We start from the raw sequence: 144,179 nt of genomic DNA, 5'->3' as shown, positions 1-144,179 counted from the left end.
AAGTATTCTAGAATCTGCATTTTAAGGTGAGATTACATACTAAAATTAAATCACATTAAAAGCACTAATCACACAATCAGTTTATTAACAAATGTATCTTAAAATTTTGGACATCTTAAAGTTATGCCATTTTAGGTGAGGATTATCTTTCAGCTATGCTACCTAACTTAAATCATCTCCTGGGTGTCCACCTGAGAGAAACACCAACTTACCAATATCCCTGGTACTGCTTTCAGGTGAACTAGCTATCATTTGGGACTCTAGATCTCTGGGCAGCTGGGAACTGGTGAGTAGGGAGGGAAGCGGGGGAAGCAGTAAAGGGATATAGGGGAACCAGTGGGAGGCATGGAAAAGAAGGGAAGGGGAAGGACTGGGGGGGATATGAGGGGGCCAGGAAGTGGATGCGTAGGTAGCTGCCAGGCTGCTCCCTCTTCTCCTCCAATCCCCAAATCCTCTAGCACCCTGATTGCCCCTCTGCCTCCCCCATCAGCACATCTACCTGCCAATCATTTCTTTGCTGTTATACCTGAACTGCAAGTAGATTTGAGGTGGCTAAGGAAGAAACAGTAAGTGAAACATGAGACCATTCCAGTCATACAGGATCCATTAATTTATTGACAAATTATACAAAGCAAAATGAAATGATCAGATACATTACATATAGAAGAGTAGTTCTTTGCTCAGCAACATTATTGGCTAAACTAAGTCATTAGGCAAGGGGTGCTTCTGTGTGCCTGCATGGTGGTGTCTTTGGTATTTTGTACCCTATTTGCTTTCTATGTAACTACTTTTTTATACCTCACAGTTCCTTTGTTTGCTGTTATCCAGTCACAGTTTATCACCTTTTCAGTTGTTAATCCTTATTTATGTTCAATTGTCATGTGCCTTAGGTTTATCTCTGTTTTATTTCTTTTTTTTTCTTACCCATCTGTCCTTATGCATGGTTAGCAAGCTTGTGACAATTTATATGAAGGTTATTTCCAGATCAATAAGGGTCCCATTGTAATCAACCTAGACTTGTGCTATTTCAGATACAGATATTTCCTTTTTTGGTGGCCAGCCTAGACTTTCATATGCTCCTTATGACCTTAAGTTATGCTACATTAGACATCATGTTAGCGAGCAAACTTAACTATTGTGTTATAATTTATTCTATAATTATAATTTGCTTCCCCCCCCACCTTTTCTTCCTTCATAATTTCATACTTGATAGGGTCAGAAGGGACCTGAGCAGACCATTGTGGCTAATCCAGAAATATCTTGCCTATGTTAGTGCTCAATACTGGCTTAAGCTGTATTGATATTATAGAACTATTTTTATTATATTGTGGTTTAAAGTCTGTTACTCTATAGTTAAGTTAATCTTTGATATAAGAATAACCAAGTATTGTTTCACCAAATGGGTTACTCAAAGGTTACTGTTTTTGCAAATGCAGCAGCAAAAAGTAGCTTCTTCCGGACGTCTTTTGGCCTTGACATATCTTTCAGGAGCCTAGGCTTCCTTGCAAAATGAGATAGCTCTGTTTATCTCAGAGAAGTTGAGCTTTATCCAGTTATTGTATGTGCTCTTCTTTGAAAGTAGTTTCACTTTTGAACAAGCAAGTATATGTTGGCTCACTTACTGACTGCTGCTTAGTTTTCATAGACCATGGGAAGGATATTTTGAAAGTTCTTAAAGGATTAATGGTCTAGTAATGTGTTTTTAGGGATTGGAGAACAAGTAATACAGGGCAGTTTGAACTAAAGCTCATTGAATGGGTTTTATTTCAGCATGGGGACACTGATACATGTAACACACATGGCTTGCTAATTAAAGTGCCCCGTGCCATGTCCCAAAATGCACATAAAAATGTTCATAGTCAGAGGTGAGTAGCAATTCAGCATCAACTTAATGCTTACAACTCAGTCAACCATTTTTTAGAAAAGGGTTTGTGCAAAAAAGTTAATTTTATATCAGCAGACTCATTCAGAATCCTCAAGTGGTTAGTTTTACTCTGATCCATGCACCTATGATTACTACCATTCTAATTCATTGTATGCTCTTTTCTTTGACTATTTCATAGTTTCATAGTTGGTAGGGTCAGAAGGGGCCTGAGCAGATCATCAAGTCCGACCCTCTACCATTGGCAGGAAAGAGTACTGGGGTCAAATAACCCCAGCAAGGTGTTCGTCTAGCCTCCTCTTAAAGACCCCCAGGGTAGGAACCATCACCACTTCGCTTGGAAGTTGGTTCCAGATCCTAGCCGCCCTGACAGTGAAGTAGCGCCTCCTGGGATCTAGCCTAAATCTACTCTCTGCCAGCATATGGCCATTATTTCTTGTCATTCCTGGTAGTGCTTGGGGGAACAGGGACTCCCTCAATGACTCCTGGTCCCCCCCAACCAGTTTGTAACAGGCCACTAGATTCCCTCCTCAGCCTTTTCTTGCGAAGGCTGAACAGGTTCAGGTCCCTTAACCTCTCCTCATAGGGCCTGCCCTGCTGACCCCTGATAATGTGAGTGGCCTCCTTTGGACCCTTTCCATGTTGTCCAAGTCCCTTTTGAAGTGCGGCGCCCAGAACTGGATGCAGTACTCCAGCTGCGGCCTGACCAGTGCTGCATAGAGGGGGAGTATCACCTCCTTGGACCTGCTTGAGATGCATCTGTGGATGCATGACAAGTTACGGTTGGCCTTCCTGACCACATCCCCACGCTGTCAGCTCATGTTCATCTTGGTATCAATAGACTCCAAGATCCTTTTCTGCCTCTGCACTGACAAGAAGGGAGGTATGGTGCTGGTTCTTCCTCTCCAGGTGCTGTACCTTATCATAGAATCATAGAAGTAGGGTCAATTCTTGCACTTGTCAATGTTGAAACCCATCCTGTTCTCATCCGTCCACCCCTGTAACTTGTCTAGGTCCAATTGAAACGTATTCCTCCCTTCTAGCGTGCTTCTCCCCACATCTTAGTGTCATCTGTGAATTTGAACAGGGTGCTTTTTACCCCGTCGTCCAAGTCGCTGATGAAGATGTTGAACAGTGCAGGCCCGAGGACCAAGCCCTGCGGAACCACACTGCCTACACCCTTCCAGGTCGAAAATGATCCTTCCACCACCACTCTCTGGGTGTGGCCCTCCAGCCAACTAGTGACCCATTTGACTGTGTAGGTGTCGATGCTACAGTCCCCTAGTTCTTAATGAGAATGGAGTGAGACAGCGTCAAAGGTCTTCCTAAAGTCCAGAAAGACTACGTCCACTGTTACACTTGAATCTAAGGATTTTATGATTTGGTCATAGAAGGCCACCAGGTTAGTCTGACAGGGCCTGCCTCTAACGAACCCGTGTTGGTTGCCCTTACGCATAATCTCCCCTGCTGGCCCCTCACGGATATGCGCCAGGATAACTCTCTCAAAAATCTTACCCAGGACCGAGGTAAGACTGACTGGCCTCTAGCTTCCTGGGTCCTCCTTCCTCCCTTTTTTGAAAATGGGAACCACATTGACCCTTTTCCAATCTTCTGTATTTAATAATGTTCAGATTATTAAGTAAGATTAGATGCTGCAACCATTAGTCATTGTAAGTAGCTCTCACGTAAGTGCCTCAGTGGGAATGGTCAACCTTTTAGTCACTTACGAACATGCAGAATCTAGTTCATAGAGGATTATATAGATAAACTCAAGTAACCAAAAGTGTGGGTATACCTGTCTGTGCGTATTTGTGTTCCATTACTAAAAATATGCTTTTCATCTTACTGTCTTAAATAAATAATTTTTTATGAGAGGAAAGAAAGTATGAATTGCACACATCAAACATTAAAGTGTGTGTGCTGCTAATTTGTAAAATGGTGGCAAAATTTGCTTCAAAAAAGAATAATAAAAAAGTGGTTCAAAGCACACAAAAATAGCATGCGCTGGGTCAAATGTAGGCCCTCCAGTGTTCCATTGACTTCTGGCCAGGCATCTCTGTTACTCTATTTGTGCCCCTGCTGCTCCAACACAGTGTGTGGCATGCAGGGAGCAACCAGAAGTATGGCAGGACTTGCAGCTGCCTGCTGCTGAGCCTTCAGGGCATCTAGGACCCATCCTTACCCCACAGAAGCACCCAGGACCAGCTGGGTTTCTTTATAGCTGGGCACATGGGGCAGCTGTACCACTGCTCTAGAGGCCTGGCCACAGCTGCAGGCTCCATTGAGTGGCAGGAGTCACTGGACTCTGCTTCAGGGAGCAGGAGCAATGATGGCAGGCAGGGGGACCCAGCCACAGGAGTTTGCCTAGGCCAGGCACCAGGAACCCAAGGAGGTTACTGACCCTGATAAGTTTTGCACAGGGCATGGAGAACTGGGAGCTACTCCTCTTCACCCCATGGCCACTTCTTGTGCTCTGCATGCACCCCAATCCTGACCCCTACTCCTGTCCTGTCATGGGGTCCCCCTTCCCAGCAGAGGCAAGGCAGCCTCACCCCCTTGCCAGTACTCCCAGCTGGATGGAGCTGGTCCCAGCTATGAGGATAGGGGATATGTGGTGGCATCCAGTGGCTATGAAACTGTTGGGCCACAGTTCCATAGCCACTGGAACTGGTAGCCGAGAACCCGGGGGTTCTGGAATGTTGTATCTAATATAGTAGGGGGAGAAACTGTGTGCTGCGGACTAGGCCAGCTGTAACACTAGTCCTTGGAAGAATCCATTCAGGTAGGGCCCTGTAGAGACAATGGGTAAGGGGACCCCCCTCTGGGCAGCAGGCTACCTGGACATACAGTGGGAGAGGATGGGAAGACCCCAGACTGGCCACAGTCCTTGTCAGGGTGTTGCGCCAACATGTCTCTGGCTTGGGGGGCATCTGACTGGACCTGCACTTGAGTTAGGCTATTCTTTGAGGACCCTCACCAAGGCCTGATCTCACCCCATGCCATGTTGTTGTATCTGAAGATAGTCCTCCATTTGCTCTTTTTACAAACAGCCCATCTGCCAGGGGAGAGGGTACCATCCAGCACACAGAAGCTACCAACACTTTTGGGCACTCCAGGGGCCACCCTGATGCACTGCCTGCACTGGGAGCAATGCACACAGTGGAAAAGCATCCAGGAGGAGCTACTCCAGACAGAACAGGTGCAACTCTAGGAGGCCCAAGAATAACATCATCAGATCTTGGCCAAATCCTGCTGCTCCTGCTGTAACCAGGACCTTGTCCTGGAGGAGGTACAGAGGTGTAGAAATGGAGAGGGCCTGCAGATGGGGACTGATGGCTTTGCAAAGTCTGGCTTCCACATGCTGCTCCTGGAGGGGGTGGTCCTTTTCTACAACAATGTTCCTGGCTGGCCAGCACTGCTAACACTGTTGCTGGGTGCACTGTGATGCACATGTGGCTGGATGCAGCCATGGGTCTACAGGTCCAAGGGGGTGGATGTTGTAGCAGGTAGCAGTCGGTCTAATCAAGGCAGCAGTCCCTGCTGCCAGCCTGCTGCCATGGGTATAGGGTGCAGGGGCCATTCTAGGTCAGGGCGGATGCAGCAGTCCAGCTGGCACAGGGGGCTAGTGTCCCCTGATATGACCTGGAACTGGCCTGGCCTAAGAAGCTCCAGAGGGCAACCAGCCTTGAGCTGATCACCAGGCCACCAGTTTACACTGCTTGGGCCAGCATTGATGCTGGCCCCAGCCTTGAGCTCCCCCTGGTTAAAGAGCTAGGAGGAGCTGGGCAAGGGCAGTTTGCTGAAAGTGCCACAATTTGTCCTGTAACGAAGCACACATTCAGGTGCATGTGCTGAAGTACAAATTGCCAGCACAAGTTTCTGCTAGTAGAAGTGCACATCCCTGCATGTGTAGACATAGCCCATGAGTCACAAATAGGTTCCTTGGAGACATTAGGGGTGAAGATACATAGCCAACTTAGATGGTAGACAACCAAGTTATGGACTCTGCCACAATGTGGAACTGTATGGACATTCATGGTAGCCCTAGAAATTGTAGTCTTAGTGCAGTTCTCTTCATGGATCTGGCATGTTTTCCTCAAGAAACCACATGAATGCCTGCATGGTCTTTGTTTGCGGCAATAGAATGGAATTTGTTTCAGTAGACATAATACCTGTCCACATCCTCAGTGAGGCTCAGGAATTATGTCATTTAAAGCTTCTTTGACCTTTTTTTTTATTAAAAGAGGGGTACCTTAGCTGACTTTGACCTCTAGTTTCAATATTCTTTAGTCCTAAATTTTCAATAAAATGTTGTATTTCTCAACTTAATACCCTAATCTGCCTTTTTATAGAGCTGCTCTGGGCTATTAACCAGATGCCATGTTGCTTTATGAAACTCTTTGTACATCAGTGATGGGTGAAATGATTCCTGTATAATATGTTTAAACCATTTAATGGACAAGCACATAAGGTCAGTTTAACCACTCTTCCCTGCATAGCTTCTTGAACTCTCTGGAGGAAAGCCTTCAGTCTTCCTAGTGGTCTTGTCCCTCATATCAGCTGTTAGAGACATACTGCTGCAGAGGGATGAGAAATTACTCACTGCTTGCCAAAAAGTAAGTTTCTCATCAATAAAGTATTTTTTTTAATATAAGAAAGAATTCTTAGATTAAATTGAACATGTGTTTCTCTAATAGAGAACAGGATGTAAATTAAGTTCCCAAGGTTACCAGGGATTCCCTAATAACACCCTGAAAGATAGCATAAGGAAAATAAAAATAGATTTTTTTTTGTCATGTCTTTCAAAAAGGATAGGTCCATTTCTCTGTCCTAACAAATTTTGGAAACCAATTTTAAACACTCATTAGGTGTTTCAAAGTTATACCACTCCAGGGCAAGATTATATTTTAACTGTTATACAGCTCCTGTTATACTCAGTTATAGCCACTGTAGGCTACTGTAGCTTAGTGTAAACACCCACTCATCTCAGAAGTACTCCATTTGGGCAGTGGGTTTGTAGTCCTGTATGACTGCAGCAGAGGTTTTACACTGGGGTCCCTCCTCATCCCACACTGACACCTCTGACTGCGGCCTACATCATGTTGACCTCCTCCCCTCCCTTGGGCCAATCCCCAGCCTTACCCCTACAGGCCCTGTTTCCCCTGTTCTGACACAAACCTCTATACACTCCCAGCCCCACAGTTCTTGCCAAGCCACCAGAACTGTGGAGGCTATAGTGAGCCAGAGGCCCTGACATCTAGTTTGCTGAAGGCTACATAGCAACACTTCTTCTTAGATACAAGAGGTGCTTGCAGTCATTACAAAACCAAAAAATGTACTTTACTAGAAGAAGTAGTCTGTTACTTTGACCCAGCTCTGCAGCATCTGTATAGATTAACTGCTTCAGAAGGGCTTTTTGGTGCTTTTAACTTAAGCTGATTCAATCAGCTATTAGATAAAATTGCCAAAAAGCCCAACTAAAGCACCTGATCTATACAGCTGTTGGGCAAGCTAGGTTCAGCTAATGTGCTGAGCTTGGCAGAGGAGCACATTGAGTTGTTAGAAAAAGCAGTGTTTTACTACTATCTGCAAGCAAGCCAGGTGGCTCTGATTCTCTCTGCCCAGCACTGATGATTGAATGTATTTTATTTAAGCAGCAAATCTTTGAATTAGCTGAGGAAGGTCTTATTTTCATAAAGGCAAATTTTATTTTTATGGAATTTATGGTCAGGTGATTTTAGGCTGGTTTTTTACAGATAGTAAAAATTTACATTTATGGATAGCTAGCAAACTTTAACAGCCTTCTGAAACATCCATACATGGTAGTGATGGACCTTCTATGCCTACTCTACCAGCCTCTCTCTGCCTTGTCTATTTAGATTGTTATAGGGTGGTTTGTTTTTTTTATTTCCTTTTCTGGGTAAAGGAACAAACACCATGGTTTGATGTTTGATTACACAGTACCAAAATGTATGGTAAGGCCCTGGTATCAGCTGGCTCCCTAGATGCTACTGCCAAAGAAATAAAATAGGGAAAAAAAAAGAATTCTATATTGATCAATCTGCTACTAGGGTGGGGAGGGGAGGGGGATGGGACTTTAAACCTGGAATAAATAGTTTAGTGGCATAATATATATATTTATTTCTGCTGATGTAGACATTCTAAGTAGTTAATAAATTCAAATATGATCCAGAAAGATAATATATTTAGGTGGAAAATAAAAGAATGGCTTTTGTTAAAAAAAAAAAAGTGTTCTGTACTAAACAACAAGTAAACTTTTCTGGAAATATTCTCCACACAATAATATCATTGACTGATTAGATAATATCATCAGTGGGCATAACTGATCGCAAAAGCCTTCATTATTGTGGATTAGAACGGTAGAAACTACTTTTTTCCTTCTAGCACTTTTCTCGGAGCTCCCAAAACTAACGTTTCATATGGGAACACCAATTAAACTACAAAAGCCTGGATTCTTCAACATGATTGACACAGATGGTCTCTATACCTACAAAGAAATCCATTGGATGTCAGTTAGAGCCTGTGATGTATATTTTTTTAAGTGGCTTAAAATACATATAAAATATATCACTAGAAATTGGCTGCATTGGCAGATCTTAAACAGATGGCCAGTCTCTCATTTAAAATGTTTTAATTATTTGTAACAAGTTTTAGGAAGGTCTCAAAAAATCATTATTTGAGGTTTAAAAATTCAAAAGTTTATTCAATCCATTTCCTGATGTTCTGAATGTATTAATAGGTAGGAGTTTAAGAATAGTATTCTAGAACACTTCTCTATTCCTAGAGGCTCTTTCACATTATAGATGGCTCTCCTTGATGGATACATTTCTTTTTCAAACTTGTGGGCTAACTTTTTAAAAGTGGCTGAAATTAAGTTGAATTGAATTAAGACTATTCCTTGTTTCAGATTGATTTAATCTGATTTGTTTCCATTGGGTGCATTTGCATGTTCAGTTAGTGCAGCATGATAAATTCAGGTGCAATTTGAACCAGAGTTAATGGCTTCCAGATGCAGAATCTGCACATGCACCCAGGATTGCAGCAGTTTGAGCTGGGGTGGAGCAGCCTCAGGTCTGGCTCCCTGATGTCTGGGTTGACTGGGCACAGTATACACCCAGGTCAGCATTTACGCATATGTTTAGGCTCAGTTATTTTCACTGACGGTACTATCTTACAGTGGCAAAAATTAGTTTGTTGAAGTCTAGTAGCATCACAAGTGTCAACTGTGACTCTTTATACCACAGCAAATTAATCTACTGCAAAGTTAACTGCGCATGTAGATGTACCCATTGCAACTAAGTAATTTTGTTTTACTGGGATTTGCATCGACTTCAATTTAAATTGGTTTCAGATTATTCACATTAGCTAAATTTAAAATAAATTTGACTCAAACAGTGCAACTTTGATCAAATAAAATGCCTTAGATTGTTTGATTGGTTGGTTTTGGAGCAAAACATTTAGATCCTTTGCATTTTATTTTGAATGTCATGAATTATTTCTTATTATTTTCTGCCAGGGATTTAAAATGAGATTCATAGATGCTAGGGTCGGAAGGGACCTCAATAGATCATCGAGTCCAACCCCCTGCATAAGCAGGAAAGAGTGCTGGGCCTACATTACCCCAGCTAGATACACATCTAGCCTTCGCTTGAAGACCCCCAGGGTAGGGGAGAGCACCACCTCCCTTGGGAGCCCGTTCCAGATCTTAGCCACTCAAACTGTGAAGAAGTTCCTCCTAATATCCAATCTAAATCTGCTCTCTTCTAGCTTGTGGCCATTATTTCTTGTAACCCCCGGGGGGGCCTTGGTGAATAAATACTCACCAATTCCCTTCTGTGCCCCCCTGATGAACTTATAGGCAGCCACCAGGTCGCCTCTCAACCTTCTCTTGCGGAGGCTGAAAAGGTCCAGTTTCTCTAGTCTCTCCTCGTAGGGCTTAGATGAGATGTTTAATATGTGAATGTCTTGGACACAGTTCATAAAAGTTTGTACAACTTCTTTTTACTGAAAGTATTACCTTTACATGAAATATCATGGCTTCTTCAAGTGAAATGTGTTCTATTAAATTATTACTTTTTCATAGCATAATTTATATTATTTAAGATCTTTGGTGTCCACCTATAAGAAATGGAATTTTAAAAAGTATGTAATTTATATTTCTAATACTGTTACTTGGCACCTTTCTAAAAAAGATAAACTGACACTGAATGATTATCATACAACTTGAAAATTCATATTCTTCAGCTGAAAGAACATTGGCATCTTAAATGCACTGATATTGGGATTCCAAATTGTCAAGAAACCTCAAGGATTCTACATAGCCTTAATTACAATCATGGGTACCTGAAAGAACATTGTAAGGTAAGGAAAACCAAGGAATTGGAGTCCTTCCTATTACACTGCTGTTTTCCAAGTGCACAGTATGACAATTTTATATAGAACCTCTATCTCTCTTTGCTTATTTGGCCACCTGTTTTGCAGATTCAGGCATAGCTAAACTCAAAGGCAATGTTATATGGACTTGTAAGGCAAAATTCTTCAAAATGCCAGTTTCAATGGAAGTTTGTAGCATTTGGGTAAAGAAATCACTTACATGCTTTTTGAAAATATTATGCAGGGCCTCCAACTAGAATACTGTAACACATATTTAGGCCCATTAGGAAGATCAATGTGGGGTTCAGGTGTCACTAAGACTGATGGAGTCTGATAGAGAGCTGATATTTGTTTAAGAATCTGAAGCCAACCTGTGTGATTTATGAAACTATAGTGTTTGAGGTCCTAAGGAAAAAAGTGTGTGCATGTTGGGGTGGGAAGCACAGACTTCATAAAAGCACACTTTATCCAACTTAGAGACTTGTTAGTTTGGATCCCACTGGAGACAAATGTAAGGGGAAAGAGTTCAGACTATACTTCACAGAAACTCTGTTAAGAACAGGCTACCCCAATGCAAAAGAAGGATGAGAAGAGTAGAAAGAGACTGGCTAAATAACACATTTTACAATGAGCTGAAACTTAAAAAGGAATCTTTCAAAGAAGAAAAATTGTCATTTATTAATAAGGACAAATATATGAATGTAATACAGACATATACATTGAAGGTAAAGGCACAAATTGATATCCAGTTATCACAAGGAATAAGGCAACAAAATGGCCTTTTCTTGTTAGAAGTATGAAGAAGAGGAAGAGCAAAGAAAGTGCAGGGTCATTACTATATAAGAAGGGCAAATCTATTAGTGAATAATGTAGAGAAGGCTGAAGTGTTGCGTGCCTTTTCTTTAACTTCACTCTTCACAAAAAAGATCAGCTAATAGGTGGCAAACCCAGTTAGCAGCGAAGATTGAAAAAGAGATTATTGACCTGGAGTAGGGAAAGGGAAGAAAGAAGATTGCTTGGATGAGCAGGATGTTTTCAAGTCAACAGGGCCACATGCAATTCATCCTAGAGTACTCAAGGAATTTGCTGATGTAATTGGCTAGTCCTTTAAGTCACTGAGGCCAAGTCATATCCCAGATGATTGGGAAAAGGGAAAATATGGTGACCATGGGCGGGGGAGGGAAGAGATGCAGAGAATTGTTAATCAGGAAAATATTTGGAAAGGTTCTGGAGAATATCATCAAGAAATCTATTCCTTGTATTCTAAGGCAAGGGGGTTCAACCTTTTTAAAATAGTGTACCCCTTCTGATGGTGGCAACTGGATGCGGGGGGGAGGAGTGGATCACATGTGGCGGTCACCACTGCCACTCACTGCCTCAGGCCACCACCGTCACCCCACTCCATTTTTTTTCACAGCTGGTCACATGTCTAGCTCCGTGGGCTGCTGGTGGGGCCTCATGTCCAGCCAATCACATGCCACACATCAGCATCTCACAGACCAGCTATGGGAAAGCAGTGGTTGTGTGGGGCTGTGGGTGGTGGCAGCTGCTGTGTGAAAGCTCTCTCCTCATGTCCCATTTCCAGCTTGCTGGGCAGCATCTATGTGGCCCACAGAGGGGTGCCACTGCCCTTGTGCCCCCAGCCCTGCTCCTGGGAGATGGCAGGACAGGGTAGTGGGTGGTGGCAGCAGCCATCACATGTGAGACCCCCTGCCCCATGTATGTCTGGAGAGAGGCATCTCCTCACCATCAGCTATTGGCTAAGGGCAGTGGTCTGGTGGCCAATCAGGAGAGTGAATTGGGGTAGGGGGCGGGGAGGTGTTGGAGCCCATGGCACCCAATGTGCCCCTCCCCCAGGTAAGGGGTGATGTGTGGGAATGCACTGGGGGAGACACTGCTGCCACATCCTGGGGTGTGCTCCATCCCCATCCAGCCGAGCATTCCCCTATGACTTTTTCAAGTAGCCTTAGGGGTATGTGTACCCCCCAGTTGATAACCCCTGTTCTAAAGAATAACTGCATAATAAGGAACAGAGAACAAAGACGTCTCAAGTACACCTTGTGCTTAACCAACCCAATTTCCTTCTGTATCAAGATGATGATATTGGACTTGCAAGAAAGTTTGTAAAATTAGGTATTTATTCTGTAGAAGAGAGGGTGGTGGGGTAAATTTGCTAATAGACTATATCTCAGTGCCCTTAGGATGCAAAATATGAATGAATATTCTTAATTTGCAACCAATGGACTTTCTGACTGTGCAGTTGGTTAAGCACAAAAAATAATACCGTGAGGTTTTGAGAACTCCATCCTTGTATGTCTTTAAGATCAATTTGCCCAAGTAAGTGAATATGAAATCTTTTAGGTCAGGTTAATCTGAAGTCCCTTCCAAATTTATATTTTTTGTGATTCATTTAGTGTCTGAATTCCAACTGATCAATAAGTTGGTACCAACAAATGTTCTTAGTGCTCTTAAAGCTAGGACTAAGACAGGAATAGGAGCAATGACCTCAAGCTTCAGCAAGAATAATTTAGAATAGAGATTAGAAAGAACTTTTTGACTATGAGGGTGTTTGAAAACTGGAATAGGCTACCAGAGAAATTATGGAATCTCCATCCTTAGAAGTTTTCAAGAGGAGGTTAGACAGACACTTGGCTAGGAGGGTTTAGTCAGCAATGATCCTGCCTTGAACAGGGGTGACCTTGTGAAGTCCCTTCCCTACCCTATGATCCAGTAGTCCCCCAGAGAAAGATAGGTATTTTCAGGCTGTATGAAAATTCAAGGGTTATCTTTCCCTGACTTGGCCTGCTTCAAAAAAGGCAGGTATAAGATAATCAAGTGTAAATTACCATAATTTTAAGAGAGAATTTTCTTAAGTACTACACGCTCTGAAGTTGTTTGGATTGGTTTTCACTAAGAACTAGGTATGTACTTGAGTTTTTTGAAAATCCTTTTTTCATTTAACAAAAAAAACCAATGAATAGACTAGTGAGTAGTCCCAGCTTCACTTTCCCAGGTAATGCTGGGGCTGTATAGCACACCCAAGTAGTTGCTTTTTTGTGTTTGTTAACATCCTTCATAGTGAAGCAATACTGAGCCAAATTCTCAGATAGTGTATATCAACAGCTCTATTGAAATTAAGGACATGGCACTTATTTAGACTAGCCATGGAGCTGATCCATCTTTTTTAGGACAGTATGGTTGGCACTAAAATATACATAGTTTTAAATACATCTTGCTATGGTATTCAGTTCACTAATAAAAACTATTAACAAATGGATATTGCAGGAAAATGAATGTTTTCTTCTTAGAATTATACATAAACTGAAAAATAATCAGTTGAACTAACTTAATAGGAAAAATGAAAAGTAATGGTTGAAATGTAACTGAAACTTTGGAATGCATTAAATCAGACACAAATGCAGGACTCTATCCCATGCATCATTAGCATACAGTAAACACTCATATTTTATAGCCTATATATTTGCATATGACTGTTGAACTCCAGCATGCCAAAAGTCTGTCTCATGCCATTTAGAAGTCTGACTTTAGCAATACAGTACATTAAACAAACACTAGCAGAAAAATTATTGCTGTTATAAAGTGTTTCAGCAACTGTTCAGTTTTATGTTCTTGGGACACTTACCAAAAATTGCTTCCAAACTCTTTCATTCAGAATGAAATTAAAAATAAAACATTTAAAAATATAGACATAAGCCAGCATTATTTAGGATTTTTTTCCTGTGTTTTAAGGAGGGGAAAAAATTATTGTGCAGCAGTGATATGATTTACAATGCTTTTAACAAATCTTATGATTTGCATGAGACTTGCAGTTAATATTGCAACACCTCCTTTTGAATTCTGTCCCTATTTGTGTGGAAAAACTTGGATTGCTCCAGATAATCCAACAAATGAGGATGGGAGCATGTTTTTTATTTTTATGCAGATTGTATTGCATCACCTAAAATGCTATGATGCATCAGTGATGCTGAACATTGACACATTGTTGAGACATGAGTCTGGACTCTGAAATAATAAAAGGAAATCAGTGGAAAGCCTGAAACATTTTTTATGTTTCTTGTTGGCTTAGAAATGGTATTTAAAGGTTTGTTTTTTGGGAACTGGCTTATAGGTATAGATATATACATTACAATGGTTCAAGATGGACAGCAGGATTTAATTGATTTCTAAAGAGCATGGGTCTCACACACAAAGTTTCTCACAGCCCTGGAAACAGACAGGCTGTCTAACACCACAGTGGATATACACATAGCCTAAGAATTGAGGGGCCATTTCATAACACAAATCACAGCCTTCAAGGCAGACAGGTTGTCTAACACAATAAAGCCAGCAAGGACACATGGCCTGGGAAAGAGGAAGATATATACTATACTGTTCTATAACATGAGATAACTGGCACCAGCTGACAAGGCCTGAGAGTGGGAGTGGGGGCTGAGTCCCAGTTCTGAGGGAACAGACCAAATTAGGAGAAGGCCCGGATGGCTATGTGGATGTGCGACCACAGAGAGACTACCAGCCACAGATAGCCACGAATGAGGAGTCGCCAGGAAGGAAGGAGAATACAAAAGTAGAGACATGAGCATAACAAAGGTTCCTACCTGGGTCCTTCCCTGTTCTCTCCTTTTGTTCCATCCCTCCTCATCCTTATCCCTGAGAGGGATCCCTATCTCTGCCCCATTCCCCAGGAAGGGTCACTGAGGCCACCATGGACCTGAGGAGATACAGCCAGCCTGTCGCATGCACCCTACTGGAGGGGGTGGGGTGTGAGTCTTGGCATCCCACCTCCAGACTGCTGATATCTGATGCCTAAGAAAGACAGCCTCAGAGTGGAGACTGCATGCTGGCCAGATGTACTTTGACTCTGATGAAAGCCCTAGGATTTGGTAGATATATGGAATTGTTTGACTGTTTTGTATTGTTGCTTTTCTGTTATTACTCTGTCTGGGTTCCCCACCCCCTCCACCATATCCTCCCCTCCCCAGAACAAAATATCTGGATCCTAAATACAGAGCCAACATTTTTTAGTCTCTTAGTCCACTGCCAAACATGTAACAGCTTTTTGTCTTAGTTCCAACTAGAGTAAATATTTTAAAAGGGAAAAGAGTTGGATTTAAAACACCTATTTCTCTAGATCGTGCCATTTAAATGGTTTACATATATTTAATGCAATGGAATTTGATACATCAAATGAACTAAAATCTCTTATGTTTGTAAAAATGAAATAACATCCTGATTCTGTAAGAGCCTTTATATTATAGAAAATGATAGCATTAATTCATTTTATTTTAAATTGTCATTTTTGTCTTTCTTTGTTTCTATAATTGTTCCCTGCCAGTTTCCAGACATGTAATTCAATTGGTTTACAAATGATTGTTGCATACTACTACATACATGCATACACATACCCATGTATGTATAGCAACCTTTCTAGAGTATACAATTAAATCCTTTGTTTTTCTTTACTGAAATATTTTTTTTGCTCAAAATCAATTTAAAATATAAATACCTTAATTAAAAATCCCCTGATACATCATCATGAAGGTTTACAAAGAATGGACACAAAAAATAATAGACAAAGTTTCCTATTAAATGCACTGTCTAGAAGACCTTGTATTTGAAGATTTTTTCTTTAAGCAAGTCTTCAGATAACAGCTGAAAGCTTATATAGCAGAATTCTATTTTATTATAATGCATTTAGATGCAAATACGGTATCTACAAACTCCTTTTATTGGGAATCTGATGCAATGAAAGGCCAGTGTTAAGGCCATGCTATAAAATTGTATGGGTGAAATGGTGATTGCAAGCAGAAATGGGCTGACCTGGCTTGGAAAAGCTGAAGTGATATCAAATTCTGGTGATAATGGCCATACGTGCTTCTTAGCAGGTTTTTACTTTCTGCAGTTGATAAGCTCATAATGTAGTTTAGTTGTTAAAACAAATATGTGCATTAGTACCATGTAAATAAAGGGACTACATATCCCAACAAGAGTTTTAAAATGTTACATCCTCTCCATTCAGACACCTGTTTAAGTAGCCACTGCTCATTGCATTTTTGTCATCACTAATACATCAGGGTCTAGTCTTCTACCTTTTTATGATGGCAACATCCTCATTTCCTTAAATACCTTCTGTATTATAGATAAAACATCAGGACTATTTCCCTATCCCATTAAAGTCAATGAGTATATTTCCTTTGGATTCAGCGGGACAGGATTTCACTCCACAGTTGTATCAAACCAAGGTTCTCAAGAACCTAACACAACACTATGTCCTGTAGCTAATGGTTAGCTGCCTTTGGCTGTCCAGCCTGTACAATCAGGTATTCATTTACAGCCGGGTCAGCTGGGGATAGCCTTTGACACGAGCTATAAATTTTAAAAAGTAAAAAGCAGCCTGACACTGGGGACCAATTCCCCTGTGGTGGACTTCACATATACCCTTTACATGTTTGGGGACATGGGGACCCTGTATCAGGGAGTGGTTCTCCAGTCCTGGGTTTTCCAGCACTGGCAGCTGTAGGGTGGAATATGAAGAATTTTATCCCAAACCCCAAATTCTGTGCATCATACTTTGCCAGACCCTGACAATCTGGCATAGCAGGATTTGGGATTTTTTTTGATGGGCACAACATTCCTCAGATCCCATCCCCTGATCAAATTAACATCTGGAGAGGGGTGTAGTAAGCTGCCTTATGTGTTCTACCAACACATCCCACAATTACATAGCTAGAATTCAATCATGGGCAATGCCTACAATGTCCCCCGCCCCATAAAATTTGTGTATACTGTAGTGATAAAAACACTTATTTTGTACAGCACCTTAAACATATGATTAAGAACTTTCATGCATTGAGGTCTAAATAAATAGTTTCCAGTTATAAATATAAAGAATGGATTGGCAGTTTCTACCTACTGCTTCATTGTAAAAAGTTATTTTGGTGCAAAAATGGTGGTATTTTGCCATGAGAGTGCTGAGGCTTCACATGGGGTGGGTGTGTTGACATGCTAAATTCAAAGATAATTTGTTTCCTAGGCTAGGGACTGAAATTACATAAACTAATATAAAACCGATTCAAATATGTAACAACAGAAGTTCAGTGCATGTAAAATGCTTTCAAAATGGGTGAAACCAGTTTAAGATCAACCTAACTGGATGTAGTATCAGATTTACCAGCTTTAGGTCCTAAATCCCTTCCAGATTCAAGTGAACTCACAGTCCCACAGCATCCCAGGATGCTTTGCACTTACCCTGCAAAGACCCCCCGACAGGATGGATGGGCTTTCTTTGGTCTGAGCTGTCTGCCCCGGCTCAGCAGGAAGGTGTGTTCTAGCATAGCCCCTGCCCCCCAGCTTCTGGCAGGTGTGTGGCTGCATTTCTGGAATCAAAAGTTAATGTCTGTTCACTTCCTTATGTGTTCAATCTGTGCAGCTTAAATTAATGTGTGAAGACTGAATCAATTCATCGTGGGGCTTTTTGACTGTCTGTACTTAGCCATAGTGTGAATGATAACCTTTTTCTTTTTAAATTATGAAATAGACCCAGTAGTTTCACTTGGTTCTAATCCTGTTATCAGCTATACCTCTGAGGAACCTATTGTCAGGTAGCAACAACAATGAAAATGTGAACTTTGTGGTTGCATCTATATGAGACTCTGGCTGTTCAATAGCTCATTAGTACTTCACAGCAGTGTTGTGTGGTATGAAGCGTGATGTGACCATGCAGTCAGTGTTACCTAAAAGCCATTCAGTAGTGCTACTGTGCAGTAACTTAGGTTACTGCACAATCAACATCTTGTGTAGATGTGGCCAGCGATTACTTTCCTATTCAAGTGAACTCACAGTGCTTTTCGGGGGGAAGGGGAAACCTAGAAGACTACTCTCCAGACAGTAGTAAATATGGTAAATTCACAGCTAACTTCTAAGGTTATTGACTTCTAAATCACAGCAGCATTTTAAATTTCAAATTATATGAATTAGCAACTGTGCTTTATTCAAAATGGACAGTGTGAGGCAACATGGGGCAACATATTGGGCTCTGTTGAAACAAGTGGAAAACCACTGATTACAGCTTTTGTTCAGGATTTTAATTGCTGGCTACTAAATAATATAAATATAAATGTGTATTGCCTACTGACTGCCCCATTCATCTATGAGGAGGACTCAGAAAAAACAAGTGAAACCATAACGCTTTTGTAGCCTCAGGGCACAGGGATGAATTGTAACCAAGTTTTAAGACTCAAATGTCTCTTTCCTCTTCTGCTATGGGGCAAGGTATGTTGGATCAGAATCTAAATTCAGGAGCCTTTGCAGAATCTTTTTCAGGGTAAGAACTGAATAAGAAAAGAAAAAAGACTACAGCTATTGTTGCTGTTGTCTGCTGTGATATTGCCTAGAAGCCAATTAGGATTGCTATTCCATTTTGCTAGGTGCTAACATATATGAAGCCTCTGCTTTCACATCACTGTACTGTGCCTGATTTGGACAGCTTCACTCAGTTAGTGGTTTTATGTTTTTATCAAGTTTGACACACTCTTTTCATTAATCTTTTGTCCCATACCACTGGGATTTTTTTTCCCCATTCAAGTGTGCTACTGGACCCTACACAGGAGTATCAAGCTTTTATCACAGTTAATTTGCTTTCCAGTATTTTTACAGTTATTAAATGCAAGTTACTGAGACTTTTTCAAAGTGCAGTCTCTTACACATTCTTGAAGAGACATTATTAGCAAGCTTTCTAGGTTGAAGATTTGATATTGAATCAGAAATTGTTTGTAAATGAGGCTGTTAAATAGGCAAAATAATCCAAACAGATTTGGTATCACAAAAACAGATCTGAGAGGAGTGCCATTTTTTGTTAAAAGAAACAGTTTGATTCTCAGTGGTCCTGATTGTATGGTTATATCTTTTTCCTGCTTCTTACTCATCCCCTGTTCTTGTTTTGACTGTAATTTTCCACACCTAAGCAGTAATTAATCCTGACTCAATGGGTAGCCAATAGTGAGCGTCTATCACTGGTTCTCCCTCAAGATTCTATATGGACTACAGTCCATATATATGTATGTTTGTGCATGTATCTGCTTTTCTTAATCTATAAGGTAGAAATCTACTCTAAATTCTATCTGACTTCAGACTAGCACAGCTAATTACCACTCCCTCAGCTATTATACAAACCTGACATTATCCACTCATTTTCAAGTCTAATGAGCATCTAAATTCAATGGCCAAAAATCCTAAATATTTCTATCTCTGATTTGGAAACCTGGCACTTTTTCCTATGCCCAGCAAGATGTCCGGCTAAGGTTCCCAGCACTATGCGATAAAGATGCTATAAATAAAGGGCTTTGTTAAACATTAATTTTAGGTGACTCCTGGAGCTCTTAACCCTTGGATTGTCCACAAATTGACACTTGAAAGTAGATTTAAGCATGCTTTAGACATCTTAAAGTTACGCTACTCTGGGCAGTTTACCTGTGATCCATGTTACCCAGCTTCTGTCCCATTAATGTGGCCACAGAAAAGCCACTCAAGTTTCAGTACTTCAGTATCCCAGGATGCAGCATGTCCTCCACCCTCCAACTCTGTATAGACAAACTTTCCCAAGGGATGGTGCTGACACTAAGCTAACTCCCCTGCCTGCTCCTGGGGCTTTGACCCTTCCCATCATTAGGGGTGCAACCCTGTGCAAGCAGCCTGCAGAGCATATGCCAGCTAACCAGGTGACAGGACACAGAAGGTTCCAGGCGGGTGGGCCAGACTGGGGCTGAATCGGGTCATCATGAGCTGGGTGTCCCTTTCCAGGGCAAGAGCAGTAGCTCCCCCAAAATCACCTTTCCTCACTGCTTCCACTTCCCGGTGACCCCAGGAATTATGACCAGCACCCCTCACACTTCAATCCCAAATCCCAGTTTATTGCCTTCTTCAATTTACTTCCTCTTTCTTTTTTAAATTTGTTTTTTTCACTTTTTATTTTATCTGTCAGTGGCTGGCTGACTTCATTTCACCACCCTTCCCCCACCCTGCTTTCCTTTCAACCTCTCATTTCATGAACTCTCTGCCTCCCAACTTCATACCCCCTCCCCAACCACCCCCAAGCCACTAGAGCAAGGATAGAAGCTGACCCTGGACCACCAGCCCTCCTAGTGGTAAACCACAGCTGTGCAGGTGTGTGTGTGTGGGGTGGGGGGAGAGTCACAGAAGATTTTTAGCTTTATGTTGTAAATGCTCCACGTTTGAGCTAGCACGAACATAGCTCAACTTTTGAGCAGCTCAAAGTATAATGTGTAACAAAGCCCAAAGATAAGTGTGTGGTTAAGCGCTTTCATGGGTAAAGCCTTAATTTGTAAGATAACATGTGCACAAAAAGAGGATGCAAAGGAGCATATAGAACAACCGGGAAAAGCTAAAAGACAAAATCCATAGCTTTTAATTATCCCATCCCCTTAATATGAAAGATTTAGGGCTGCAGCTTTTTTAGGAACCATTAAGAGTATAAGATGAACTAGAAATTATATTTCAACTTTTATAAAGGTAAGTGATATTGTGTTTGTCCCTTGGTAAGCCTCTGCGGAAAAGAGCAGCAGAGTGAGGAAAAAGTCCTAATCATTCAAATAAATTGAAACACCTACATCTCTTCCAAATCAGGTGTTTTATAAATAAGATTTTCTCCATAGTTTTAATGGAAACTACTTTTTACAGTGTAAGAACCTATCACAAAATTGGTTTTGATCAAGCTTACAAAAATGTGGCAAAGAATCGAGCTCTACTTCAATTCTATTACGTGACTTGATAGGGACACATAAAGGCTAACTACAGAATTGGGGTGGGGGGGCAGGCAGAGGTTAGATCATGTTAAAAATGGCCACCCAATCTAACTTAATTCACCCAGGTGTAGACCTTACACTTGGATCCCTAGTTAGGTCAATCTAACCGTGAACAGTACAGAAGTTTCAGGAAGGTTATATCAGTCTAAAAATGGCTGACTCCATCCAAGTTAACCTACTCTGAGGTAATCTATTTTATAGTTGGTTGGCCATTTTTAGACTAATCTAACTTTCCTAAACTTCTACACAGTTTTCAGTACAGCCCCAGGTTATTGCTGCACTTTTTCAGTAGATGAAATACCTAGCCTAATGCATCCAAGACATGAGCTAATAGCCTTTTGTTGTACACCCTGCTGTGGCTGATTATAGTAATCTTGTCCATCAACTCAGCTTTACTGTTATCTCCTCTTTTCTCCACCCATTTTCCTTCCCTAGAGTGACCATTGTAGTTTTAAATTATGGTAGTTCTTTTGCCTTTACTGCTAGGAGTCTTCCTTTCTTCAGCTTACATCTTTCTTTGCCTTTCTTAAAATAAAACTACTGCATTGGTTCTATAACATCACTGTGTTAATATCCGAGGATTTTGGATAATAGAATCCCTCTTAAGAAACTCCGTACCTTCTTAAATTTACTGTTCTGTATCTCTGCTATGTTTAAATCAAGTCAAACTGAAACTATTACATCATACAACATATCTCTTTATCACATACAGTATCTTTATGACGGATATAGCAGTTTTGCTAATACCTATTCTTCCCTGTCAGATATATCTTACTCTGTGTGCAGTGTTATTATATATAATTTTTAATTTGGTGTACATTATTCAAACACAAGGTGTAGATGTCTGGTAAGTGTTATATTGGAAACCTATATCATCAGCATCCACTTATGAAGAGATCATCACACACAAATGAAGCCTTAAAACACCCATACAAAAAAGTTTGTCCTTGAACTAGAGTGAGGAAGAAATACCTTTTCCTGCTTTCTGCTGGCCAGCATTTCATAATAAATTGGGGAATTTAGGTCTCTCATATAGACCAACATTTTCAAAACTTGGAACCTGAATTTATCTAGGGTACCTTTTTAAAAAGATGCTAAATGTAGACATATAACTTTAGGCAATTACTTCTTAGTATTTTGTACACAGTACGTACAGGCATATTTATATCCCATTGTCACAATGAAAAGCACCCATTTTGGAAATATATTTTTAAAACAGTAACAAGCATCACATAATAAATAAAATGTCACATCAGTCCCCATGAGAGACTTATTTTAATGCAACAAGAGGAGGAATCATATCGGGACATCTTAGTCAAAACGATCAAAAATCCATGCATAAACATAAATATTTTGCTTAAATGGTAGCCTTGAAAATTCACTGATTCTCTCTTCAGGATAAAGCACCCCATATTATCCAAAATGAAATCAGTTTTTCACTTGCTGGAAAATGAAACATCTTGCATACATCAACAAAGTACTGGGGGAAAGGGCTTTCTATTGCAGGGCATGGGGCTTGGTGTATATTTATGTTAAAGCCTGTTTATATCACTTTGACCATGAAAAATGGCTCTTACGTACTTAACCCCCCTCCTCCCTTCCATACAGTTTAAAAAAAAAAAAGTGTAGTAGGCAGAAAAGTGAACAAACAAAATAGCATTAGGGCTCATATTTGATGCTTTGTTTTTCAATTTTTCCACAAATTCTATTCACTTTCAAGTCACTTCATTCTTAAAAGCAACTGCCTTTAACAGAAGAGAGAATAATGTCCATAATATATAAATATGCTGTACCGGAGAATGATTGGGTTTTCTTATTTAGTCAGCCTAAAGAAAAAAATCATTTTGACACAATTCTCTTTTAATCCAACATCATGAATCCAATTATTTCTTTTTGAATTATATTAAAACACACCTTCTGTAACAAAACACAATTTAAAAATGGGGAGGTGCTATATTTTCTGTGAGAGGAAGAGAGAGCTTATTTTGCAGATGTTACTGTGGGACCAAGAGAACCTGAACTTTCTTATTTATTTGAAATTACTTGAACATATTCATTTATTAGCAGTTTTTGTTGTGTTTTTTGTGTTGGCACCAAATAGTGAACAACTGTAGTTAAAATGTGCTCCAAGCAAAATATTGAAGATGTGATAGCTTCTGTATTATCTGTGGATGAGCATACTGACACTAAGCACAATATTTTGTGCACAGATTTTCAGTATACTAATGTCATTAGTCATTACTTGACACAGTTTTTATCCTGACAATCAAAGGGTTAATTGTCTGGGTAGATACTGTTATTGTGTCAAACAGAATGCCATGTTTTTTGCTGTAGGTTAAAAGTACTTGCCCAGACAATGGATGCTATACTTATATAATTATTTTGCACATATGCTTAATTGGTTTGGAGACAGTTGTGCAGAAGTGTTTCAGAACTTCCTGAGAGGCATGCTGAAGAATGGCAGTTTCTGAAATGGTTAGTTTACAGTTTAGAAAGAAATGCAGCAGTCCACAAAAGTTTTAGCAGAAAGAAAATGCCAAGTAAACTTCTCTTAACTTAAAAATCTACACTGCTGTTCTTACTATAAGAAACACCTAGCACTAAAATTAGCCAGGTTTAGTGGGGTAAGTACTGTCATTATTGGCTTATTTGGCCAACTCAGTGTTTATATCCCATTTAAGTGCTCAGGGGGTTAAATGGCATATAAGGTTTTGCAGTGCTCCTTTTGATCAGCAGTTCCCAACCTTTTTTGCCCCACAGCACACTTATCTAAATAAAAAAACACTCTGGCACACTGGACATGGAGCAAAGCAGGGGGGGTATGTGGCCAACCGGGCACTGACCGGGGGGGAGGGGTGGCACGCAGCCAGCCTACACCAAAGGGGAGGGATAATGCATGGCCAGCCAGAAGACATTTTGGGCTGGGACCATGCACCCCATCTGTCTGTGTCACAGCAGCAGCAGGCAGGGGGCATGGCTCCAACCTAAAATGCCATGGCACACCGGTTGGAAAATGCTGTTCTAGATAGACATCAGGACTCAGAGTGAAATTCAATTCTATGTCCTGAAAATGTAATAATAATTAACTTATTTTTCCAAATATCTACATGAAATCTGCTTTCATCAGACTATGTTATATGCAGTATTTTTTAATTTCGTGATTCAGAATAAACATTTTAAATTAGATCAATGTACTATGAATATTGCAGTATGGTGATTATTTTTCCATAGAGGAAACTTAAAAAGAAATGGTGCATGTTACTATAAATGCTTTGCTGTGAGCTATTTATTTTCTAATGTTCTCTCAAGGAAAAAAATAATAATTTAAATATGCTCAAGATAATAGTACATTCAAAAGTATTAGTAAAACTAAAATATCTGACAGATTTCTGTAAATTATATTGTAAAGTTTTCTTAAGTTTCTTTGTCCTTCAAGTGATCCTGTGAACAATTCTACCATTAAATCAACTACTTTTCCTTATCAGTGATCAGGCAGTGTCTGGTATTTTTTTTGTCTATGGGTTTTTTTATCTTAGTTGTTTGTTTTGTTTTTTTCCATTTGAAATCTGATGAAAAAGTAAATATCTTGAGGGACAGAGGGACAGAATTTAAAGAGTTTGCAAAGTTATGAGCATGGGATACTTTAATACCTCATTTTTAGGCCTGACTGTAGGGTACTAACATCAAGTAAGCAAGATTAGAAAAAAGCGAATGAACAAGATGATTATTGGTGTAAATGAATGGAGACTTTTGATTTAATGACTGAATAGTGATATAGATGAGACCTGTATTATTTTTATGACTATATGTATCTTTGTTTTACTTGATTACTGTGGTATGGCTGGCTGGAAGGGTTAATTCCTGGTTAAGTCATTCACTAAAGCTTACTCACTTGTCATTTTTCAGATATACAATACAGTAGTTATAATGCATGGGCATACAATGATATTTCTTTTAAAGCCAACCAGTGTAGACTTTGGCTAATCCTACTAAGGAGGAAGAAGTTTGGCTTGTAACCTCAAGAGTCTTCATGTGGGGAAAATGGAAATAAAAACATTGAAAATCTTTCAAGGGGCCCTGGAGGAGGAGGAGGTAGGCTCTCTAGAGACCAAAAGGTACTGGGGTTCCCAGAGACCAAAAGGTACTGGGGTTAAGTCAAGGCTCTCTGAATCTTAAGGTGAATGCATAGATCAGGTAATGCTATGCATGTAAGGTTTTTGAAATTTTTTGTATTTGGAAAAAATATATAGGTAATGTTGCCATGAACACTTCCTGAACCAGTTCCCAGAAGGAAGTCTGTAATAGAGTTAATATGATATATGGTTGATGAACAGGTAGTTTAACATGGAGATTTAAAATAGAATTACTATGGGGATTCCTTCTTGTGAGAAGTGCTGGCCCTGTGCCTGTGATTTAGAAAGGTATCTAAGGAGAGGTGGGTGAGGGTGAAGAGAGAATTCAGAGGTGCAGCTAATACCTGGAATCCTGACAACAGTGTTTTACACATTCTGCAGTGGACTTGGATTTGTGTAAATTACTACAGAGAGAAGAATCATGTCTTTTATGTTTCAGTGTGGAGGTGTATCTTTTTTGATGCAGCTGTTGCAGTACTATCAGCTACTTCCCTTAAAAAAAAATAATGGCATTAAAAGTGCTCTGTTCAAACATTGTTTATGATATTGTTGGGCTTCATCCATCATTGTTCTGACTTGGGTTATATTTGTTACTTCAACTCATGTTTTTTCCTTTTCTGCAGCTGCAACCTAAATAGCTTGCCACGGTTTCAGATTGCCTTTTTCAAGGCCATTGTAGTGGAATCTCTCTGCCCCTACAGACTAAAGTTCTATTTCTTCCCTTCACTGCTGATTGACCTTCACTTAATGTAGTTCAATACAGATTAGAATTTGCCTGAGGACTTTATTTTGCTATTACTCAGTTTCCTTTGGAAGAGAATATTGTTTTGCTGGAGAGATTAAATTCTTTAGCATTGATTTTTAGCATAGTTAGCTGCTTGTTCTGGATAGCAAGACCCATTCACCTTGCAGGTTATTTTTATAACACCTAGGGTTCAAGTTCCTCATTCCCTTTTTATTTACTTGTAGGTAAATTCACTTGTACAGAGGATCAGCATCTAAAAATTCTCATAAGCTTTCAAACTAGTTGGACAAGATTAGCACTTAAGTTTTGGGCCAGTTGTTGGCACAGGGGCAAATTCTATTAGTAAACTAATAAGCAGGTCGATTCGTTCTGTTTCCTAAAGGGGTATACTATGTAGTTCTAGCATCCTAGGCATTAACAGTGGACGGACCAGTTGCTGGACTGCTGGTGGCAGTCACCAAGCCCTTCAAGTTGGCACCTGTGCCTAGGACTGGTGTCTGATTCCTAGTTGTGCCGCTGGCTTTTGCATAGGCATGATCCTTTGTAGAAAGTTACAAGTCAGATACAAGATAAAGCAGTTCACGTAAAATAAAATACTGCTTTCTCCTTTTTATTAAAAAAATATTTTTTGAAGTAAAGGAATATTGAATGAAATAGATATAGTCTAATATAAGCCCCTCAGTTTGTAGCTGTGCTTCATCCACTTGTAGTATTGATATACTGTTTGTTCTGCTGAGATTTGTACCTTCAGTACTATGGGGGAAACTTTTCTGTTTGCATTTTTACATGTGCTTGGGGAGGGGGCTGCTTTAATTATCAAGCTGCACTAATTAAAAGTTCTTAAGAGTCACTTTTGTCAGTGTCCCCCATGCTGAAAAATGGTGGTGGGCCACTTTGAACTAAAGCTCATTGAACAGGCTTTTGTTCACAGCTCTCCGTCACCAATTTCCAGCATAGGGATGCTGATACACCTGATATCAGGGTCTGCTGGAGCACTTTTATTTCCATCCTTCAGCAGACTTCATTAGTTGAGTGTGCTCCAACATGCTGGATTTCCAGCACTTTGGGGTGGCTCCCTGCACGTCTGTAGGAGCCCATTGTCAAGATGTTCTGAAGTTTGGCACAAAATATGGGGGGTTTTTTCTTCTCCAAAATTTTAGGTGTCAAAACAGTTGGTATCCAGAATGTTTACAGTTAGAAATACCTCTTTCCCTAATAAAGACTGTTTATATGAGTCAAAATGTTTTTTGTTTTTTTTGAAGTTTTTAAAACATCTATCCTTTGAATTCCAAATGAAAGCCAGAGAAAAAACATTTTTTGTGTTAAACATGTTGACATTTGAGTAACATCTTTTAACAGAATGAGAGATTCATCAAATGAATCTTTCCACGAAATGTTTTGATAGTGAGGGCAAAAGTGTCATATAATTTTCTCAACTAACTGAAGGAGAGCAGTTTGCCCTGTACTGCATAGATTGGATCAGACTTACCTGTTGTTATCGGGCATCTATACTGGGGGGATTAATTGAGTCTGCTGGAGCGTGGTGATTGCCACAGTCCAACAGCCCCTGCGTCTTGTGTATCCACATCCCTGCACTTAAAAATGGCAGTAAGGGAGCTTGAACTAAATGTCATTGAATGATCTTTAGTTCAAGCAACCCTACCACCATTTTTAAGTGGTGCCATGCTGATACAGAAGACATGGTGGTGCTTTAATTAGAGTGGCTCTTGGAGCTGATCTAATTAAAGCACTGCCACCCTTCCAGCCCCAGAGTATGTTTAAAAATGTCCATTGTTGCTGTTTAAGTCAATATGGCACTGCCTTCACATGGCTCACCTTGCCACTTGGCCCCTCCAAGATTGCTGGATCAGGTCTTGGGCAAGGGATGAGCCAGGTTCTCATGGCCGGGGGGCTTCCCCCCACCCCAGTGCGGACAAAAGTCAGGCTGGGCAGTCTCATGCTTCAGCTGATGACTGCAGCTGTCAAGAGGTTGGGGTAGGGGAGAAGCACCTCTCTTGCTGCACTGACCAAAAAACTAATAAAGTGTCCTCCAGATACATTTCTGTAAATAGTCTTGCCACTGCCCTTGCAAGGGTTTTGGACCTAATGTTATGTGACACAGACTAAGTCCTCTTGGGAACATAGTCTCCAGGAACTGTGGGACCCCAGGAGACGCTTTGGATAAGGCACTGGGAATTTCCTGCCACACTAGGAAGTCTTCTGCTGCCCACTGTTTCTCCCAACTGTCTTCTAGGATGCCACCCTTCTTAGACACTGTGTCACATAGTCAGTCATGACTCTTGGGGGGGGGGAGAATTCCTACATTCTGCCTTCTAAAAACAAAGTACATTTTTTTTTTTTGGTTTGGAGCATATTGTATGTGACGACATATAGTATTTTCCCCTTGTACATTTGCTTGTCAGGTGAACTATTTCAATTCTGTGCTGCAGTCACTGTTCCTAGAGTGCTAGAATGTTAGGTTTATGATCCTGCTTCTCAGCTTTACAGATATAGACCAGCTCTCCCATCAACTAATGTGTGCCCTTTCTCTGCATCTCTCCTCCTTCAGGTACCAGTTGCCTTGCAAAACTGGATATTTATATAAAAATATTGTTAACCTGATTTGAAATGTTTTAAAAGCTTACCAGGCTTATTTCCTATTTACTCATTTACCTAACACAGCACATGCATCACATCATATCGTATCACATAATATCAGCTTTGTAAACAGAAATAGATATATAAAGAATTATTATTATTATTATTATTATTTTTTTTTTTGTATCACAACTCCCCTATATAGAGCTATTGTTAAACTGTATTTTTTAGTGAATATCTAGGCAAATGTGTGATTATTGTTAGGACATTAACCTAGATATACCATCAAGCATACTTTTTTTTGTAGATAAACTATGATAGTGTTCTTTTGCCTCGGGTATCTACTGTGACATTTATGTGAAGGCTGCACTTTTCCTGTTCCTTTGAAATGATCTATGATAACCTTGTAAGTAAAGAGCACTAACATGATATCTGTGACTTTGATATATTAGTCTGAATTAACTTATTAGCTCAGAAAAAGTCATAAATTAAGTAGATTACTTATTACTATCCAATATGGAATGCAAGAATCAGCATTTGATAAATCTTTTTTGGAACAGAAAGATGTTTAAAAAAGAAACTTTGAAAAAAAAATCAGATTGCACTAGCTAGAATGCACATGCATAGGATGATACAATGTTCCTGTTCATTTACAGCAATGCCTAATAAATTCTTGTGATGAATGAGTGGACAGTAAAATAAAATGGTATCATCATCCTTGAAGGTGTCCAATGACATACAAATTATTCTATTCTTTTCCTCCATGGAGATCTATTCTATCTTGCCTGTCTGTTAATAGTAATGAAAGTCACTAGCTAACATTTTAAGTGACGAGAAAAAAGTCAGGATGAGTCACAGAGCTGAGGCTGTTGATTTATCAGTTTTCTAAATCATCTTAAGAAACAAGTCAAGAATGTAGGCCCCTCTACTAAGTGTGTGTGTGTGAGTGTGTGTGAACAGAGAGCCTTCCTGATTGTTTTCCAATCTTGCAGGGTATTCCAGTGAGGGATATAGGTATTGACAGTGGGTTTCAGGCTTCTCAGAAACCAATTTGAATTCTACTTAACCTAGAATAAAGCTGAGGGAGTTAATTTATATGAACTATACATTTTTCTGTGTCTGCAGGCAGGCTCTGAACTAAAGTCTTCCAATATTCTGGGGAAAAAATTAAAGATCTGTGCCATCAGGCTGATAAAATTTTGGGGCCACTTTCGGTGATCTTCATATCTAGATTGCCCAGCGTAGTAGTTAAAAGAAGTAGATGTTAGAAGTATATTTCATCCCTGTGGAGATGTGAAACTACTCATAGGAAGCACAGTACATTTATGTCTGTGCTGTGTCTGTAATTGTTCTATGCGTAATTAAAGCAGGAGACTTAAAAAAATACTGTGTGGCACATAGCCCTTTTGTGTTTCTTTTCTCTGAACTTTTTGTTGAATATTCAAGGCCATAGTAGCCATTTACTTACTGTTTGTTTTAAAAAATTACTAGTCATCAACAGTAGTATTATTTACTATTGCCTGCTGTTGCTAACCTGGTACAGAATAGCTTCAGTGATATCTTTGACAGACATTGCAATGTTGTGGTGGTGTTAAAAATAGTCAAAGCAGGTGAGGTCAAAGAAACTACTCTTTTCTGAAATAATGTTAATTTTTTCTTTTGTGTCAATGCCAGTAACAACTTTTATTTATATTTTTCCTGTTGTTCATGGTAGGTACATGAGTTTCAGTGATGTTGCTGAAAACGTAAAGTTCTCAAAATCTGCATGCAGATTTCTGGCATAATTGCAGATGGTATGACATGCATAAGCTCTACTGACAGGCCACAAGGAGCATAAGAGCAACATCTGCATAATAAGATTATAAGAGGATGAGACAGAATACTCATAGCACTTCATGAATACATGCTATTTTACAATGCTAGGATGTTAGGCTCCTAAAGTGACATATGCAAGTCAACTAAGTGACTTGAGAGCACAGATCTGACTAACATGTGTGAATGATAATGTAGCTGGTCTAATAAAAGATATCATATCTACCCAGTGAAGCTTGCCTGAATGATAATATAGCTCCCACATATGGATGCACATACACTTCCATATACATATACATATATTTGGGATTAATTTTTTCAGTGCATCAGCCAAACTAGAAAAGAACAAGGTAGGGTTGATTTTTCTTCTAATATCTCTGTCTTTCTTTCTTTCCTTTTAATTGAGGGTGGGGGACTTTCAGTCAACACACAATGTTCCATTCAACCCAAAACCCAGCATTTTAATTTCGGGCACTTGTAAGAAAGACAAAGTTAATGATGAGTTAAACTAAAAAATGTTGTCAGGCCCTGTTCCCTTCTCAACTGTTAAATTGGAGTGTGGGTGATCCCCAGGGTTTGAAGAGCTGTGTCTGCAGGCCCTAATGTCTGCCTAAAGGGATCTGAAATGATGCCTTTTACATCTCTACAGAGTACACACACCATCAGTCCATGGTATATTCTAGCATCAGTTTCTCCCACTGATGCACTTCAACCTGTGTGAAAAAGCTAACAATTCACTGCAACAGGTATAGGATATCTATTTTTTTTTTTCTGTCTCCCAGGTCAGTGTCTGAGGCTTTGGCTGAGGCATTTAAGATGAGTTGTGCAGAGAGAGATATTACATCATAGTGATCAACTAGAACTCAGACACTAAATCAGGGGATGGCAATTATTTCAAGTGGAGGGCCACTTACTGAGTTTTGGCAAGCTGTTGAGGGCTACATTTGCTTCTCTGGTGCAGGGAAGCAGGAACAGCCTCCTGGTTCCAGGCCAGAAGCCTCTTCTAGGCAGGTGTTTATGGTTGGGGGTGGGGGACAGGGCTGGGCAGGCCTTGCTGCTGGGTCCTGCCACCAGCTTCCTCTGGGTCCTACTGCCCCTGGCTCCTGTCATCTTTGAAAGGCAGCTAGGAGCAAATAAATAAAAATTTTCTAAATTTCTTAGGGGCCCCATGGGCCAGATACGGCCTCCGGGCCATATTTTGCCCAACTCTGCACTAAATGCAGCACACTTCTCTTTGAGTGGTACCATGTCTTCAGGCTTGATCATCTCCAATCTTCCATGGTTATTGACCTTTGGTTGTTTTACCTTATCAGGTAAAACAGCTGATTAAGTTTCTCATAACTCCCTCCAGGAATAGAAATAAGGCATCAGGATGTTATCCCTAATGTGTTAAAAATATATAAAAAGTCCATTAAGAGAAGGGATATGCAGAATCTGACCCATGGGCCAGATCAAGCTGGTGGTAGACTCCATTTCCCAGAAGCCCCTGAAGTGGCAACGTGGGCCTGGAGACAGGGAAGAACCATGATCCACTGGCTGCACACCTTTGCAAAAAGTGTGGGTTCCCAAGGCAGGAGCATTCAGAGAATGGATCATGGCTTGGCCCCAGCCCCAGCTCCATGCTGTCGCTGCCACAGAAACTCGGCCTTGGCCCCAGAGTACCTCCCTGTCCAGCTGTGAATCCTGCCTGTGTGGCTCCTAGCTGATCTCTATGGAGACCTCAGAAGTGTGGGGTGGTGACAGCATTAGGCCAGGCCAGGCTGGGCCACAGCACCAGTTCTGCAGCCCCATGCCATTACTGCCCATGCTGTCATGGCCCTGTGCTCTTGGAGTCTCCATGGAGACCCACTGGGAGTCTTGAGGTCTGGGGCTGCTGGGAAATAGTCTTGCCCATCCCTGATTTAAAGTTTGAAAAATGTAGTAAAAGGGCCAGTGATGATTTACACTGGCTTTAAATAAAGATGACCTGAGGGAAGAGGCATAATAGGGCAGATCCATGCTGTAGGCAGCAATGGCACATAAGGCAGCACCAGTTACTGCTTTGCCAGCAGCAGCTATTTTTGCATCTCCACAAAGACAACACCTGGGGCTTCTATCTTAAGCACTCCCTCCCCTCTTGCACTCCCTCCCCACAAGTTATGCTGCTGCCTAAGGAAGCTGTTGACCCCTGAGTTTGGGATAAAAGTAACACTCTGGCACTTTGTCCTTTTCCAGCACAGCTAGTTTGTATCATTAATATTATTATTAATCTATTCCCAATATTTTTTTCAGATTTTGTCTATTTAGTAAAGTTGGGTTTGTAACATCTTGCCAAAAAATTGTGCCATTTTATTTCAGTGGGATTATACTAAGAAGTCACTTTGATACTTATGAAATTTCCAGCTATAGCAATTAGTTAATGCAGGCCACATGCACATATATCTGGGACCTGGCTGACAATCATGCAGCTTACTTGAAGTAGGGTGATTGTAGATCAACTCTATTTGTGCAGATGTTTGCTGGTGCCAGGAGCCTGATTTAAGTCAGTCAGGGCAGGGGGAAGGGGTAGGTAGTATTGCGGGCTAGCAGATGCACATGGGGGTCATGAAATAGCAGGGTTGGTGGGTCCAGGGTGGGGGGGGTTGGCAGGAATGGGGGCGGGATGGACTTGGTGAGTCCTCAGTGAGGAACTTTCCATCCAGGGTTTGGGGTGTGGAGAAAGAGGTAAGAAAAACCCTCTTGGGGTCTGGGCTGGAAGTGCAGCCCCCAGGGCTGGGGTGAGACACTGGGCTTTCCCAGCTCTCGTAATATGCTCTGTACAGAGATGTTCCTGGGACCTGGTCTGTGATCATACAATTCACTTTAAGCTGAGTGACTGCATATCAGATCCCACGTGTCCATAAGTTCACTGGTACCAAAAACTTTGCCAAGAATACAATCTAAACAAGTTGGGGTGGGGGAAGGTGCTTGTGAGTCTGGATGGGGGAGGGGGGACTTGACAGTTCTAAAGGGGCTGACAAGTCTGTGAGGGTGATTAGTGGGTCCACAAGGGGGATTGTCCATCTGGGGCTGGGCAGGTCAGGGGGCTAAAAATAGCCTGGTCAGAGTAAGGGGGTGGGTAGTGGGTAGTGCAGACCAAGAGCTGGAGCAAGTAGCTGGGTTTTCCCAGCTGCAGGGCTGCACTCTGAATATGTGCACATGTTCAGTTTAGTTTGGGCATGGGTTAGCCCAATCTACCTAGTTCATCTCCTAAATGAACTAAAATTAATCAGGCCAGCCTTTTTTGCATGATCTAGCCTTCTGAAACATATTTGTATATCAGACATATTTAGATTGGCTTAACTTTAATTGGGTCAGTTTAAGTGTAAGTTCTCCATGTAGGTGAACGAAGTTAGACTGGGTAGCCATTTTTTGCCTGATCTAACCTCTCAATGCACATATATAGTTGTGTACTTAGGCAGACCTAACCTAGTTACATCCATCTAAGTGTAACTTCTTTATGTACTGTAGTTAATTAGGCTCCTATTTTTTAATACTTTTGGAACCGGTCTGTTCTTTTCCCAGGGTAGTTATAGTTGGCTCATCCAGAAATTGATTCTACATTAATTCTATTGCACAGCAACAACATGTTCTACCATATAGCCTGATTCCTGTTTTTTTTTGTTTTTGTTTTTTGCTTTTCCCTGGAATTTCCATCTGTAGAAGCACTATCAACAGAAACCATTTTTTATTCCCACAGCACGAGGAGAAAATATATGTACCACCTACTGTGTATATCACTAGCTTTGCTTACCATATGGCTATTCTTCCAGATGAGTATTGTTGCTAACTAGTTGATTGGATTTCCTAGGGGCTGATTCTGAATGCGCTTAGCCTTCTATGTTGGCCCACTGACTTCAGTGGTACTATGCATGGGAAAGAATACTGCATGAAAGAACAGAATGGTCTTTTAAAATATAATAAAGGAAGGAAGAAAAATAGTTTCATAAAATTGGAGACAGCTGCAAAGTAGGAATATTGCAAGAAGAGCAGTCTTGTACATCATAAGAGCATGGAGGCAAAAACTGGACAATAATAACTGCAATATTCAAATAACAAACACAGCAATTCCGTGACCAGAGCAGCATGTAAAAATAAATGAAATAAGATAGATGAAATGAGAGCATGAGTGCAGCAGTTCCAATTTTGTTAATTAGTCTGTATTCATGCTTCAGTGATGCTGCAATTATGCTACCTCATCCTCCTGTAGTCCTATTGTGCAGTTACTGCCATTATGCTCCTAGTAGCATATAAAATGGTGAATGATATGAACCACCTACAGAGATGTCATTACAATTGTGTCAATTTAACAGTATGCTTTTTTAAATTTATAATTATTTGTCTTCACAGAGGAGCTATTTGTGAACCTGTTACTAGTATTTTTGAAGTTAACTTGGTAATTTCATTTGTATTATTTTGAACACCTGCCACCAAAGTTTGTATTATTGTGTATATCTAGTTATAATGCTTTATTATAAGAAACAAGTTTTCTATATACATTTTAATAATAAGTTTGACATGGATTTCAGTTATGGTATCTTAGTGTTTTCCAATTAGATCATATTCCAGTGAAACTCTAAAAAAAAAAAAACTATAAGTACTAAGAAACATCAGTTAATATACAGCACTGCACTGCAAAGTTGTAGGTGATTTGATTTTTCTGCACTGAAATTCCTGTGCTCTTTCAAAAGCAGTTTATGTTGCAACTTGCGTTGACTTCTGCAGGAAAGATTAATGCCTTTGATGCTTTAGCCTACTAGTGTTCCAGTCAGTGTATGTGTGTGTCTATATAGAAGGGGAGGCGTGTGCCCCCTCCGACTCAAGAGGCACCAGACACCCATGATCAAGGTTTCTCTAAGCTACTTACAGGCCCAGTTATGCCTCTGCTACTAGAAAAGACTGACATATTTGGGGAGTTTAGAGGGGAAATTCTGTTTATGACAAGTCTTCAGCACCTGTGCAACATTATAAAAAAAATGAAAAGAAAGCAGCAGAAATACATGTGAGCTAAGGATTTATTATTATAATAATGGGAAATAGCAATCTTAGCTAAGTACAGACATTCAAAAACCCTCTGGCAGAAACACTCTAACACTTTTCTTAAAATGTTATAAGTTATAGCAGGAATGAATGAAAGGAACATTTGCTCTTTGTTGGGGTGGCGGGGGCTGCTTGGTGCCTGCTTGTACTAACCAAGGCCAGAAGGCAGGGGGCACTCTTGCATACCTCCCAGGAGGCTGCCAGAGTGGCTCTCTCCCTAGTCCCAATGTGATCCCTTGCCAGCTGGTGACTGCCAGAAGTGGTTAGGTGGGAAAGTGTTGGGAGGAACAGAAGTGCCCCCCCACTGTGAAGGCTGCCCTACAACTTGCTGGCTAGGATCTGAGAGGGGGCCAGGCTGGGTCTATGGGGGAGCTCATTTCCCCTCTACCCCCATACCCCAGTCTCTTGACAGTGCAGCCAGAAGCTGTAGTGTGGGGCTAGCTGGCTTGGTTTTTTGCTACACCAGGAATTGGAGCTGGGGAGAAAGGACTCCCTGCCATGCAGATCTGGCCATGCCACCTGTAAGCTCCAACCAGCAAGCTGTGGGAAGGAGGGTCATTGCAGGGGACAGGTCCTTTCCCCCCTGGCCCCAGTTCCTTGTGTAGCAAAAAGCTAAGATGGGCAGCGCCACCATGCGACTCCTTACTGCAGCAATCAGGAGGCTGGGGTGAGGGAGCAGAGAATCCCCTGCCATGAAGACTCATCCTGCTTCTCTAGGACCCCAGCCAGAAATGTGTGTGGAGATGCTTGTAGCAGGGTGGCTCCTTTTTCTCTCTCCACCCAAGCCTCTTCAAAAGGGCAGTGAGAAGCTGCAGCAGCATGGAACTGCCTTCCCTGGCATTTTGCTATGTTGGAAACTGGAGCGGAGGGTGCAAATAGCCTGTTTGTCATGAAGACCTAGCCTGCCCCCCACCAAGACATTATCTTGCAGCCATGAGGGGAGGGATCCACTGAACACAGAGGCTTTGTTTCCCCACCTGCTTAACTGGCTGTGTGGGGAGGAGATGGACCCTTTTTTTGTCTCCACCCTGTGACAGCCCAGGGGTGCGTCTGGGGTATGGCCTGTACTCTCCTAAAGCAGACAAGCTGGGCATGTCTAGATGAGCCACATGTTCCTCTTGCTGCATCTCAAAGCAGTTTGTGATGTAGCAAGAGGTATGCTGGTGTTGCACAAACAGCGGTTCGTTCCCTGGAGGCACGCAGAGATCACAGACACAGACATCAGTCGGCACTTAAGGGTCTATTTGCTTGCAAGCAAAGGTCAGAGCAGAGCTAGATGCTCAAATCAACTCTGACCCTTGATTGTCTTTGCAAGCGGCATTTATCTTCTCAAATCTCCTGGGCGCGTGCGCAGACACAGAAGTTCTTGCGGCTTACTTCCGTTTCATACAAACATACATGTAACTACATCATCACATACATCGCATGTATAGTATAATTAGTTATTTGAGTGGGGGGGGGCGGAGAGGTAAATATGCAACAGCTAATTAAGCATGCTCAATACCACAAGAGTTCATCAACAGTTCATTCCCCAAGGCTATGCAGTTAAATTCCAGTTTCTGTAATCAGCATGTGAAAGAGTAAGGAGGATGAAAGAGGAACCTTGGGCAGTGTTCTTTTCTTATCAAGAGCAAGATGCAAGCTGTGCAATTCTAACACTGGGAACAGAAAAATTCCCTGTGCTGCATATATGCAGTGGGGGCTCAATTTTTTTTTTTTTTTTTTTTTTAATATAGTCAGGATTAAAAAAAAAATAAAAATAAAAAAAATAAAAAAAAGAAGCATGGCATGGTCTAAGACCATGCCCTAATGCAACCAGAGGCTTGGGTCACCTGGTATCTGTTGCTGCTTTCCAAAAGTCCATGCAATTGTGGCAAATTGCATGGGCTTTTGGGAAGCTTCACGCTGCCACCTGGGGCCCTGCATCACTCACAAAGACCACCTGTTGTACCAGACCCCAGGTCCTATGTGCACTGCCCTGCCCAGGTCACTTCCATGCATGCAGGACCTGGCCTGGTGCAATATGCAGTCCCGGTGCATGGCGTGGGGCCCTGGGTGACAGCCCGAGTGGACCAGAGATGCTTGAAAGCTCACGGTGCTGTGCCAAGCTGGGCAGGGCCTGCGCAATATGGCACAGGTAGCTCTGGGTGCCAGACAGCCAAGGCCAAGCTGTGCTGCCCTACACCACACAGGATGGGCTGTGCCAGGAGGCCCCAAGTGCCCTGATGGCCACTGCTGCTAGAGATGAGCTGTGAACTGTGTGGGGGTTGGGTTTGTTTGGGGGGCGCATTTTTGGAGCTGTTTACAGCTATGAACAGGTTTGGTCATAGCTATATAACTTTTCTATGGCCAGATCTGGCAAAAAGTATTACTTCTGTCTGCACACTTAATTTAGGTTAAAAAGAAAAAAAAGACATCAAAGGACCATTTTGATGTTCTAACAGGATAATAGAGTTAAGTCATGTTAATAGCAGTATACAGTGAAATAATATGACTATTATCATATTTGGCTCCCTTTTGACTCCACAGATTGGGTGATAACTTGGATATAAACAGATTATTCATCTAGGGGAGAGCTCTGGCACAAGTCTGGAACAATGTTTAGACTCCCAGCTCTGGATCTCTTTAAATAAAGAGATTAATTTAACCAGCCATCTATGATGTTCCAGTTAATTTAGGAAGTACTTCAAATGATGGTATTTCTAAATAACAGGTAACTTCAAACATATGATAGGTGAATATTTTGTTCATTCGATCCCCTAATAGTAGGCCTGGTTTTCTCCACCTTTAGATCCATTTATTTAACTTGAAGAGGAATTGTGCTTTTCTGTCCCTGTTCTCAGACTGTCCCCATTCAAAAGACCTTTGTTCTGTACTGGATCAATGATTATTTGTGAAATGTGCATAACTGCACACAGATGTTTTACCTAATAATTATTAACTAGCCAATGAAAGAGGACTCATTCATGGAAAACCTAAAAAGATAGGTCCACCCACTGTGTGTACATTTAGTCATAGTCAGTGCCTCCCAATTTGTAATTTAGAGGCAGGTGTATAATCTGTCAACATCATTCAGATTCACTATTGTAAATGAGGCGTTCAACGCTATCTGCACTAAGCTGTCTTTTTGTCTGTAATAATGCCTCCTGTGTTCAAAATGCACTTAAAGTAAATGCCAGATGGTCAATAAATCAGGTTGAGAATAGTAATTTTTGCCAGAGTTGTCAGCAGCTGGTGTCAGTGAAGGATCTTCCCTGATGCTACGGAATTTTCATCATGGCAATGCTCTTCTACTCATCTTGAAGCAGACACAATCTACGTGGAAATTGCTGCCTAAAATATCCATATGCTCAATTACTGTAGAAATAGCATGGGAGAATATTATTACTGGGCTACGTAGACTCATTCTGCTAGATATTTTACCATGTTCTGAAGACTACTCTTACGTAGTTAGTCATTATTCATCAAAACACCAAGGTGGGAAGTAAATAGCAGGAGTTAAGAAGAACAGTGCACTGCATAAAAATGGGAGACTTGGGGAAACTAAGAATCTTTTGAAGCTTAAATACAGAAGTTCTACAACCGGCATCTAACCAGGTATATTGAGTAAGCACAGGATTCTACAAGATATACAGGCCAACCTTCAGTGTCTTTGAGAGTCCCAAAGAGTTTAGACAAGTGTAGGCATACCACAATACATGTAACACAAAAAAGTTAGAAAAAATGGCACTAAAAAAAAAAAAGACTGTTGGAAAATGAACACTTTTTCAAAAAAATCATAGAAACTATATCTTTCCCATTAAAAACTAAATAAAACTATATTAATTGATTCCTGGAGATACCAGAAGGTAGAACATTGTGTTAGCAGTTGGTTTGTATTATTTGATACTGTCCTCTTTGGCTTGTTAAACTCTCTTACTATAGGGGAGAGAAATCTAGTTTTCCTACACCTAGATGGTATATAGAGGAATAATAAGAATATCTACAGTTTGCTGAGTGATAAATGTTTTAGAAATAACTATTCTGTGAAGTCTCCCCTTTAAAAACATTTGAAAAGTTGAAAATATTTTGAGCCAATTGGGAAGATCCCTATGTGCAGGAGCATGTGCTTGTAAAGGCACAAATAGCAGTGGCACAAATTAGTGCTGCTGCTTTGGGCCATATTGCACTCCCCTGGATGTACACTTAAGTGCACAGGAAATTGTCCCAAGCTCTGCTGGCCCCAGCAATCTTACCTGGTAGCATGCTGGAGCAGCAGGGGAAGCACAGAGGCCCGGCCAGAAGCCAGAGCATTGCTCTGGATGGCCTCTGTTTGTTCCGGCACATGCTTGTTTTGCATGTGCCGTGCCAATTTTTATTCTGGTGGGGTTTTTTGCTACCAGGATTTCCCAGTATCAACTTCTGCCACTGTGTCCTGCAAATTTGCAGCATGGCACACATTTTCATATTCACCACATGCAGTTTGTGGTGACACAAAGTGGTGCGTTGTGCTACAAATGACAGAACCCTGCATGTGGGGACCTACCCATTGTGTATTCTTTTCTAGATATAAACTTTTACTCTAAGCCAAGAGTGGATATTTAAAATGTAAAAAACAGAGGGCTCATTTAAAAGTTATGAAACTGTTACATTCATGCAGGTGATTAAGTTAATGCTTCTATCTTATCCAGACAAACATGTTGGTTGAATATGGAAACTACAAGGAAAGTATCAGTTTCCAGGAATGAAAATCTATTGGAAAAAATTAACTTCCAGTTTGCAAGGATCAGGATTCAATTCTGCATATCAATATCACAACATTAATATCATTCTAAGTGGAAAATATGTTCAAATGGATTTATGGTTTCCCTGCTACAACAATATTCATTGATATTAAAAAAAAAAAAAACCCAGCTAAAATCATATATAATAATTATGTGCTTTCAAGTATAGATTTTAGACTTTGTATTTCTATTTTTTGTTGTTGTTGTTTTTTTGGGAAACTAGCTTCGAGGCTAAACAAACAAGCCAGCAAACAAAAAAACCCAGCAAATAAAAGAAAGCACACACTTTTATCCATTAGGGCTAGAAAATGAATAGAATAGACCACCTAGTATTTTGGGCATACTATCTCTTAGGATCTTCTGACATGCTATCCAAACCTGATTTTTAAACTAGCTTTTTAAACTCAAATGGTTTGGGAAGCAGGGAATGCATGTGCACATACTTGCAAACGATCATCTATGTTGTGTCTTTACTTCTAGTGCACTGTAATAAGTTCTACATGGTTGGACTGGACTTGGGGACTGTACTAAAGAAAACAGAGTAACCTGGCCAAGTGTAGACAAAACAAGAAGTGTGTATGTGTGCATGACACTTTAAAGTGGGCAAAATACTTTTGCAGTGTTTGCATGCCTTGGCAGCATACTGTGTATTAATTCCAGCTGCTGTAGGAAATTCAGTGGTGTAATACACCTTAAGTGACTTAGGATGCAGCAAATTAAAACTCCCTAGTTTTAATTTGCTGCATTTACAGCTGTGAAGCAAAGCACCAGGCTCCGTGTGGCTCTGTAGGAATCCCTGCAGGCAGCCTGGCAGCAGCCCAAGAAAGCAGGCTCCACCCAAGAAAAGCTCTGAGCCTGATCTCCCTCTCCTCCCACTCCAGAGCCTGCCTGCTTGAGTTGCACAGGGGCAGAGTGCTTCTCTCCATGGCTGCAGTGCCCCCTGGGACCAGCCAAGCCAGGTGCCTGTGGGTGGGTGCCACCGGCGGGGGGGGGGAGGGGGTACCACTGTTACGGAGGGATGCACCAGCCCCTCCCCCAACCCAGGGACCACTCTACCTACTGGCAGCTCGCCCCTCCATCCCTGCTGGAGATGCAGGTAAGTCAGCCGACTATGTGCATGATAATCAGCCCTAAATTTAAGCAGTGTTTTCAAACCCACCACTTCAATTTACAGCCCCTGTTTCATCTACATAAGCCCCTGGTTAGCATCATTTTCTGCTGCTTGAAGCATCTGATTCTATCTGTTGATTCTCTGCCTACTCCCTGCCCACTTGAGCAGTAGAAGAGCATACCAAGTGCAGAACTTGTTCCTTTTATTAATAAGTTTTGTAACTAAGATGAAAGAGACTAGGAGGTCCACAGTCCCTCCTTCCTCTACATATTCTAATATTAAGAATTTTCTCTAATAAAGTGGCTCTCAGACTTGTTAGATGCAAATCATCCTCTGGAAAATGCCAGCTCTTAGTCTTCACTCATGTTTTGACTATTGAAAAATAATAGATGAATTACTGTGTTACAAAGAACTCAGAAAGGCCACAGCAGGTCAGAATGTTTTTGACATTATGGATTATTTTAAATCTCTGGGTTTATTTTGTGAAACATATAGAGGTGTCTGCACACCTAAAAATGCTAATATGAGCAGCACCTTTAAAAGGATCTCATGGTATCCTAGGGGGCTGCAGCACCTTAGTTGAGAATCACTTTGATGTTGTTTAATCACATTAAGCTTTATTGTGGTAAAGCTTATTCAAGACATAGTTACTACAGAGTTCCAGTGTTGTAAAAGTTAAGCTTATTCAATTTGATAATGGAAAATCCCTGAATTGTAGAAGGACAATTTTAGCTTGTTAATTGGAGAATCATATGTGACAAATCTTTTTTTTTTTTGGTTTTTTTTTTTTTAATCTTCAAACATGTAGTTAGAATTTTTTTGTTTTGTTTTTTTGTTTTTTGTTTTTTTGGTGATATTATCATAGTTATAGCATTTTGTATTCTCAAAGCACAATACTGGTACATGAATGGTAAAATGACAATAAATGATTGGATTATCAAGTATGACCCTGATGGCTCAATGTCTAGTTAGGACTGCTATTGTTTAATATCTTCATTAACTACTTAATGAAGGGAGGATGGAACAGAGTATGTACTTAGAAAATATGCAGGTAACGGCTAGTTGAGTAGAACTGGAGGGGCAGGTTAAGATTAGATTAAGATCTTGATAAACTGGAGAAATGGTTCAAAATCCATCAAAGGAAATTTAAGTAGCAGAAGTGCAAAATCTCTGGATAAAATGAGTGCATGCAGAAATACAGATTGGGGAATGACTGGCTAGACTGCAGTAGTGTAGAAATGGACCGGGGGTTGCAGTAGATCATAAACTAAATATGACCAATAGTGTTCTCTTGTTGCAGAAAAATTCCAACAGCCTACTTGGCAGTATAAATAGCAGTGTTAATACTTACAAATCCAAGGGAAATGATTCTACCACTCCCATGTGACACCAGTGAAGCTTCACCAAGAGTACTGTCCAGTTTTGGGCCCTGTACGTCAAGAAAGATGCGGATAGGTTAGAAAGAATCCAGCAGAGAGCCAGAGCCTTAGGAAACATAACCTATGAGAAAAGGCTGGAAGAACACATATTGCTTAGTCTGAAGAAGAGACGGCCTAGTGGCAGATTAAAATCTGAAGGGTGGTTATAAAGAGGAGGATGATAAGATTATTTTATATGGTCACAGGAGACAAGACAAGTAGCAATGTTTTTAAATTACAGCAAGGAAAATTTAGGGTGGATATTAGGAAGAACTTTTTCACTGTGAGGGTGGTTAAGCATTGTAACAGAATACCCAGAGAAGTTGTGTAACTTCCATCACTGGAAGTCTTTAAGAGAAGTATAGATGGGCACATTGACTAGGATAGTTGGGGCTAATCCTTCCTTGGGCAGACAGTTGGAATAGATGACCTCCCTTCCAGTCCTACTTTCCTACTGTTCTATTTATTCTTTCACAGGTACTTAATATACGTACAATAGGGAATGGAAATGAAATAAACATTGCTAATATCTTAGGTAAAAGGAGGAGAATTTTCTCCAGCATTCAGAAACAATTTATAGTGCAAATGATAACAAATTTGTGTTAAAGCTTTTAAAGACGAAACTAAAGCTGACAAGGTATACTAAGTATCTGACAGTTATTGGGCTGTAATTAACCTCTTCTTAGTACAGGATCTTTCTATCCAAGATAATTTTGAGGACAGAGATATCAGACTGTGGTATTCAACTTCCTTGGTGCTCAGCTGTGCAGTGTGGATGGACATTTAAAAGATAGAGGGCTGGGAACAAGGATTAAGGAAAGTTTCTGCGTAGCTATCTCCTGGCCTATCCAAATTCCCCTTGCTGCCTATGCCTACCAATTGATCCAGAACAGTGGAAGGTGAGGCAGGCTCCTGTACCCCTGTGACAGTGCTCTCAGAGCCTGGCCATAGTGGCTGAGTACTCCTCTCCCACTCTCCCTGCATTCCTTCAGGTCAGCCTGGAGAAATACCAGATACTCATTTTATCCAGAAATACATCTGGGACTATTCTCCTGTAGGGGAAAATTAGGATTCCCACCATGGAATAATGAACTCCTCCTGCCAGCTGATTGCTGGGATGGGCATGCATTCTCCAGGGCAGGAACCCTCCCCAGCTGTCTGTGCCAGCTGCTGCCTTTCAGTAGCTAACAACTGCCATTTGACAGCTTGCCGCCTTCCTGGGCAAGGGAGAGGCCAGACTATTTTTTTTACTGAAAGAAAAATTGTCCACGTGCAGTTAATATGAAACTGCCAGAAAGTAACACGATTTTTCCATCTGGCATGCACATTTCTCAAGTGCATTGGAATGTTATCAGATGGTCTTTTCTGGTTTAAAATATATACTGCCTTAAGATCTCCAAACTTTTCACAGCTTGCAGAAGCCTTCTGTGTTTTTGTATAATGGAAATTGTTAACAATGATAAAGTTACTCTAGTTAAACTTTATAGGTAGCAGATGATTTCTGGTACTTTATCCAGCTATATAAATTGTATAATACATGATTGTTGAATAACTCTTATGATTTCTCAGTTTTTATTTCAATTGTATTCTCAGTTAATAACTGGTTAATGCTAATTAAATATTACATGGTTACTATGAAATAATGAAATGTGTTCAACATGCACTTGAAAGAATGTTATATTCCTACTTAATCATGAGAGAAATCTAAGCCCACATTTCTTTTCTAGGTAAAATGTGATTGGTCCTCTACAAATGCTACAATGTATTTGTCTTGCATTCACCCACCTACTTATGTCTTTTTCATATAAAGTTTTCATTCATTTTGTGGGAATGTAATAGTTTGTCCCAGGATCTAACATTGTTGGTTATATGATAACGTGATATACGGCATTATTGCAACTTAACAGCATTAGCTTGTATTGCAATTGTTCTTTTAAGTGTCATCATAGTCTGCTCCATAAATCAGTGCCATTGATATTCTTTGGAGAACAGCAATTTGTCTTGCTGAAAAATGATCTCACATTGGCTTATATTTTGCTGCATTAGCCATACATCCTTCTGATGCATGTCAAAGCTAGTCCCTAAGTGTTTTGAAAACTATCTACAATAGTAAGATGTGAAGTGATAGCATTGGAGGAGTAATCTTTGAATGACAGTAAAGCCAAGTTTCATGGGAACCAATATTAAAATACATTTTACAGTTCTATGTTACTAATACTGGAAATGCATGTTGTCTTCAAAACCACAATACTTCTTAAAAAAGATTGCTGCAATTGGGAAACTTTAAAAGTTACAGTAAATAATTATTTGGGGAAATCAATGTACTAAACTTACAAGTGGTGCTTCAAAATAAAATTTTATCAGTTACTGAAACTGCAGGTACAAAAGTGATTTATGACTATTCCTTTGGAGTAAGCCACCACTGTTCTGAAATTTACCTCTTAAATGCAATTTCCTTTACCAAAGAATCTATTTTTTCCTGTATATTTGATTGACTATATTGCCTGCACACTCTGACATTCAACACTTCTCTACTCTCAGCTATAGTGTATTTGCTACTTTCTTCCCATTCAACTCCATAAAGTAAAATTTAACACACTTTGACTGTAGTCTTCAACAAATATTGCATCACCTCTACCATAGTGTATAGAATAGCAATCTAGTATTGTATGGCAGAAAAAGCCATGTTTTTTTTCTACACACTAAAGCATTATTTTTATTTTGAAAGGGCACTTTTAAGTAACTAACATGAAGGAAGATAAAGGTCATTTCCAAACGCACATTTTTATATTAGGGCTGTCCAAGTAGCAGCCCACAGGTCACATGTAGTCCACAAGTGGTTAGCATGCAGCTTAGAGTGCCCTGGAGGTGTTCCTCCCACTGCTAGGTGGTGGGCTGGGTTGCATAGCATTGGACTACCTGTATGGTGAGGGAGGTGGGAGAAGGGGGGGAAACCCTGGCACAGCCTGTGCAGTAGGAGCAAAATCCTTGGGAAGGCTGTCCCTGTAGTATACAGCTTCAGGGGGGCTGTACTCTGGCACTGATGTGCAGAACCCTAGCCATGCCAAAGTTGGACAGCTCTGTATTATAGTGTCTTGGCATGTTAGCCCATGTTACCTGTTTTGCACCCATTCAAATGTCATCTCCAGAACTGAGTCAACATCAGCTCATTGGGAATTGACAAGGTAAATTCAGATTGCTCTGAGCTGCAAAATGCAGTCCAGGATCCACCTCCTGAATACCCAACTACTTGTTTCAGAAGTGGATCAGGGATTTTGACCGTCTCTGAGAGTATACCAACTTGAAAAATTCAATTTAGGTCAGACTACATATTTCTATAGTTCAAACATGTATAGACACGTATCTTTGTAGACTAATCTCAGAATTAGACGTGTGCCTGTGGTGCTATGGTATTGCTCTCTGTAATAAAAAAATCTCATTGATAATGTGATACATGAACAGAAAAGAAAAAAACGTGTGTGGATGTGAGATTTTATTTGTCTTTGAATTTTTGCTTTGTGTATGTATTTTTGGGTAGTACGGTCTTCAAGTCACTCTGAGATCATAGGATCATAGAAAATTAGGGTTGGAAGGGACCTCAGGAGGTCATCTAGTCGGACCTCCTGCTCAAAGCAAGACCGTCTTTAACTATATCATCCCAAGCAACACTTTGTCTATCTGGGGCTTAAAAACCTCCAAGAATAGAGATTCCACAACCTCTCTGGGTAATCTGTTCCATATATCCTGTTGTGACATCTACAAAGCTTCTATCAGTCTCTTCACAATTTTTCAGTTGTTACTTTATAAAATATTAACAAAGAGCACCCATCAACCAGTGGTATGCCCTACAAATCGTACACAATCCATAACCAACAATAACTCCTCTGCCCTGGAATAAGTATCAGCCAACATCAAGGGATTGAAGAGCCTGTTTAATAGACCATGAAGGAAATTAACATTGGTTTTAACCCCTTTCCCCCCCCCCCAAGCAAAAACCAAAACCCAACCCAACCGAGTTGTAAAAAATAGCATCATTCTTTACTGGCTTCAAAATGCATGTAAAAATTGAGGACTTGTTCAATATTTAAAGATCGTATTTGTTAAACTATGTAAGTACACTTTTGGATTGAGAACATCAAGAAACAAACTATGCTAAAACTTAGTCAAATGATACTTAAAGAAATATTCCCATAGCAGACAAAGTAACACCGCATGGATATGGGTAAATAGGGAAAAGCTAAAGATAAGACTTCTGTTTAATATAAGGAGTGATTTGAAATCATTAGAATTCTCATCAATTGACTTACATTGTTTTAATCAGTATATTTTCATTTAATTCAAGTAATTCCAAAATTAGTTGAACAGAAAAATAATATAAATTATCATTTTTGTCAGAACTTTTCAAGCTTCTTTGTTTAAAACCGTGGAATAATAGTTTGTGTAAATAATTTAGTCCCTATTTACAGTTGCTCGTAAGTCAAAATACAAAAAATGTTTAAAGTATATAAAGTATTTGGAACATAACACAGTTTAGTGGGAAATAAATGTAGCAAGCAGCACATGCTAGCTTTCAGGAATGTTAAGTTTTTTGTTTCATATTTTACCCCCTTTCCTTCCCACCTGCCTTGAAAAATAAAACTACAAACGAGGAGCAAGGCTTCAACTTCCTCCCAAGCTGAAATGGAACTGGAGTCTGCATTTGAACTGCCTCACTGCACAAGAACTCGAGGAAAACTGAGGCTTGGACCGTTCCCTCCTGAACATCAAGTTACCTGCACTGCCAGCTCGGGGTCATGTTAGTTAAAAGAAAGAAAAACCCAACTATACTAGACTTTCCCAGTCATTGCATATATATCTATATCTATATCTATATATAAAATGTGGATGAACATAAATGAGACAATTGTTTTAATAGACTTGCAGAGATGAAGCTGTATGTATATTTTGGATTATAGTGTGATTTTTTTTTTTTTTTTTTTTTATTGTCCCGGGGTGGGGAACCAAACCCCAGAGTCATGGTGGGCCGGGGTGGCAATTAGACACGGTAACAGGCCGGATTCTATTGGCTATGGAGAACTGAGGCACGGGAAGTGTAGCGGTTTCTTAAACAAGTTGGAAATTTATTTGACTTACGCTTAGGTGCGTAGGAGAACGATGTCTTCAGTTACAGTTTACAACAACAACAACAACAAAGGGGTCTGTTGGCCCACGAGGTTCAGTCCGTAGACCTAGTCCCAGGGCTGGTCAACAGCTCATTTAGTGGATAACACGAACAACAAACTAACTGTAACGTGGTGAATGATGAAACGAGACGTGATGCCAGTCCAATGTTGGTGGACGATCGAGTAGTCGTAGAGTAATGCCGAGGTCGGGATGCCAGAATGTTGAGGTGAAGTCGTAGTGGGATGGTCCAAAATCGTAGTCAGCAATCAGTCAAATTGAATCAGGAACCAGGAGATCAAAACCGCAATCGCTCTAACCAGCACAGAGTGCCAATCTGGGGAAGGAGACCAGTAGGCCCAAGAGCCTGACTGCCAGACAGTCCCTGAAAACACCAGCCTCTGTCTGCAGTGACGCGATCTTTTCCCCCCAGAGGGAGGGGCCCTCAGACCTTTTATAGCAGCCCTATAGCCAATCAGGCTGCTTGGCTAAGAGAAATTTCTAGAGGTATTACCTCATTCCAGTCGTACACTGGGCATGCTCTGCACTAAGATCTGCATAGCAACTGAGTCTGCTCAGAGCTGAAAGTGGGTCAGGGCTGATTGACATTGATTAGATATTAGGAGGCGCTACTTCACAGTCAGGGCGGCTAGGGCCTGGAACCAGCTTCCAGGGGAAGTGGTGCAGGCTCCTAGCCTGGGGATTTTTAAAAGGAAGTTAGATGAGCACCTTGCCGGGGTCATCTGACCCCGGTGCTCTTTCCTGCTAAGGCAGGGGGTCGGACTAGATGATCTACCTAGGTCCCTTCCGACTCTAGCTACTATGAAACTATGACAGCTCCTGAGGTCATAGAAGGGGTAACTCAGGCCCTGCATGGAATTTTCCACTCTCAATCAAACTAAGTTCATGCATTGGCAGCACCTATACTTAAAATTTTGCTCCAACATGCCCCCTTGCTGTCAATGCAAGAACCAGGAACGTTATCTTAGAGCTCGTAATCTCCTTCATTTTCGGCTTCCTCGGTCAAGGTTATGTGAGTAATGGTAACATATATACAAAATATACAATAAAACAGTCTAATTGTCCCCATCATGTCTTGATGGTCCTGATTCGACGATTTCATTAGGTTGATGGGTTGATTGAAGAACTTCACGTTCCATAGGTTCGGTCACTCTTGTTCTGAAATATAAAATGTAATCGGACAGAACAGATTTTCTCATATTGTCTTAACTTACATTACTTTAAGGGCCTATCTTATTTATCGGTTGTTTTGTCGCCCTTCGGGTCAACCAATTGTGGTGGGTTATAATGTTTTGACCACTTTCTTCAAGTTCAACTAAGTAAGTGTTTGGGTACATCTCTGGCATAATTATTACCCCTGTCAGGACTTTTGGGTGTTTATTTCGTGGGTCTGGAAGAGTGACCCACACGAGTTCCGAAGGTTGGAATTTCGGTTTCCAAGGATCTGTTGGTATAATATCTCTTGTGCTCCAAAGTTCTTTATCAGCGTTTAGGTTTATAAGTACTTCATGACTTTGCTTTACCCAGCCTTTATATGTTCCGTTCCCTCGGGTTCGTAATGCTTCTTTGTATAACCCTACAGCTCTCTCTACTATGCCATTTGACTGTGGATGGTAGGGTATATGGTGATGCCAGTGTACATTATATGATATGGCAAATTTTTCTACTGCTGTAGAAGTAAACGGCGGCCCTCTATCCGATTGAATGACATCCGGTACCTTCCAGACAGAAAATATAGCTATTAATGCTGATATCACGGCTGCAGCATGCGTCTTTCTTAATGGGACTACAGTAATTTGCCGTGTTCCTAGGTCCACTACTATTAACCCTTTGTTTGGACTAGCGGTTTCAGGCAATGGTCCTAACAGATCGACTTGCCATGTTTTTCCTGGAGCAAACTTTTTCTTATCCAATACGCCCTTGGTGTTTCCCGTAGGGTGGCACTTCTCTTTGGCGCAGGTTTCACATGCTAGCACTATTCTTCTCCAATCCTGTGAATGGCTATATCTTGGATTTCCTTTTACTATCCGATTCCATCGCTCATGACATGCTCGAGATCCTGGGTGATTCCAATGTTCATGTAGCCATGTTAAATAGGGATCTACACATATAGACTCATTGACTGCTACTTGTTTGGGGCAGCTTGGTTCCTGCAGTATTTTATCTATGACTTCATGCACCGGATCAGTGTCAGTGGTATGCGACCGGGTGTGTTTTATCAGGGGCAGTACTTCGATTTCACTCAGTAGACCATAGATCCCTTCCCATACATCAAGATTCTCGGATGCCGAAGCTCGGCCGGTAACAATGTTATAGATGTATTGGGAATCTACAGCAAGAACTGGAACTGGAAGGGTCCCATTGTGACATGTAAAACAGTGTAGCAGTAGTTCTTTAAATCCTAAAAGTTCATTTCGCTGGGCTGACTCGCATCCCTGGTAGACCTGATGTATTTGGCAGGGGTTACAATGATACCCATATCTTCCTCCCTCTCGGGTGGTACCGTCTGAAGCCATCCACGCAGGTTCCATAGTCCCATATAAAATGACTTTTTCCTCGGGTTTCGTCGGTTCTAAAGGTGTTATATCCGTATGTTTCCAATGGTGCCAGTGGTATAAATGGCTTAGCACTAGAGTATTCCAAGTGGATAAATCCCCTTGGAAACATGGGTCCGGTCGATTGTGGAGTAACCGTGGGAGTAGAGTGGCTCCTACCGCTTGAAATTTCCCGTGTCCTACTGATAATGGTTCCACTAATTGAGCGGCCAGCAGCATTTTACCAATAGTTCCGTATCGATGTTGGGCGGAATGAATCATCTTATGTGCAGTATATACTAGATTCCCATTAGAGTCCTTTACGGTGGAGAATAGGTGCTCATCTGAGAATCGTACGGTTACTATCATAGGAGTTGAAAAATTTATAGCGCTTAAAGAAGTCTTTTCAACGGTATTTAATAGTTTCTCCAAAGCTTTTTTGTCTCTTCCCGTCCACGGTACTCTTCTTCTTGATTTGTCCCTGATCTGTTGCTGGATTCTTGATAATACTGGCAAATGTTCAGGTAAGATGTAGTGTCTCAGCCAATTTAATTTACCTAATATGGACTGGAATTCAGCCTTTGTTTTGGGGATTTTATTCTTTAACAAACTAGTAACGTCCTTTTCCCCATGAGACACTCCATACCGCCTTCCCTCTTTGAATAGTGTTCCTAAGAATTCAATTTCAGGGGTTGGATCTAATTTCGACTTTCTTAAATTTATCGACCATCCATCTTTTGAGAGATGCTTTACCAGTTCTTGAGTGACCTTCCTGACTACTCCTTCTTTTCTGCCCATTATGGCCACATCATCAATGTAGCTCCACATCTCCACCTGTTTACTGTCCGGGTTATCGTGGAGGAACTTTTCAAGGCTACAGTTCATTGCAGCAGTGGCCAACGCTGGGGCGTTCCGATATCCCTGGGGGCATACAGTCCATCGGAACATTCGACCTCCTACACACATATTCAGCACTCCGTCGTCATCCTGGATGGGAATTGAAAAAAACATGTCCTTCAGATCCAAAGTAGTTCCCAGCCATTTCTCTGCCTGGTATTCGGCCATCTCTCTCAAACTTTGAATCAAGTTGCATGAAGTGGGTTGCGCCAGTTCAGTACAACGTTTATTCACCTCCCTGTAGTCCACGACTAACCTGACTTCAGATGGCTTTCCTGGTTTTGCTATGCCCCAACCTGGGGATAATCTTGTGCTCGCTGAGATAGCGGTAATAGACCCTTGATCTTCCAAGTGTTTCAGTACTTTTTCTAACGGCTCCCTAAGCTTGTCCTTTGTGGGAATAGGGTTATAACTCCAGGAAGAAAGGATCTTCAACTTGGGTCTATGTCTTTCGTGAGTTGCGATAATGTTTATGGGTAATGCCTCCATCACTTTTCCCTTTAAGTTCAACATCTTTATTCCGGGGACTCCCAAGATATTCATGCTTCCCAATACTGCACCTAGACTCTTCTGGTATCCTTCTACTAAGATCTTTACCCTATTCGTTAGGGTGGCCTTGCACTCGCATTACCCGACTCGTCCTAATGTGTGGAATCATTGCTCTTATTACATTTACCTGTGCCCCTGTGTCTAACAAAAACTTCGTGGGGACTAATTTAGTTGGTTCCTCCGGATCTCGAATCTTTACCACTGAATACGGCCGTGGGTCATCACTGAAATTTTCCGAGTGATTTATCGCTACATCACCTTCTTCTCTTAAAACCCGTGATCTCTCTTTCTCCATACCGTTAACGCCATCGTCTTCTGACGCTTCTTCCTTCTGATGATCTATCTTTACTCCTTGTTCTACCTTCAACCTGTTGTGACTTTCTGGATTTCGTATCATTGTTTCAAGGGTCATTTCATCATCTGGGTCCGTTGTCCGTTCGCCATCTTGTTTCACCGAGTTGGCGTAGCTGCCGGTCGTTGGACTCCCGCCGACAGCGCTTACTCGTTTTTTGGCTTTCCTTTTTCCTGGAAACCCAATGTCCTGGCTAAAGTCCGTTGCCCCTCCCCTCCAAGTAATCGTAATTGCTCCTTTGACAGACCTGACTTCTCCATCAAGAAAGCGAATATGGCTCTTTCCAGTGGCGTGCGTTGAAAGAATGGATAGCTTGAGGAATTCCTGGGATTTTTTGGCGGTGACTTTTGTGGTTGATGATTCATTCTTGTTTGTGGGGGACTTCTATTTACTTCCCTCTGATAAGTCTGATGGTAAGTTTTATTTCCAACTGGTCGGAGGTAATGGCTGTTGGGACTCCCAATAGGGTATACTTGTTCTGTCTCGTACTCTTCCTTTGTAGTAGGGTATGCACTCTTTTGGGGTCTGGGTCGCATCGCTCCCTGCAATTGATCTAATAACCCTAGGGTATGCATCACAGGCCCATTTATGGAGGGACTCAATAATAACCTGATGGTGATGGTCAAATTTCCTCCATAAATTTCTGATGCTGCTTCTATGGCTTCTGCTAAGCATGGAACATCCCCTGGCGTAGCGGTGTGGCCAAGCTCCTTGCACTTGATCTAGAGTAAGGTTTAATGGCCTAAAGACGGGATTCCAAAGAGCATAGGATGCTCCAATAACCGCATGTATCAATGCAGTGGCACTGGTTTTATTTACTATTCCTTCATGCCATGCATGAACTTTTCGTTGTAACGCCTCCACTGCAAGTGCTGGCAAAGGAATGGGCCAATAATGATTCGCTAACACGGGGATTGGATCCACCACCTTCGCTCGACTCCAGGCTGCATTCCTAACCAGTTGCAAGGCTTCTTCCCTGTCTACTAACTCACTCCCAGCTTCAGCCACTAGCCTTCCTAGCCAGGCTATAGGAGTCTCCTCATTTTTAATACTAGTTTCCTTTTTGAGTTCATTCATTTCCGATCTTGTTCTAGACCTGGTGGTTGTGGTCGTTTGCTGCTGTCCATTAGGTCCCATAGTATACTTCTGTACAGCTATTGGATATGCGAAAGTCATTTCAGGTTCCTTATTCTTTTCCATGGTTCCACTAGTGGTTTCTATACTCCTGTCTTTATCATTGCCCATTTGGTTACTTGTTTCACTTATCACATCTGGTTCCAAGTCTTGAGCTACAATGTTTCTTTCCGAGCTGCGAATGTGATTGCACTTTTCTCTTGTATCCTCCAGGGGGCGCTGGCTGATGTATGGGGGTGGCGACGTAATTTCAGTGGGTGGCGCTGTGACGGGGGGCGGATCCCAGGTGGGCGGGATCGTAGGCGGTGCCTTGGTGTGAGATGGGCTGGGTATGGGCGGAGCTGGACGCTGTGGCGTCAGCATGCTTTCTGGTGCTCTCGCCGCATGGCCAGCGCCATGTTGTAATGGCCTCTCAGCTATAATTTTGCTGGCGGCTTTTGTTGTGGAGATGAGCTGTGCTCTGGTGTCTGTAAGCTCCCTTAATAAGGCTACGTACTCTCTGAATAAAGTGTTTATTATGCAGCCTTTCTTCCACTTTTCTCCTGTCCACTTTATTTTTCTCCCGTTCTTCTCCAAATTCTCTCGCAATTTAACCAGGAGCTCGTGCCCCCTTGACCCACACGTAAGGCTCGGACAATTAAATTCGTCGGGAGGAGTATCCTCACCCCCTTTTTTCATATACTGTATGCACTTTGCAAATTCCCGGTCTGGATGGGATTTAGCCACAGCCGGAGCTTTTTTCTTTGATACAGCCAGAGATCCAGTGTCTCCCCTCGGGTGATACACAGCCCTAGGATCTTTTAAAACACAGCCCAGAGCTCCCGGGGTGAGCCAGATAGCTTTTCCTTCCCCGTCATCTCCCCGGAGGGACAGATACCCGCTCATAGTCTCCCCCGCTGGATTTACAGCTTGGTGGTAGTTTAGATGATCCCACACATCGCTCAGTTCAGTCGCCTGGCGATTCCCACTGCTCCATGGGCAGTTTTTTATCCACTCAGTCTCCAGTTCGCCTCCCGTGTATCCTGTTCGTGACGCCATGTCCCGGGGTGGGGAACCAAACCCCAGAGTCACGGTGGGCCGGGGTGGCAATTAGACACGGTAACAGGCCGGGTTCTATTGGCTATGGAGAACTGAGGCACGGGAAGCGTAGCGGTTTCTTAAACAAGTTGGAAATTTATTTGACTTACGCTTAGGTGCGTAGGAGAACGATGTCTTCAGTTACAGTTTACAACAACAACAACAACAACAACAAAGGGGTCTGTTGGCCCACGAGGTTCAGTCCGTAGACCTAGTCCCAGGGCTGGTCAACAGCTCATTTAGTGGATAACACGAACAACAAACTAACTGTAACGCGGTGAATGATGAAACGAGACGTGACGCCAGTCCAATATTGGTGGACGATCGAGTAGTCGTAGAGTAATGCCAAGGTCAGGATGCCAGAATGTTGAGGTGAAGTCGTAGTGGGATGGTCCAAAATCGTAGTCAGCAATCAGTCAAATTGAATCAGGAACCAGGAGATCAAAACCGCAATTGCTCTAACCAGCACAGAGTGCCAATCTGGGGAAGGAGACCAGTAGGCCCAAGAGCCTGACTGCCAGACAGTCCCTGGAAACACCAGCCTCTGTCTGCAGTGAGGCGATCTTCTCCCCCCAGAGGGAGGGGCCCTCAGACCTTTTATAGCAGCCCTATAGCCAATCAGGCTGCTTGGCTAAGAGAAATTTCTAGAGGTATTACCTCATTCCAGTCATACACTGGGCATGCTCTGCACTAAGATCTGCATAGCAACTGAGTCTGCTCAGAGCTGAAAGTGGGTCAGGGCTGATTGACAGCTCCTGAGGTCATAGAAGGGGTAACTCAGGCCCTGCATGGAATTTTCCACTCTCAATCAAACTGAGTTCATGCATTGGCAGCACCTATACTTAAAATTTTGCTCCAACATTTATAAGTCCTTTTTTAAAAGGGGCGGTGGAAGACGGAAGCAGTAGGTGTCTGATGCCTTCAAGAATACAAAACTGAGCTGTTTTGGGGCTGTGGCCTCATGTTTATTGCTGAACTTTATAATAGAGTATGACTTTTGTACCTTTACATTAAAGAAAGCACATTCTGTGAGCAGTTGCATGTTCAGTGTTAAAACTCTGTATAATGTACATAGCTCTAACCTGCTTATAGATGCTTACAGATGGCAAGCAGGACTGTGGCTAGGAGCTGACAAGGTAATCTGTGTCTTCCCTACTCACCAGCTCACACTTTCCTATCCTCAAATCTGCCTTTGGCCACTGAACTGCAAAGCTGGGATATGGGGGCAGCACAGGGAACCATCCCTAACTGCAAAGGGGCTGTGCAAAGCCTGGGAGCTGGCAGAAAACACCCCTGTTGTTTCTGCTAGTGGAGTTGGCAGCTAAAGGTACACAAACACACTCCTCCCTACCATTGCTTATGTAGCAATGGGTGGGGAGTTGTGGTTCTGCTGTGCTGTGCTGTGCTGTGCTACCTGGTGGCCAAAGGCAAGTCTGGAGATGGGTATGTATATGAATGTTATCCTTGTGGGCCCCCTGCAGCCTGGCAGTTCCCCTCCCTATTCCCCTGCTTCTCCCTTGCGCACTATACCCCTCTCCCACTTCCTAACTCACCAGCCACTGCTCTGCTGTCCAGCCTGTCATCTCAGGGGTATCATAGTCTACGAGGACAGCTAGTCCACTTGGGAGTGTTGCTTCCAGGAATCTGGAGGACTGCAAACTGCTCATTTTTTATCTCTATGGGCTACCTAACACTGTTTAAAGTTAAACTCTGCCTCAAATGGTGTTACTTTAAGTTAACTATAGGGCACTTCACACTTGTTAACAAGTATGAACTTCTAATTTTCATGTTTTAAGGGCTCTTAATATGAGCTAATTGTAATCTCACCCTAATTTTATGTAACCCTCCAGTAGAAGGGTAAAGTATAACAGCTAGGCTTGCAGTCCTACAAAGAGAGAAAGAGAAAGAGAGAGAGAGAAAGAACTATACATAACAAATGTATGTATGTGATAAGATCTATATAATTTCTCTGTTTGTGTGTCTATGACAGGCTGTGTGTGAGTGTAATATTATATATTCATATAAGAAGAGTTAGATATATATTGTGTATGATGCAGTCTTAAAAGAATATCACCCAATACAGCCTCGCCCCAAAATGAACAATAATTGAAGAATGTCACATTTCTATTTTTATGATTTCAAGTGAATTATTAACTCTTTAAATAGTTGATTCTGTGTCAACATTTTTCTCTTTACTCTTTGATTAAAATATTGAGAGAGGATTAAGTTTTCCAACAAGAATACTTCTTGTTTTGCCTACAGAAACTGTCCGCATACATCTCTTTTTATTTGTCTTTTAACATTTGGGTAATTTTCATGTATTTGATAAAGCGTTAGGATCTGTTTCAAGGTGATATGGTATCTGTGATACATTTTTTTGCAATGAAGCGTATTATGTTTTGTTTATTATTTTTAATTAAAGCTCTGCTTATGATGATCCTTACCTCTTGAATAGCATTTTGTATGTGAAGATCTCAAAGGAGGTTAATATCATTATCCTATTCTATATAGTGCTTATTTCTAGTAAAAACCATTTTTGAAAATGACTTAAAGTACAATTAAAGATTATCTAGTAGAAAGAGAAAAAAGGAAGAGAAGTAGAAAAATGAACAACAAAAAACATGCTGCCAGTCAGAGTAAGGATTTGTTTTAATAAGATTCAGAAAGCCTCCCAGGATGGATAAACTTAAAGAGGGAAAAATCCAAAGGATTATAATTTATATACTAAAAAATAGAAATTGAAAACATTTCTGGAGGAAACAAAAAGACTAAGGACAAATAAATGGTTGGAGATGGGCAGCTTTATTTTAATCAGCCTTGTTACACACAACAAAATTGTTTGAGGAAAAAAAAAACCAAACTTCCAAACTAATATCCATGTCTCTAGATAAAAACCGTTGTAAATATATGGACATGTATCCAAACAGGAGTGTGTTCTGAGGATATATTTTCAAAATTACTAACCAAAATCCCATTTCTTTATCTTTTTAATGCATATTTTCCTGGGTTTTTTTTTTTTTTCAATGCACAGAAAGAACATCATCAAAGAGTCCTGTTTAACAAGATAAGAAAAGCCATGGTTAAAAATAACAAATCTCACAATTTCAGTTTGAATCATGTGCTTCCAATTAGTTAAACATGTAGGTCTATAATGAGTCTAAATGAGGTCTATAAGTTGTGAATGCCTTTTCAGCCTAATACATCCTCTTGAGATGTGGCAGTGTAACTAGCCCACAGGAAATCCAAAGGGGAGCAGAGTTGGCTTGTGGAAGGGTGGTGTTTTAACTGATCTTTAAACCATCATGAAGAGGCTTTTAAAAAAGTAGCATTCACATATTAAAGGGTATTAACCTGTGCTAAGTACTCTGTAAACATTTTAAAGTTACGCCATTTTAGGTGAGGATTATTTTTTAACCCTTTTACACAGGTTGTTCTAGGATAGTGTTAGTATGTTCTGGGGAGACAAGACAGCCTGAGTTTTGCATGTGCTGGGAGGCTGCTCCAATGTGCTGTAATTACAGTGCGTCAGAGCAAACTTGATCTAATAGAGTCTGGTAGAGCATGCTAATTAGAGCACTTCAGGCAGCCTCTGTGTCTCATGTATCAGCATCCACATACTTCAAAATGGTGGTGGGGGTGCTTTAACTAAAGCTTGTTTGATGAACTTTAGTTAAAGGACCCTGCCGACATTTTGAAGCACAGGGATGCTTATACATCAGATGCTGTAGGTGTTTTAATTAGACAGCTTCTCAGAGCTGCTTGAATGAAATCGTCCCACCACCTGCACCGTGTGTAAAAACATCCTGTATTTTAATTACTTCAACGTTCCAGGATGCATCATTCCTAGCCCTTCCTATTCCTTTGTCCAACAGGCAAACTTTCAACCCTTCTGTACTCTACCACCCAGGGAGATAGAGCTGGCCTCAAACCAATAACCTCTCCAGCTCCCAAGGGGGTGACCCTAGCACACCCTGATGACTCTGAGCACCAAAGTGCAGCTGACCAGTTTGTTGCCTGGTTTAGCACCTCCATGCAAACAGCCACAGCAATTCTACTACCTACTTCCATGAAGAGCCAGACAATGGAAGGCTGAGAATGAGCTGTGAATGTTCTCAGCCATGCCCATGTGTGGCATGCATGCAGTGAGCCCACTGGGTCTCAGCTCTGCCCTGGTGGGAATGATAACCCTGTTCCCCATAAACCCAATCCACTTTCCATGAAACACATTCAAAATTTGATGTTTTTTGTCACTCCTTTCTCTTTACTTTTCACCCTTGCCTATTCTCTTCCAAGTGGGGAGGGGCTGTTTTATTTATTAGTATTTTTATTTTCAAGACTTTTCCCCTCCCACCTGTGGCTCCAGGTGACTCCTGCTAGCTGAGTGAGGGAAGGCAGAGTCCCCATGGTGGCTTCTCCAGATCCAAGCAACATGTCACCCTCCTTCCTACTCTCTGACCCAAGAGGTGAGAGAGTCCTGGCTCCTGTCCACAACCTTCTTCACCAGTCCCTGTAGTGGCATGTCATAACCTGCAAGTGGAGGTCAAAGCCAGCATTACGTTTTAACCGGTGACTGCTCTGATACTGTGCAAACTTTATGGTGGGCTAACATTCCACATATTGAAAATAGTTTAACGGTTACTAGTGTATGAGTGAAGTTGTGCCTGTGATATTCTAGAAATTATTTGAGGCAAGGATTTCTTAGCGTGATACCTATTTGTTGTCCTGTGGGGTCAGGCCAACTCTCAGGATCTCAATATTGCACTGTTAGACAGGAGGGTGTGACACAATTGCACATATACAAACACACAAATCAAGTGGCTGCATACACACACACACACTACCAATTCAGGCACATACACATCTAAACTAACCTAGGCACATGCATACCTATCGCCAATTCAAGCACATACACTATACACCCCAAAAGTTAGACAAAAATCAATTGTCCATACCTGCACATTCAGCACATATACACAGATTACTAATTCATATATTGTACACACAATGACATATGTACACATACACACTCACCAGTTCACATACATACAGCAAACCTACAGATTGGTTAAGTTCCTAACTTGGATGACACGGTATGTACGTGTGTGCTTAGGGATACTTGGGGGAAAGTTAAGGTGAGAGAGAGAGAGTTAAAGTGTAGGGAGTGAAAGTTGCCAGAACTAAGATTAGAACCGATGGATGAGAGAGACAAGCTGGTTGAGGAACTGGGGCTTGGATTTACTTAAGGTAGACTGGGACTGGAAACTGAGACAGACAGCTGAGATATGGGGGGAGGGGGGGACAGATAAGTGGTAGAAAGGAGGAGACAGCCAGTAAAGAGAGAGAGAGGCAGAAACCTGGGAACATCTGACTGAAAACTTAGAGACTGGGGGCGGGGGGAGGCAGATAATTGGTGGCAAGGAGAAAGCAGTTGGGAAACAGACAAACACCCAACTTGGGGTTTCAAAATAACAGGTTTATTAAACAGACAACACACTACACAGCCCCATGAAGTTATTGGTCCCCTCCCCACACACACACAAGCACTCACAATGGCAGCAGGAGAAAGGTACTCAGTGGAAGGGTTGGAGTCCAGGTGGGGAAGAGAAGCAGAGTCCAAGTCCTTGGTTGAAGAGAGGGTGTGGGATGATAGCTATGTATCCAGGCTGGAAAAGGGTTCTTGTCGAATAGGTGTTCAGAGGGGGGTCACCAGCAGGGCCTCTTGGTAGATAGGTGGTGTGGCATGGTGCTGGTCCAGATGGAGAGGGCATCCCCAAGGAGTCACTCTTCACTACCCCTTTTTATGGGGCAGACTACCTTTTATCTCCAATGGAGAGGGCCTGTCCAGGAAATGTCAGTCCTCTTCCAGAGAGCTCCAGGTGTTCTTACTGAGCATGTGTAGCCTGGCGCAATGGTGGGTTGCCTCATCTTTTGTTTCTTGAATGCTGAGGGTGGTTCCAAGGGCTGGGTTGTTGGTCCAGGTATTGGTGTTGATGGTTCAGTCATTCAGAGAGAGCTATTTTTAGACCTACTGCCATTGTCTCTCAAGTACCCTCATTCATCCCCATTCATTCAGGAACCAAGTTACATAGGGGGGGTAGGTGTGACTAATGGGTTACACAACTGGGCCTGGGGACAGGGTAGAGACTTGACAAATAAAATAGAAACTTGGCATGACTTATGCTAATTTACATATGTAGGCCTGAATCATATAGTACCAGTAAAACAGTTATATAGAACAGTAAAAAATTAATGTAAACATAATAATTATACAATATAAAGAAGGAGAAAAAACAAAACAAATAGAACTTGCTGCCAAAATAAAATGCTGAAGCTTATCCTATACCTTTGCTAACTTATCTGTAGGGAATAGAGAGGGAAAGAAATGGTTGGGGAAGGGGAGGAAATGCATTTCAAAAGAAAAAAAAAAGAAAAACTTTTGCTACATATTGGTCCAATAAATCATTTCCTCTCACATTAAAGGTAACCTGGAACAGTAGCTGAAGTCACCTGTTAACAAACGAGGGGGGCGGGGGTTAGGTTGGTTTGTTTTTTTTAAAAATAGAATCTTTACTAGAAGTAGAAAGGGAGGGAGGTGAAAGTGAAAGGACCATTGGAAAATGTATGCCCTCCCCATTCCCCTCCCTCTGTTGCCCTGAGGGATCAGGCCAATGCTCAGGATCTCACTATTGTGCTGTTAGACAGGAGGGCCTGGTGTACAATCACATATATACAAATCCACAAATCAATTAAGTGCATATATACACACACACACACACTACCAGCTCAGGCACATACACATCCAAACCGGCCTAGGAACATGCATACCTATCACCAATTCAAACACATGCACTATACACCCCAAAAGTTAGACACAGATCACTAATTCATATATCATGCGTGCAATGCCATATATACGTACACACTAGCAACTTAGATACACACACATTCAAAATAACCAGTCTAGATTCATGCACACCTATCACCAGTTTAAGCCCATACATGCTACACACACCAAATTTAGACAGAATCAGTTACCAACATCTGCACATCCAATACATATACGTGGATTACAAATTCATATACCACACGCACACAATGATATTTATATATGTGTATGCACTAATTCACACACATACCACCCACCTACACATACACACAGGTGAGTTCCTAAGTTGGGTGCTGTGATGTATATGTATACATGTGCTTGGTGTACTTGGGATACTTGGGGAAAAGTTAAGATAAGAAAGTAGAAGTGTAGGGAGTGAAAGTCACCAGACCAGGATTAGAGCCAGTAGCCTGGGCTGAAGAACTGAAGCTCAGGGGTAAATTTAGGTTATTTAATCTTAATTGATTTAAAAGACAACACCCAAAGCCTGCAGAACAGGGGAGTGATGCCGGCACAGAGGCTGGGACAGGAGCCAGAGCTACAGGGGAGCTGAAAAAGTAGGTGGGAAGAGGGAAAATGGGATTAAGGGAAAGTGTGGGTGTTAAAGGGGGGCTCTGGGTGTGGGGAGCCAGAGGATGGCTCCAGGGCAGCTAGAGAAGTTGCAGGAAGTGGTAGTAGGTGCTGGGACTGGAAAAAAACTCCAGGACAGCCATGAGGAGCTAGGAACCTGGGGGTGGGGGGAGGGGGGATGACTACAGAAGGCATGGGGAAAGCATGAAAATAGAGAGATGGACAGCAGAAAATAACAGGAAAAGTAGCAGGAGAGACTGAAAGGCAGCAGTGCAGCAGGAAAGCAGAGAAAAGCAGCAGAAGGTCACAGGGAAAAGACAGTAGATGGCATGGGAGGCTGAAGGGCAACAGAGACAGCATGAAAACAAGGAGAGGTTGAGAGGTGGCAGAAAAGGGAAGATGGAATTGGGAGGAAATCGGAGAACTAGCAGAGGTGGGGGCTGGAGCTGAGAGAGAGAGAGAGAGAGAGAGAACAAGGCTAGACTTTAAGATAGGGAAGGAACTGGGATTCAGTAAAACATGACCCAACTCAGGGTTGCAAATGACAGGGTTTTATTAAACAGTGAAGATGGTGACACAATGTCTTATTGGTTCCCTTGCACCCACACACACACATAATGGCTGCAGGGGTTAGAGACGCTTGGTGCAGGGGCTGAAGTCCACTGAAGTCCAGGAGGAGAGAGAGAGACAGAGACAGAGAGAGTGAGTCCAAATTGTAGGAGTAGGTGTGCAGGTAATATCTACCTCTCCCAGGCTGGAAAGGGGTCCTTGTCCAGTAGGTGTTGTCCAGAGGGGCGTCACCAGCAGGGCCTCTGGGTGGATAGGTGGTGTGGCATGGTGCTGGTCCAGATGGAGAGGGCGTCCAGATGGAGAGGACGGACCCACTGGGTCTGTCTTCACTGTCCCTTTTTATAGGGGTAGACCTTGTGTGACCCTAGTGACAGGAGGCATGCCTAGGCAGGGTTCAGCCCCTGGTCTACTGAGCATGTGTGCTCCATGCAAGGATGTGCAGTTTTGGGTGTCTGTAATGGTGAGAGTTGCTGGTTTTGCAGGGTCTTTTGTCTTTCAAATGCTGGTCTTGTCCCTGTTCCTGGGTGAGGTATGTGGTTCCTGGATGAATCAATACAAGGTGATTGCCCAGTCATTACAGGCCATTCAGTAGAGGCCTGCTACCATTGTATTTCAGTCATTCCCAATCATTCTCATTCATTTGGGAACCAATCTACATGGGAGGGATACGTGACTCATGCAGTTGCAACATGGGATACCCAAGCAGAGGACACAAGATAGAGGCTTGACATATAAAATGGAAGCTTGACATGACTTTGTTTCACTTACAAACACAGACCTAAACCATACAATATCCATATGAAATAATAAAAAAACGAAAATGATTATAGTACAATATACAACAGTAAAAATCAATACAAACCTAATAATCATACAATATAAGACAGTGGGCATCCAAAACCAAAAACTTTCTACCAAAATAAGAATGTTAAAACTTATCCTACATCTTAGCTTACTTATACGCATCTATAGGAATACAGACGAAGAGAAAGTCAGAAATGGCTGGGAATGGGGAGGAAATGCATTTTAAAATAAATTTTAAAAAAAGAAAAACTGGGGATTTTGTTCCCCCCTACCTCTTAAACCGTCTTATGCTTACAATGCAGAAGCCATTAGGAAGGTTTAGCTGCTCTTCCTTTAGGTAGAATACCTTGGTGCACTCTTAACGGTGCAATGCTTTACAGAACAAGACATTTCTAGGTACGATTTGGAATGGAAACCATATTTTACTCCCTACCAAATCCCTCTGAAACCTCTTTCTCCCACTATGTCACCCCCCAAAAAATCTTCACAAAAACCTAATTGGATGTAAATATGCCTCAAATTACATTCTAAGCATTTTATCTAAGCTTGCAACCATACAGCTTTTGAGTAGCAAGGAAATTTCCCTCCTTTGTTCACCTGAAGAAAGGATTTTGCTAAATCTGGAATGTGACCTAATATGCTAACACCTTTGTGAAGTTTCCATTGCTACAGTGGCCTTCCTCCTGTGAACCTTGTGTTTTTCCCTCCAGAGATAAAAATGACAGAAGAAAATGTCCACTTTGGAAGCAAATAGTTTTCAGTAGAGATGTTTCCTGTCGCATCAGAATTTCCACCCTCATGACAACCCACTTGTGGCTCTTTGTCAGAGACTACTTTGGTCATATAGTAGGTAGGAATCTAAAAACTAATGATCTGTCTTCCCTGAAGAGTTTCAATGATTGACTGAAATGAGGAGGATTCTTCTATTTCTATTTTGTCAATACAAAGAAACAGTTGTCTCTGCTCCCATCAGGTTCAGTGCGTGTGCGTGCGTGTGTGTTTGTGTCCTCTTTTGTAATTTCAGAGGAAATTGTTCTAAGATATAACCAAGAAATCTGAAGGTTGAACAAATTTGTTCATTGTAACACCGAAAATCATGCTTTCAAAAGACACTTCAAATACTACAAAAAAAAATTCTATAGGTAACAGATGTTGAAGGCAAGAATTTCCATTTCCTTTTTTGTAACCTGCATACTATTTATAGCAAGGAGATTACTAGTAAGGGTTGCTAATGCATGTGGAGAAAAATAATTTTATGAGAGGGGAGACACAACTCTAGGATGAAAACCGAAGTATGAAAAGCTAATTATAATAGGCTAGCTATGGTAAAATCATGCATCAGACTACCACATTTCACTGAAGTATAGCAACAACTGTAGCTGTAGCAACAATAATACACTGGAGAAAAAATATTCTATTTTAAAGAGGAGAAAATAATATTTATCTAAAAAATTGTGGATTTTCATTATGGCAATTGCTTATAATGTAGAAAATCTCCTAATTCCTTATAGGACTTGAGAAAGGGGGGAAAAAAATCCCCTGTTACTCATAAGGAGCTTATTCAGCCACTCTAATTCATACTCACTGCACCTACTTAAGTAAATGAGCAGAGTAAGGTACAAAGAGCTTCTCCCCTGTTTTCACCAAAGACTTTTTCTAGCAATGTGATTTTTGGAGAGACTTGTTTATATATTTTTTAATCATTTTCAGAAGACCATGAAGATTAAAACCCTATTTGTTTTTATCTTTCTCCTTCACTGTCCCAAAAGGATTATTTTTTGTGTCTTTCATTATCTTCATGGTCATTCTTTGCAATTGGTGATTGGCAGCTTGCCTTGGTTTTCATTTCATTTAGTAGCTATCATTCTCTGGTTCAGAACTAGTTATCATTCTCCTCCGGTAAAGATAAAAAGATTTAGCTTTCAAGATATTCTCGTGCAGCTCATAATTTTGTTGTTTATTTTGTATTGAATGTTTAGCATTGTTTGCCATTGTCTTCCTTCCCTGTGTTCAGTCACTGTCTGTCGTCTTTGTGCTTATTTCTCATTAGCCTCTTTTTTCATCAGTTCAGCCCTGAAAAGAAGAGGCATGAACAACTGCCCATTTCTTTTATCTGTGCCAGAGAATGAGAACCAGAACAGTGGTATTTACAAATCACTTCTTTCACTAAATTTGCTTTGTGATTAAATAGTTTTATAGAGGTAAAGTTCCCTGTCAGTAACATGAAATATTTTATGGCTGTTCCAATTCTCTACCCCCCCGCTCCCCTCACCAAAAAAACCCAAAAGGGGATGCGGGGGGCAGGGGAAGGAAAAAGGAGATTTCCCAAATTAAAGATGCTATTTTTCTTCTAGTGGAAATCTCTTCCTATATGTAATCTGAGATAATTAGTGTGAAATAGATGCCTCTATTCAATTACATTTTTACATTAAAAAGTTTTCCATTTTCCATAATTAATGTTAAGTATAACCAGCCCAAAGAAAAATCATTGAAAGAATCAACTCTGTCATCATTCCTATATGCACCTTTATACAACTGAACTATGAAATAAGGACTGATAGTTACAAAGGTAAAAATCTATTTGTATTTCTCTTTTACAAGAAAGGCCCTTTACAGTATTTCTAACATTGCCTGTTGTTATGGGCAATGGCAAGTAAAAGCAAGGTGTGTTTATCGATGTGCTATGGGATGTGGGTGGGGGCGCTTTAAATAGCACAGCTCCCATAGTCATGCTAATTAAAAACACCGAGAGCATCACATGTCAAAGAAGCTTCAAATGCCTGCTGCCATTTTTCAGTGCGGGGACACAAATGCACGTGGCACTGGAATCTGCTGGAATGCAGTAATTAACATGCTGCAACAGATTTGATTAATCGAGTTTGCTCCAACATGTTATAATTACAGCATGTTGCAGCAGTCTCCCTGCACCTGTATAGGAGCCCATAATGTCTGAACTTTTTACAAAAAAATATTCAAGTGTTTTGTGTGTTTTTCAAGGCAAAATATTTGTTATTTAAAATGTGCTCAAGTACTTTTTTTTAAAAGATGGAATTAATTTAAAATACTTACTAATTTTGTTGTAACTTGTTTTGTGATCACTATGATCATTTTAATGTAACTTATGTTTCAATTTCATAATTGTGGGGGTGGGGAAAAATAAGCAACATTAAATTACCTTGTACACAGATGCATGATATACACCCTCATCAAAATATACACCATCTTAAAGTAAATGTATGTCTATCATTATTTAGGGTTTTGACTGAAGGCTTTTGAATGTGTATTGCCACTATTTACTGTTCAGTTCTTGGTGAAGTTATATAGCCCATTTGTTATGCCTTGTTCTTCCTCTGTGAAAGAAGATATAAGAGGTTAGTGGCATGCCACCTGAAACTGAGTCATCTCTCTGCTGGAATAGCAGTGTTCTGTCCTTTGAAAGATCACCTGCCCTGCCTTGATATTAGAGAAGGAGATGGTAAAACACTTTTGGGAGACAAAAAGGTTGCTTGTAGGCTCAAGAGGTCGGCTTTTCTTTGTAGGGCTCCACCATCCCCATACCCTTCCCTAACCACACCAGATGTTCCAGGCATGTTGTTGCTCACCTGTAGTACTGAGGATCTGGTCTCAGACTTATGGAGTCCTTTGCCAAGCGTCCTCCTCCTAAGCTGGCTCCTTGCTTTGTTCTTCTCTGCATGGATCCCAAGACAGCCACTTCTTAGTTCTAATCCCAGCCTTATCTTCAGGATCAGGATGGACTTATCCCCTCCTTGGGTGTAATATTGTCTGTGTCTTTGTTCTCCACTAGGTTCCTGAAGTGTTTACCTTCACCCCTCAGGACTGGACTCATCAACAGAGCATTCTCGTCCAACTCTGCGATGGCTCTAACCAACAAAGCATGGACTCCACAGACTTCACTGGCTCTCACCAGGTAAATCGGGGAACCAGAGCTTTCCTCCAAGTCCCATGGTTGGTTCCCTTTCTCCTTGGTCCTTGCTGTTGTCTTTTTCTTCACCTTGTCTCCCTATTCTCTGGCCTGACCTTGATGCTCCCTTGGCGTCCCTTTAAATTTCTTGCCTGGCTGGCTGGGTCTGCCATGGCAGCATCCGATTTGCTGCCTTCCTGACCTAGCTGTTTTTCCTTTAACTTTTTGGCATGGCTTTTTTTTCCTCTTTGGTCATGCCCTTCTCCCTTTCTTGTGGTTGAACCCTGGCAGTAGGTTTGCTGCAACAACCTTTGATTTCCTGCAGCTCCAGCTGGTACCCTTAGTTAGTTGGGGCACAGCATCTTTCCTGCCCCGGCTCACCATGGGTTCCTTGGCATCCCTGGGTAAGCTTTTTTCTTTTGTTTTATTCTTTGCATTCTCAGGCTTCAGTCACCCTGTCACAGAGGATAAATAGTATTTCCAGGATTTTATTAAAGGAAAAAATTGTTCTGTGTAGGTAGCACAGCTAAAAGATTAAGTTATTTTGATAGGCTACAGATAAATAAGTTAGTATTGTGGAGTAGAAATTACCGCTTTAAAAATGTGTAAAAGTCTGGCATGATTATCAGCCCTATTTTTATAATCATTTGTACTGGTAGAGTCAGACTTTCTGGGGAAAAAAAAAAAAGAAAAACATTTTCTGTAGATAAAAATTAAAGCACTTGAGTATCTATTATATAGTGCATAAAAACTGAAAGAGAGGGTAACTTCTTAATTCTGGGCCACTCCAAACCCCATATAAGTTGCATGATCTATGGTATTGATGTGTGACGGTTAGGCTGAATATACCAGATGGAACCTAAGAAGTAGGGGAATAATGTTCATTTGATTTGATTAGATATCTAGCTAGATAGATGCATGCAGTATATCTATCTATATATATAAATTAGGCTTCAATTAAAATGGAAAATACCCTAAAAACCAACATAGAAATTATATTATCTAAGAATTAAACATTTTACCTATACGCCATACCATATCTTACCCTCAAAAATTACAAAAAAAAAAAATCTCAAAGATCCACCTATGATGAGGTCCACATACTGCTTGTCTGGGACCATCCTGGACTTGTCAGGCCTAGAATGCTCTGAATGATAGCTTGACAGGAACTGTGGATGGGGGAAGAGCAATGGTTATGATATCTTGACTTTAGCAAGATCACTATCTCCTATGACAATCTCATTAAGAAGCTCAGGAAGTACAGATTGGATAAAAGTACCGATGCAGATACACAACTGGTTAATTCATTATGCTCAACAAATAAATGGCTCAGTGTCTAGTTGAGAGAATATATCAAGTGGGGTTCCGTAGGAATCTGTCCTGTTTCTGGTATTGCTTCATATTTTTGTTTATAATTTAAAGGATAGGATTGAGTGCAAACCTATCAGATTTGCTGATGAAACCAAGTTGAGTGGAGCTGAAGACATTCTGGAAGGTGGGGCAAGAATATAGAGAGCCTCAGAAAGACTGGAAAATAGTCTGTCATTAACCAGATGAAATTAAATAAGGACAAGTTTAGTTAGTTTAGAATCCTGTTTAATTTAATCCATAAATTGTGGAGGAGCTTGTACTCAAGTGGATAGGGTGTTGGGTTGCTTATGAAGCACTTGAGATGAGAATCAGTCTTATCCCACTTTTTGTGGTGTTCTTCCAGTGCCCAAAGGGCACTGCTCCTACCTCTGCACTGTTGCAACAGTACCTGTGCCTCCATCTAAATGAGCTTCTTGGCTTCAGTTGCTTATGTACTGGTTGCTCCAAAGGTTCTTGAAGCAGGTGCTCCTAGTTTTGTTGGGCACACTAAGTGAGGCCAAGAGTTGCCTTCTGTATTCTTAGTTGGGGAGGCAGTGTTTCTGATAGTATTGTCGGCATGTCAACAGGAGTATATGTTGAACAGAAAGTTTTGTGCAGGAAGACTAGCAAGTTTGGTAAAAGACAAGCTTGGCTTAGCAGGGAAATCTTCAGCAAGTCAAATTGCAAAAAGGAAGCTTATAATATGTGGAAACTTGAACAAACAACTAGGGAGCAGTATAAGAGTAGTGCTCGGGCATGCAGGGATGAAGTCAGGAAGGCCAACATACAATTGGAGTTGCACTTAGCACAAGACATGAAGGCTACACTGGGTTATCTATGAAGGAAAGGTTATTATCTTTCAGGTCAATCTTGATTCTCTTATGTAGCATTACAGAGGTGGAACAGTGATGCAGTGGTTTTTGTTTGACTGAGCTTGAGCCTCCATTGATGCAGGTAAGAGGCTACTGTATTCATATCCTGAGACAAAGCAGTTTCTCTTTTTGAGGTGAATTTGTCAAAGGTGGACAGGGTCAAGTCATCTGCATAGGCATATTTTTAGCTGTGGTGGGTGGAATGTTAGATATACAGATGTTAAAAGGACTGGTGGCTAGTGCTGATCCTTGTGGTACTCCATGAAATAGACACTTGTATCTGCTTCTATCTCCTTCACTGGTGGAGAGAATGAATGAAGAATCTGATTTGATACTAGATTAGTGATAAAGACCACCACCATTTTCCTAACAGCAATCATTCCGAGTAGTTTCTACTCTACTCCTGTTAGCCAGATGGTATCATATGCAGCTCTTATATTTACTAGTACCATACCTATTTTTATTCTCGTTTGAAAAGCATCTTCAATGTCTTGAGTAAGCCTTACTATCTGGTCAGTGGTGCATCTGTTTTGGAAGAATCATGCCTGCTCTGGTGGTAACTGTGGATCAATGATGTCAGTTATCCTCTTTAGGATCAGTCTTTCCAGAAGCTGCAATCTGGGTTTAAATAATTGTATATACAAATAAAGACTAGGGAATGATTGGTTAGGCTTCAGTACTGCAGAGAAGAACTGGGAGTTACAATAGACCACAGGCTGAATATAAGCTACAGTGTACTCTTGTTGCAAAAAAAGCTAACAGCATACTGAGTTGTATTAACAGGAGTGTCACTTGCAAATTAAGGGAAGAAATTCTTCCACTCTGTTCAGTACTGGTGTGGTCTCATCTGAAGTACTATATCCAGTTTTGGGACCTGTAATTCAAGAGGGATGTGCATAGTTTGGAAAGAGATCAGTAGAGAGTAACAAAAATGTCTTGGGCCTGGAAATAGCAGGTGGGGCAGGGCCAGGCAATGAGGAAAGCAATGGGATGGCAGGTGGTAGGGAGACAATAGGGATACAAGCGTGTTGGTAGGCAAGAGGCAGGCAGTGGGGGTATCTGTGGGGAAGTGAAGTAACTTGATTCCTGCTGCCTCTCCTGCCTCCCATACCTACATGCCCCAGTACCTCCCCCAGCTCCCTGATGCTTGTCCTGAAACCTCTGGCACCTTCTTCCACATTCCTGTCCCCCTTCTTGGCCCTCACTGCTGCTGCCCCATCCACAATGCTTCTGTCCCCTCAGCTTTCGGCCCTCCCTGCACTCTCCCTACCCGCCCCACCTTTACCCTCCAGCTTCTGCTCTATCTCTGGCAGGTCTCCAGCCCTAGTTCAGCTATGGGTATGAACCATGGAGTCACTCTGGCACCAGCCAGATGCCATAGCAGTTTTTGAAGTGGTGGCATTTCCAGCCATGTCCCAGAGCTTGAGCCTGGGACCATGCCAAAGCTGCTTCCACTATTACCACTGTGCTCTATGCCACTAGTTACCTTCCAACTTTAATAGAGATCCGGGCCCACTCCAGTGGAGCGGTGGCAGGGGAGGACAAGCATGGGAGACAAAGGCTGTGGGGCTGTGACAGCATCTATAGTTAGTTATAGTAACAATCCTGACCCTGTGTCAGAGGCTGAGTTTGAGCCATACAGCTTCCTGCCCCTCAATAGCCTTGAATTCAAATCCAAGATGAGGGGCTATTTTTCCCATGTTAAATGGGGGGAGGGGGCGACTTTGTCTTGGATTTGAGTAAATATATAGTTTAAATTTTATGACTGTGAAGTCAGATAAACTATTTAAGACATGTACTTTATAAAGAGGACATTGTCTCATAACATGATCTTTAACTTTCAAATCACAAAGCTTGGATTCACTGGAAGTATTTTGCATATGATGCATCTTGGTCTAAAATAGAAAAAAAACCCCAACAAATTCAGTTGCTTGGAGTCCAATCATTTTTATTCATATCATATGTTTGAAACATGTCAGTTTTCATATCGGGATCAGAAATTCACAGAATTTCTATTAAATCCAATTATCCATAAATATGGTCTAAAGCAATAGTCATGCTGTTAAGATCAGAGAAAATGATATTCTAAGCAATTCTCAGAACCACATCCTATAACTAATTGATTTAGAAATACCGTGTTTCCAAAGTTTTGAAAGACTGGAGCATAACCTTGAATTTGTATGTTAGGCCCAAGGCAATGATAAGGGATGGACACTTTGTTTTATAATAAAAATCTTCTTGAAATATTCACTAGAAAGAACATCTGCAACTACAGATTCTCTATACCATCTGACTACTTCTGGTTGAATGGTATTTTGATTTATGTAGATAACAATTATTTGTTTTAGAAATTGTTTGTTTTAGAAATATAATGCCAAAGTCATTCTGTTGCTATGGTCACTATTTGAAATAATTTCCATATTTATAGACCTACACAATGAATCTATTGACACTTGCGTGGATTTATTTTCTGTGGCTACTGGGATACATCTAATTTTAACTGTTTTATATAAAATACCCTGCTTTTTGTGCAAACAGAATAGATGCTCTTTTAGCATGTGCTTTTACAATAAATATGCACTTAATGTTAACTTTAAAGTTACCTGTAATTGCACAGAATTATCCTTAGGCAAGTTTAGTACTTAAATAAAACAAAAAAGAAATTTTAGTATATAACTACTTTAAAAACCAAAGGAGTTTGAAGTGCACATTTTTTCAAGTTCAAAGTCAAATTTATTAACAGAATGTTAGAGTTTAGCATCCATAACGTGTTCAAAGTCTCCCCACTCTTTTTTTGTCTCCCCAATTCTTTGTGTTGTATTGCTTCTAATGAATCCTGTTGACCTGTAGATCTTTACACTGACCTGTGTCTACTTTGTCTTCCTGTCTATCCTTTGACTAGAGAGAGCTACTTTTCTCTGTTGGTCTGGAGTCAGATAGAAACCTGAGCAGGGTGGCTAAAGACTAATTGGGCAGAAGACATGGTAGATTTGCACCTTATAACCTAAATAAATTTAAAAAAATAACATAACCTTCAATAACCACAGGGATTACTGCAAACTACTAAGGCAGCATACACGCATACAAATAATTTGGGTGAATTCTTCTCGGTTTGTTCTCTTGGTAGAGAAGCTTACCCAGAACTATGTGTATAGACATTTGAAAGCTGATGTCCTGAAGAGTAGAGAGAGCTTGTGGTACTGATACTGTGCAGCTGGGGGTAGATGGGAGTGTGACTTTCCACATATCTTCACATGCTCTTCAGGCTCTCTTAGTTTGTCTGGCAACAGATCACAGAAGTGAATAAAGCAGCACTAACAGGTTGACAATGGCAGTCTGGGTCAGGCAGCGTTTCCCTGCAGCACTACTAGGAAAATTATAACCTTAAGCAGTCAAGACACATTAGCTCCCTAAAATTATGAGTCCACTTTTAAAAATCATGAGAGTTCTCTCTTTCATTTTCTTTTTAAAAAATATTTTGTCTCTGGATTGACACTTAGGGTTCATGTTTACAGGTTTTTCTGCACAGCCATGAGAGCTAAAGACAGGTGACCAAAAAGAAAGAGCAGCATCACAAGCCTAGTGACAAACTTGCAAGAGTGATACTGTTTACTCTGTGCACTAAACTCTGATTCAGTGGTGCAATGAGTCCTCACCAGCAGAATTCTTGCATAATGGATATGAAACTGTCAAGAATTCATCCATTTTGGGGTCAATACTGAAATTTAAACTCAGTTGCAGTTAGCTGAAGAGTGAAGAAAAGGCTAAAAAATGCATTGGATCTCAATTTTGATACAGTTGAGGATTGGGATTATAAATTACATCCAAGATAAAATATCATAGTGGTCACCCTTCTTTTATCATAGATTTAACCAAAGCTTCCTATGACAGAGCTGTAAATTGAACTGTGTCTCGGTGTATTGCCATAACAATCAGCCCAATGTTCTTTCCTTAGCACAAGTAATTGAAATTGAAAAAGATTTGTTTAACATGGAAACTGCCTAACTTTATTTTATTGTATTTGTTGTGCTTACAGTTTAATTTCAAAATCTGGAGTAATTATAAATCTATACTCTATAAAACATACCTTACCATTCCACAATTATACATGCCTGCAAATCATCCTTTCATAATACAAAACCATCTAAAGAAAAGTAAACTTATTGAAAAATTGCTATACCTTTGTTTTTTCTTTGCTATTTTGGCATACATTGCATTTGAATAGTCTTTTGTTTTATGCAATTAAGATGCGACAAAAAGAAATATAAAGCATTCTGAGCAAGGCACCTGCAAACATGCTAGGGAAGATAAATGCAAATCTATAAGTAATATTTCATCACTAAATCCTCAGCTAACCCTTTCATTACTGGCACAACCTTAGCAGTTGTACTGTTACATCCTTGTAGGCAGTTGCAGAATCAGCAGCAGTAGCAATAGCAGCTTTCTTTCTTGTGCATAGATCCCAGGCAACAGCAGGAGAGAGAGAGGGAAAATTCGGCAGCAACAGCCTTTTAGTTCAGGATCCCTGGGACCCTGATGGTCCATTTTCTTTCCCTCATCCCAGATTTGCTACTGGGCACAGGGTTGTGCCTATTGTGAGAAACTCCCTGAGGCAGTGGGGAGCACAATTCTACTAATCTCCTTTTCCCCCAGGGTTCCCCCACCATAGTAAAGACTCCCATGGTGGATTCTAGGGCCCACAGCTGGTGCTTTGCTTCTGCTCCCCCAAGTTATCCTACTGATAAAACCTGTAGTCCATCACAGTACCCTTCTCCTTCCTCTTCCCCCCACCATTCCAATTTGAGAAGAAAAGTCCACTTAATTTTTTTCAGAATAATAGGGTCATAAGACCATAGGAAAGTAGGGCTGGAAGGGTCCTCACAAGGTCATCTAGTCCAACCTCATGTTTGTGGCAGGATCATCCCTAACTAATACATCCCAAACAAGTTTCTGTCTAATTTATTCTTGAAAATTTCCAGAGATGGAGATTCCACAGTTCCTCTAGGTACCCTGTTCCAATGCTTCACCACCCTCATGGTCAGAAAGTTCCTTCCTTCTTTTAACTCTAAAGTATGAGCACTTTATTTTAGATCTTTTGACATTGAATTGTGAAGTAGCGTAACAAGGAGTGCATGGCCCCTGCTGCAACTGCCCAGCCTCTGCCACTGTCACTACCTAAGGCACCGACCCTTGTAATTACACTTGAACCAAGGCAGCCTCAAGGAAATTCTAATGCAGATATCTCATGTGTTTATTCTCATCTCTGGGTCAAGCTCCTACAGTAAACTGTATCTCCCATGGTACATCCTGGGGGTTAGGTTGCGGGGGGAGATGATTATATATTTAAAAAATTAAAGAATTACAGAAGTGAATCTAGTCTATTATGAAGAGTGAAAGGCAGATGCCTGAACTATGGTGCAAATCAAGGAAGGTTGTTCAGTGTCAAACTGTCTAGTGGCAGTTGGAAACATTTTCAGTTAAAAATATTTGTACCTGTCAGAAAATGCTATTTTTTTCAAATCAGAAACTTTTATATGTATTGTTTTCAATTACAATTTTATTCAGAAAGATTCCCAAGTCCAAGATACAACTTCTGCTTAAAAGAAGAATAATAGTCAAGAAGCCAGTGGTCATGGCATTCACTTGGAATTAAAGTTGCCTCCTTGGTATGGATTAGCGAAAACCCCAGAAACCTGCATCTCTCACACTGCAAATAGAATGACCCCAATGCCAACCTACAGAAATCACCTGTTGGAGCTGTTCCCATTTGTATTACATATAAATATTCATCAACCAAAATGAAAATAGGCAGGTGGGAAATTGAACCTGAATGTCTCATAGCTTCTGTGAGTTGTCATCAAGGTGATTCTCGTATTTAAAATGAGTGTCAGCCTCAAGAGAGTTGGTTTTCACTTTGTCTTGGAAGGAGAACATGCTTTTCAAATTCTGATTTCTTTTTTTTTCCCTAAAACAGAAACCTTTTCTTTCTTCCAGCCAGTCCTGGAAGTAACCTAAAATAAAACTTTTCTGAAACAGTTTGCCATACCAAAACATTTTGATATGAATCATTCTGAAAATGAAATACAATATTTTGATTTTCTTAATATAAAATTGGGGCATTTCTGTGAAATATGGTTCCTTTTATTAAAAATTATGTTTTCTTTAAGGCTTCAGGCTTTTTTTAAACAACATTTTATAAGTGATGTGGGTCCATAACTAATTTTACTTTAGATTGCCAGGCATCTGCCTTTTAAATAAGATAGAAAATTGCTAAATGTAACAGTTTTAAACACTTTATTCTTCAATGGATCTAGCTTTATCTAAAGTTCAAATGTAATGGATTATAAATGTGTTTCATTATGTGTTTAGTGAGAAAATGGAACATGAGTTGGCTGAATAGAAAATGCTGCAGCCACAAAGGTAGGAGAAGGCACTGAAAAAAGGTTTGCAGAGGACATCAATACTTTTCTTGTACTTGGGGGGCATGTGATGCTATAGTGACATAGCATTGGTGGGCACATACTATGATGCTGAGACTGTCACCGTAGTGATGAGCTACTTCCCTACAGCACGTTGATACGGTGACAAAGCTGCTAAAAATAGTCATGCACCACCAGGACGGCACAGTAAATGCACTGTGGCGGTCATGTATAAACGCACCGAAGGAAGTCTTATCTAGGAGACAACTGTTTAAATCTACATAAGCCTCAGTGAAGTTGGAGTATTTGAAAAGACTAGCTGAATTATGTACATTTGAAGAGCTTGGACATTTTTTTTCTGAGGAATAAACAAGATTGCCCATTATTTCAAAATTTATGGAAGCAATCGTGCTTGTAAAATTGCATGTGAAGTTAATCCTTGCTTTCTGCCATTCATCCCTAATCCTGCCATATTTGTTTTCATGTTTGACTACAGAGTGATGCTTGAATTATTCCCATATGATCATTGGACTGATCCCATTGGATCATTCCTATAAGAATTTCATTTTTTAATGGAATACTAGATTACATCTGTCTGAATGTGACTGGAGAAATCTTTTGCCTGCAAAATAGAATCTCCATCTTGAAATTTCACCAGGGAATGATCATTTTGTGAATAATATATATCTGGTTATAATATTCATTTTCCTCATTGCAATAATGCCTAAATGGCACAACATTGACTTCCTGCTGCCATTATGTATTCTTGCAGCTTTTCTCAATGAAGCAGTGCAGGAGATAGCATTTCATTAGTGATGAAAGGAGTAAATGTTTGTGAACTAGTACTGATTTGAACAGTTGGTTTCTAATTCACTACCTTTCCCAGTAGGAATCTTAGGGGGTCATAAACTGAAATGTATCTGAAGTTAGTCCAAATGATTGTGGCTTCTAATTGTAATATTCTCTAAACATAGCTATGTGCACAGTGGGCGATCTCAACTTCTTTACATGAATAGCAGCATACATACAACCAACTAATTAAATATGAAATAAAATCACGGTTGAGACCAGAATCCACTTATCCTGCTACTTAATTAGTACTTTCCCAATATGTTGTATTGCAGTTAAATTTATATTAAATTAGGATAACAGAGACTAAGTACAAAATATGACCTAATGCTTTGGCCACTTGTAATTAAATTAGATATCGTCTCAAAGTTCATAATTGTTAACAGGGATTTTACTTCACAAACTAGAGGCTTCCTAAGTGGAATTCCACCATTTTGTAAAGCATCTGATCCTTTTATCATCTGATGGAGAAACTCTTATTGACTTCAGTGAAAGCAAAATGGGACTATTAATAGCACATGTTTTATACTACTCTTGTTCCAACGGCACAGCTGCAGCATAGCCTTTAAACTAGCATTTTGACCTTAGCAGAACTGTTTCATCAAAGGAGGTTCACTAAGAGGTAAATCACAGATTTAGAAACTACTAAGTTACTCTTCCTTTTCAGATAGCACTGGATTTGTGCACAGGTCTTAGGATCCCAGTAATTCTCAAGTGCTTCACTGATCCATTGGAAGTTGACAGCATTTTATAGCAGCTTTGAGGTTGCTCTGAGGTACCTAATTCACAAAGTCACAGAAGTTCAAGGCTCAAAGGGACCTCATGAAATCATAAGGTCCAGCTCCCCTGCTCTGAGCAGGAAAAACTGCTGGGGTCTGGGGAAAGACTGCAAATAAGCCTGGCAAGTTGTGTGTCTTGTCTCCATTTGAAGATCTCCATGGTAGATGCCTGCAGCATCTCTGCTGGGAGTCTATTCTAGAGTCTGGTAACATGAACCATGAGGAAGTTTTTCCTTGTGTCCAGTCTGAAACCTCCTTCTAGAACATTGTTCCTAGTTTTCCCCTAGGGCACTTTGGTGAATAGTTGTTTGCCTAGCCCCTGACGTGTATCCCTGATACCAAGCTGCCACCAAATCCCCCCAAAGTCTTGTTTTGTCTTTTCTAAGCTGAACAGTCCCATATTTGTCACCCTTTCCTCATATGGTTTGCTCTTCAGGCCTCTAATGGACTAGATTGGAACAGGGTGGACCCAGACATAAAAAATATGGCTTGAAATTGAAGTTTTCCTAACCCTGAAAAAGAATGCTCTGTCTTCCTATCCAAAACAAAAGATTATGGTCTATCTCTAATTTTCTATTTCAGTTATTTGAAGTTATTGAAAATAAATGACTTAATTAGATGTGCCCTATAGAGGGTTCCCTCAGACCAAAGTGAATAAGGCCCAACTAGCAGTACTGAATAACAATAGTTTACTAAAATGTTAATGAATGACTGTGAATTTTTTTTGTTATGTATATACCTTTAAAATCTAAAGAATAGTTCTGGTGGTGTGTACATGAATTTCTGTCATAAATAATTGTGATGGATAGTCTTGCATATCAAACTAAGATGTTGAAGGTTCATTAGGAAGTGGGAATGAGGATCATCCAAGGCCACATTTATCTTGTGACCTAGGAGATATACATCAAGACTCATGTAACTGTCAACCTATTTTAGTCATGTTGTTTAGGGAGAAAAAACATATTTCTGAGTGAAACCTGTTTTTGGTTCCAGGGTCTATTATAAAGTAGGAACCATCTGGTGAAACAGATACATTTTCATAAATCTGAATTTTAGAAATTATGGCTAGGTACAGGCATTCAAAAAGCCTGAGGCAGAATCAATATACACACTTTTCTGTAGGTGGCATAGTTTAGATTGGTAGGGAATGGAACACACGTTTTACCTTGGGGAGGGGGAGGAATCATAGACTGCATTCTGCCATTTTTAAACTAGTCTATGTGTGCTGAACCTCTGTTCTGTTATGAGTTACTGGTTTCTGATCACTTATACCAGTGCTGCAGCTTGGCGCATGACTTAATTTATTGAGCTTTTCCAGGGACTCGGGCAGAGTTTGGCTATTGCCTCTCCATTTTGGATTGAAATAGAGGTAAAATAGGATTAGCCATGAAGCTAATTGGGTGTATACATAGAGGCCTTGGAAATTTTTAATTTAGTCACCTACTGGCTTATGAGGCTTCTAAATTTGAAGTATTCTGCATTGCTGTAAGTGATCCAAGTGCCTAAATTCTGTTTAAGTTCTGTGTAGGAGAGTGGATTACCGAATTTTGAATCTAAATCTGATTTTAAGAACCTGAGGGTGAATTTTACATGTTGCACCTAGACCATACTACATCTTTGGAACAGTAAGCAGTGTTAAAGTTATAATGTGCTATGAATATTTGCAAGTTAAGGGTTAATGCTCTTGCCTGCACAGCTCTGACTTGCCACTAGATATCTAGCCCTGCTACTATATAGCCTTTGCTACTAGAGGGCTAGTGAGCAGGGGCATGGTTAGAAGCCAAGAAACTTGGGCTCTTCCCCTGCTCTGGGTTAGGGAAGGTGCATGCTGGGATGCATGAAGGACTGAAAATTGCTCATTTTATCTTTCTGAAGCAGACTTGAGTTACCCTAACACAAACTAGGTAGCAAGGCCAGAATTAATACTCCCCTCAAGTGGCATAAGTTTGAGCTGCTCAGAGGGTACTTAAGCATGAGATAACAAGCTTTAATTTGTCAACACTTGAACTTTAAGTAGCCTTAGTATGATCAAAGTATAACATGTAACTTCACTTGAACAGAACCTTTCCCCCATTAGGTAAAAACATGTACTTTCTTAGTTAAGAGATGTCACTGTGATTGTAAGAAGAAAACACTAGACTGGGTTAGTAGGGGCACCTTTCAATATAATGGCATACATATTCTACCTTTAATAAGGAATATTTTGGATAGGGTAGTTTTGCCATTTTCAGAAGGGTGAGCAAAACTGAAGGGAAGGGACCACAGAACTTTAAACTGCTGCTGACAGATGAAACAGGCAGTGGAGTTGATTGTAAAAAAATCTAAATTCAGTGGGGAATGTCAAATTTGGTTTCTTTTCAAAATGTTAAAAAAACACTCTGGTTTTGTATTTGCATGTTTTCATTTTTTAAAATACATATATTTTTGAAACTTTTTTCTTTTAAAGTCATCTCCCAGGAAACTTCTTAAACTGACTCAATTTTTAGTGGTATATATCTGAATGATCACTCTTGTGATAAAAAGGAAAATAAAGTTTTGAGAGTTTCTTTATTGAAATTATAGGGATAAATTGTACGTCTTCCAGCCATGTCACTCAGAAGTATTTAATATATTTCATAGACATTAGGGCTGGAAGGGACCTCGGGAGATCATTGAGTCCAGCCCCCTGCCCAAAGGACAGGAAGTCAGCTGGGGTCATAGGATCCCAGCAAGATAAGCATCCAATTTGCTCTTGAAGGTGTTCAATGTAGGTACTTGAACCACCTCCGATGGCAGGCTGTTCCAGATCTTCGGGGCTCGGACAGTAAAGAAATTCTTCCTTATGTCCAGCCTGAAATGGTCTTGTAGTAGTTTCTGACCGTTCGACCTCGCCATCCCCTGGGGTGCTCTGGTGAACAAACGTTCCCCCAGATCCTGGTGGTCACCCCTGATAAACTTATAGGTGGTCATCGGATCACCCCTGAGCCTGCACTATTCCAGGCTGAAATGCCCCATGGCTCTCAGCCTGTCATCGTAAGGTCTGCTTTCCTGACCTCTAATCATGCGCGTGGCTCTCCTCTGGATTCTCTCAAGCTTCTCCACATCCTTTTTGAATTGTGGAGCCCAAAACTGGATGCAATACTCCAGCTGTGGCCTCACTAAGGCATAATACAGAAGGAGAAGGACATCTTGGAAATTCCTTGAGAAGCATCTATGGATGCAAGCCAGCTTTTTGGTTGCTTTACTAGCCGCAGCATTGCATTGTAGGCTCATATTCATCTTGTGGTCAATGATGACCCCCAAGTCTCTTTCTTCCGTAGTGCTAGGCAGTGTAGCACTGCCAAGCCTATAAGGATGCTGCAGATATTTCTTTCCAAGGAGGAGAACCTTGCATTTTTCGGTGTTAAACACCATCAGGTTCTCATCCACCCATTTGCTGAGCTTGTCCAGGTCAGCCTGGATCATCTGCTTATCTTCTGGCATGGATGCTTTGCCCCAAAGTTTGGTGTCATCGGCGAGCTTGGCCAGTCCACTCCTGACCTCAATGTCCACATCATTAATGAAGATGATGAACGGTATGGGTCCCAGGACAGAGCCTTGAGGGACCCCACTGGTCACAGGGCACCATGATGAGTGACTTCCATCAATTACTATCCTCTGGGTCTGACCACGTAGCCAATTTCCCAGCCAGCAGATCATGGGGGACCCAAGGGCACAATTGTCCAGTTTCGCCAAGAGGTGATCATGGGATACCAGAGAAAGCTTTTTTGAAGTTGAGATATATGACATCAATCTCTTCTTCCTTGTCTAGGTGATAGGTCTCCTGGTCGTAGAAGGAAATGAGATTGGTCTGTTACGGAATGCTGGGCTAGCAGTTCCGGCACCGCTTGGGGAGCCGCGGGCTTTGCGGAGCTGTGTGGCTTGTGGGGCGGGATTGGAGGTAGCTTTATAGCCGCCCTCGAGGTTCGCCGAGCTGGCACAAGTAGACGACTTAAAGTAAGTTGTTAGTTTTCTTTGTAATAAGTCTATAGGATGTCTGTTGGTTCACGAGGTTCAGAGCCAGCCCTTGCGTTCCAACACTGGAACCAGTCCAATGCTAGGTGCAGCTGCCGACTCCTTAAGTCCCAGAACTGGTCAACGGCTCATTGAGATGGGATGTTAGAAGTTATTATAGAGTAGATATAAGGTAAAACAAAAAGGTTTTATTCACTCACCTGGCCTCACCCTCTTACGAATAAGAGGCGAGGCCAGCTGGAATGAAGTTGCAGTAAATACAAGTACAGGGAGCGTAGGTATGCTGTCTAAGCTATGATGAGAGGCAGTCAAGAAGTGGAGTCTCCGATGGTTCTTCAGTTACAGTATGCCGGATACAAAGGGGGTCTGTTGGTTCACAGGGTTCCAGAGCAAGCCCTTGTGTTCCAACACTGGAACTAGTTCAATGCTAGGTGCAGCTGCCTGCTCCTTAAGTCCCAGAACTGGTCAACAGCTCATAAATAGGATGTAGAGTACAAAACTGTAACATGGTGAGTCGTTGTCAATTGTCGGGTTTTCGAGGCCTTTGTCTTTGCTGGGATACGCCCAGGCGGGGAGGCTGAGAACCGATCTGCAGGGTGATCAGGCCTACAGAGTTTTCCAGTTGTCGTCTGTGCTGTTTCCTGCTTTTTTGCCTCTTTATAGATGTTGGTTGGACTGCCTCTATGACACTAACTATGATATAAGCTAAGCATACAGGGATAGGATAATTTCTTTTATATAGTAGTTACTAGGCAGATTTTCTACATAAGTTTAGTTTCTGCAGAACTGACACTTTTTAGATAAGAAGTAAAATTTACAGAGTACAGGTGCGTGGCCTACTGCCAGTAGAGAGCAGTACCAGGCGCTTGTTTTGATTAATGGTTAAGACTTCAAGGTTACATAAATGTGAGAATGCCGCACGGCAGTTATACAGAAAAGAGAAAAAAAATATAAAACAGTTACATGGTCAAGCAAGACCTACTCGCAACAAACCCATGTTGACTGTCTCTTAGGAAGTTGGCATCGGCCAGTCCATTAAGTTTGGCCTCTTTAATAAACTTTTCCAAGATATTCCCTGGGATAGAAGTCAGGCTGATGGGTCTATAGTTAGCCAGATCCACTTTCCTCCCTTTCTTGAAGATAGGCACCACATTGGCCTTCCTCCAGTCTTCAGGCACTATACCAGAGTGCCAGGAGGTTTCAAAGATAGTATCTCAGCACATACCTATGAAATGCTTAGCATCTTCTATTATATCTTGTCTTCACTTCATAGTTTTAATTAAGTTATAGGTTTTAGGGTAATGATATAGACTTTGGGTGGTGGGGTAAACAGATGAAATCTGGGTGTGCTGTGTGTGGAGCTGAATAAACGTTTTTCCTGTGTCTCAGCAAAAACTGCTAGTCACAAGGCTGGATTTATATTAAAAACAACTAACTTGACTAATGCTTAAGTAAGAGGATTCTTAACCAAACAAAGTTCATGATATATTGAGAAAAAATAGAACAGCCCACCAATAGGAGACAAAAGCAGAAATATGGCCTTGGAGATGGTGCTGAAATCCTAAGGAAGCAAACATTAAACAGAGGTGGAGCTTGAGATAGGAGGAGAAATGGGTGGAACCAAAGGAGGGTTACAGGTGGGGTGGATGTTAATATGTATGAACCAAGGTGTATAAATGTTGGAAAGAACTGTTGTTCAGGGCAGGTCCCTGGTTTGTTGTGTTTTTGGGACCCTTGTCTGAAGCTGTCTCCATTCTGAATAAAGCTGTTGTGAGCAATAGGTGCTGGTGTTTGCTCCCTGCTTGCTCTGGCTAATGAGTAACAGGATCCATTGGCAATTGGATCGTCATCTCCCTAGTCATTGGGCGCCACCTGGAGTAGGGGTCTAACAATAGGAACCAATCACAATAGATGGGAAATTTTCATTGTGTTACATAGATGATGGAGAAGAGCAAGAATTAGTACTGTTAAGAAAAGGAGAGGTAAGGTGGAATTGACTAAATGAACAAGTAAACAGAATTGATTTTTTTTTAATAGATTTTGGCTGCACTTTATTTGTACACTTAACATAAGTGTGGCTTTTAACTAATTCTATAAAAGATCTCTTCTCTAAAGTCTCCTGTGCAATTTTTTGATGAACCCTTTAGTCTGCTCTATTCAATTATAAATAGTTTATAGCATTCTGGTAACTATTCAGTATTGTTTGTAAGAATGTGTAGGCAACAGTAAGCTTCTACAAGATTATAGTATGACTTCAATCCAGAGTGTGCTATCTACATGTCTTTACCATTTTTAATGAGGCTTTATAGCAGTGGGCCCTAACCCCTGCTACTTGAAGAGAAAGAGCAGTACAATAGGGCTGTAATCATTGGGCAGGTAGAGGAAAGCTAGCTTCCAGATAGTAAGCATCCAGGAGAAATCCCAGGTAGGCAGTGTGTGAATACCTTTAGGAGTGTAATGTAGAAGTTGTTACGTTTGTCCGTGGATTGCAAGATGGAACAGCAGAACTGCAGGCAAGGTACAGTTCTTTGAATAAATGAGCTTTATCATTCTATACGCTTAACTCCTTGGTCTTTAAAGAACTACACATGGTACCATGAGTGAGAAGAAAGAAAGAAAGAAAAAGGAGCATCTCAGAATTCCAGAAGTATTAACACTGCCCAGCAATGCAGCAGAAAACTAGAAAAAAATTAAGCAGAGCTTCATCATATATATGACACCTAGTGGAGCTACAAAGAAGGAACGATGTAGTTTGTTTTGTTTGTTTTTTTAAAATATAGCAGGCCCAGAACCTCTGACTATTCATAGTAGCTACAACTGTCAGAAGCAGAACAGAAAAGCTATGGCACAGTAATAAAAAGTTTGAGGAATATTGTATACTCAAACAAAATGAAACCTTTGAATGGTATAATTTCCACATGAGACAGTAGATAGTATGAGAGACAATACAGGAGTTTGTCAAAAACCTCAGACTCCTGAGCCAGGCATGCAACTTTGGAGACCTAAAAGAGCCCATGATTACAGACCAAATAGTATTGGGTATAAGGGATACAAGCCTCAGGAAATGACTGCTAGAGGATCCTGAGATTAATTTGGAAAAAGGCAGTTAGAATGTGCCAAGTAGTTGAGAACAAATACCAGGGTGAAGAAGCTAGATGAAAAAACAGTATAAGATAAACTAGAAAGGATTACAAGACTGCAAAAACCTAAGGCAACACACAAACAATACAGAAAGGAGCACCTCACTATGAAGCAGTCCAGCAGAGGCCAAAGAGAATTACTTGAAGAAACAATTGTTATCTAGAGATGCTGTGGGGGTTACCAGAAACTCATGTATTGCCCTGCATTTGGTAAGTGCTGCAACAAGTTCAAAAGATTCAATCACTTTGCAAAAGTTTGTAGAAAGGAACAGGATGCAGTACACAACTAACTAAGTCTGTGAAAATGGAGAACTATTCAATTTGGATTTGGATTAATCAGATTCAGATGCCAGTGATTTGATTCATAGATTTGGATCACTTTTTTTATTTGATTTGGCTGAACGGCTTTGGAAGATTTGGCGCTGGTTTGGAGAGATTCGGAGATTCGTCCATAGAGTATAATGGGGAATCAAATACCTATAACTCTGTAATTTTTTGGATACTTCATATGAAACTTGTGGAGATGGTAACTTCTACTGGGGGCATGAAGCCTGCCAAGTTTCAAATAGATAGATGTAGGGATTTCTGGAAAACTGCACCTCAAATTCTTGAAAGCAAAGCTCATGTCATCTATGCATGTTAAGCCACAGTGGAGTGAAAACTACAGAGATGGTAGCCCCCGCTGAGGCCACAAAGCCTACCAAGTTTAAATTAGATAGGTGCAAGGGTTTCTGCAAAACTGTATCTCAAACTGCTGACAAGCAATACTCATGCCATAGGTGACAGTGTGTGTGTTAAGGCACAGGGAGTGAAAACTGCAGGCCTACTAGGCCCTGGTGTGGCCATGAAGCCTGCCAGTTGTCAAGGAAATAGGTGCAGGGGGAGTCTGGGTTCTCTGGTCCTGCACCTCTGGCTGCTAACAGGCAAAACTCATGACATGGGTGCTGGTGCAACTGTGTCTGCCTTGGAGAACAGGGGGGATGAAAAATACTGCAGGCCTGGCTGCTAGGTCCTTCTATATCCAAAACCCTTCCAGTGGTCAAGGAGATAGGAACAGGGGGAGTCTGGGTTCTGGGGCCCAGCACATCTGGCTGCTAAGAGTCAAAAATCATGACATGGGTACTAGTGCAACTGTGTCTGTATTAGGGCACAGGAGCATGAAAAAAACTACTGCAGGCCTGCTATGGCCACAAAGGCTGCCAGCTGTCAAGGAGACAGATGACAGGCAAAACTCGTGACATGGGTGGGTGGCACCATGTGTGTGTTCAGGTGTGCCCTTCCTGGCTCCCTCTCAGCATCATTGTGAGAGACTGGAGGCAGAATGTTTTTTTCATGAGGAATGTGCCTCCACAGGTAGTTGGGTATTGTTGTCTTTGATAGGTTCTAGTGTGCAGTTTGTGGGGGTACTGGAGACTGTTGGCAGGTTTTGTGTTTTGAGCTGTAGGAAGTTGGCTTCAGTTCTGGTGATGAGGTTTGGTGCTTGTTTGAATGTACAAACCGCTTTTCAGACCTGGGCCTATGAACTGCACTTCATCAGCCTTCTAGGTAGTAGGTACAGAAACTCATGGGCTCAATATAGATTAGAAAGTGTAATTCTGACACACTGCAACCTGCTGGACATCTGACTCCCCAGGTACCTCTGCACTTTTACCTGAGCTGCTACATCCCCCTCCCCACCGCCACCCCAGCCTGTCCCTCACCCCCTGACACCTCTATTTCCATTTTCACTGACTAGCTTTCTTGCCTGCATTGGATGCCAGGCCAGCCTCTGGCTTCTTTACTATTCCTTCCATCCAGGATTAGCAGACACGCCAACTGAGGGTGCTTCCTTTGCCTGACAAGGGGTTTTTCAATAAAAAAGCTGGCATACCAGGCAGCTAAGCTGAGTTCACCTGGAGCCCCACAATTCTACTGCAACCAGCAAGCATCAGGCCTGTCAAAGATGTTATAAGTCTAGGCTTTCCCCAGCCAGGACTTTGTGAGTGCATGCATTAGCTGGAGGTTATGGCATCTCCTACCCACCTTTCACTAGAGGATCATTGGTCCTGGCATTTATGGGACTCCCATGGCACCAGCAGTCTCACCAGGCCTCCCTACCCTGGCAGGGTGCAGTTTTAGTGGCCATGCCCAGGACCTGGGGCCTTCTCCTTTGCCATAGCCCTGGCTCATACCTCCAAGTTCGTCCTGATAGGGGAGTGAGCTCAGCAGGGACATGTTCTTCCCCTTCTGGATGGTGATGCAGTGAGTGCCCCCTCCAGCTGCATTAACTAGTTTTTTAATAAAGGAAAAAAGGAAATAGGTGCAGATGGAGTGCGAAGGGTGGCACTTAGTCCATCTGCAGATGGAGCTTGGGGAACCCCAATAGTGGGAGGTTTACTTTCAAGAACACCAGCTGCTCCACCAAACCATGATCCAAACAGGCGTGGTGGGGTGTCACTACATCCCCAGAAATGCTGAACTGCCTCTCACTTGGAACATCGGTTGGTGGACAGGACAGGTGTTGCTGGGAAATCATGGCCAGATCCTGCCACGTCTGGCTGTGGCTTGCCCAGTATGCCAAGGGGTCACAGTCCAGTGTCTCCATATTCTTAACTAGATAGTGCCAAGGCATCACTGGCTACCTACCTGCCTAAGGCTGGTATTTGTTGCATTTGGACCCCAGCAATGAAACCATGCCCTTGGCCCACATTGGCAGTGGCTGGTGTGGAGGAGACTGGCTGGTTCTGGTGCCAGTGGCAGTGGCAGTGCTGGTGTTGGGAGTGCTGGCACAGGAAAGTGGATCCCTCTCTTCCACATCCCCTCATCTCTGCCCTTCTGCCTCACTGGCTTTGTTGACCAGCACCTGCATCCAATGACTGAGGGTTTTGGTGCTGCCAGTGCACATGCTCCTGTTTACCCTTGGGTTGCACATGCCCACCAGTACGTGGACTGTACTGGACCACAGTGATCCAGCCATCTCCTGATGCTCTCCTTCAGCCTGCATATCTGGTGACATCAGCCTGCCCCAGCCAGGAACATTGATCTCCTGGAATTTCTCCATTTGGTTCTCCAGTTCCCTAACTATGGGGATTAGCTGGCTAAGGAGGGCATTGCCAGTGCTGTGGGTCTTGGTGGCCTTGAGGGCTTGAGGACCACCAAGATCTGGGAGATGGTACCCCACTCAGCTCTGTTCAGGGGGCTGCTGATCCCAATCTCCCCAGGCAAGGCCATCTTATGGATGGCCTTCTGTTGCTCCACCAGCATCTTGAGCATCAAGTATGTGAAGTTCCACCAAGTCTCCACATCCTACATGATTTTGTGCTGCAGGATGTTCAGCTCTGCGTGTTTCTTCCACAGCATCTTGCCCCCTTGATGTTGTAGTGGAAGTAGCCCACTATCTTCCTGCATTTTGAAATCAGCTGGCTTGTAGTGGTGGTGGCACCATCACTGGCAGCCCTGTACCCCTTCAAGGAATCCCTGACTTTGAGGTATAGTCTGTGTGCCACACAACGGATGCCAAGAAAGTTGGCATCACGGATAGCCTTGACCATATTGGCCCCATTGTCGGTGACCATGAACCCATGGGTGAGCTTAGCTTATCCAGTAAGCCACCCCTGTACCAAGCAGTTCATGCCCACCATTATCTCTGTTGCCATGTGGGACTCATCCACCACCTCTGCTTGAAGGAAGGCCCACCGATGACCTGACTGATCGCACCAGTTCCCTGTGAGGGAGAGGTAGGCATGATCGCTACGCTGGCAGCTCCAGATGTCTGAGGTGAAGTTCAAGGCTACCTGTGGTCCTGCCTTGCACAGCTCCTCCCTCAAGTATTTCCTGCATGCCTCATACAAGGAGGGCACCGTAGTCCTGCTGAAGGTGGTGCATGAAGGCACTTGGTAAGCTGGGGCCATGAGCACCATGACTCGCATGAACCCTGGCCACTCAACTAGGGAGAAGGGCTGGCTATCCAGAGAAAGCATCTCCCCAGTGGTCTGGATGATCTGGCTCACCTTGGGAACACATCCCCCTCTATCTGCAGCTTTCTCTCACTGCTCCAAGGTGGCCTACCTGTGCTTTGTGGGGACAGGGGCTTTGGAGCAAGTGAGAGACCTTCCTTTGGACACACCCGCACTGGTGCCAGAAGGGCATGGGGGTGCTGTGTCTTGTGATACAGCAGCATTGCTGTGGCAGTGAAGTGTTTCATTTCCTTCCCCCAGCTGATCTGCCTTCAGCAGTGCTGGCAGATAGCAAACCTGGGATCATCTGCCATCTCAGAATGCTCCCACACTATGCTACTCACTCATTTCTGGCTTGAGGGTGGGGATCCTGCCTTATCCCCCTCCTCATCAGGCTAAGGCACAACAGCAGGAGTGGCTGCCTCAGCTAAGCCACTTGTCTGAGCCTCCACAACCTCCTCAACCTCCTGCGAGGTGCTGCTTTCTGGGGAAGGAGATCTGGGTGTAGGGGAACTTTGAGGGGTGTGGAGCACAAACTCTGATTCCTCCTTGGTCCCCAGAATCACTTGATCCAGGGTGCTCAGGTCCCCTGGTTCCAGCTCCAGCTCCTCCTCTGGCAGGGGGAGGCTCATGCTGGGAGATGACATTGAGGTGGAGGAGACAGTCATTCTTCTGCTGGTGCCTATTTCTGGAGTTAGGAGAGGTGATGCAGGTGCAGTGATATCAGGTACAGGGGTACTGTTCCCATCTCCTTGCTTCCACTGGCAGCAGAAGTCTCATGGCTGCTTGGGATGAGGATGCACCTATGTTTTGCGGGGGGTGGGGAAAACTTGAAGCTGTAGCTCTTCTCCTACCCCCTCTAGCCCCTCTCCCTCCCCTGCCACAAGACCTGGCACCTTCCTTTCCAGCGTGCTTCATAATAATCTTTCCTGTGCTGCAAAAGGTGTGTGACTATGTGTGTATGTGACTTCTTCTGGGTTCTTCTTTTTCTTCTAGGTTGTGCAATTAGTTTGCTTTGTGATGTGTGTATAGGACTGTGTCTTGCTGATGAATCTGATTACTAATTATGAATAATAACTAATGTGTGTGTTGTTTTTCTGTGATGTATGACTGACTTCTCCTTTTCCTTTTTCTTCTGGCTGCAAGAAATTTCATATATTCACCTATGGGAAGCCTGTGATCACTGAAGCTGATCATAAACCTTTGGTAACTGTAGCAAAGAAAGGGTAATCAGACATACCACCCAGATTACAGAGACTTTTCTTTCAACTACAAATGTATGCTCTAAACATACAATACACACCAGGAAAATATCTACTTACTGCAGATGCATTGTCCAGAGCATATGAAACAACAGAAAATAACAGAATTCCAGACTCAAACATAGTGCATGTTAATCTAGTTAAAAGAATGATTCCTGTCACAGATGAAACGTGGGCACTAATTGCAGAAGCTGCTGCTCAGGACACCACTTTGCAAAAAGTGGTAACACCTATTTGTGCCTGTTGGCCTGCAAAACAGAGACCTAGCCCCTACTCAGTTTAAGGAAGTGCTGTCAGTACTGCATTTTGGCATTTTGTTCAAAGGCTTGTGACTTGTTGTTCCAGCAGTGCTAAAGAAAGACATGTTAAACTGAATACATGAGGGGCATCTAGCATTGAAAAGTTCAAAAGGAGAGTAAGGGATTCTCTATACTGGCCCAACATAAATAATGACATAGAAGATGCTGAAAAGGCTTGTACAACATGGCTAAAGTAAAGATCAGCACATAGAAAAGCGCCCCTGATGGTCCTGGAGGAGCCAGTAGCTCTGTGGTATCAAGTGGGCATTAACTTATTCATATATGCAGGAAAAAAATACGTATTCATGCTGGATTATTATTCTCAATATCCTGAAGTTATATTTCTCAAAAGCACAACAACAAACCATGTCATAAATCATATCAAATTTTTGCTAGACATGGGATTCCACAAACTGTGGGAACAGACAACAGACCTTAGTTCAATGGTCTTCAGTTCAAACAGCTTGAAAGCAAATATGAATTCTGTCACAACACTTCAAGCCCTAAATACCTACAGCTCAATGGTCTAGCGGAAAATGTACAAATAGTGAAGAAATTGTTTTAAAAAGCTACAGATTCAAACAGCAATATTTACCTGTCACTCTTAAATTACTGGGCAACATGCATGAAACACAGATTGTCCCCAGCAGAAATTCTGTTTAACAGGAAACTCAAAACCAGGCTGCAAAATCTTGTGGATGATGCTCATCAGAATGAAAAACAAGATGTAAAAAAATTCAAACTCAAACAAAATGGTACTATTTTTAGGATAGCTTGTCACATTTTATGCTTTAAAGTTGAACCTGTTTACAGAGTGGTGAATTACAGTATTGTTTAAACTTTCCTTTGATGATTAAATATTCAGCCTTATTTAATCATTGCTTAAGTGCTGTATAGCCTCAGTATTATCCGAAGCAATATAGTAATAGTTTTGTTAACAGCTCAAATTAACTGAACTTGGCACTAACTGACTGAATCAGAGTGATTAAATGATTGGATAGGTTAATGAAAGATGATAAGGGAGATCAATGGACATACCCAAAGTAAGACACCAGAAAAAGACCAAATTCAGTGATGTGCTCCTGATGGGTTTGTTGAACAAAGGAGTAGGCTTACAGCATAAAATATGGACAGTGTGCTGACTGCAGAGAGACCAATCCAAAAGCAAAGAGTCATCAAAAGCATGAAGTTGAAGAAAATCATAAAAAGGGGACAGCAGGAAAGTTAAGTGTGTGTTGCCATAAATTCAGGAAAACACCTGTCTGTGCCAGCCATAAAGATTATCCACTAACACCACCCACCGTATTTGGGAATTGATTGGCCAGCATTTCTGCAGAGCACTGTTCCATCTGGATTGTTGGGTGAGAGTATTGTACTGAATGTTTTCCTCTCTCTGACTATAGAAACTGCTAACATAATATTTGTTGTACTAATAAAATTAGACTTTGATTTTAGAACACTGAGTTGTCTCTGTTCATATTTCATTTTTCATTTCAGGGTTAGCTGTGCTTTAATAATCCCTTAGCACTATTTGGTGGTCAGTGGTGCTAACAGTTACCACAACTGCACAACAAATATATGGTGCTTATTTCAGATGGATGAAACAAAATATCACTAGTTTCCAATCAAATAGTTCCCAGATCCTATCAAGTAGTTGCATCAGAAGGACATGTATTAAGAAGCAACAGATGACATGTGCAGCTTGTCAAGGGGAGAAAAGAAGCAGCATCACAAGATTCACCAAAGGAACTAGAGCTAACATCAAGCAACAAGAAATGACAGAGGAGATTGAAAATGAAACAGAAGTAGAGACCTCTGAACATGGAAACCAAACAAGAACTAAACCAATCATGACTGAGAATGCAGAGAAGCAAAGATCACTTGGAACTAAAAAGCCAACACAGAGACTAATAGGAATCTGTTAAAACATTTTTTGGTGATGGGTTGAACTGCCAATGTTAGTACTATATGGGGATGTTACATGTAAAAGGGGAAGATGTGTGGATACCTTTAAGAGTATTATGTATCAGTTGTTACATTCGCTTAAGGGTTGCAGGAGGGAACAGCAGAACTATCATTCCATAAGCTTAACTCTGGTCTTTAGAGAACAACACAGGGAGTATAGGGTTGCTTATAATTATGATGGAGGCAGCTGCCTGGCAATCGGCAAACAGGGAAGAGTTCCATTAAGGTAGGAGGAACAGCAGTGAAACCAAATGGAGTTGAGGGGAGCAGGCTGTTCATGAGGGGATGAGCCACAACTGGGGGTAGTCATGAACACTTAACTGGAAGGGTGGAGCCCTGGGAGATATATGGTCAGCCTCTGAACCAGAGCAGGCAGTCTTGCCATGTCTGCTGCAGAGAAAGTAGTTCCAAAAAACACAAGCTGCCAGAAGAAAAATTGGGGCCTTGAAAGCTACCCTGATGGCTGAGGGGGTGAAATTGTGGGATAGCAGAGACCTGAGGTGGGAGTAAGTCTTTAAGTTAATAATTAGTTGGTTTGGGTTTTAAATTTGGTTTCTTACCAGAGGCTTTGGATTGTAGCTACAGAGAAGATAGAGGCCATGGGTGGGGTACCCAGGACTCCTAGAAAGGCTGAAGACAGGTTAGAGCTTGCAAAAGTTCAGGACCTGGTGGGTTGCAGAGGATGAATCTGAGACAGGACCGGGACCAGAGAGAGAAAAGGGTCCAGTACAAGCAGCCCAGTGAGCCAAATATGGAGAGACTGAGAACAGTCCTGTAAGAGTCAGGCATCCAGTGGACTGAAACCAGTTGAGTCAGGGCCAGAAAGCTCAGAGACAAAAATTAGACCTGCAAGGCATGGGCATGGCTATGGGGGCAGCTGGAGACTGTGATTAAGTGACCTGAAGGTGATCAGGGATTGTAAGGCCAGCAAGCCCAGGACCAGAGACTGTATTCACAGGGGTTGGAGTTGGAAAAGCCCTGGGATAATATGTTGACAAAGAAGACACTGAAAGGAGGTTCTCTTGCATCTGGAAGCAGCCTTCTAAAGGTAGGACTGATATTTAACATCAAGGCATGGTAGACAAGAGACAGGAGGTTAGGAGGACCATAGACTGAGGCCAGATAAGTAGAACAGCTAGGGGACACCACAGCCAGCCTTGGATATTTGCCGTGTCACAAGACCGGGGGCTATAATGCTATATTATGTCTTGGTGTAATGGGGACCAGATGTTTTTGATGTGCCATTAAGTAATAAAGTGAAAAGCATACGATATTGTGTAAATAACTGTTGGACAAAGATACTAAATATGCTGAATATAGAAGGGAAAATTAACGAAGGGTAATAGTTAGGGGATTTTTTTCTTGCCTGTTTTTGTATAATGCATGCACATTATAGGGTATCTTAAAGTAGCTATATTCCCTTGTTGAAAAAATATCCATTTAAAAAAAAAAAGAAAAATACATTCTGAAATCCTTCAACAAGGGAACATCATTTATGATGGCATAGAACAATCTCTCTTCTTGAATGTGACACTTTGGTAATAAAAATATGTATAATAATATCAAAATATATTTCCTAACAGTAAGACTGTGAAAGAACTGTTAGACTACAGAGTAGTTTTCTCATACTGTCATCAACCAGTATTCTTTCTTCGGTGTAAAATGAAATCATTTGAGGTACTGGAGATGTCACTATAAGAATCATTTTAAAATGGACTGGAAAAAAAAAGCCTTCACTTATATCTAAAATGTAGGAAACAAACCTGTAGTGATAGGGCATTGGGAGATGACACTAAGCTGTAGGTTTTTTACCTCTCTAGTTTCCCTGGTTGGGCATGTTTCACACACATGCAGGCATGCATATAACAGGGAAACACACTATTTTGCAGTAGAATATTTTAGCAGGCTGTCACTCAGCTTTTATTGGGGCAGACTTGTCCCCACAGCAAACAACATCAATAATAAAACAACTAAGTATCCAAATAACAAAGGGTAAACTCAAAACCTGCAGCCCTCCCTTGGACCGAGAGAGGGCAACCCCAACTCTGTGCTGCCTGCTCAGTACCACAGACTTCCTTCACCCTCAGGTCCCCTCCTTGACAGCTTTTGATGTCTTCTAGGGCCAGGCAAACATCCCTGTTGGCTATCTCCATGCCCTGAGCAGGCAGGCTATTACTTATTAACCCCCCACAGCAGATCTTCCACCCCTGAGCCATGCACCACCCACTTACAGATCTGAATCTGGGACTACTCGCATACTCTTTAGCACATGCAACAATGTTTTGATAATAAAGACAAGATAATAAAGAACCAAGTACACTTAGGATGCTGTTGCATGATAACTTTACACCATGCTATATCTGTGTAGTTAAAGTTAGAACGGTTTCAATGTTAGTCTTAATTTAATTTCTGATTTACACAACTGTGACTTGCCACTAAAGGGCCTGGCAAGTAGGGATGTCTCTAGGAGCAAGGACGGCTCCCTCTTTGGGGAGCAGAACTCTGGGGGCTGAGAGTGAAGAGAGTGTGGGGCCCAGGGAAGCCCACTTCCAATGTAGAGCCACAGGAGGTTAACTACAGCAATAGTATGGACCCCAGGAAGGCATGCCTCCCTAGGCTTCTTGCTCTTGTCATGCTTGGCATTGGGTAGCCCTCTTCTTCCTTCCCCTTCAGGAATGTGGGAGGTCGGGGAGGGAAGCCATATTCCCCTGGCAAAAAATTATCCTGGCTAGAGGAGAGCCACCTGGATGTGGGGCAAAGTCTTAGCCCTTTGAGGGGTGGGCCATGTGCCTGGTCACCAGCCCAGTGACCTAAATAATGTCTCCTGGGGTATTTGGAGTTAGCACCATGGTGTCATGTGGGCTGTAGGTGGGAGGGCTTTTGGCTTAGCTCCAGTACCATCCTGTGGGCAATAGAGCTTAGAAGGGTGGAAAATGTCAGGGTCAGAGGTCAGGAAGCTATGCATTCTGATATGCTGGATGGTTGCAAAATGGTTGCTTTACTCCATGGAGCAAAGTCACAATACCCTAGCTCAAACTAGGTAGAATGATTCAAAGATCACCCTCACCTGAGGCAACATCATTTTAAGATGCTTTGAAGTTACTTAGCACATTTTAACAGCTTTAGTTCATGGATTCTTCCATTTTAAGTGCCTTTAAAATGGTTTAAAAGTAACCTGTAACAGCATCTTTACTGTGTCCAGCAGTGGTGCCCTCAAGCATGCTATGTTGTTTTGGGTAGGCTACTTCCCAAATCAGAAGCAAAATAACTGCATATTTCATGTAGACCTGTCAGTCATTGGTGTCATTAGGCTACCTAAAATAGTGTATGAACACTACTACACTACTTGAAGTCTATGAGGCAGGCATAGCTTGGACTAGCAGCCTGTGCTGAAGGGTGCTACTTCTATGTACTATAAGGGTACAGACCAAGGTAATGGTTGGATCAATATCGGAAGATAATGATACAAGCTGTTAAAATGCAACCATTATATATGCATAAATCTGTAGTGATACAAGTATATGAAAACACCTCCAGTTTTAACCCTCTGTCATTCATGGTCAAAGTTAGGGAGATTTACTTTACCTGTATTGCTATGTGTGGAACAAATACTTAATAAATAAATAATACTGCATCATCGCAGCAGCTTTTCCTCCACTTTTAAAGCACTTTAAATGTACATTATTGCCTAATAAGGCCATTACATTATATCCTAATGTACATAATGTACATTTGTCCATATCCTGAGGGCCTTATTGTACCTGGAGCTCTTAACCCCTGAGTTGTCCACACATTAACACCTGGAACTAGTTTTAAGCACATGTAAGGCAGTTTAAAGTTATGTCACTCTAGGGAAAGTTTATCTCTGATCTACGTTACCCACCTTGTATTCCATTGATGCATGGCCACTTCCCAAAGATAAGCCCCCCAAGTTACAGCCCTTGAGTATCCCAGGATTTAGTGTCAACTCTTCCACTCTCCTGTTCCATGTGGATGAACTTTCCATCCCCTGAATTCTACTGCCCAAGGCATGGTTCTGGCACCAATCGAAGTCCAACCATCCCACCCTCCAGGGGTGCAATATTGTGCAAACAGCCTGAAGAGCATGTGCTAGCTAGCCAGATTGCAGAGCATTGACAGTCCTGGGAGTGGAGTTTAGGATGGATAGAGAAGGGAGAAAAAGTGGGGGGTCAAAATAGATCCCCATGGGCTGGGTGCTTTTCCCAGAGCAAGGGCAGTAGCTCCCTCAAAAACACCTTTCCTCGCTGCTCCCACTTCCCAGCCACCCTGGGAAGGATGACCAGCACCCCCCATACCCCAATCCCAAATCCCAATTTATTAAAACATGAGACCTACTTTAATGTACTTCCTCTTGATTTTTTTCCTTTTTATTTGATCTTTCAGTGGATGACTTAATTTCATTTCACCACCATCCCCCACCCTCATTTCTCTTCCACCTTCCATTTCATTACCCACCCACCCCCATCCCATTAACTCTCCACCTCCCAGCTTCATGTTCCTGCTGCCTCCCACCCATATCTCATGGACTCTCAACTAGGTGGATCTTAGAAACCTGGCTCATGCACTCACCTGTCCTGGCTCACCAGCCCAATAGTGCCAACTCACAGCTGTAGCTCCTAGTCAGGACCCTGCTCTGTGATACTATTAGTTTAAATTGTCTGTATTATTTTATCTTGTACCTGCTTCACAAATTTCATACATTTTGTAATAGCTTAAAGACTATGCTGTTCAGTGATTTTCAGTGCTGTTCCAGTATGTATTTTGGATTTGTTTTATTTTTTTCCAATGAACATGTGTTCCTTTCTTTGATGAAACAACTAGTCTCTGTTGTTTTTCTCATTGTTTGTTCTTTACAACTACATTATTTTTCTTCTTCTCTAGAGATGGGAGTTTTAATAACTTTGGTTATAACTCTTTTGTAAAGGTATTCTCTTTTATTTCTTTCTAGGAAGACAAATCTTTTCATGATACAATGTGAGTATAATGTTAAATTATATTTAAAGGTAACTGTGACAGATATTAATTTTTGTAAGTGTTTTCCCATTGCATATCCAGTCTCTGAATAGCTATAATTCTAGTAGATTAAACTTTTTTTTTTTATCCCTGTGGGGGTTACTCTATTCATTCTGGGTTTGAGATTTTTTTTTTCTATATTTAAGTTAGGTGCCTTACAGTGTCTACTTTTAAAAACTTTCTGATTAGCACCTATATTTTATCAAGCAACAAAAGATAATTGTTTAATAGATTTAAGAAAAAGTAAATATACTTTATCTGAATTCTTGGTTTTCACACACATTGAAATAAAGAAACCAAAAGCCCTATTCATTAAATATGGTTAATCTTGCATTTCTCCTTTTATTTACATGAAAGGAGTAAACCCTTCTCTATGATTCATAATCTCTTTTGAGATGTATATAATAGGATCCCCACTTTGTATAGTCTGTAGGACAACAGCATACTGTCAGATTGAATAGATTGAGACAGAGTGAGAAGTCCAAGTGTCTATAAAGTAAATGGGACTTATCTGAGGGGAAAAAATCAATTTGAGTTGTGTGCTTATAAGCATCTTATGTAGGCTGAGCCAAATCTAAATCCATGAGGATCAGGTTAAAATCAAAACTGAGTCTACTCTGCCAGAATCTGTAAGCACCATAGAGGGAAAATGTACTTCCTATTCCCAAAAGACAGCTTCTATTCATGTGTATTAAAATTTGTTTATACGCTTAACCTACCTATGTATGGACATGTATTACCTAACCTTAGTGTTAGAATTCACGCAATGGCACAGAAGTCATGAAAATAGCTTGGACAAGAAGAGTCTGTTCTCTGAAGATAACATTTATTGAGTACAGCAATTCCCAATTTAAAGCATAAGAGAAAGAAACAACACAAAACTCTGCTGAAGTTAAGGCACAACAAAATAAGATAAAGAAAGAACAGAAATCTCTGCCTGAGTTAAACTACAACAGGAACTTTGCATAAGTGTTATGTAGCCCTGAGGACAGGGTGTCTACTTGGAGCCAGGTGCTCAGAAGTTTTCTGGGTTGCACAATTCTTCCGTATTTTTGCTGGCTCTTTTTTAGGTGATATCCACCTTCTCCCCCTAGTTGTCTTGACAATGGCACATCTTTCATGTCTTTTGCCCCTCTCAGGATGCTTATGTATTGGTCTTATACTGTTCCTAGTTTATGGTTGGAGTGCCTAATGATCACTTAAGCAGTTCGCCGTTCTTGGTTAGGTTACAGAATTAGTTGAAGGGCCCACAACTTATAACTGTGCCATGTATTTGTCAACTGTAACAGGGAGCCTAGGGCTTCTGTTACTTTGAAGGATAAACAGCCACAGGAGATCTCCAGGAGGCTGCTCATTAGTGAGAGAGAGGTTACTATGTGAGAGACAGATTACTGCTACAGATGCTAGATTAGCCACTAGAGGCTGCCCTGGAGACCAGCCAGCAAGCCTAATTAGAGAGCACCTTCAGGTAGCTGGGGGAGCCACTTCCCCAGAAAGGGTACTGGGCTTAGGAAGTAGGGCTGTGTGAGTAAGCAGTGATCCAATCCGGCTTCAGATGCAGCCACTTCAGATGGCCATGATCTGATCCAGAGCTCCAGACTGGGCTTCTGCCTTGATCTGGCCGAAGCAGTTCCAAAGCTTCGAAGCCACCTCGGAGATCCAGCCATAGGGTATAATGGGGAATCAGTGGAAGATCTATTGTTGTTTTTTATATGATTTAGATGAAACTTGCAGGGATGCTATCATCTGCTAAGAGTATAAAGCCTGCCAAATTTCAAGAAGTTCAGTGTGGAGGTTTGGGAGTAACTGTACCCCAAATTCTTGAAAGCCAAACTCATGTCATGGCTGTGTATTACACCACAGGAGGCTGAAAACTATAAAAATGGTGGCCCCTGGCAAGGTCACGAGGCCTGATAAGATTCAAGAAGATCAGTGCAGGGGTTTGGAGGAAACTGCACCGCAAATTTCTGAAAGCGAAACTCTTGTCACATCTATGTGTTACAACACGGGGGTGGGGGGGTCAAAGCTTCAGGAGCAGTAGCTCTTGATAAGGCCACAAAATGAGGCAAGTCAAGGTGGTAGCTCTTGCTGACTTGCCACAAAATGAGGCAAGTCAAAACATTTTGCCGTTTTTACGCTGTTTCGATGTTTTGCCCATAGGTTATGATAGGGGAGGTCAAAACAGCCTATAACATTGTCATTTCTAGCCAGATTTGGATACAACCTGCAGGAATTGTAGCTTCTTCTGAGGGCATAAAGCATGCCAGGTTTCAGGAAGATAGGTGCAGGGGATTTGGAGATACTGCACTCCAAAATCCTGAAAGCAAAACTCATGTCACATGTATGTGTTAAGCCACAATAGGGTCAAAACTTCAAGCATGCTAGCCCCTACTGAGGCCACAAAGCCTGTCATGTTTCAAGAAGATTGGTGCAGGGGTTGGGGGAAACTGTATCCCAAGCTGCTGACAGGCAAAACTTGTAACACAAATGACCCTGTGTGTGTTAAGGTACAGGGGGCTGAAAACTGCAGGGGTGGTAGCTCTTGCTGAGGCCACAAAGCCTGCCAAGTTTCAAGAAGTTTGGTGCAGGGGTTGGGGGGAACTGCACCCCAAATCCTTGAAAGCCAAGCTCCTGTCACATCTATGTGTTACAACACGGGGGGAGTGGGGGTCAAAACTGCAGGGGTGGTAGCTTTTACTGAGGCCACAAAGCCTGCCAACTGTGAATGTGTGTCCTAGAGCAGGCCTGAGTGAGTGCTGGGCCCTGCCAGGCTGTGAAGCCTGCTAGTTGTGTGTGTCTGGCTGGGGGAGTCTGTTGTTTGGGGCCCTATACCCCAAGCTGTTGACAGGCAAAACTTGTGATGTGGGTCGGTGACACTGTGGGTGTGTTAAGGTGCATCCTTCCTGGTGCTGGGGCCTCTGCACAACATGGCAATGTGCCCCACTGAGGCCTCTTCCTCCCCTACGGTCTCACTGCCGCTTTACATGACAACAGGTACTGGCTTAACACCAGTAGCATCAGCAGCAGCATCAAAGGTACCCACACGGAACTGTCACAGAGCCTATCATTTTATAAAGGAATTGACAGAAAGAAGTAAAGATGTTGTGTTGTGTTTACATATGATGTTATTCATGGTATGTGATGGCTATCTTGTATTTTTATGTCTATATCTGTATTATGAAAAAAGGGGTACTTAAAAAAATGTATCTTTGGAAGCTTTAGGGTTGAAAACCCCTTTGTCAGGCTGAGGAAGTACCTGCAGTTGGTCCTGGATGGAAGGAATAGTAAAGAAGCCAGAGGCTGGCCTGGCATGCAATGCAGGCAAGAAAGTCAGTCAATGAAAATGGAAATGGAGGCTGCGGTGGGGGGTAGGTGGGAAAGGGGGATGTAGCAGTGTGGATAAAAGTGCAGAGGTGCCTGGGGTGTCAGATGTCCAGCAGGTCGCAGTGTGCCAGAACTCGATTGTGTATGTTGAGTCCATGAGTTACTGTACTTACTACCTAGGAGGCTGATTAAGTGCAGTTCAGCCCTAAAGCTGTCATCCTGGGCAGCTAAGCTGAGTTCACCAGGAGCCTCACAACTGTACTGCAACCAGCAAGCGTCCAGCCTGTCAAAGACATGACAGGTCTGGGTGTTCCCCAGCTAGGACTTTGTGCGTGCGTGCGTTAGCTGGAAGTTATGGTTCCTCCTCCCCACCTTTCACCACAGGATCATTGGTCCTGGCATTTACAGAGCTGCTGTACCACCTGAGTCCTCCTCCTTCCCCATAGCCCCAATCCCATACCTCCAAGTTCATCCTGGCAGGGGAATGAGCTCAGCAGGGACATGTTCTTCCCCTGCTGGCTGGTGATGCAGTTAGTGCCCCCTCCAGCTGACAGCAGGGCATTACTTGGCTTTTTAAAACCTCAAAAAAGAAAACTGGTGCAGATAGAGTGAGGAGGGTGGCACTCAGTTCATCTGCAGGTGGAGCTTGGGGAACCCCAGCAGTGGGAGGTTCACCTTTAGGAACACCAGCTGCTCCACCAACGTAGGATACAAGCAGGTGCAGTGGGGTGTCACAACATCCCCAGGAATGCTGAACACTCTCTTGCTTGGAACACTGGTTGGTGGACATAACAGGTGTTGCTGGGCAACTGTGGCCAGATTCTGCCACAACTGGCTGCGGCTTACCCACTAACCCAAGGGGTCACATTCCAGTGGTTCCACATCCTCAGTGAGATAGGTAGCCATTGAAGCCTTGGTGCTACCTGCCTGAGGTTGTGTGTGTGTCTGGTGTGTTTGGACCCAAGCATTGAAGCCATGCCCATGGCCCACATTGGCAGTGGCTGGCATGGAGGAGACTGGCTGGTGCTGGTGCTGGTGTTGCCCTGTGGGGTCAGGCCAATGCTCAGGATCTCAATATTGCATGGTTAGACAGGAGGGTGTGGCATAATTGCACACATACAAACACACAAATCAGTTAGGTGCATACACAGATGCACTACCAGCTCAGGCATATACACATCCAAACCAGCCTAGGCACATGCATACCTATCACCAATTCAAGCACGTACACTATATACCCCAAAAGTTAGACACAGATTACTAATTCGTATATCATGCACACAATGACACACACACACACACTCACCAGTTCACACACATACAGCCCACCTACACATACACACAGGTAAGTTTCTAACTTGGATGGTACAGTGTGTATGTGTGTGCTTGGGGTGCCTGGGATACTTGGAGGATGGTTCAGAGAAAGAGAGAGTTAAGGTGTAGGGAGTGAAATTGCCTGAATCTGGATTAGAACTGGTGGACTACAGAGAAGCTGGCTGAGGAGCTGAGGGTTATTTAAGGTAAACTGATTCTGGAAACTGAGGCAGACAGCTGAAATATTGGAGGGGGGCAGATAAGTGGTGGAAAAGAGAAGACAGCTAGGAAAGAAATTGAGGCAGAAACTTGGTTGCTCAGGGGAAAAGGAAAAGGCAGTGGGGATAAGACAGTGGCAAAGAAATGGGGGTTGGAGGCAGAGAGGAGTTCAGGGCAGGTGTTGGAGGTGGCAGTGAGCCAGAAGCAGGAGAGGGAGAAATGAGACAGAAGTTAGAGGGGCGAGGAGCAGAGACTGGAGCAGGGCCAAACCATAGTAAAGCAAAATCCAACTTAGGGGTCCAAATAACAGTTTTATTAAACAGACAACACACTACACAGCCCCATGAAGTTATTGGTTCACACACACACACAAGCACTCACAATGGCAGCAGGAGAAAGAGAGTCAGTGGAAGGGCTGGAATCCAGGTAGGGAAGAGAAGCAGAGTCCAAGTCTTTGGTTGAAGAGGGGGTAGGGGGTGATAGCTACCTATCCAGGCTAGAAAGTGGTCATTGTCCAGTAGGTGTTGTCCAGAGGAGGGTTGCCAGCGGGGCCTCTGGGTGGATAGGTGGTGTGGCATGGTGCTGGTCCAGATGGAGAGGGCGTCCCACTGGGTCTGTCTTCACTGTCCCTTTTTACAGGGGTAGACCTTGTGTGACCCTAGTGACAGGAGGCATGCCCAGGCAAGGGTCAGCACCTGGCATACTGAGCATGTGTGCTTCATGCAGGGATTTGCAGTTTCGGGTCTCTGTAATGGTGGGGTACAATGGTAGAGTTGCTGGTTCTGCAGGGTCTTTTGTTTTTCAAATGCTGGGTTCTTGTCTCTGTTCCTTGGTGAGGTTTGTGGTTCCTGGCCTGCTACCACTGTATTTCAATCATTTCCAATTACTCACATTCATCTGGGAACCAATTTACATGGGAGGGGTGCATAAATCATACAGTTGCAACACGGGATGATCAGGCAGAAGACACAATATGGAGGCTTGACATACAAAATGGAAACTTGACATGACTTATGCTAACTGACATATATAGGCCTAAAATGGTAATCACACAATATAAAAGCAGTACAAACATAATAATTATCACTTATAAAACAGTGGGTATTGATATCAAAATAGCAGGGAACTTAATTACAATGCAGGGAGAGAAAAATAAAACTTACTACCTAAAATAAAATGTTAAAGCTTATCTTACATGTTAGCTTACTTATACATATCTATAGGTAATAGAGAGGGAGAGAAAAAGTCGTAAATGGTTGGGGAAGGGGAGGGAATGCATTTTAAAATAAATAAATAAAAGAAAAACTGGGGTGTTTGCTACACTGACACTGGTGCTGCTGGTAGGAGTGCTGGCATGGGAAAGTGTATTCGTGTCTTCCACATCCCCTTGCCTCTACTTCGGCCCCCCTGACTTTGTTCACCAGCACCTGTGTCCAGTGATCAAGGGTTTTGGGGCTGCCAGTGCACATGCTCGCCTTCACCCTTGGGTCACACATGCCCACTATCATGTGGACTGTGCTGGACCGTAAAGGATCCAGCCGTCTCCTGATGCCTTCCTTCAGCCACCTTGCCAGTGCCTACACGTCTTGTGACAGCGGCCTGCCCCAGCCAGGAACACTGATCTCCTGGAACGTCTCCATTTGGTTCTCCAGTTCCCCTGCTTGGGCTATCACCTGGCTGAGGAGGGCATCGCTGGCGGTAAGGGTCTCAATCGCCTCAAGGAAGGGCTTGAGGACCAGCAAGGTCTGGGAGATTTTACCCCATTCAGCTCTGTTCAGGGGAGCACTGATTTCTATCTCCCCAAGCAAAGCCGTCTCATGGATGGCCTTCTGTTGCTCCACCAGCCTCTTAAGCATCAGGTATGTGGAGTTCCACCAAGTCTCCACATGCTGCATGATTCTGTGCTGCGGGATGCTGAGCTCTGCCTGTTTCTCCCACAGATTCTTGCCCCTGTTGATGCTGCGATGGAAGTAGCCTGCCACCTTCCTGCATTTCGAAATCAGTTGGCTTGTAGCAGTACTGGTGGTGGCACTGTCACTGGCAGCCCTGCCCCCCTCCAAGGCATCTCTGATTCCCCCTCAGTTCCCAGAATTGCCTGAGCCACCGCGCCCAGCATCCCTGGCTACAGCTCCATCTCCTTCTCTGGCAATGGGCGGCTCATGATGAGAGCTGAAATTGGGGTGGAAGAGGCAGTGATTCCACTGCTGGTGTCCACTTCTGGACTGAGTGGAGGTGGGGTAGGTGCAGACACTGCTCCCACCACCTGGGTTGCACTGGCAGTACTGATGCCATGGCTGCTCAGGAATGGAATGCGTCTGTGTTTGGGACGGGGTGGGGGGCTTGCAACTCTAGCTCTCTCCTTACCCCCTCTCCCTCTCCTGCCAGGAGACCTGGCACCTGCCTTCCCATCACACTTCATATTGATCTTCCCTGTGCTGCAAAAGGTCTCTCTATGTGTGAGTCCTTTGGTATAGCTGTCTGTCTTGGTCTCCTGTGAATATCTGTGTCTATCTTGTGCTGAGAATTAAATTATGTGCGTGTCTTCTTTCTGGTTCTCACTGTATTGTCTCTGCTCTTCTGAATGAAATTGTGTGTCTTCTTTCTGGCTCTCACTATATTGTCTATCTTGTCTTGTGCTGTGAATGAAATTATTTGCATGTGTTCCTGTGTCTCAATATATTATCTGTGTCTTGCTCTTCTGTAAATATCTGTTTGTCTTCTTCCACTGTGATTTTTTTTCTATATTCTGGGTCTCTATGTGTGTGCGTGCATGTGTGCATGCATGCAAGCAAGCAATCTATGCCTCCCTGCACAGTGATAGATAACACTGGCTGGGAAAATACAACTGTCTTTTTGCAAAGTCTCCAAAACAAGTTCCCCCAAAAATAATTCAAAGTAAAAAATTGAATTGTAATACTACTAATAATTGAATTGAATAGCTAAGCTAAACTAAGCTAAATCCTCACCACTCCTTTATAACATGAAAAAGCAGCAGGCAGGTCTCAGTGACAGTGTTCCTTTCTCTGACAGCTGCTGACAGGGAATGAGCTACTAAAGGCACAGAAGGGCTGGAAACAGGGGCTTTTATCGTTTTTTTAGTCCCACCCCACAGACACTGCCATTGGAAAGATAGCCGGGGGAAATCTTTCTCACTGGCTACCTACAGAGGTCAGTCTTCCCGCTGCCTCCCCCGCTTCCCTTCCCTCCCCCGCTCCCATTCTCCATCCCTCCTCTGGTCCCCCTCCCTCTTCTAATTCCCTCAAAATGGCCAAAGTGGCTCCAAAGCATCCGAAGTAGATCCAAAGCACTTCAGATACCCCCAACCCACTCCAGACACCATTACTGGTATCCCACTTTGACTCAGAAGTGCCGCTGAAGCATCCAAAGTGCCGCTGAAGCGTCCAAAGTGGGTCCAGAGCCAAAGCGGGATCCAAAGACTTGCACAGCTGTATTAGGAAACATATAAGCCCAGGGCATGAGCCAGAGTGCTAGCCCTGCAAGCCAGAGGAGGAAAAACTCTGCAGGAAACTGGCTGTGGCTGAGCTAATGCCTAGGATTCTGCTATGCCTGTGAAGCGATGGTAAGGAGCTAAGGACTTGCAGGGGATTCAGACCCCAAATTAGTAGGGGGTTTATTGTGCAGCCAGTGTGCTAAGACTTTAGTAATAGTTAGATTATTTATGTTTTCATTTGAGATTTTTTCCCGATGGTTTGGGTTGGGAGTTGAAGGGGTAGTGAATCACATGACTATGTGAGCTCTGCCAAGGAATGGGCTCAAGGTGCTACTGTGCAGCCACTGCAAAGAGGGTTGTAGCCTCCAGAGAGGCTTAAGCCTAATCAGCTGAAGCCAGACAGAGCTAAGGGGTCCAGCGCGCAAGAAGTGTGGACACAGAAAAGCTGACACCTAGCTAACTGAAGCCAGATGGGACCCAGGAGCCAATGCTCAAAGCAGTGTGCAGACAGGGCCAGAGAGCCCAGTGCCCAGGGCAGGGCAGAAATAGTGTCAGAGTAAGCAAGACAAATGCTGGAGCCCAGAAGTCACATTCAGCATAATGAACTTGGGCTGGGAGGCCCAGCAAGAGCAAAGGGGAGGAGGCTGCAGGGGGTGGAGGCTACAGAAGGCTGAGGCCTCAACAAGGGAGACTAACTGAACAGCAACACTTGCAAGGCATAAACATAGTTACAGGGGAGGTTGGAGACCAAGAATAGCCCATAAAGTAGTGGTACCATGGGAGCATTTATGAGCCAGGAAAGCACACCTAGCATGTAGAGGTGAATTGGATCCATCAGGCTCCAAGAAGGATCTGCTGGCAGGAAAACTAAGTAGGGTTCATTCTAGTACCCTTGAGCAGCCTCTCTTCTGAAGATTAACCAAGTGTATCAAGGCATGGCAAGAGGGGGAAAAGGGAGAGTACCCTAGAACCAGAGCAGGGTAGGAACTTCTTGGTTAGCAGAGGGCATCATGGTCACCCCTGGGGCTCTGGTCCTGGTACACCAGGGCTGGGCAAAATGGTGAATTTCCCATTTCCCACCAGCCTCTGCCCTCATCAGTGCAGCTGGTTTCCATGGAGACCCCAGGAGCAGTGGTGCTGTGGGGCCAGGGTTTCCATGGAGATGGGGCATGTGGGCAGCAAGGCACAGCTGTGCTCTGGCTCTGAACCACACTGTCACCATTGCAAAATCCCAGCTTCAGAGCAGCTCCCTGCCTAGCCACATGCCCTGCCAGCGCTGCTGGTGCTGGTCTCCATGGAACCCCTGGCCCATGATGCCACGTCGCTGACACTGTCTCCAGGGAAACTGGCTGCAACAATGTGGGCAGGGACTGCTGGAAAATGGAGTCTACTCTGGGCCCAATCCAGTCTGTGGGCCAGACTTTGCCCACCTCTGGCTTACACCGAAACACGATGGATTGTAGCTGTGTAAAAACGTTTCAGTTGAGTATGCAGAGGCAGATCCTAACACAATCTTCCCATGTTTACACAAAGGGTGAGAACAAGCATTTGCAGGATTCAATTAATGTTTAGGGGGCTTATTTTAAAGCCAGGATTATACAGGGGGGCGTGCAGGCATTATACAGGGTGCGATGTGTGCAGGCTTTTGGTGCTCTTGGAAGCAGTGTGGGCAGCCCAAGATAAATAACTTAGGAAGTAGGAGAAGGGATCAGGATGGTGGGCCCATGGGGGACACCATGCATCTGCTAGGGGAGGGGGTTGGTGGGTTGAGAGAAGGGGATGCTTGGTCCAGGTTAGGAAGAATGCAGCCCTGAAGCTGGGGTGAGCAGCTGGCTTTTCCCATTCCCAGGGCTGTACTGTCGTTTACACACACAGGCATTCACTAGACTGGGTTAATTCATTTTAAATGAAGTTAACCCAGGTTGATCTGAAGTTCACCTCCAGAGATGAATTAATAAATTAGGCACACAATTTGTGTGCTTTAACTTCATGAATATCTATATGCTGGGGCACATAAATAAACCTTTCCTGAGTTAGGGCAATCTAAATGCAATACTTGTACGTACCCAGAGTGTCTTGTCTATGCTAAAGCTATACTGTTGTCAGGGACTTTTGCCACAGAGGCTCTTTCTATGAAAAGAAATCCATAGAATTTGGTTTGAGGGGCAGGAATGGTGTATTACAAAGACATCAGCTGGTTCTCTACTTCATGTGCTGTGATTGAAACATATGTATGTTGTAGTTTTGATTCTAATTTAATAAGAGTGAAGCACAGCCTAAGGAAGAGGAAACTTGGCAAACTCATCAAACTTATTTAATGCACAACCAGAGTAGCCAGGCTGTTTACTGATACAAGGATCTGAGGCACATTGGAGGGATTTGTACAAATAACTATGCACTAAAAAGTACATATTTTAAGCACCATTAAGGAAGCCTCCAAGTGGATCTTGAAGTGGAGCTTCTTGGTGTGTAGGGATCTGTCTTCCATTTAATCTCAGGTAGACCACGCTTAAAAGGGCAAATTAGAAACAATCAAAATTTTGCTTTCTTAAAGCAGAATTTTTATTAAACTGTCATAATGCATTGTGTGCATGTATGTTTGTCATGGCTTCTAATACTTTTCTCTCTCCCTCATATTTTTTTAATCTAATCCAATGTATTTTTTAAACTATGCCTTTGAGCGGCATACTAGCAAATACAAGTGCAAGAAAATTCTTACCTTTATATGAACTAAAAATATTTCCGAGTAGACAATATGTTGACTTGAGGCAGATAGAGCCAACATTTCACTACAGAGGATGTCTTGAGTAGACATTTTAGGCATTGCCAATTTCTATAGTCTTAATAGGTTCCTTACAAAAGCATTTGGTGGGTCAAGGGGAGGGGGCTTTTAGGTAGGTCTTCCTGTATTACTGCTGTGTCTTTGCCCAACACACCAACCACTGTGGGGATCAAGCAAGTGAAAAGTCTTGTCTCATTTTGACAAGCTTAGTTTCTTTTCAGCCCAGCAGCAATGTTATTCTAGTCTTCCAGAACAATACAGAAATAGTAAGATATATTTAACTGGTTTGTGTGTGCATGGACTAAGTCTATTTCATCAGGAAATTCAGGGTTTTTTTTAATATGAACAGTAGTAATAGAGGGTCCCAGTGGTGTTTGTTACAGTAAGCTAGAGACTTTCCAAAGCACTGAACAAATAGGTATTCATAAAATGAATGTATGTATGAACTGTTTGAGTATTACATGATCAAGCAAGATTCGACTGTATAATCCTGGCTTTATAGAACTTGAAATTGGTGGCAGGAAATATATGGTAGGAGAAAGGAAGATTTCATTATGACCATGGAAGGAAGATAAGATGCATTTGGAGACCTAATATTTTTGCAATGTTTTGGGTTCAAAATAAATTTTAAGTTCAGTTTTCCAGGCTTACTTTTTTCCTCTGCAGGTTCTTTTGGGAGAGGGGAGGAGGGCTGGGGGGAATGAAAAAGCTGAAAACCTCATTGTGCAATTCTTATGAATAATGTAATATAGGTTGCATGGTGAGTTTTATAGTCACTCATTGAAATGTCACATAATGGTAAATATATTTTATACGGTTTTATCATGATACTTTAATAGGGTGAATATATTTTGAATATTCATTTTTCATTACTGGTCAAGACCAACTTTGCCATAGAAGACAAGATCCCTCTCCTCCAATACACTTAGTTTCACTGTTACATGCAATAAGATCCTGGAGCAGGCAGTAGCTTTTGGATAAGTGACCTCATAGTTCTTAGCTGTACAGAGATTCTTGTCCAAGTGTGTACCCAATATGGGAGATAGAGCTGGTACTGCCAGACTCAAGAACCTGAGCCCTCTACAGACCTGGGTTAATAAACCAACAGCTTGGCCTGCATGTGGCTCTGTGGGTGCCTTTTGCAGAGCTTGCCTCCCCTTCACCCTGTCAATGCGCCAACCAGGTATTTAAAGCCATGGAGCCCATCTTAGGTGTAAAAGGAAAGAAAAATACCTGAGTACTGTATGCCAGCTTAGAACCACTAGCGTGGTCTCTCAGTCCTGGTTTCAAGTTCCAGGTTTTCAACTCAAAGTCACCTTTCTGGCTTACATCAGTGCAACTCTGACTAAACAACAGTCCTCCTAGTACAAGAGGATTTTTTTTGCCTTCGGATAACACTCAGTGATTCCTTAGGCAGTCTGACGACAATGTATTAACTCAGTCCTGCCAGACAGTTAACATTTCCTGCTGCCAAATCAATTAATGAATAACAAATCAATTAAAGAGTAATAAATCAACAGTAGCCAGGTGGTTCATTGACTTGTATGCTGGCCCTTCCGCCCTGCTTCTATGAGCGCCCCTGCTTGGGCCCTATTAAAGTACTGCTGATACCTCTTTACTCACAAGGATAAGATTCCCCCATCATTTTAGTTGCTGTGGAAGATTTGGATTAAGTTCTCCATGGCGCTGGGAACCAGGTGCCAAGTCCTCCTGGACCTCAGGCTATGTCCCTTACTGGCACTGGGGGGATCAGCCAAATGTTTTGCTCCCAAACCAGACCGTACTCTGCTCCTGTGCTGCCTCCATGCTGTGCCATCTCTCTCTCTGGCCACACCAGACATCTGGTTATACTGGGTGCTTCAGCATGCCTGCCTTTATGCAGTGAGCACACACTTCTAAAGTGTGGCTGCTGCTACATCTATCACTCCACCACCACTGCCAGTGTTCCTGCAGGTATCTAGGGAACACCCCAATCCTAACCAGGCCAATCCACTTTTCCCCTGGTATTCGGGGATGATTCCTGGGAGTCTCCCTTCCTGGACTCCCCGGAAAGCCAGGTCCCAGGCTTCCAAAAGGTGTTAGCAGATGGAGTGCATAGAAGAAATGTTGCAGCTATTGTAATTTATACTACAAGTGAACTAGTCAGTAGCTGTACCCAGAGTTTTGTTCAAAACCAATTTTGTGTTTCCAAAACTTTTGTCTTCCTATTTCATCTCTTTGGGTTTTGCAGTAAAAACAGGTAAGCCAAATGAGAGGATTAGGGTCAGAGAGTCACTATACTGCAAAATACTGCATCACGGAAAGACGTAGTTTTCATTAATTGTAAAGTTTTTGACTAAATGATGTGAAGATGGCATTTCTAGTAGGAAATGGGTTATTAGTGCTTTTACCATTTTTTTCACAAGATGAACATGTGAAAATTATGTGTGATATAAGAAAAATAAATAAATAAATAAAAGAAGGAGAGAGAATGCTTCTTTACATCATTGCACTATTCAGAAATGTTCAAAAACTTATTTGATCTTGGTCGAAAATAAATGCCATTATGTATACAATTTTTGTGTAAAACCAAATGAAATAATACATTTTCATAAATGTGCAATCAATTGTTATAATCTTTGTAGTCTGAATGCATCCCCCAGTAGAGAAAATGAATAGTTTGAATCATCGTGGTCTCTGTTTTTTTTTCCTTTTTTTACAAATCCTCCTGAGTTTATCCATTCACAGAAATTTACTCAGATCAAACACAGGAAAGCAAATCTAAGTATATTTCTTATAATCATTGGGAATATAAATCCAATTATGAGAACTGAATGATAGTATTTAGTCACAAACTGGAAACAACACATTAACTGTACTGTCACATCTAGTAGCCCTAACCATGGACCCACTGGGCTAGTAAAGGTCTGATCCTTATATTCATGCAAGAATCATTCAATACAGAAATACAGAAAAAAGAAAAGGATGAGTCCTGCCCCCAAAAGTCAACAGTTTAAGGGCCATGGATGCATACAGCATTAGCTGCATGTGATCTACATTCACATGGCTTACTTTAAGTCATGTGAATGCAGACCAGGAGTGGTGCATGCAGCTGTTCACCAGTCCCAGAAGCTTTATAGAGAAACCAGGAAAAGTGACTTGTGTGAGGAGGGGAATAGCAGTAGGGCTGTGCAAAGCTTTGGTCACCAATTCAATGTGGAGGAGATTCAGCCCAATTTGGCTGCCAAATCTCTGAATCCAAATTGAATTGGGAGACCCATTAAAAGGTCCAAATATAATCTGAAGCCTCTAAATCACTACAGAAAAGATTCAGAGATTTGGATCTGCCAGGGAGAGGAAGGAACCGCTGTGTAGCTTCAGATTTTCCCATAGATCTTCCAGGTGTGCCTGCCTCTCCCTGGTGGGGGAAGCTGCTGGAGAAGCCCCCATGGGTGCCCAGACCCAGCCTAGTCCTGGCACTTAAAAAAAAAAAAAAAAAAAAAATACTAGCCCTGTACTCACCAACTGTAACAGGGGCTCTGGGGCCTCCTGGCAGAGCCTCCCTATGAAGTCCCTGCTCCCTGATCACACCCCCAACCATCCCTGCCCCTAATGGCTGCCCTGTCTGGCCCCAGCAATTAAAAAAAAAAAAAAAAAAAAAAAGCCCCACACTCACTGGAGGCAGCAGCTGGGATCATGGACTCTTAGGACTCATGGCAGAGGCCCCCCCATGCAGCATGGGGCAGTGGGGATCGCCCACCACCTGGTACCCATGCAGCAGCTGCTTCATGGCATGGGTGCTACTCAGCTAGTCAAGGTGTTGCATGCTGTCTGGGAGCTAGGGCCACTGGGGCTGAGCAATTCTGGGCTCTGGCTGACAAGTGGAGCTGCCCCAGCTCCCAGACAGTGCATGGTGCCCTGCCAAGTCGCAGTGCACCCGCGCCATGGGGAACCTGCCACATGGGTGCCAGGTGGGGGGGCAATCCCCACTGCCCCGCACTGCATGGGAGAGCTCTGCCAGGACCCTCACTGATCCCCAAATAGTCCGTGATCCCTGCTGCTGCAGCCGGTGCATGCAGAGTTTTTTTTTTTATTCCCAAACTTCTGGGACCAGGGGTGGGGCTGGGCAGGGGGTGCAATTGGGGAGCAGGGTCTGTGTGTGGGGAGGAGGGCTCTTCCAGGAGGCCCCACAGCCCTTGCTGCAGCTGTTTTTTTTTTTTAAGTGCCAGGACTAGGCTTGGGCGAGACAGGGGATCAGGCTGGGCAGGACAACCATGGAAGCTTCTCCTGGAGCTCCCCCCGCCCAGGGAGAGGCAAGCTGGAGGAGCCATGGGAAAACCTGCAGCTGCATGGATGTGCCTGCCTCTCCCCAGCAGATCCAAATCTCTGAATCAGCGCTGAATCTCCAATTCTGATTCAGCCAAATTGAATGGACACAGTGATTCAAATCATTGTTCTCTGAATCATCCTAATCCGTATTGAATACTTCCCTGTTCACACAGGCCTAGATAGCAGGTCTGCTAGGGAGGTTGATGATGGTTCCAAGGGGAGGCCTGGTAGGTCTGTCTGTGGGGTTTGGAGGGTAGGTTGCAGGGGACAGTATCAGGGAACCAAGTCAGGGTCAGGAAATGGTGCATCCCCAGGGCTGTGGTGTGAATATGTACAGGCATTTGCAAGATTGGTTTGGTCATTTTGATCAGGGGTTAACCTGATCTTGATCTAAATCAGCACCCCTCAGGTAAATTTAGGTTGGGCATACAACTTGCCTGGAGCAATTTTCCAGGCAATTTAAGTCCTCTGCATGCTTGTACAATTGTGCAATGCAAGATGCTGATACACATGACTAATGGGCACTTTTAATTAGTGCAGCTTACTAATTAAAGTGCCCACCCACAACTCCCAGATCATGTATAAGATGCCCTGTATGTATCCAATGTGACTGACAAAATTTTGAAGCTAGACATCTGAAATGTGAACTGTGATTTAAATGACATGTTATATGGCTTATCACAACCCTATTATTAAAGGAATCACAAATTTATGCAAATAAGTCCTTTTTACGGCATGCCATACCGTAAAAAAGCTTTATTTCATCCTTTTTTAAAAAGAAAGAATCCTCAATTCAAGGCCTATTTCACTGGCGGGTCTTGAGGCAACTTAAGAGTCTAATCCTTGGGCCACATCTCTGTCCACAGAAGTTGCAGGTCTTTTTCGCAGGGGAGAGCAGGCCACAGACCAGGATTTTTCTCCTTTTCTTTCTGCTCCATCTTCTCTGCTTCAAGGGCAAGACTTTTTACCTCCAAGCAGGCTGCCACTTAGTAGGGATTTTGGTGTCATTGGTGTCAGTTAGCAGCCAACACCTCCCAGCTCTTGTTGTTGGCACTCATTATCTTTAGGTATGCTTTCAGTGTGTCCTTGTCCTTTCCTCTGGCCAGTGCAAGATCACAGGCCACAGCGAAGCTTGTTTTAAGAGTCGAGAGTCAGGCACCCACACACAATGTCTGGTCCAGCAAAGTTGGTGCTTAAGGATCAAAGACTCAGTGTTGCTAACATAGTCTTCAGCAAGGATGTTGGCATTTGTGTAATGATCTTCCTGTTTGATGCGGAGAATTTTTTGGAAGGATCATTGGTGATCTCTCAGGCTTTTGAAATGGAAACGGTAGGTCACCCATGTTTAACACCCTTAGAGGAGAGTGGGGATGATCACTGCATTGAGAGAGTATTCTGATATTTGAAAATCCATTTTTATAAGTTTTCTTCTTTCTAACTTTGGGGCACTGGGAAAACTGCAACATATGCAGTACTTTCAGCTTTTGTGAAAAAGCACAGAAAACAAAAATCTTTCTAAAATGTAATGACCTCCCCTTCCTTGTTATTTAAATAAAAAATCCCTTTCTTGATTTTATTTTTTCCTGATGATTTCCTGCTGCAGCAAGTATTGCAGATGGTTAATGCTAGATTTTATTTCTCCAATCTATTCAATTTGTCAGGAATGTGACCTTTAAAAGATAATTCATTTTTATTATATTTTTACTAAGATAAGTATCTAAATGGTGTTTCTGTTAGAGTTAAATGAAATCTAGAAAAACTGTGTTACCATGCCATGCTCATTTTGCAGTATTAGATTTTTTTTAAAAAGAAAAAGATTATGTCATGGTTACAAAGTCAAGCATTCAGAGATGGGAAATGGCAGAATTAAGGTTTCATGTGCCATTTTAACTCAGGCTCCCTGTGCATGCTTAATATAATGCTATTTTAAATCAAATAATTATATTTTTCATAGGACTCCCACCTCATTGAGTATACTAGGAGAACAATGCCCACTGAGTGACTGCTATTCATTATTTCTTAATCTGCATCAGTCTCTTTCTTTTTTTCTTGTTTTTATCCTCATGCCAAGTTTAAGATTTACCCTTTACACATGTAACTGTCACACTTTATATTGAACAACTAAACAAAAAATGCTTGAACTTTGAAATATGGCAAATAAAGAAGATTATGAAAAACACGGCTAAAATTATAGCTAAGAATTTTGGCAGAGCATTATGTAACTACATCTTTTTATAATATCCATATTCAAAAATTGGCTAGCTTCAGAAACTGGAAGATATTGTACCTATGATAAATTAAAGATCAATAGCTGCAGCCCAATAACATATAGGGCGTTATTTGTGTGTGCATACACAATTCTGTAAAATAAAAAACATTGCATTTTTACTCTTGGAGACATGCTTTTGCACATCTGGGATTTGGCAACATTTTTTTTAAACCTGAAAAGTCATATTGGTTCCATACTAGGCATGGTGAATTTATCCTAAAAACAAGTATTTAGTGTAACAATTGGCATGAGAAATCAAGGCCTTTCTTTTTTTTAAACAAGCATCTAAAGTTATAGTTAGAAATATACTTCAACACTCATGTCAGCTACCTAACTTTCAGAAATGCTGACCATCAAACAGTACTTGCAAATTTATGGAGAACTCTGGTTTTCAGCGTTTTTAGACATCGGTCAGAAATTTTAAATATACTTCTACTTTTTGTAAGTCTTTCTCAGGAATGTATAAGTAAAACTTAGCTAAAGGTGTCACTCTTAGATCTTGGTCTCCCAAGACCAAGAATAAGAAGAATTTGTATTTTAGGAAAATGAATAATTGAGACATTCTTATCAGTACATTTGATAAGGTACTATATTTTTTGTCTTCCAGTGAAGGTGATTATCTTCATCATTGTAACATTCCTCTATTCTACTTTAAATGCTTATTTCTTAAGATTCTTTTTATAGAATGAATTCTTTAATTCAGTGTGTGTGTGTTTGTCTGCATGTGTGCACATGTATGAGTACCCACGTGATATGCTTGCCTTCTCTCCTTTGTAGAAATGAATCAATTCACTGCCAAACATAAGGCACAATTGATTTTACTTGTTAATCACATGCAATACAACAATCTAACCTCTAATGCATGCTGGGTGTGTATATCTATATGTGCGCTTTACTGTGGAGTTAACTAATTAGCTCTGCAGTAAACTGTCATAGTATACACATGAGCTGGTATTAGGGTGCAGCAAACTGATTCCCTCCACTATAAGATAGTACTTTTGAGGACAGTACTGTCTTACAGTGGAGTACTTTACTGCATAAAATGGATGTGTGGATGGTGACATGGGGCATAAATTGTGTCTGGTCAGCCCAGACAGCTAGGGGCTTGCTTTGCCCAGGCTCAAATTGTTCTTGTCCAGTGTGCACAAGTAGATGCTACACCTAGGAGTAGTTAACACTGGTGTGAACTGCTTTGGAGTTTATTGCTTCACTTTAATTTCATGTGTATATGCACGCAGTGAAATCCTTACCCTAGTTGACACACATGGAAGCTCTGTATTTGACTTTAACAGAGCCAGGTTTTCACACATTTTTTAAAAACACTCTGAAGGAAGAATCGATACTTATGTAAATATATTGTGGAAACTTAGCTTTCTCAGTTCCTTTGTTTTGTTCAGAATAATGTCTGTAACTGTATTTCCAGGGGAGTGCATGCTAGTGATAATGAAAATTTAATTTGAGCTGAGAATAAGACATCAGTTCACAAAAAGCAGTCCTCAGTGTGTTATTTCTTAACATGACTACAAGGATCAGATAATTCCTGCAAAGATAAGCAGGTGTTCGTTTTCTTATAATGTACACACATTTGTCCTCTCCACTCTTAGAAAAAATAATCTGGCTAACATTTAAAGTTTGAATGAACCTCTCCAAATGATGCAAATAAATTATTGTCATTCTAGTACTTCTTTGCACTTAAGGTCTTCAAAAGAGCCACCTGAGATTAAGGCAATTCCAAAGTGAATTTAGTAAGTGACAATGAAAAGCATGTTTTTCTTCTTTGCAGCACCTTGTTATAGATTCATTTTTTTCTACCCACACTACTTTTTCAATGGCTTTTGAAGACTCATAAAATAAATATTGACTGGAGAGGTTGCAGGTTTGAGTAAGTGGAAGCCAAAAGGCACTCCTAACCTATCACTAAGATTGAAAGAGAATTTCTAGTTTAAAGTTTACATAAAAGAAAAGCAATATTAAAAAAATATGTACAGCTTCCTTGAGAAAGAGGGGGAAGTGAAAAGGTACATACTGTATGACTTTATGTATTGCTTCAAGATAGGTACAGTATAAACAAGTTAATAAAATAGAAGAGAGAGTTTCTTGGGGTCTTTTTTTTCCCCTGGACCTCACCAAGGAAAATATGAGGGGAGTAAATTAGCACTTTTCTTCCTAGCAGAGGACCTGGATGTGAGGCACATCTCTTTAACCTGGTGCCTTTTAGAGAAGTTTTTGTAATGCAAGGCTACAACATGGAAAATCCATGTGCTCTTTTTTTTTTACCATAGCGCAAGGGAAATGTTCAGAATAGATAGTAGTTGTAAAAGGTTGGGGTCCATATAGGCTTTCCTTTCCATTTTCTTAAGTCTCAAGAGTATAGGCTTTTTGCATACACTGTGGACTATGTGGAGCCATATGTTTCACTTAAAATAAAATTTCATATATTTGTCCAGTCCCTCCTTTGACTAATTGTACTATAAAATGGTACAACTACCAAATGAGAGAACACCAGATCAACACGATGCTTCCAGAAGAGTGAAAGAGCAGTGAAACTAAAAATGTATTTGGTTACAAGGAGAGAGGTGGAAAAGCCGGACAATTAAAACTTTTACATGACTATTTATAAGAGAATGCTGAATACAGCCTTGAAAGCTATTGGCTAGTCTGTCTGTTTAGTGAGAGAGTTGGCAGCATGATGACAGATAGCATTGATTGGATAGTAGGAAAGAGTGGGCAATAAGTCTAAAATTAGAGTAGTGGTTTCAGAGTGAGATAACAACATTAATTACTACATGTTTGCATCTATCAACAGGAATATAGCTGGTAAGGAGAGAAAGAAAACAAAATGCAGCAAAAAGGCATACTATTTCTTTATGGCTTAAAAAAGTGCCTCATTCAGGAGAGCAAGGGAAAAAGAAAATCCAAAAAACCAAAGTCCTGTTAGCAAAATTTCAATCTAGTGTGACTAATACTATGAAATGTAAATGGAAAAGATAAGGTGAAATTAGTATGTACTACAGGACTGGTGTAGTTACAATGGTCCAGAGAATATAGGAGAAGCAAGGTTTCCTTGTTAATATAATGTCTTGTATCTGTTGGTCCAATTAAAGATAATACCAAAAACTTTTCATCTCATATAGGACAGTTGAGATTAGGGCATTGCTATACTAGGTGATAAACAGACAAACCTTTTCTGCCGCAAAGAGTTTACTGTGTAGATAGATCAGAAGAAAAACACCTGAGTGAGAAGTTATTAGCTCCAAATTATAGTAGAGGAAGTGTCCATATATGAAATGACACAAAATTATTCAGATAATCTCTGTAGTAGCACTGAAAATTATACCCAGATCCCTTAAATCCCAGACCAGCCTTTCAGCCCTCAGGTCTACCTGCTTCCTTAAAAAAAACAGATAAAAACAGAAGTGCTTGCAGAAGTTATAAAGGGCACCTCAATCATGCTATAATTATTTCTGCTTTACACAAAGAACTTAAATTTACAATGTCATCAAAACCTATCAGACATATAGCTCCTGTGCCTGCATGCTCAGTGCCTCCATGCACTGATAGATGCTAGGTGGCAGGGGGTGCTGTCACCTGCTTTTAAACCAGCCAGGGCTCTGGCTGCCCTTGGCTGGCTGTCAGTTCACCATTCCCCTGTGGGAGAAGGTCTCTCAGGGCAGGAAGTGGGGAGGGATTTCAGCCTTCTCCAGTGGTGCCATCGGGCACCAGGGACCCTCTCCAGGAGGGGGGGTGGGGAGAAGCCAACCAGGCCCCCCCAACCTGATTGGTGGCTTGATAACCCCTGCCTGCATAGAGACAGATGGATGGCCAGCTGAATCTGTGCTCTGGCTAGCTGCCAGTCCAAGTGGGGGGGGCTTCTGTGCCCTACAGCCTGTGCTAGTGGTCACCAGGGATACTTTCCCTTGCAGGGGACCTGGCTAGGGACAACCCTAGCCCTGATTGCTGTACTGCTGGAAGATGGCTAGCTGTGCCACTATGCTCCTTCCCACATCTGCCCCACATTCTCCGATGTGGGGAGATGGGGCTCTCAGGAGGTTTTCAACCCCCTTCCCAGTGATGCCATCAGGAACTAGAGACCCTCTCCCTAGGGGCTATCAGGCAAAGGTACCCTTCTCCCTAGGGGCCTCCCCAGTGCACTTTCATCAAGTGGCAGGCAGGCTGGAGGGTTGTCCCTACTGCTATGTGGGCCTGATCCTTTGCCCACCCAAGGAGAGATAGCTGGCCTGGGCCCATGAAGCATTGGGCCTCACATGCCACCCCCCAGCCCAACTGCCACTGCTTGTTAGTGGCCCATGCCAACCTGGGCCAGCACGTTGTCAAAAGGGACTCTCCAACTCACTTGCTGCTAGGGAGGAGACTCTGCCTCTTCCCTGTGGGAGACCAGGGGCATGACACTTAATTCTCATAGGGAACTATATAGAAATTCCCTAAGATACTCTAATTTAGAGTGCTTTCATTTACTACCTGATTTGAGGGTTCATTTTTTGCATGACTGGCCATTTTAAAAGCTCTCTGCAGCCATGCACATGTGTTATGGCACAGCTGTAGAGCACTTTCACAGGCCAGATCATGCCAAAAAAAAAAAAGGCACATATTTGTAACCAAGAATTCTAAGTGAAGTCTGACAGCAAGGATCATTTGCCTCATTTCCTTCAAATACAGTATATTTCTCTTATTTATTCGTTTCTATTGATCGGTTTTTAAGTTTTTATTTCCCTTGACATACCAGATTTGAAATTATGTGACTACACAATATTTCTGCATAATATATCATAATGGCTATATCTTTCAAGTTTCTTCCTTTCATATATGCAATACATTAACAAAATATGTGGGTTAGGGATTCTAATTCAGGGTGTGATGCATGCATTTGCACTTTAAATGTATTCAGCTAACATGTGGAATTCACATTTTGGGTTGAAACAATAGCAGTTCAGCTGAAATTGAAACTATTCTGCTGGTATATCTGCCTATAAGTTCCTCCCTCCCCCCCCCCCCGCACAAGTTGGCAAACCGTCTACAGAATTATTGCACAAAACATATAGAGCATCTTTGTAACTCATTTGTGTGGCACTGTAAATTGGATGCACAGCTTTCCCCACACCAGTGCTGATGAGCAGTTTATTGTTAGCATCACAATGGGGATGTGTCTCAGTGTTGGGACTGGGACAGTGTGGGTCCCGATGCTAGAAATCTGTTGCTGGGAGTGCAGGTTACAAGACGTCCTGGTGAGGGGAACTGAGGGGCTGTGGCTACTGGAAACCTTGCAACCCTAAATCCTGGAACCCTTTCCTACCTGGCTGCACAGCCCCCACTGGCCAGACCCAGAGTATTAGATCTGGCTTTGGAGCAACCACATGCTGGCATGCTCTGGCACATGGGAATATATCATCCAGACTATGGACTCCCCAGAAATTTGGTGCCAGGGGAGTGATGGCAGTGTTAATTGCTGACACTCTTGGAACAATTTGCACTGCTATTACTTTTCTGATGCTAAATAGCCAAACCTGTGGGGAGCTCCATGGGCTAGATAGCACAGCTCTAAGGGCCTGTAGACTAGAGGATGAGTCAATCGTGAATCATGAAGCATTTGGAGAAGAAGTAATCTAGGGGACATATTGCCCTAGATCACATCAACATTTTTCTCCTCCTTCATTATTGCAGTACAGTCATATCCTGGTTCTCCTGGCATTAGACCCCAAGACATGGCAGAATGGAGATTGCTTCATTTACTATTTTCAATGCTCTGAATTTTTTTCTAAAAAGGCTCTTTCCCCTGCCCTCCTTCACATTTTTTGTAGTGCAGGAATTGTGGTTTTTTAATATCGTGGGTCAAAAATATGTGAGTCACCTCTTTTGGGATCAGGAAGGAATTTTTACTGCAGGACAAATTTTCAAGCCCCTGTGTAAGATTTTTGTTTTTATTCACTCCTCTCACCTCTCTTGTAGCATCATAAGACGCCTTGAAAGTAGTAAGTGAAACTTGTGCCAACTAAACAGATAAAAGAGACCAGTTGCCAGCTGGTAAAGGATGCCTGCAATTTTCCTGATGAACCTTGTTTGTATAAGGAGAAGGAAGACTGGGAGATTCTTGTAGAATGTTGACCCTACTTTATAATTTTACCCTCCTATACATAGTTGGTAGAAAAAGATTAAAGAATTCATAAATAAGATGAGTTTATAGGGAGTGTGTTACTGGTTGTATGAATGAAGCTTTTCTTGGATGTAGCAAGAGTTAGCCAAGTCCAAGATACATTTGAAGCATTTCAGGTTTAGCTAGCTTGTGTTTTCTGATGATCACCAGTAAAAAGTCTGATCTTTTTAGCATGTGCTACTTCTAGATAGAGTTTCCTAGATAGAGACATGTACTCTGATAGTATTTCCTAGATAGAGGAATAGAGGTGGAAAAATGCCTGCTTTCTGGGTTTTGATCAGGATTGAGATGGTGGAATCATTTCTGGCCATGTACAGAGACATAGTAGATGCCTTGGAAAATGTAAATTCAATAAATGAATGGACTTGTGGAGTTTAGAAACTTCCAGTGTTAAGTCACAGCTGAAAGTGATGCTTCATCATCCCATTTTTGACCTTTGGTAACTACATTCTATAGACATCTCAATTTATACATCTTAGTGGGTTTTTTGGAGCATCAGGTTTGTGGAAACTGATTTTAGGGTGTGGTAAATAAGGTACTGAATCTGGTTTTACCCTTTATTCATCTGGTTCCATCTATTATATGACTGCTGTAATTGTTTAAAAAAATAGTTAGTTGAAACCTGATAGTCCTATGGCCTTAAATATACTCTATTAGCTATGCCAAATGTGGCCTACTCAGTGACTTCTAATACAATGTTTTACTGGGATGCTTTTGTTAAAGCATCCCATGGCCATTTTTAAATGTATGGAGGCTTAATACACAGGACACTGGTGTTTTAAATAAAGTGGCTTCTAGGAACCCCTGTGGGTTTAAAAATGGCTGCTGGAGTGCTTTAGTTAAAAAATCCCATGCCTATTTTTAAATGTATGGGAACTTAATACATATGACATGGTGGTGTTTTAATTAAAGCAGTTCTCTGGGAACTGCTAAAATTAACATCCCCTTTCCATCATCCCCAGTCCCTGAGGATGTGCCTAATTGCCCATAGGGTATATGCAGCTGTTACACTTAAATCAACCTAACTAGGGTTAAGTTCACTTTTAGTGCTGAAGTATACATATGTTCAAGGAGTTTAGATCAGGCAAAAAAGGCTGTCCTAATCTAACATAGTTTATCTAAGGGGGTACACTGTGTAGATCAGGCTAACCCATGCCTGATATAACTTGAACCTGTTTAGAGTGCAGTCCCAGGGCTGGGGAAGCCCACACGTTCAACCCAACTCTGGGGATATTTTTCCAGTTCCCTTTCCCCACGCTGAACAGGCTATTTTTAGCCCCCTGACTTCGCCATCTCCCAGTGGACAACACTCACCCCTCCCCCATGCAGACCCCTCAGCCCTACCTGCCCTCCCCCCACCCCAACTTAGATCACATTTCCAGTGAAGCTCTGGAACTAGCTAACATGCACAAGTGGGACCTAATCTACTGTCATGCAACTTAAAGAAAACTACATGCTTGTAGATCAGGTCCCGCAGACTTGTGCACATGCTGATAGTTTATTACTGTAGGCTATAGGGGGCAAACATTATCTCATATTATGTACATATGCAGTTCCTAATAAACAGGAACTCCATTTCATTTGGACCATCTAGATTTTTTTCATAATAACAATAACATTTTGTGTTTTGCAGACCTCTATTTTTTTAATTACTTGTATTAACTTTGAAAATTTGAAAAAAAAAATTATTTATTTTGTATTATATGTTACTTCTGATGTAAAATAGTTCTCCTGAAAAGATTGCCTCCTTCCTCTCTGACAGTTAGTTCAACTTGAGTTAATGGAGTTAATGGCACATTGCATCAACTGATGGTCTGGCTCTGTTCATTCATTTAAATAAGAGAAGTAAATATATAGATAAAGAGAGGTTTGGTCTGTGAAGTGTTTATAACCAATGCCATGGAATTTTCCATGAGCATGGCGTTAAAATATCCATGCAGGGCATAATATAAGGAAATACCTACATTAAAAAATGATAATGCTTAAATATAATATAATTGACAAAACAATCAGAAATATGTAATCATCTCTTTAAAGGTTTGTCAACATTGATTTTCCTTTTCTTCTTCCCCAGCCAACTGTTAAATAGAATGTATTTCTAAAACATTGGGAGTTCCTAGAATATAGCATTGTAAGCTATTGGATAGCTCTGTTGAGGCATTAATTATGTAAGAGAAATTTTAGGTATAATTTGGGGGGAGGGGTTGTTTTTTGTTTTTGTTTTCCAATATAGCCTCTGAGAAATAGTCTAAAGTTATTTTCTAAGGTCATTAACTCACAGGTGTACTGAAACCACTGGAGTCTAGATGGGAACAATATTCTGACTTAATGGATCTGCTTGCTAAATTGATGCATGAGTCTTTTCAGCAGCCTACGTCAAATGTAATAAGTTAGAGATCTGTCCAGTTTCTGATGGCTACTCATCCATAGCAAATACCATACTGGAAGTGGCACTAGTGGTTTTCTTTTTTTGGCAGTCTTCAGTCAAAAATATTATGATTAAAATGTTGTTAACATTAAGATGTTAAAACTGAACTATTCTCACTGATCTAAAATGTAATTGTGTTATATGTAAGCAGTATAGGAAGTCTTGCTCTATCTGTGCCCGACCTGCGTAGAGGGTTGTAAATCTCAAACTAACATTTTTAAAAACACTAAAACCATTCTTCTCCTCTCCATGACTCTCCCTTAAAAGATGAATAAAACTGTACTGGACTAGATATAGCCAAAGATTTTTTTTTCTCCTAGTTATACTGAGGTTTTATTTTAGATTAAATTAAACAGAGGGGGAGAAGGTTTGTTTTCCTTACTCACATGTAGATCTGTGTGTTGAATACTTGGGTTTATGATATCCAGTAGATTTATTCACTGACTTTAATTAAGGTCTCCCTAACTACATCAGGTTGTAGCGAGACTATTAAGAATAAATATTTTGTTCAGTATACAGGTTGTCAAAATTTTATTTTCTGGCACTTTATCTGGCACTCCAAGAATATATTTTCCCCCTAAATTTTGTGTGTTTCTTTTGATGGTTGTTTTTCTTTTTTCCTTTTTTCTTTTTGGTGTACGAGTTCTTACAGCTTGTTTACTGGAACTTCTTTCCCAGAAATTGGAGTGGGAAATGTGCTTTTTCCCCAAAGCAGCAAATTGAACATTGATTTATTTTGTTGTATTATTTCCTAGTTTGCAATAAATTTTGGAGATATTGTACATACTATTATCTTCATGTTGGTGTGTGTGTGTGCATGCATGCATCTGTGTGGAGAGAGGGTTGGAACTCTTTTACTAATGTTGCAAATTCAAATCAAAACATCTCTGAATTCTCTCTACTCCAAAGGTTTTTGCATACTGAATCAAATTGTTTTCCCCGGACAATCACCAACAGATAAAAACTTTACTCCAGGGTTTCATTGCAAAGCATCTTTGAACTTGTGCAGGAAACTAGAAAGAATTTCAATAAGGTTTTTATCTTCTCTTTGCCATGTTATTTGTTAATTTTTCTTAGAATTTATATTTCCCATTGGGCACATTTAATCATTTGCCTTGCCTGTTTTATATACAATTTCTCTCTCTTTCCCTGACTTTTTCATACTCCACTAATCTTCAAATGTTGAGCCCCTCCCCCAGAGAGAGTGACCCATGAAGAGATACTAAATATTCATAATGAATGAGCAAAAAGTTATTCAGGTTTCTGTTATCAGGACAAAAACCTGTCACATGTGGAGCAAACCAATCTCAAAACAGAAGGATTTTAAAGAGCAAGTAGAACAGCATGCTTTAAGGGGGCTTTAAGACACTTTTACTTTCCCTGAATAACATGAAAGGTAATTTAAAGTTAATTTTAGCTACTAGAGTGCAAAATCCAAGATAATTCTTTTAGCAGTAAAGAGTCTAGGGATCAGCAAGGATGGCACCCACCCTAGCAATAGATTTAGAAATGCCAAACTAGGGGATGCCGAACTAGTGCCCCTGGGGAGCCTATGCATTAATGGTTGCTGGAACCACTGCGTGAGGAGTCTGTGCAGTAGCGGTTGCAGCTCTAAGAGCCTGCCAGGTTGGCTGCTGCAGTCAGGTTGCGGTGATTTTAGGCATAGCAGCAACAGCCAGGGTCTCTGGGGGACGTAAAACCTGCCTTGAACTCTTATCCCCATCCACTTTTGGCACTGAAAGGTTTAGTTACACTTCTCCTCGAGACAAACAGCACTTGGATCAGAGGGTGGGGAACTGCTGCTCGTTACATGCATCACTACAGGCCCAAGTAAGCTAGGTCCCTAATTTCAATCCTGGATGAAGCAAGGCATGAAAGTACATGATGTTTTGTTTTTGACGCTTCAGGAAATTATCCACTCTGACTGGACAGACCTGATGGCAAGGGAGTAAGGAGTACATAAGGTCACCCATTCTCACAGATCCAGATGGCTGGCCCGCTGTGCTCCACAGTAACTGGCCCTCCCCTGCTACAATTTAAGGACATTTCCAAATGTCAGTAAGGAGCTTAGCTCTTACTGGAAATGGAGGCCTAGGAGGTCCATCTTGCTTGTGCCTTTGAAAATATTTCCTTTCAGGTGCTTTAAGCCTACTGAGCAACAGCAATGTTAGGGTACAGTGCTATGATACTTCCCACTGATGTAGTATAGTGGACAGCTGGTCTTTGAAGAAGGTCACTGGAGGAGCTTCCCTAGGCTCTAAGAGTCGGTCCAGTATCTCAGAACTTTGTATCTCAAATTGTCTTTCATAGGAGGAAAAAACATTATAGCTTTGTAAGGGAGGGAAACGTTATAACTTATTTCACATTATCTGTGCAAGTAAGAGTTATGCTCAGGGTCTGCCTATGCTATTGTATTCTTTTTTTCTTTACAAAGCTACATTAGCTTCTGAAAAATTCTGTCAAGAGAATGAACTAGGAGAAAAACTTAACAACTAAGACCGATCACAGCAAGACAATTTATAATGCACTAATTCCGTAGAGAGCAAAAGCTGCCAGTTTCTCAACCAATCTGCCATAATCTGCTGCTACTCCTTTTGTCAAAGTAGTTTTTGTCAAATTAACTGTAATCAAAGTTCTTTTAGATCTTGTTGCCATGGCGTGTGACTGTATGCCTTTTAAAATGTTTTAAAAAACAAAAGCAACAATAACAACAAAACCAACTTGTCTTCACTGTTGAAATCTTCACCACGGTTGAAACCCTTAACAGAAAGACAATGGAGACAAAATAATACCTCGCCATTCCCAGAGCAGTTATTCCAGATTCCCATCAATGCTGGGCAGGCATAGACAGTGGCAGCAAGGTTCTTTTCTAACTTTACTTTCATTATTCATCATACATAATTTCTGATTTCAAAGCCACAAATATATAAAAGGTTACATTTGCTGACTAGGTTTAAATATTCATTGATTTTGTAATTCTAAGAGAAGTATTTTTTTTCTTAATGAAGTGACTGTTAGTTGCCCCATAGTCATTGCCCTCTGTATTTATTTACTTCTTTTTTGGAGAATGAGATGTACCTTTCGTTTGTTCCAAGTACCTCATCCAACTCTTTGTATGAACAAAACAGTTTGTTACTCTGTACAGGTAGGAAAAACAGGTAAGTTTGAAGCTTTGTCTCTGATAAGGCTATGATGAGAAAGTTCATGCTGATATGATTACATGTAATGAAATTTGCACCAACTCAGCATCATCTAGTAAGACACTATTAAACTGACCACACTGTTCTGTGCTTGAAGAAGTTCCCCTACATGAATGTAACTGTGGCCTGCGTGTTTGCATTAACTAATGGATGCAGTGGCATCAGGATAAATACCTTGAATGTAGACAGGGCCTGAGTGTTTGCATTTTGTGATGCATCACTCACTTGGGTCATTCTTTTCCATGTACGTGTTTATTGCTGTCTAGAACGACTGGTTTTAGCAGTTATGCCACCTAAAGAATTTTTAATGTCTAATAAATCCTTAAGAACCAGAACCAGCTCTTAAATAAATAAATCTGTGCTCTTTTTGGCCTTTAACATGGTCTTAAATAGGTTTGACAATTCATACTTTGCTGATGCAATTCTGAATTTAGAAATAGCACATCTGTTCCCATTTTGATAATTGTCTTTACAACAAAAAATGTTTTCTTTTAAAATTAAAACTTAAGACATATAGAACACTACAGCATACAATAGACAGACAAGGTTTTTTGGGTGAATCTGATATCTCTTATTAGACCAACTTAAATAGGAAAACAATTATTAAGCAAGCTTTCAGGTTCCAAAACCCTCAGCCTCAAGGAATATTTCCGTGACCAAACTGAACGCACTCCCAACAACAACTCATCCTCTGACAACTTTCAGGAAAAGATCAATGCCAAAAAACTCCAAAAAAATCAGATTGGACACCTCACAGTGGATGCAATCCTAACCTTGACCGCTACATTGACTGCTTCAGAGAAAGAATGAACAATGAAATAATCAGCAACACATGCCACCATGACAACCTCTCTCTACCAGAGAAAAAGGCCATAACATCTCTAAGATCTAAACATCAAATAGTAATAAAAACAGCAGAAAAAGGAGGAGCCATAGTCATCCTAAACCATGAAGGCTACATAAAGGAAGCCAACAGACAGCTCTCTGACACCACCTACGACAAAGAATTACAAGAAGATCCTACTCCCCTTTTCACCAAGAAACTCAACAATACCATCAAATCATTTCCATCAAGACCACGAGAAAAACTGAAGACCTTGATCCCCCCCACTACCTAACCCGGGGACTTTTTACATGCTCCCTAAAATCCACAAACAAGGGAACTTTGTTTGGAACTATCATATCCAACCATAGGACCCTAACCGAGGAAATATCAGGTTTCATTGAATCAATCCTAAAACCGCTCATCACCCACAGAGCAAGTTTTGTACAAGACACTACAGACTTTCTACGGAAACTTAAAAACATAGACCACCTTCTCAGCAACACCCTCCTAGCCACCATGGATGTTACCAGCTTATATACCAACATCCCACGCCAGGATGTCATCCAAGCCTGCCTTACATAGCTACAGGAACAAGATTACAACTCAGAATAACACACCCAAAGATATTACTGACCTTATACAATTCATCTTCACACACAACAATTTCACTTTTAATAATCAACACTTCCTCCAGATGATGGGAACAGCTATGAGCACCAAAATGGCCCCACAATATGCCAACCTTTTTATGAGCTACCTGGAAGAAGCCTTCCTCAAGAACTTCACCATCAAACCCTTGTTATACTTAATATATATTGATGACATCTTCATCATTTGGACTAAAAACCTACAATCTCTGATTCAGTTCCATCAGAAATTCAACAATCACCATCCCTCCATCTGACTTTCTCTAGAATACTCCAGCACCAACATCTCCTTTTTAAACACAATGATCAGTATCCAGAATTATAAAAAAGAGACCACGTTATACAAGAAACCCACAGACATATCTGCACAGAACCAGCAATCACCCTAAACACACCAAAAACCTGTGATATACAGCCAAGCCCTCAGATACCACTGAATTTGCACTGTAGAGAACACCCGGGATTGCCACCTCAGCAATCTTAAAAAGGCTTCCATCCAACAAAGACACTCCTTCCCTTAGCCCGATGAAGGGTTTTTGAACCCAAAAGCTTGTTTAATAATTGTTTTCTAACTATTTAAGTTGATCTAATGAAAAATATCAGATTCACCCAAAAAGCCTTGTCTGCCTATGTCCTTAGACCAACATGTTTACAACCTACACCCCTACAGCATACAGTGATATTAGTTTGGGGAATTTAGTTTTTATTGTTCTCTCTCAATTTTCTTGTATCCTGGCTTTCATAGGAGCTCTAAGGTGAAAGATTTAGCAGTCTGTGTTCCAATAAGAAGAATTCTCTATCATGAAACTTCTATAGAGAAACAACTTGCATCCCTACCCAGCCTTCACTTCAAGAAAAACAATGAGAATGTGTAGAGATGCAGATAAATGGGTCCGGGATTTATTATGACCTACTAAAATCTTAGATGCAAACTATTTGTGCTCAGAGATACAATTGAAAAAAATGCCATATTCCTAGAAATTTACTCGCATACATTCCATATTAAAGTGCTATTCACTGGGTCCTTTACTGAAGAGTAGATGAATTAACTGCACAGTAAAATGTTACTGTCTACATGTATGCTGATATTAGGGTGAAGTAAACTAACTCCACCATAAGTATTGTCGGAGATGGTGTATCTTACGGCTGAGTAATTAACTGCAATTAAGTACACATGTAGACACTGACCACAGGTGTAAATTGTGCCTGGTGAGCCTAACCAGCTGGGGGCAGACTTCTGTTTGTTGCTTAGCCATATAGTTACACAAGTTCAGCACCCTCATGCCCCATCCAGCTCTTTCACTGGCTGATACCATCACATGGAACCTCGGGCTGACCCTCTGTGTCCCCTGCCAGTCCTATGGCTTATATAGATGCTGCACCTGGAAATAGTTTACTCTGACTCAAACTGCTCTGGAGTTTATTGCTTTACATTGGGTATGCCTACACATTCATTAATGCACTGTAGTTACTGCACATTAAGTTTAGTATTTGGTTAGCCCAGTACTAAATCAATGTGTAGTATCTCATGCAATTGTAAAATAGCACTGGTACACAAGTTTTAAGTAATGCTTACTGTGTAGTAGCATATTAGCGTGTTTTTTGCCCATCATGGGACTGCACAGTATTATTAGGCTACTGTGCAGTTACTATCTTGTGTAGATGCACCCAATAATTGCATGTGTAGATGCACCCACTATTACTAAAGATATTCACATCTTGCTAATAACTTGAAGTAAAATTACTCCTCTGTTTTTCCCAAACCAAGCAAAGTTGCTAGTCCTTCATGTGACCTAAGATTGCGAAGAATTTCAAAAGCCACATTACAGCTAGTGTTGCTGTATTTTTTAAAGAGTGTTTTAAATACTTTTCCCTTTGTTATTTGGATAACCGGCTTCTTAAATACAGTAGAAACATTGGAAAAATATGTATGTTAACTGTATATGTGAAAAGGCACTAATTCTCAAACTATAAAAGGAAAAAGAAAGATGGAAGACAGGGATGGAAGCAGAAGAAAAGGAAAGTGTTCAATGAACAACTATATAGCTACCAACATATTCCTAGATTTCCTTAGAAATTGCACCAAACTTTTCAAAGCAGTTAAGTCTGCTAAACATGACTGTCTCCATAGATGCCAACTGCATCATCTCTTTTTACTAGATTTCAAACTCTGAAGATGTCCTGCTTTTCCAATGCAGCAATATAATCCTGTTTGTTACTAATAAGGCACACTGTAAGACTACAGTTTGAAGGATTTAGTTTAATTTTCTTGGAGATATACTCAAGAAAACATGTATTTGCCAAAGGTATCACTGTTGTGTTCAAAACCACATTCATTCTAATTCTAATATCTTTCTAAAAAGAACTGATGATACAGCATGTCCGAAACACATGACCAAGCATTGCCTGCAGTATATCACATCTCCAGCATGTGTCTACTATACATATATTCAATTTCAAAGTTTATAGAGAGTCTAGTGTAGACCAAAGATTCTCTTTTGGTGTATAAGATGAAGTCTAAGATCAATCATTGATGTTTGGATAGCGTGAATTGGTGATTTCTACAAGGATTACTATCTCCCTCCCTGCCTGGTTCCTGAACAATCTTTTTAGGAAGATAGACAAATATTTTGTGGCTTTGTTATGTCTTAAAGATCATAGAATATTACAAAAGTATTCATACTAATGTTTTAAACTACTGAGAAAATATGTACAACGATATGATGATAAATTTGACTATGAACATAGAAGCTTTACAGATTATATCAGAGGAAACATTCTACCAAGTATTTTGTATTATATAAAATAATCCTGTTTAGATACAGCAATAATTCTGATCATTATTATGGTAGAAAAAACAAAATAATATCTATGTTTTACAAATATTAATTAATCTTCTCTGTATTTGGTTAGTTTAGCTCCAATCATTTTTTTTTTTCTATGAAGGAAATAGTTGAGCAGCCACTTGGAAATAATGGTTGTCTTTGATGTTAAACTGGGGTGTCAGATATCATAGTAACAATCTGACATTACAGGTAGGCCCTGGTGATGGTAATAGTAGGTACATATTTATTTTGTACCAAAAATATCAATAACCTGTTTAATATAATCTTATCAATCAAATTTGTGGACTAAAAGGTAACAAAGGTTCTGTGGAGTGATACATGGAACAAAGTTTTCCAATATGAGTAATTGTGTACAAATCTGACCCTTGGAGGGAACTCTATAAATTCTAAGAATCCATTATTAGTTTATCTGTGGAACAATTAGTTGTCACATATATGATTTTTGTTTGTTTAGATTAGAGAAAGTAATAATTAAAAAAAAAAAAATTCAGTATGTAACCCCTTTGGCAGACTCACTGGATCATACCGTCTATCCCTATAGCTCAGTGAAAAAGCCACAAAGAAAGAAAGAAGAATTAATCTCTAGGACTAGGGACAGACATTATATATAACCTGGTTTAAGTGATCAGAAACTGGTTTAAACCAGTAACAGGACAGATTTTCAGTGCACATAAACCAGTCTGAAAATAGCTGAAACCAGTTTAAGATAAACCTGGTCGAATACAGTATCAGAATTAACTTATTTGGGTTAAACCAGTTTATGCAATGTCTCTCCCAGACCCTCTGCTGTTTTAAGCTAAACCAGACACCCCAGCATCCCAACATGCTCTCTGGGGTGGGTGAGACTGTCGACTCTACAACAAAGTGACCCATCCCCTCTGCTCCCTGGCTGCAGCTCTGGCAGAGACTTGCAGACACAGTAGGGTCTGCTGGCTTCACCCTGCCCCTCTCCCCACTCCCTCCCTTTCACCACTTGCTGCTTAAGCAGAGATCCTTCCCTCCTCACCCCCACAGCACAAACTGTAGCCGGCATGTGGTATGCTAGCTAATGCTGTGTAAGACAGATAAGACAGTGACCACTTTAGGGCTTTTTGATGGTAATCAGCAGCTCATATGGTAATGTCCCTGCATTCCTTCCTTTGGAAAAAGCGGTTTAAGAAGATCTTGTAAGGAGCGAGGCTTTGTTTTCTGATGGGGTGTTAAATGCTGATAGCAAAGCTGATAAATGCTCTGTTATCAAGGGTGGGGAGGGCCCCTCCCTAATCAAAGTGTCTTGCTGGGACCTGGCCATGTCCCTCTCAACTCATCCCAGAGGAAGAGAAGGGAAGGCTGCTCTAGCCCTGCCCGGCTTCTAGCCTGAGCCACCGCAGGCATGTACCTGCATTTTTGGGATGACAAGGGAATGTCTATCCACCTCCAAATCAGTTCAAACTTTGCAGGTTAGACTAAACTGAAAAGATTGAATCAGTCAGGCTCAGGCTGTTTGAATATCGGTCCCTAGCCTATCTGCCTAGAAGAAGTGTCCATCAAATTGGGAGGAGATAGAGTGTATTTGTAAGTGTTAGCAAGCAGATGTAGAAAGAATAAATTGCATTCACAATCTATGATTAAATTTGTTCTCTTTATCCAAATGTGTGGATGATAGTTTAACATGACAAAAACATTGTCCTATAATCTCCACAATTAAGGTCTAGAGGCTGGCAATATCATTCCTGCATTTTGGAAGAATCCCAATTTCAAAGCTAGTTTTGCCTCATTTATCACACAAGATATAATTGCTATGCATTCCCTCAGTGCAGGGCTTTAATATACTAGTGTTTATGATAATAATGCTCATCAGTATCCATGAAACACAGGATACATAGGCCTCATCTGTGTTTTAGGATCAAGATTAGGATCTATGCTTTAGGACCATAACTTAAAATCTATCAAACAATTATTTAAAATATTATCATAAATGAAAATACTGTATATGATGAAAAGTAAAAATACAGAGGGCTTTAGCTGGCTGTACTGAGGGAAAAAAACAATGTTTAAAAGAGCTGGAACAGCTTCCTAAATGTTTTGCCTCTCAGGCCAGCTTACAGCTACCTCTCTATAGGTAAGAAATGAGAAATTTTAAGGCCAATTGAACAGTAGATTCTCCAAATATATCACAATTATGGAAACATCTGTGCTAAATAACATAATGTAAATCCATTATGAACATTCATGGTGTTAAATAGTACTCAAGATTCCTCATTTCTCTCCTGGATGGATATATCTAAAATATACGCTAAAAATATCTCAAAACAGGCAAACAAATACTAACCCATTTCATGTGTTTTTCTCTGTGTCCAGAAAGGAGGTAATTTAATCTCTTCCACAATTAACATATATTTAAATAATATTATTGTGCCTTGTGTTAGGCTTCCAAAATATAGGTATTACAACTCCATGTAATTATTTTTAATCCAATATCTTAAATGTTTCCAGTAGGCATGGGCTTTAACTAATAAGTGGATAATGGACATGTGAGAAGTAATGATAACATAAAGGCATGAGCTGTTGAATATATATATGCATGTCTAATATATTAGATTCCTACCCATTTTGCCTCAAAAGTAAGTGTAGTTTTATTAAAGTTACTTATTTCTGTGTACACCAGCTGCATAGATTCCATTCAGGGAAACTGCATACTGGAGTCTTTGTAACTTCAGTGGGAACTACATGGGAACTACATGGAAGTGAAAGAACATCTGCCCACTGTAGGCTGCAATGAGAAAGGTTTAGCAATGTTGTCAGGAAGACAAGCATTACAGTTTCCAAGTCAAAATATTTTGGAATGGCCTATTTCAGGATTTTCACTCTGTATAAAATACATTTCAAAATGTTAGAACTTCATCAATAATAGGAAATTCAGCAATTTTACCAGTGGATTTAGGAAAAGAGGTAGGTGGACTTTTAATTTAATGATGTCTGTATTATTTCATTCAGATTCTCTTTTTTAAAAAGGAGATCTGTAATTGCAATCTGGGCTGGATGCTAGCATCATCACAGCTGCAGAGGAATCCTGACCTTATCAATTTAAATATTCTAGACAGGCAGAATTGGCTTTCTTCACTTAATTGACTGGAAAATTCTCCCAATTTTCCATCTTTTCTTATCAGACCTCTTAGTAATATATATGTATATATGTCCATAATTTAGTTTGCCATGTTAGTCTGAAGTCAAGTAGAAGGCAGGGTAGATTTTCACTTTATAGTCTAACCAAATTTTATGGGTGTGTACAGATATTAAACTGAGGGTGCTGATAGAAGTGATGGTTTGTTGTGTAACCAGGACCCTAAGATGCTCTACAGCCATGCAGTGACAGAAGTGAACATCTGCAGAACACTTAATGTCCAGTTGTGCAGTAATCTGAACCCTTGTTTCATGGGAGTTCAAATGAAGGTGCTTTAAAGTGGAAAACCTTGGGCTGAAGGAGCCCAGCCCTGCCCCCAGTCCTGGGACCAGTATAGCTATGTAACTGAGACAAGTAAAGGGGTGAGGTGGGGGGCAGGGCAGGGCTGGGCTGAAGCAGTCCAGCCCTGCCAATGGTTCTGGCTTCATAATGGGAAAGAAGGGATAGGAGGGACTTTAGTCTAGGGTTTTCCCAGCCTGAGCTGGAGGGTGGGGCAGGTGGATTGGAGCCCCTCCAGCACAGGCTGGGTAAATTCCAGACTCCCTTTGCTCCCTCTCCCTTCACCCATCCATCCTGAAGAGAGCACCAGAGCTAGGAAAAGGGAGGGGTGGGGCTAGGGGAGAGCAGCTTCAGACACATTGGAGCTTAATTGGAGCTCAATTCCCCAATGTCCCGGACTCAACAGCCAGCATCTGTTGGGTCGAGGGGAACACTGCAACTTATGGTGCTTCCTGTGAAGCACCATGAGTTACAGAAGGGAGCCAGCATGTTTATCAGAGCCCTTACATTGGTCTAAAAGACTGTAGATGGATCTAAACGTATAACTGTACAGAAATTCACTACACATAGACCAGTCTAAAAATGGTGCCAATTACCTAGAATAGATCACATCTGAGGTGCATTAAATCAAGATCAATTCAGGTTAGACCAATATATTGTTCTCCTATAAAGTCAAGTTAAATTGCTGTCCTCTGGCATCCCACCATACTTTGTAACTTTTCTCCCCATCCCTCACTGGTGGAGAGGTAAACTAGTACTTGGTCTGTGCTTAGCTGATCTGGCTGAGTGCCCAATAGGCCCCTCTCCTAGACCGTCTCAGCACTGAGGAAGCATCACCCCTCTCGCTTGCATTTACATTTTCACAAAAGCTTGTGCTGCATATATCCCTAAATATAAATACATACATACATAGAATTTAGAGGTATGGAAGATGCAGCACATGTTCTTGTCTTTTCTTTCTGTTTAGTTTGTGTCTCTGTACAGGTCTTTTTCTTATTTTGTGTTTACAGTGGTGTTGCTGTAATACAGCTAGCAAAGTATGATGATTGTAATGGAAGCTACAGTGAATTCTAGATCATATATGTAAACAAAGGAAAAGTTCAAACTGTTATTAGAGCTCAGACAAATGATAATAGTTTCAGAGCAGAAATCAGTTTAACTGTGCTTGTGCTGCTCCAATGTACTGCTAATACAGCCACTCATAAGATTTTGCAATGCAGGTTTTCTTCAACCGGTCAGTATAGCACTGAGATACATTTTGTAGAACTCCATCAAAGTCAAAAGCATTCACAAAGGTGAAAAACTAGGAAGCAGGAGAGCTGCTGCTTTCCAATTTGATTTATCTGAGGCCAATGTATACTGAAGTGGTGATGTCAGTGGGATACTTGCTCTTCGTGTAGGATAAAAGGAATAGATTAAAATTCCTAAAAGATAATGGCTGTTACAGGCAGCACTTTACTGGAAACAGTAAGAAAAATAAATAACATGTTTCATAATGCAAGTTTTCATCTACAGGTCAGCACAGTACTGTGAGATGCATCTTGTGGAACTCCATCAAAGCCAAAAGGACTGCATCAAGGTGTAAAGCATCACACACATCTGGCCCTGAAGTTCTTCAATAGACACCCAGAGATATGCAATGATAAAAGGCATGTAGAATTATTCTTTCAGTCCTGGCTGCTTTTTCTGCTTTGAATATGTTGGCTATAATTCTGCTCTGAGTTTCTCTAGTTCAACTCTTTTTTTTTCAGTGAAGTAATCAAGGATCTCTGTAACTGACAGCTCACTTTGTCTTGCTCATGCAGTGAAATGGGGGGTGAAAAGATGATGCCTGATTTTGAAGAAAAACCTGTCTGTGCCTATTCTATTGTAGCGATTGGTTAAGAATGTTTCATTCCTATGAAAATAATGTCAATTTATTACTGCTAATGCTGTCTTGGGTCACTGTCATTTGAATACCAGTTAGTATTTCCAGTCTGTTAAAGGTGTACAATTATAATTTTTCTAGTTATATTAGTGCAGACATTGTGTAACAAATTTGGAACTTGCCTTATTTTGTCAATACACAATACCTAGCTACTACATAACAACTTAATGAGCATGGATTAACACCTACAAAACAACAGACAGAGGAGAGGAAATAATCAATACAGACAATCAACTGCCCCAAGATAGACACAGTCAGTTGCACAAGCACCCATATCACGAGTTTTGTCTGTCTTGTTGAGGTGCGGGTCCCAGAACTGGATGCAGTCTCACCAATGCTGAGAAGAGTCGAGTAGAGCAGGAGAATCACTTCTGTGCAATGGTTTTGCTGGAGATGCATCAATTGATGCATGCCTGCGTATTGTTGGCCCTGCTGGCCACAGCAGCTCATGTTCATAATGTGGTCAATTATTACTCCTAGGTCTGTGGTGGCAAGTGATGGGGGATCTTCAGTCCTGCTGCCTGATGACAGGCAGCAGTTGCACAAGCACCCATGTCATGAGTTTTGCCTGTCAGCAGCTAGGAGTGCAAGGCCCCAGAACCCCCCTGCACCTATCTCCTTGACAGCTAGCAGGCTTAGGCGCCACAGCAGGGCCTAGCAACCAGGCCTGCAATAGTTTCCCCTCTCCTGTGACCCAAGATAGACACAGTTGTACAAGCACCCATAGACACAGTTGTACAAGCAGCCATGACGCATGAAGTTTTGTCCATCAGCAGCCAGAGTTTCAGGGCCCCAGAACCCCTGTACCTATCTTCTTGACAGCTGGCAGGCTTTGTGGCCTCAGCAGGGGCTACCATCCCTGCAGCTTTCACCCTGCTGTGCCTTAATATACACAGTGTCACCTATGTCACAAGTTTTGCTTGTCTTCAGCTTGAGGTGCAGTTTCCCCCGAACCTCTGCACCAATCTTCTTGAAATTTGGCAGGCTTTGTGGCATCAGCAGAGGCTAGCATACCTGAAACAGTGTCAAAACGGCAAATGGTTTGACTTGCCTCATTTTGTTTCGAGGCTGTTTCGATCATATCTGTTTCATTTTGATTTTGAAGTTTCGACCTCAAAACAGGTCAAAACAGCATTGAAACAAAACTGGTGGCAAAATTTTGCACAGCCGTCATGTCCAGTGACTTAATCTGAATTAACTCCTGCCAGTGTAAGTTTCCCAATCTCTACACCCATTCCACACGTAACATAACCCTAGTTGCCAAATGAATCTTGTTCCTCAATCTCTCACATCAAAGCCCTGAATGAGGCAGCTTCCCTATACTTGGTGTCAGTTTGGTCTCTTTCTTTCTAATCCATATTCCGGCCTCAGTTAGAGCTCTGTCTCTGTCAGGCCCACAGTTTACACCCTAATCAGTACCTCTTAGGCATGGAGCCCTTAGCAGCCTTAGCTTTTTTCAGTGCCTTCCTTGGGAAGCTGATGTGGCCCCCTTATTCCTCTTCAGCCCCCTCCCATGCCTCACAGCCTACACACACTCAAAACAAAAACATAACTCATCTCCATGTGAGACTCTCCTTGAAGAACTCCTTTTTTCAAGATCTTGGCAAAAAGTATCTCTAGCCCAGAGCCTGGTCTATATTCCCACTTACTCCTCGTTCTGGTTGCCTGATCCCTTCTCTTTGACAATAGAGCACAGATACTGCTAACTAGGGATGTGCCAGATTTCTACAGGTGTTTCATTTTGAAGCTGTTTCAAAGTGTTTTGAGCTTGAAACAGTGAAATTGAAATGAAACAAAAGGCTTCAAAACAGATTTGAAACAAAATGATGGCACTCAGAATGTTTTAGAAGTTTTGAAACGTTTCGAGTTTTGAAGCAGCAAAAGTGGTGGGAGGCAGGGGAGAGCCAGGGCTGCACTCTGAGTGGCTCTGCCAGCCCCATGGAGATCAGCCCAGCAGGGAGGGCCAGTGGCACAACCACTCTGAGCCCAGTGCTGATTCCAAGCACAGCCCTGGCCAGTGGTTGTCCCCACCTCTTGGCACCAGATTCAGCTTCATGGGGCTGCAGAGCCTCCTGCCCCTGGGCAATGCTCATCAGGGCTGCACTCCAAGAGGCTCCGCCACTGGCTCTTCTGCCACCAGGCTGAGCTCAGTGGGGCTGGTGGAGTTGCTCAGAGCACAGCCCTGGCTCTCCCCCACCTCCTGCCACTGGTCTGCACTTTGAGGGGCTCTGCCAGCCACACAGAGCTAAGCCTGGTGGCAGGAGGTAGGGTAGAGCCACTGGCCAGGGCTGCAATTGGAGCAGCTCCGCCACTGGCTCTTCACTGCCTCCCATCAACAGGCTCAGCTTTGTGGGGCTGCGCTCACCAGGGCTGCACTCCAACCAGCTTCACCACTCCCATGGAGCTCAGCACAGTGGCAGGAGGCTCCACAGCCTCATGGAGCTGAGCCTGGCAGCGGAAGGCAGCAGAGAACTGGTGGCAGAGCTGCTCAGAGTGCAGTCCTGGCTCTGAGCACAGCCCTGGCCAGTGGTTCTCCCCTGCTTCCAGGCTCAGCTCCATGGGGCTGCAGAGCTTCCCACCACTGGACTGTGCTTACCAGGGTTGTGGTCTGAGCGGCATTTCCACTGGTTCTCTTGCCATCTCCCACCACCGGGCTGAGCTCCATGGGGCTGGTGGGGATGCTTGTAATATAGCCAGGAGGCAGGGAGAGCCAGGGTTGCACTCTGAAAGACTTCACCAGCCCCACAGAGCTCAACCTGCCTTCCTAGCACTGCTGAACTACTCCCAGGGGTGCAGCCCCCCAGATCTGCATGCAGGATAACAGGAGACTGCGACTGCTGCCTGGGGCCAGTGGCAGCACCAGTCTTCCCAGTGCTGGGCACGTGCTGTGCCCAGCACCAGTCCCAGGTGGCAGTGGCAGCCTCCTGTCATCCTGCTCACAGATCTGGGGGCCCACACCCCTTGAAGGAGCCCAGTACAGTTCCATATAGGCATATACAGTTTTTCCAGAAGTGACTCTGGCCATTTTGTACTTACACGTTGTTCTAGGTCATGTGTATCACTTACTTTCAGAGCATAATCAGTCTGAATTAAATGTATTTCAAGTAAGTTTAAACCACAAAAGATATATTTAGTAGAGATTAAATTTTACCAACCCTAATATCTGGCTCAATGATTTAACTGTAGAGTAATTGCTTCTTTTTATGAGGATTCAAATTAATGAATTCATAATAGCTAGATTTTACAATGCACAGATAGTTTACAGGCTATTGAGGAAGTCATATGATGAAAAATCTTGATGATACTAGTTATCAAGTACTATGAATTATGAAAACCTTTGTTAAAGGAACTTTTACTTTCCAATCCTTCTGACATTTAAGGCAATGCAAAGCCCCCATGACATTGGTAGGTAAAGAAGAAGGCTCTTTTTTTGTAATTAGGGCTACATTAGAAATTCTTCAGATAAAATAGTGTCTGCTTAAAGGCCTTTAATTCTGCATATTGACACGCATATAAGTTCAGTGGTTTTCTTTCCTGAGCTCAAAGCTACAATTATTAACTAAACCATCTTTCAGTTTTATTAAAATAGTGGGGCATAAAATATGAGCAACCTAGCATCAAAAGAAAAAGGAAAAAAAAACCCATAGAAATCAGGAAGGAATGCATCAGATTTTTTTCTTCAATGGAATTTGAATCTTGTTTAAAAAACATACTAAGGCAAATCTCTCCAAATTGTTCATTTAGGAAAACATAGTATGTAAATTGTACAGTGATATTTTAAGTGAAAGGGTATAACTCTATAATTAAAGGTCAAGTGTTACCAGGAAAATATTTAAACTTTGGAAATCATTAACCTCTATACTTGAGAAAAGAAATATTATTTATAATGTGTAAAGGAAGAGACTTTATAAGGCAGGGTAAGTACAGACATTTGGGTAGACTAAAGAAAGGATAGACTGAGTTAAAAATGGCCATGTAGTGTAAGGTAAGTTGGGTGGGGATGTTGTCAGCATCGTGTGCCCCTCTCTCTACTCTTCGGATCTAATTATAACTCAGATCACTTCCCCATCCCTTCCTCCGGTCTTTTTGCTTGGGGAAGCACTGATCTCACATAAAACTGTTGAACATTCCAGAGTGGTGTAGAATGTCAAAATACCTTTGAAAATGAAAATGCTTAGGTAACTCTACTCACCACCACCAACATTTTCCCAGTTCTCCTGTTTGGATAATGATCACCCTATTTGTCTCCCTTTTTTCTTCATGAGAGTATGATCTAAAGCAAACAACCAATCAAAGAAATCACCCTATGTTGGAAATCAAACCTGGAAAATTTCCATCTAGCAAAGAATTCTTGAGAAAGTTATGAACATTTGAAAATAAGCTGTTATCATGCAAGCTACTCTTTAAACCTTTAATATAGATTTTGATATCATATAGCTATTGTCTTGAAACACTATTTAGGCTGCACCCAAACCAGAACACCATATCTGAAACCATTCACATTTTGAGTTTTATGCCTAATTTTTATTTCTAACAATGTACACATGTGTGTTCATGTAATATTTTTTATTCTAGATCTTGTAAAGGTTTATATTTAATTGATCCTGGAGGCCAACATTTAATGCTATTTGCATACATTCAGTGTATTCCCATTGCCTGTAAAATAATTAACTTTGATTTTATTGTACTTTTAGGGATGGTAAAACTGTGATCAAATTTGTCTTTGAAAGAAAACTCTACAAATCCCTTAAAAAAGAAACTGAGGGAAATTTGTAGGAGAAAATATAAAAAGGAAAGTAATAGGCCAGTTACTTATGGGTCACCTACTTAAGAAGAAAAAATAGATTCCAGTGTGGAAAATATTATGACCTTTAATCTTTGGAATATATTAATTTAAAGGGAAATTCATCTGAGACTAACTGTTAGGAACTATAGTAAAAGGAATTTGTATTTTGTAAAGTGTATACCATTGACTTCTGGGGTATTTTGTGGAAAATTCTGGGTCAGCTACTTAAGAAAAAAATCAAGGAAGTCAACAGTATTTTTCTTAAAATAAATGTAACAGAGCAAATAAATCAAGATGCACTATGACCTAGAAAGCAAAAGGGCAAAGCAAGAGGATTCTTACTGGCCTTGGATTCAATTTTTCTTATCAAGATACAGCAGATAGTGGGAAATATTCACCTAAGCCCTTAACAAACACACTGCATAAAAAGGTCTTCAGCCTTATGTATGTAAATTAAATGCTATAAAATGTTATTTGCTAATGAAAATAGTGTTAAAATTCTGCATAGGGACATTAAGAGGAAAAAAAGAAATGGGGAAAGCCTCTGAATTACATTGAATGACCAAAACTTAAAAAAAAACAAAACAAAAGAAAATAACTGACTAGTGAGTGTGAATGATAGTCTTGGGGTACATGCAGACCCAGGGTAAGGTCAATTTAAGTGCCAACCTGTACATATATTTGGGGAGTTTAGATCAAGCAGAAAATGGCTGGCCCTGTCTAACACAGTTCACCAGTTAACCTGATCTACTGAAAGTCTGTACATGTTTGGAGTGTGGCCCCAGGCCTGGGAAAACCTAGGCATTCACTCAATCCAGGGGCTGCACTTTTTCTACCCACCCTCAATCCTGATTGGGTTGTTTCTAGTCTCCTGACCTACCTACCAACAGATCTCCAATCCCACCAAACTGTGTCCCCCAGATATGCCAAACCCTCATGTGGAACCACAGCCCACCCAGTCCATCCTACCACTCCCCACTCTGACATACTTTGATTGTGTTCCTGGTGTGGCTGCTGGCATTGGCACATCTGCACAAGTTGTACCCAATCTACAATCATGCAACCTAAAGTAAGCCGTGTGATTGTAAATTAGGACCCATGAACACCTGAGTATATACCCTTGGAAGACCACTTTTCAAAGGAAGTATGGTGCAGTGGGTGGAGCACGAACTTAGAATTTGAAGGAGATAGGGGCATTCTCATTAGACCAGAAAAGTTACATATATATGAAAGAATCTTTGTGGACATGCAGAAGTAATTCTGGTTTAAATTCAAGGAAAAATTAAACCCATTTTTGTTTTGAGGGACAAAACATCCTCTAATAAGAAAAAAATTCCATGGCTTATTTTTTTCCCTTTAAGTTCTATGGAACTGGAACTTTTTTATAGAAGTGGTGTGCTCCTTCCATAGCAAATCACAAATAGTCTTCTACTGCAGCTACACTCTGTGGGAAACTGCCAGCTTCACTCTGTGCCCAAGAGAGTTGAAAGAGCAAGGAAATGAAGTTGCTTCAGGCTGATTTGAAGATGGGCTATTTATTTTACAAAAATAGGCATTGAAAACCAATTTTCAAGAATGTATCACTCTGTGAATGAAAGCAGAGGTAAGTGCAATAGCTGCATTCTAAATCCTATTCCTCAGATTCAAGGCATTCATTTTGAATTGACTCCCTATAAAGATATGTAATGATTTGCACCTTACTATACACTGGCAAAGGTTATCAGTGAAGGAAGAAAGAGAATGGAGGATCTGAAAATGTTGCATATGAAAAATGATGGAAGCAATTAGATACAAAAGTCCGTATCCCATTTTCTTAGGAATACAGGTCTCTGTGGAAATACAATGCTTCTTTCTCTGTAGGAACTTCCTACTGAAGAGAATCTAATTTAAGGCCTGTCCTGATATTCAAAGCCCTCTATGGGATTGAGAGGAGCGAAAAGGAGAACAGAAAGAAAAATCAAGGCTGCAAGAGCTGTAACATATATGCGGCCTTGAAAGAAAGAAGAAGGAATTTGATTTGGGGAAAAAGACAATAACTTAACAGAAACTGATTTGGGAGATAGGGATATAGAATTGTGGATACAAATTGTGAATTAAGGAAGAATATTTCAAGAGAACAAAAGAGAAAACGAAGTGATTTTTTTGGGTACGATATCAACATGCAGAGGGTGATACACTAATGAAGTAGATGCTTTTTCATTAGTAGATACTACTATAAATTATTACAATTTGCAAATGATGAAAAGCAGAATCTGAAAACGGCAATTTTCTTTGCATGTGTGTCAGGTAGAGGCACTCAGGGTTGACTACCAGTGATAGAAACCAAATTGAAAGGAATCAATGAATTGACTGAAAAAAGTGAAAGTTCTCATAAACGGAGACAAAGATACTGGTTAGAATTAAAACAAAAAGCCAACCTAAATGGGCAGTTTAACAGATGATTATGGTTAACGGAATTTTATAAATGGTGGGCATATAAGATTTACTGGAAATGAGTTGGGGAGTAGTTAAAGATAATGGAGAAAGAATACAAAGGGATGGCATGAGGAAAGCAGCAGCAGGTAAGAATTAGCCACTTGTGGTTCCCACACAGAATATTATACAGCTTCTAAGTCTTAGCATCTTATAGAAGGGTGAAACAAAAAGCACCTTTTCAGAGAGAAAATTTGAGCCTGAGGGTAGCCTGGTATGCGTTTAAGCAAAAACTATGCAAAAGAGAATGGAATCTGATTGCTTCTGTCCCATGTTACGTGCTGTATACAAACTTGTCACCTCTTACAGCACTTGTAACATAAAGGAAAGGTCTTGAGGAAGATGGAATATGATTTTATATTAAACAGTTCTGGACATTGAAAGACGGTAAGACAGAATGAAGAGAGAAGAAAGTGCAGAACAAAACTGATGAGAGATGAGGTATCTGACAAAAATATAGGTAAGGCAAATGTTTCTTGATGTTCCCTGGGGATCTAGGAAAATCAGTGATCAGGTTTATTTGATGTGTGAGATTCCTGGTGTGATCAACCTGAAAGCAACCTAAGGTACATAAACATTAAACATCTGCACACACTGAGCAAGCTGAAGGGGATCATGACTGTACGACAGCATGTTGCCTGTAA

General features: G+C 41.6%; 1 long non-coding RNA gene across 2 annotated transcripts; it reads left to right on the top strand.

Annotated features, from left to right (window-relative positions):
• The first annotated feature begins 41,134 nt into the window (after nucleotides 1–41,134).
• Nucleotides 41,135–137,687, top strand: LOC149874345 (uncharacterized). 2 transcript variants are annotated; one of them, XR_016439926.1, is made up of 4 exons: nucleotides 41,135–41,319; nucleotides 67,112–67,234; nucleotides 97,061–97,086; nucleotides 135,866–137,687. It is a non-coding gene; the product is annotated as an uncharacterized LOC149874345 (long non-coding RNA). The 2 variants fall into 2 exon arrangements; XR_016439927.1 differs by lacking the exon at nucleotides 97,061–97,086.
• The last annotated feature ends 6,492 nt before the right edge of the window (nucleotides 137,688–144,179 follow it).

This window comes from Crocodylus siamensis, chromosome 1 (assembly GCF_052110815.1).
Source record: "Crocodylus siamensis isolate JL-2025a chromosome 1, ASM5211081v1, whole genome shotgun sequence".
NCBI classification, from domain to species: Eukaryota; Metazoa; Chordata; order Crocodylia; family Crocodylidae; genus Crocodylus; species Crocodylus siamensis.
This window is presented reverse-complemented; position numbering and strand designations above follow the sequence as displayed.